Source organism: Schistocerca serialis, chromosome 3, assembly GCF_023864345.2.
Source record: "Schistocerca serialis cubense isolate TAMUIC-IGC-003099 chromosome 3, iqSchSeri2.2, whole genome shotgun sequence".
Taxonomy (NCBI): Eukaryota; Metazoa; Arthropoda; class Insecta; order Orthoptera; family Acrididae; genus Schistocerca; species Schistocerca serialis.
Window position 1 is genome coordinate 1033067404 of NC_064640.1, and position 144179 is coordinate 1033211582.

General features: G+C 41.0%; 1 protein-coding gene across 3 annotated transcripts; it reads left to right on the top strand.

The window, feature by feature from the left end:
* The first annotated feature begins 3863 nt into the window (after positions 1-3863).
* On the top strand, positions 3864-112517 carry LOC126471499 (golgin-84-like). Of its 3 annotated transcripts, none has more exons than XM_050099713.1 (11): positions 3865-4192; positions 4269-4401; positions 30880-31231; positions 48387-48528; positions 48634-48768; positions 56528-56748; positions 79581-79840; positions 80363-80608; positions 80764-80839; positions 111616-111776; positions 111877-112517. In XM_050099713.1, exons 1-11 carry the CDS (start codon positions 4053-4055, stop codon positions 111949-111951), a joined length of 1941 nt encoding a protein of 646 aa, XP_049955670.1. In that variant the 5' UTR covers positions 3865-4052; the 3' UTR covers positions 111952-112517. The 3 variants fall into 3 exon arrangements, with proteins under 3 accessions (XP_049955672.1, XP_049955670.1, XP_049955671.1); XM_050099714.1 differs by having other exon boundaries at positions 4272-4401; XM_050099715.1 differs by lacking the exon at positions 111616-111776 and having other exon boundaries at positions 3864-4192.
* The last annotated feature ends 31662 nt before the right edge of the window (positions 112518-144179 follow it).

Genomic DNA, 144179 nt, shown 5'->3' on the forward strand with positions numbered 1-144179 from the left:
CATGACAAACCAAGCACAATGTGATATCACAGACCATCTTCTGCACAGATCTTCAATGAATTTATGCCTCACGCACACCACCTCAGTGTATTTATGGCACAATGTAACAATAACACTGCTGCATGATGTTAAGATGCTTGCAGGCTTTCTGTTTACACTGTATTTGGTATATTGTATAATGTCCAATGACTAATTAGTGCCCAACAGATTTTTGATTTTATTTAAGTCACATTCCTCAGTTTATTGACCTAGAAGTTTTCTTTATGTCTCATTACCATATCCTGCAAATCAGTTTTTTACTGTATTTGCTCTGCATTTTTATGAAAGTTTTTGCAAAAATCACCAAATCTTTTCTTTCACAATTATTTGCCCTTTTTTCTCTTCTCCTTTTTGACAATCTGGAGCTCCTTAACAACAAACTGGCGTTTTCTGACATTTATTTTCTAGAAATGTGCTGTAGGCAACTGATGGTCGCTTGGAATTCATGACTATATGCTTGGACGTCAATCAAGCCAAATCAAAAATCTTAAAATTTATATTCTTTTCTTAATATACACTCCTGGAAATGGAAAAAAGAACACATTGACACCGGTGTGTCAGACCCACCATACTTGCTCCAGACACTGCGAGAGGGCTGTACAAGCAATGATCACACGCACGGCACAGCGGACACACCAGGAACCGCGGTGTTGGCCGTCGTATGGCGCTAGCTGCGCAGCATTTGTGCACCGCCGCCGTCAGTGTCAGCCAGTTTGCTGTGGCATACGGAGCTCCATCGCAGTCTTTAACACTGGTAGCATGCCGCGACAGCGTGGACGTGAACCGTATGTGCAGTTGACGGACTTTGAGCGAGGGCGTATAGTGGGCATGCGGGAGGCCGGGTGGACGTACCGCCGAATTGCTCAACACGTGGGGCGTGAGGTCTCCACAGTACATCGATGTTGCCGCCAGTGGTAGGCGGAAGGTGCACGTGCCCGTCGACCTGGGACCGGACCACAGCGTCGCACGGATGCACGCCATGACCGTAGGATCCTACGCAGTGCCGTAGGGGACCGCACCGCCACTTCCCAGCAAATTAGGGACACTGTTGCTCCTGGGGTATCGGCGAGGACCATTCGCAACCGTCTCCATGAAGCTGGGCTACGGTCCCGCACACCGTTAGGCCGTCTTCCGCTCACGCCCCAACATCGTGCAGCCCGCCTCTAGTGGTGTCGCGACAGGCGTGAATGGAGGGACGAATGGAGACGTGTCGTCTTCAGCGATGAGAGTCGCTTGTGCCTTGGTGCCAATGATGGTCGTATGCGTGTTTGGCGCCGTGCAGGTGAGCGCCACAATCAGGACTGCATACGACCGAGGCACACAGGGCCAACACGAGGCATCATGGTGTGGGGAGCGGTCTCCTACACTGGCCGTACACCACTGGTGATCGTCGAGGGGACACTGAATAGTGCACAGTACATCCAAACCGTCATCGAACCCATCGTTCTACCATTCCTAGACCGGCAAGGGAACTTGCGGTTCCAACAGGACAATGCACGTCCGCATGTATCTCGTGCCACCCAACGTGCTATAGAAGGTGTAAGTCAACTACCCTGGCCAGCAAGATCTCCGGATCTGTCCCCCATTGAGCATGTTTGGGACTGGATGAAGCGTCGTCTCACGCGGTCTGCACGTCCAGCACGAACGCTGGTCCAACTGAGGCGCCAGGTGGAAATGGCATGGCAAGCCGTTCCACAGGACTACATCCAGCATCTCTACGATCGTCTCCATGGGAGAATAGCAGCCTGCATTGCTGCGAAAGGTGGATATACACTGTACTAGTGCCGACATTGTGCATGCTCTGTTGCCTGTGTCTATGTGCCTGTGGTTCTGTCAGTGTGATCATGTGATGTATCTGACCCCAGGAATGTGTCAATAAAGTTTCCCCTTCCTGGGACAATGAATTCACGGTGTTCTTATTTCAATTTCCAGGAGTGTAGTTCGTGCTGAAGTGTAAATTTAATGAGATTTTACAATAACTTCAGGTGCAGAGTTGCTTCAAGAGCATTGTATGTAAGTAAATTGTGCACTCACAAAATGTTCACAAATAATTATTTTGTACAGTTATTTCACTTTACTGGAGTTCTTGGCTATTTTCTAAAGCTGTCAAAATTGACTATTTTCAGCAGTCTATATGAATTTCAATATGGGGTAGTGTTATAGTAGTGGTCGTTAGGTTTCATCAAACACCTGTCAAAATTTACATTACAGTATTAGTCTAACAGATATAGTTATTAAACTTTTAGATTAGAGGCAAACAAAGGAAGGGAAAGGTGAAGGTCGAACACAACAAGAACGTCGCTCTAGGAAGCATCGGAGTAACAATTGTAAATTGCAGTAGCTGTGTTGGTAAAGTACCAGAGCTCCAAGCGCTAATAGAAAGCACAGACGCTCAAATCCTTATAAACACTGAAAGCTGCCTAAAGCTGGTGATAAGTTCAGCCCACATTTTTGCGAATGACCCAACGGCGTTCAGGAAGGATACATACTGTTGGCAGTGGCGTGTTTCTTGCTGTTAGAAGTAGTTTATCTTGTAGCGAAATTGAAGTAGACAGTTCCTGTGAGTTAGTATGGCTAGAGGTCATTCTTGAGAACCGAAATAAAATAATAACTGTACCCTTTTATCGACCTCCGAGCTCAGATGATAGAATTGCTGAAAGGTTCAAGGAAAACTTGAGTCTAATTTCGAACACATACCTGACTCATGCAATTACAGTTGGTGGTGACTTCAATTTGCCATCCATATGTTGGCAAAAATACATGTTTAAATGCGGAGGTCTGCATAAAACATCATCCTAAATTGTGCTAAACTCATTCTATGAAAATTATTTCGAGCAGTTAGTTCATGAGCCCACTCGAATAGTAAACGGATGTGAAAACCCATTTGACTTCTTAGCAACAAATAATCTTGAGATAATAACGAGCTTCAAAACGGATACAGAGATTAGTGAGCACAGGGTTGTCGTAGCGAGACTGAATACCGTAACTGACAAATCCACCAAACATAAATGAAAAATATATATGTTCAAAAATGCAGATAAAAATTCGCTTGATGCCTTTCTGAAAGACCATCTCCACTCTTTTAGAATTAACAATGTAAGTGTAGACCAGATGTGTCTTTAATTCAAAGAAATAGTGTCGACAGCAATTGAGAGATTAATACCAAATAAATTAACAAACAACGGAGTTGGTCCCCAATGGTACACAAAACAGGTCATAATACTGTTGCAGAAACAACGAAAAAAGAATGCCAAATTTAAACGAATGCAAAACCCCAAAGATCGGTGAACTTTAATTTAGTGTGGACTTCAATGTGACATGTGTATAATAGTTTCCACAACGAAACTTTGTCTCGAAATCTGGCAGAAAATCCAAAGAGACTCTGGTGTTATGCTGCTGATGCTGAACTCATCACAGAGTCATACGAGCAGTCAGTCATATTATTTGCTAAAGTAGAGAGCAGTGAAACGATTAAAGTAATTTTGTTATCGTTTACAAATGATGTGCTATTTCTTGTTAGTTAGATCAAATAGCCTATGGTTAGATATAAATATTATACGAAAGCCATTTCGGCACAGGATTATCAGTCTTATTATTTAACCCTTTTGCCAACACGATGAATAAATGAACGCAAGAGGCCAAAGAAGTGTGCAGTCTAATCATCAGAGCTTAAGCAAGTCCACTTCTTGCAGCATAGATTTACGAAAGGATTGAATTCAGTTAGCTCACGACCTTTCATTGCGCACATAGGTTCGCCAGTAATCATTGCACTGAGTAGACCAGCTGCCGAAGTATTTATTAAACACAAAAGTGTAAAGACTATCTTTGATGTTAATTTGTTTGATGTGACAATGGGTGTATGTGGCTAATAAGTTGACAGGGGTGATTTGTTGGGTTTTAGATTTGTTTACGTTCCGGAAAGACGTCAAAATTTGTGATTTGAAATGATTTGTAGGTAGCTACTGATTAATACAAAAGGTCAGCAATAGCAGCTAGCACATGCCATTCGTTCAATGGCGTGGTTTAAAGATTTAGCTGGAAAAGCTGAAGACCTATTGAATCAAATAGACCAAAATGCTGCGGTTGCTTTCCAAAATGAAAAGAAAGAGAAGATGAACTCGCCATCTCCAACGTGGGAGTCATTTCAGTCTGGGTACAAACAACTTCAATTAGTCCATGTCAACGTTACCATTGTGAAATATGTCAATTTGTAATTTAATTTTTTTCAGCAGTTTGAGTTGTGAACTGGCAGAAACAAAGGATTCATATCAGGAAACCGATGCACTTGCAATCGTTGTTGACTCCGGTTCCACGACTTCAGAACAGATTCTTACCACAGAACCATATGAAAATGGATTTGAGGTATATCAGTGTGTAATAAATCTCAGTAACCATTATCTCCATTCCAGTGTCCAAAGTAATCGATAAAAAAATGTAGCTACGCGATAAGTGGGACGTAAAAAGCACAATTTGAACAGTTTGAATGACCAGAGTACTCTTGTTTTTAAGAACTGTGAAATTGTGGCTCCAGTGATATTACCATACAGCAAATGAATCCCCCACCCATAGCCGAATCATATGCTGCGATGGCAAGATACCATACTTGTAATTATATTTTACAAGATTTTTCCGTAAACTGGTTAAGGTGAGTTCTGGGATGATTCCTTTGAAAGGGCAAGACTGGTTTCCTTCCGTATCCTTCCCCAATCTGATCTTTAGCTCTATCTCAAAAGACCTTTTTGTTGGTGGGAGTTTAAACACTGGCCTTCCACCCCCCCCCCCCACCCACCCCCCGTATGAAACTTTCATTTTCCCACAGCATAGCATGGAAACGATTTATTTGCCTGTAAACAATAAATTGGCTGTAGATTAATGGACAAGTCATTGCTATTGATTACTGCCTGGACCGTAATCACTGCAGCTGGGCAACAGTGATTGAAATATAGAAGTGTGTAGGATAGGTAACAGTTGATTCAGTAACCTTTTTTTATGTAGAATATCTCTTGCATTTATCAGTTTCTATTCATGGTGATTTTTATTATTGTACATTATTTCTATACAATCACCTATTGTGCACTGTGTATGCTATATTTTTCATAGGTTACTAGAAAAACATAAGTGAAAGGGGTCAATGTTATCCCATGACTTGGGGTTACATTGACCCTTCAATTTTTTTTTGTATATAAACACATGCACAGTGGTCCAAGGATAAATAGTAGTGCAGTGCAGTATGGGTATGGCCCTGCAAAGGGATCTCAATGATCTCCATTGAAAACTGAATGTTTTGTAAAATGTTAAGATAGATATTGGTGAGAAACACATTTCTATGAATATGATTATCAATCCTTTATTTGAAACACACTACAAAAACTTCTATTGACTAAATGCATTAAACTTATTAATTACTAAAATCCTCCCTGGAAATTTATACAGAATTCTGTGCTTATCAGCCTGTAGCTCCAGTGGAGGCAGCTTCCCAATTACATCACAGAATGGGACAGTGAATACACTGATGAGCCAAAACATTATGACCACTTGCTTAATAGCGTATTTGTCCGCGTTTGGAATGAAATACATATGTCTATGCACAGTGCGTGTAATTTGCATAATTAATGGGCCGCTAATTTGCATGCATGCTGATGGCCTTCGATAGTGATCCAGATGGGCTCCATAGGATTTACATCAGGTGAATTTGATTGCTGAGACGACGACTTGAGTTCATTATAATGCTCCTCAGGCCACTGTAGCATGGCTCTGGCTCCAAGAGACAGACAGTTATACTGCTGAAAGATGACATCGCCATTGGGGAAGACATCAAGCATGTAGGGATGTGGGTGGTTCACAGCTGTCAGTGTCTCTTCGATTACTATCACAGGTCCCATGCAAGTACAGGAAAATGTCTCCCATAGCATAATACTGCTCCCACCAGCCTGCATTCATGGCACACTGCACATTTTCAGCTGACGTCCACCTCAATGAGGGCATTTGTAGAGACAAGCAGTGACCTAGTATAGCAAAAATGTGATTCACCTGAAGAACCAACACATTTCCATTGATCGATGGTTGAATGACGATGGTCCTGTGGTCGCTGCATTCATAATTGACTACGTCGTTGAATCAGCATGCGAACACGTAGACGTAGTTTGCTGTGGAGCGAACAATGTATTTGTGCATACACCAGCACCGTGCTCTTTTGGCAGGTGTGCCATAGATCACCATCTGTCCTACTTTACAAGCCTTCAAACCCACATTCTGTGAAGAGGCGTGGACATCCAACCATTTAGAACCTAGTGGTAGTTTCACTGTCCTCCTAACTCTTTCTGTAGATGCTCATGAGAGCAGCACGTGAACATTCAACCAGCTTCACTGTTTTCGAGGTACTCGTTCAGTCTCTTCATACTAATAATCTGGTCTTTGTGAAAGTCGCTTATCTCAGTGAATTTCCCCCCATTTGCAGCCCGTATCTTCACTAGGGTGCTCCCCCATCTGTGTCTGCTCCACTTACATACTTTTGTTACTGCATCATGTGCCTGCAACACCATCAGGCAGTGTCCAATGTCACAGTGGCCAGTGGTCATAATGTCTTGGCGGGTCGACAGAAGCGTCCGATCCCACGCGTCGGCTTTGACCCGTGACGTAAGGGTGTTGTCGTGTGTGACGTCATGACGGCGCGGAGTTTGGTTTGAGTGTGGCTGTCTCCAGTTCTGTTTTATTTTATTTACTTTTCTGATCTGTTCGTCCTATATCGTGAGATTTTTTTTTAAATTTAAAAACACTTATTACTTATTTTAATTACCTGTTTCCTCCAATTTCGGTTTTAGTTTATTAAATTTATCTTTCTGATCTGTTCGTTCTATCCCGTGAGATTTTTTTTTTTAAAAAGACAAAAAACACTAATCAGCTACTGAAGCATCTTTATCTTCTATGGGTTGCAGGGGTTACGACACCTGGGGATGTGGGTGGGTATTCATGCACGGCTGTCTTCACTTACATGTTGTAGCTACACAAGGCGTCTAAATTTGTTGATATTTCGTTTGCCCCCCCACCCAAAACACCCCATTTCCCGCGCTTGTCCCGTTAGTGTCATCAGGCTTCTTGTGGAAAGTGTGTGTGTGTGTTTTTGTTTCCGCCATATTTGTGACGTCATGGGTCAAAGCAGACGGGCGGGATCGGACGCTTCCGTATTTCCGTCTTGGCTTATCAGTGTATTTCTTGTGGACTAACTGTAGTTTTCATTGAGGCAGTAGAGTTACGCCCCATAACTTCAAATAAGTTTTCCCTTGTTGTGACTTTTAGAATTACACAAATATAGTGAAAAGTTCGCTTCCTCCTTTTACCCCCAACTACTTTCACCATAGCAAAGTCAGTTGGAGAAAGATCTTGAAACTCACACTTAATGAGCAGAAAATCTTTGGCAGCAGGATTGTCTGAAGGATCAAAATCACTTTCATCAGTTCCCAGAGTCTCTGGCTATTTCATTACACCAAGGTCATCTTCTGATGAAGAATCGTCACACTTTTGGAAGAGAGATTTCGTGGCCACTGAGAGTCATTCACTTGCTGCGAATGACTTAGAACAACCAGGCTGAGGATCATTTGTACTTGCAGACAATTTGAATCTTTTATGCAATGCAGACACATTTTCATTTGATGATCCGTTGAAAAATTTTGGACCAATGTTCAATGCATGGTCAGCTAAAACAGCTTTACCAGGGCTTGTATTAATTTTCTTTCTTTTTGTATTTGAAAGCGCTATTGGTTTTTTTCTTTTCACGTAGAGACTGTAAATAAGAAATCAGAGGTTCAGCTAGAGCTTCATTTTTCTCTTCTGTATCCTATTCATGTTGGAGTTTAGAGGGTACAGTTTCTTTTTTGAGTGGAAATATGCCATGTGCCTTGAGCACATTTTGGAGATTCGTCTTAATCATACCTTCTAGGGTATTTATGAGGTCATTAAGAAGGGTTGCATTGCATTTGTTACAGCTGAGAATTGTGGATTGCTATTTTTTAAAATTGGTTAGTGTTTTCCTCCAGTGAATATTCAAAGAATGAAACAACCTGTAAGCAAAGGTTGTGTTAAATGAGTTGTGTTGGCTGGGATACACAGAAATTTTGTCATGTCATTTCCTTCACATAGCTGGAGAACTTCACTTGTGAAATGTGAACTTAGGTTGTCTCCTATCATTATCTTTGTTCAAGGCAGCCTCGTAGCATGAGGAAGCAGCTCTTTTTCAAACCAATCTGTAAATATTACATTGTCAAAGCAACCATGTTGAGTTCTGTTATAGTGTGTTCTGTCTCTGCAGCACCATTCGTTGCAACAGGGTGCACCCTTTGGTCCTCCCAGAGTCCAAGTATCATATAAATTTTCACTTTTATAAACAACGTAAACTGGAAACAAAACACCAGAAGCAGACCCTCACATCATAATAGTTATGGATTTATTTATTTATCCATCCATAGACGACGCAAATTGTATAGGTGTTGTCAGCATATTAATGCATAAAATACAGACACGGAGATACCTAAATGTACACAATTACAAATATAAGCAATTACATACATTTTTTGCCTTACTGAGTTACCCATTTGGACACTGTATTTAACTATTCTATTGAACATATTGTAAGATGCCTCTTAATTTCAGTAATTAATCATTAACATAATTGTCAACAAAACTTACTCATCATTTTAGGTAATCCTTTATGGTATAAAAACACTTTTCTGACAAATAGTGCTTTTAGGGTATTCCTGAAAGCATGTATTTCACTATAGTCTTTGTTCCCTTGTGATAGTTTATTGTATAGTTTAATTCCATTGTATAGCACACTGTTTTGGGTTTTTGTTATGTTTTTTTCTATTTAGATGTAAGTGGCTGTTGGATATGTGGTTCCATGTTTGTGTAGAGATCTTCTCATTGGGTACTGATCAATGTTTCTTTTAATGTGGAACACTGTTTGCAAAATGTACTCACATAGAACAATAAAGATTCCCATAGATTTAAAGAACTCAGTGCAGTGATTTCTCTTGCTACTTTTTGTAATTCACACAGCCCTTTTTTGTAGCTTAAAGACTGTTTGTCTGTTCTGCTCATTTGTTCCCCAGAACATTATCCCATTACTCATCACAGAATGAACATATGCAAAATACGTTGTTCTGGTACATGAACTACTACACACAGAATTTATTATTTTAAATGCAAAGCATGTTGAAGCTATTTGTTTCCCTAGGACAGTAACATGTTCAGTCCATTTTAGTTATGTGTCAACAAGCACCCCTAGAAATCTTGTTTGTGATACACGTTCTGTGAGCTCATCTTCCACTTTTTAAAAGTTGAGTTTAGGTTTTCTGCTTATGTGGAAACTAACACTGTGTTTTACATTTAAAATTCATTTATCTACCCATCTGCATAAATATATGAGTGTCTTCAGCTTTGTCCTTTTGTATAATTGGTGATGTTTCACTGATTGGAATGTTACTGTCATCAGCAAACAATACTGCTACACCATGTTTGACACTTGGGGGGAAATAGGGTCAACGGAAGCATCCGATTCCACCCGTCGTGTTTGACCCATGACATAAGGCTGTTGTGGTGTGTGATGTCACTGTGGCACGACATTTAGTTTGTGCGTTTCGCGTGTTTGTAGGTATCGTGTTGATGCGGTCGGTGGTGCTCTCTGGTGGTGTGTTTGGGGGTTTCGTGTTAGGTGATGTGGGTTTAGTTTGCACTTGCGGTGTGTTTGTAGGTGGCGTTTTGCTGGGGTCTGTGGTGCTCTCTGTTGGTGTTTGTGGGTTGCGTGTTGTGTGTAGTATTGGGTTCATTTGACTGGTAGACGTTGACTGTTTTTGTCATGGTGCTGATTGTGTGTGTGGAATATTTTGCAGTGAGTTGATGGTGTAGTTTTTTTTTATGCGTAAGTTACTGTAGTGTCATTTTCGGTTAGCCGTGTGTGAATTTTTTATATTAATGTTGTTATGTCTCTGTTAGGTATGGATATGACCCAGAAGATTAATAGTTTTCAGTTATGGAGGCTTATGGGTGACACTCCCTTGCTGCTTATAAATTTCCTGCAACTTTTCGGTCTTTTGGCTGAATTCATGTGGTGTTCGTTGTGTGGAGAACCTATGAGGCTTACCAAAGTTGCGGCATCTTGGACCAGGGACTGCTATATGCGGAGATGTCAGAGGGATAACGTATAGTGCTCTATACGTCAAGGTTCCTGGTTCGAGAAATCTAGGTTGGGCATGCTTGAGATTGTGTTAATGAGTTATCATCTGTGCACATGAGGTGGGTGTGAGTGAGCGAACAGTGCTTGACTGGTATTCTTTTTGTCGTGAAGTTTGTTCTGAATATATTAATTACAGGGGTAAGTTGGGTGGGCCTGGGATAGTTGTAGAGGTAGCTGATTGTGTGCTTTTACCAGGCCTGAATCCAAACTGTTATTTACACAAAAGACTGTACTTTGTTAGATACCCCATGAGTCTAATTTTCATTATGGTCTCCATTGCTTTTGAAAGTGATGACAGTAAAGAGATGGGCCTATAATTTTCTATATATTTGGGGTCGTCATTCTTATATAGGGGCAGAACCTTTGCATGCTTTAGTGCCTCTGGGAAGCAACCTGTGGTGAATCATTCATTTATGGTGTGCACTAAAGGGTCTTTGCACTGTCTATACAGCATTTCAGCAAGCACACAGGCACTTGATTTGTACCTGCTGAGATTTTATCTCGTTAAGTTCTGAACAACATTGCTTATTTCCTATGAAGTGGTGAGTCGCAACATCATTGTGTAGAACATGTTCAGTGTTTGTACATTTATTGTGGTACCATTGTGCTGTAATTGTATGTTCACCTGTTTTGTCTTTTTTATTATTTCTTTGTGTTTGGTGACATTCCAGGCTGCTTTTATTTTGTTTCCTGCCTTTTCTGAAATTTTATCATTTTGAGACCTTTTTGCTGTTACTAAAATTTTTCTGCATATATTTTTGAAATTCGGGGTCATTTTGTTTTTTTTTTATGCTGCTGAGATATTTGAATGCTACAGAGAATTTTTTTTATCCTGCTGGTCACCCATTTACTTTTGTTTTGTGCTTTGGTGACTTGTAGTACTTTTGGAAATACATTTTCGAAACTGAATTTAAATTATGATAGAAACTTTGAAAACTTCCTATCTGTACTAGTCTCCGTGTACATTTTTTCCCATGTTCCATTGTTCACTTGCTTGATAAATTCAACCCTTTTTTGCTTAGAGAAGACCCTTCTATACATGAATATTTTAGTTTTGTATTTAACAGCTATGTTTAATTTTGAGAGCTGACTGGAATGGTGTGAAAGGCACAGGTTACTTATAACAACATCACAATTTTCTTTCTCCAAGTCAGTCAGTATTAGGTCAGTGATTTATGCTGAATGCTTAGTTAACCTTGTGGCTGTGTTAATCAATGGAGATATTCTATAGCTGTACATAATGTTCAGAAATGTGTTGCAGAATCCATCTGGGTTTAATGTGTCGATGTTGAAGTCCCCCACAAATGATAATTTTACCCCAAGGCTTAGTAACTCGGATTAACTTTGTTATGAATGTATCTATGTCACCACTGAGAGAATACATATTATTGTTATTCTTTGGCCGTAAATCACTAAATTGCAGGATGTCCTTCCATCTGAACTGGCAGAAACTGGAAGACTTCAAGGTGCCAATGTTTCCGGGCACTGCCACTAAAATTAATAATAATAATAATAATAATAATAATAATAATAAATCCCGTGGAGGCCCGGGAAAAGAATAGGCCTCTGGTATGTTCTGCCAGTCGTAAAAGGCGACGAAAAGAACAAACCACTAATAGGGCTAACCCCCCTTTTAGTGTGATTAGTTGGTTCAGGACAGAACTAATGAAGCCTCGGACAAGCGCCGTCATGGTCGGGGACGACGCTTGAACCCTATGCCCGCCCACAATGGTAACGACACTGCTAGCCAACTGGAAAATGATTTAAATCCAAATAGAGGTGTTTTGCAGAATATGCTTCCTGCAACCACCCTAGAAGGAAAACAAAGACAGAGGATGAGATGGTCAGATGAAGTTAATCGACACCTCATGTTCTGTTATTACCAAGCAACAAACCTAGGAACCAACACAACTGGATACAGATCACAAGTATACACAACATTTATTACCAGATACCCAGAATTAAAATTTTTAACAGAACAACGACTAGCTGATCAGATCCGTGTAATAATAAAAAATAACAGGATACCCCAGTCAGAATTAGATAACATCAAACAACAAGTACAACAAATACTGGAACAAAATAATGTGCAATCAGAAGAAGAAGAAAATACAGTAATGGACTCAAACATCCCAGAGCAAACAAACAAAGAACAACACGCACCAATTAAACAATCAGAGGAAAACGAAATCTTAAGGCAGCCACCAGAACAAGCACAAATAGAACACAAAGTCACACAGATATTAGATATAGAAGAAAAATTTCAGCTAACATATATAGAATACAAAGACACAAATACAGACATTAGACCATTCTTGCATAGACCACCAAATAACCCACAAGTCGAAACAACAATAAAAACTATCAACACAATCATACACAACAAAATAAATGAAAACACAACTATGGAAGAGTTACAACTACTGGTATATATAGGAGCACTCACTACACTAAATATACACACTAGGCAGAGATCAGAACCAACCAACACACAGAAGAAACCCACAAAACCAGCATGGCAACACAGGCTACAGATCAAAATAGAAAAACTGAGAAAAGGCATCGGACAGCTAACACAATTTATAAGAAATGAAATCTCGGAAAAAAACGAAAAAGGTTAGGTAAAATCTCACAACAAGAAGCGACAGAGCAATTAGACGAAAAGAAGCAGAAATTACAAGCATTCGCCAAACGACTCAGAAGATACAAAAAAAGTGAAAATAGAAGGAAACAAAACCAAACATTCAACACAAACCAAAAGAAATTTTACCAGACAATAGATAACACACACATTGAAATAAACAATCCACCAAACATAACAGACATGGAACACTTCTGGAGCAACATATGGTCAAACCCGGTACAACATAACAGGCATGCACGGTGGATACAAGCAGAAACAGACACATACAAGATGATACCACAAATGCCTGAAGTGACAATTTTGCAACATGAAGTCACCCAAGCAATTAATTCTACTCACAATTGGAAAGCCCCTGGAAATGATAAAATAGCAAATTTCTGGTTAAAGAAGTTCACCTCAACACATTCACATCTAACTAAATTATTTAACAGTTACATTGCAGACCCATACACATTCCCTGATACACTTACACATGGAATAACTTATCTGAAACCTAAAGATCAAGCAGACACAGCGAACCCAGCTAAATATCGCCCCATAACATGCCTACCAACAATATACAAAATATTAACTTCAGTCATTAAACAGAAACTAGTGACACATACAACACAGAACAAAATTATAAATGAAGAACAAAAAGGCTGTTGCAAAGGAGCACGAGGATGTAAAGAGCAACTGATAATAGATGCAGAGGTGACATACCAAGCTAAAACTAAACAAAGGTCGCTACACTACGCATACATCGATTACCAAAAAGCTTTTGATAGTGTACCCCACTCATGGTTACTACAAATATTGGAAATATATAAAGTAGATCCTAAATTGGTACAGTTCCTAAACATAGTAATGAAAAACTGGAAAACCACACTTAATATCCAAACAAATTCAAATAATATCACATCACAGCCAATACAGATTAAGCGTGGAATATACCAAGGAGATTCATTAAGTCCTTTCTGGTTCTGCCTTGCTCTGAACCCACTATCCAACATGCTAAATAATACAAATTATGGTTACAATATTACTGGAACATACCCACACAAAATCACACATTTGCTATACATGGATGATCTAAAACTACTGGCAGCAACAAATCAACAACTCAACCAATTACTAAAGATAACAGAAGTATTTAGCAATGATATAAATATGGCTTTTGGAACAGACAAATGTAAGAAAAATAGCATAGTCAATGGAAAACACACTAAACAAGAAGATTACATATTGGGTAACCACAGCGACTGCATAGAAGCGATGGAAAAAACAGATGCCTATAAATATCTAGGATACAGACAAAAAATAGGAATAGATGATAGAAATATTAAGGAAGAGCTAAAAGAAAAATATAGACAAAGACTAACAAAAATACTGAAAACAGAATTGACAGCAAGAAACAAGACAAAAGCTATAAATACCTATGCTATACCAATATTGACCTACTCATTTGGAGTAGTGAAATGGAGTAACACAGACCTAGAAGCACTCAATACACTTACACGATCACAATGCCACAAATATAGAATACATCACATACATTCAGCAACAGAAAGATTCACATTAAGCAGAAAGGAAGGAGGAAGGGGATTTATTGACATAAAAAACCTACATTATGGACAGGTAGACAATTTAAGAAAATTCTTTCTAGAACGAGCAGAAACTAGCAAAATACACAAGGCAATCACTCATATAAATACATCGGCTACGCCACTGCAATTTCATAACCACTTCTACAACCCATTAGATCACATAACATCAACAGACATGAAGAAAGTAAATTGGAAAAAGAAAACACTACATGGCAAGCACCCGTATCATCTAACACAGCCACACATCGATCAAGACGCATCCAACACATGGCTAAGAAAAGGCAATATATACAGTGAGACAGAAGGATTCATGATTGCAATACAGGATCAAACAATAAACACCAAGTATTACAGCAAGCATTTTATTAAAGATCCCAATACCACAACGGATAAATGCAGACTTTGTAAACAACAAATAGAAACAGTAGATCACATCACAAGTGGATGTACAATACTAGCAAATACAGAATACCCCAGAAGACATGACAATGTCGCAAAAATAATACATCAACAGCTTGCCTTACAACATAAACTTTTAAAACAACACGTTCCTACATACAAGTATACACCACAAAATGTACTGGAGAATGATGAATACAAATTATACTGGAACAGAACCATTATAACAGATAAAACAACGCCACATAACAAACCTGGCATCATACTCACCAATAAAAAGAAGAAATTAACACAACTAATCGAAATATCCATACCCAATACAACAAATATACAAAAGAAAACAGGAGAAAAAATTGAAAAATACATCCAACTGGCTGAGGAAGTCAAAGACATGTGGCATCAGGATAAAGTTGACATCATACCAATTATACTATCAACTACAGGAGTCATACCACACAATATCCACCAGTACATCAATGCAATACAGCTACATCCAAACATATATATACAGCTACAGAAATCCGTAATTATCGATACATGTTCAATTACCCGAAAGTTCCTAAATGCAATATAACACATACCGTACAGTTAAAAGGAAGTGACGCTTGATCAAGGTCCGTGTCACTCCATTTTTAACCGGACTTAACGTCTGAGAAAGTGAAGGAAATAATAATAATAATAATAATACTTGGATTAGGCATTTTCATTAGATATTTAAGCATATGTCGTGTATGTCTCAGTTTTACTGCCATAGATTCAAGGTACAAAGTATTTCTGTAGTGGGTAAACTATGTGATCGAGATGATGATCACACATTTGTTTCACAAGCTGTAGCCCCCACCACATGTGTCGTGCATTAATGCTAGAAATTTTTTTTTTAAGAAAAGGGAAGTTGTGTAATCAGTATTTCGGTCATATGAAATAGTGATAAAAGTAATGATCTTTTAAAAATAACATATTTTCGTGATTGAAACACAACTGAATCTTTCCCATTTTTGCCTACACCAATGTTCTGTTATGCAAACAAATTAGCTATCAGTAGTCTGCAGTTCCACTTCTAGCTGTTGCACTTTATTTCTTATGGACTGGATAGTTTGGTGGATAATTGAAAAACACAGAGCAGTTTTACCATGGAGACTTCTCATTTCTCTTGTCTTTGTTTAAAAAATTCATTTGGATGATGAGGAGCTATAGTTTTCTCGTCATTCATTTCAATATCCACTGTTGTTTCTGATGACTCCTCACATTTTTTGCGTGTTTTGCTGCAACTGCATATGGTTCTGTCACTTCTACCTTCTTTTGAGGTGTTTTTTGTTGTTCCTGTTGGGTCTGGTGATGGCATTGTGACTGTGGGTTTGGTTTTGAAGATTTTAAGGTGTTTTTTTAAATCAGGTTTGCCAGATATTCTTTTCCCAAGCCCTTCAAGTGTAGTCCGTGTTGTGTGTGGAATCTATGCCCTATATTACTCACGTCAGTGGATTTAACATTTTTAATATGTTTGCACATTTTACCAAACTGATTATTGGCAATTTGTATCTCTTTATTAACACACGACTGCCTCATAAGATCGCGGTGATGTGGAATATTCACAATTATAACATTTATATGTGTGAGACTTTTCAGACACTAAGATCGCACGTAGCACTCACTGTTTTGTTTCTGTATACGTCGTTAGAACCCCCAAAGGTATGACAAAGTCTTTATCGTGTAGACTTTTTTGCATCAGTAGATGCAATCATATTTTTATTTCATCATGTGGGCCTCCCAGGGTTCCTGCAACCCACTAGTATATGTTAGTTTTTTTCTCTTATTTTATTTGCAAGATCACAACCGTGGCTGTTTGAAAGCACAAACAGTTAGCTATCGGATTGCACAGCCTGGAAGTAGTTTTGTGTCATTTCACTAAACACTTCAGCCCAAGCGAGGTGGTGCTGTGGCTAACACACTGGATTCACATTCAGGACGACGGCTGTTCAAATTCAAGTCCGGCACCCTGATTTAGGTTTTCCACCATTTCCCTAAATCGCTTCAGGCTTCTGAAAGGGCATGGCCGATTTCCTTCCCCATTCTTCCCTAATCTGAGCTTTTGCTCCATCTCTAATGACCTCCAGAATGAGATTTTTCGCTCTGTCTCAGAATGTGAGCTGATATGAAACTTCCTGGCAGATTAAAACTGTGTGCCAGACCAAGACTCGAACTCAGGACCTTTGCCTTCTGCGGGCAAGTGCTCTACCATCTGAGCTACCCAAGCCCCGTCCTCACTGCTTCACTTCTGCCAGTACCTCGTCTCCTACCTTCCAAACTTGCCCGCGAAAGGCAAAAGTCTCGAGTTCGTGTCTCGGTCCGGCACACAGTTTTAATCTGTCAGGAAGTTTCTAATGACCTTGTTGTTGATAGGACAAACACTAATCTCCTCCTCCGTGAACACTTCAGCCCAACTTTGGGTCGGTAGAGTCTCACTGTCCACTTTCACGCTGGTTTGTTATTTGCCAGTGTCAATAAATTTTCTTCTCCTGCTTCATGCACATTGTCCTTTCCCTCTTCATCTCATTCATGAGAACTGCATAGGTCTGCACTTCTACAGTTGTTGTAGAAAGTACTCGAAATAAGTTTCAAGTGCAAAACTTATGTTACTTTCACAGTTTTTTTGATTTAACACATTTTTCTTGCTGTTGTTGCATGTCACGTTTGCTCACTTTTCCATAACGGTTGCACTATCTTGTGTAAATTTCAATGTGTTCAGTTCACATTTCTCAAGCTGTAATTTCGTGGTATCTGTTTTGAAAGTACTGACAATAAACTGTAAACTGGTTGTGTGTTCATTCAGTTTGCTAATTTCGTACTTACAGTTTTCGCACGGGTTCTTTATAACAGCAAAATTAATGTTCTCTCTCTCTCTCTCTCTCTCTGTCTGTCTGTCTTTTTCTTTGCTTTTTTTTTAAAAAAAGATACATTCTGAACTTTTACCCTTGCTGCTTGATGATTTCGTATTACTGACAACACAGTGAGGATATGTAACTCCACAGCGAATTCTTCCCAGTTCATCTCATAGATTAGATTCATCATAATTAAATACATTACAGACTGGTATATCTTTGGAAGTTGTTTCCAAATTGAAATATTTCATAAGTTGATCTTTTGTTACTTGTGCCTTGCTGCGACTAAGATTGATTGCAATCCATGATGTGAGGATAACCTTTTTTCATTTGATAAATGTATGGGCCAGATCATCACTTGTATAGTTATTCTGGAATCATCTTTCATTGTGTCCAACTAAGTCTAGGAATGTTGTTGTTATAACTGTAATAAGCAATGGAATCCCCCAATTAGCTCTAGTGGCAATAGAATTTGCTGGTATAGATTCCTCTTCTGATGTTAGTACACTTCGATTTCCTACCTTAATTGGTCCATTGTTCCTTAAGTGGTTTTTCACTGCCTTTCTTTTATCTAGTCTCTTGGCAGCCCGATTTATTGTTTCTTGGCTATTTTTAATTAACAAGATCACTTCTTCCAGTGTTTTCATAACCACATTTAGGTACAGTCTTGCACCTGAAAACCTTTATTAAGTTCAGTGCAGTTCAATTATGGCTGTACTTTATCTATTCAGACTGACACTTTATTCTTTAATGTCATTGTCTAATAAAATTGTAGCCTATTGTGTCTATTCATTACAGTTAAAACACCAGTCTCAATCTAAAACTTGTGCAATAAACAGAACACTTGTAACAACAGAGACTGACCAAGACTAACTAAGAATTTAAATTCATTTTTACCCCAATCTTAATTTGTAAATGATGATTATAAATTACACTTTTGTTTTGTGCTATATTTGGGCAAATACATGTGGATTGAAGGAAATTCACTGATAATATTTAGGGGGTCAGTGCTACCCTTTTTAAAAGAACAGTGAATTTTTAATTGTTAAAATTGTTTGTACTGTTTACAAGGTCAGTTAGCTTCATTAAAATGTGTGAATCTGAACATATAAGAACCTGATAATGATTGAATTAACCATTTCTTCTGGGCCAAGAAAATTTTACCGAACTGAATTTATAAGCAGAAATGTAGGGCTCACTTAAAAATTTTTTAAACTATAATGTGTTTTGAATTTTATTTTAAAGTTCATGAATTCAAATCAACAAATACCATTGTATTATAGTATAATTTTTATTTTCAAGAAGATATAGAAGTTTATCCAGATATGGAAAGAAAAGGGTAAATTGACCCAAGGGTCAGTGTTACCATCTAGGGGTCAGAATCATCCCAGTGACAATAACTCCATTGTCAATAAAGAAGGGAGATTATGGTTTAACACATAGTCAGCAACTAGGTCATCAGTGATGGAGCTCTCTTGTCAGTTAAAATGTTATCCAGAATATTTGTCTTGTTAGTAAATTTACCATCAGCGCATAATACCTAAAGGAGAGTTAGCAGCTATTAATTTGTATAAATTTTTACTAATTCTGTTTGATATTTATTGGTATCACTGAAGTGATGAGCCTGATCCAGCAGTATATGACAACAGTTGCAGGAAAAATTAAGACATGGGTCCCAAGTAAAAAGTATTGTGAAACCAAATGTAATTCTTGTCCAGGTCATAAGGACATTAAGGCATTAATGATGAAAACCAGGTACTGGTAGTTGGGAGCAGTTAACAGCCTGCCAAGTATGTGAGGTATAGTATCAGAAGTGACCTGGTCACACCAGGAGCAGCAATTGTGCACACAAATTTTGAGTCTTGTTCAGGCTCTTCAGCAGGATGTATGAAGCTGTACAGCAAGTTAACTGGGAACCAAGAGAATTGCTGCAGGCTTCGGAGAGAATTCATGATATATCTAGCTCAGTTGATGCTGTTTTGAGATGGGAATACACGAAGAATGGCCTCTACCTTATTGGCTGGAGGGAAACAGGTTAGCGAATTTGTTAGCTGAGAGGATAAGTTGGCTCACAATCACACATGACAAAATTTGTCTCATAACTGATGCATTGGGGTTCCTTTTTTTTATGTTAGAGCATTTCATTCAGACAGATAGAATGGAATATAATAAAATACTACAGGAACAGAGAAGTTCCAATGTCTATTTAATATCAAGCACCAAAATGTTAGAGGCTTAAAAAACCAAGTTAATGATCTTATTACTTAACATTGTGAACTAGAAAGTGGAAATTTAGTTGATTTACTTTACCTGCGTGAGTACCATGTAAGAACAGGAATAGGCATGTTAAATGTTGAAGATTATAAATTACCAGCTTCCTATTGCAGAAGCAATATGGAGGCAGGAGTTGTCATATATGTGAAAAGTTCAAAACTAAAAATGTAGGTAGCTTTTCAACAGAATTCCACATGGAAGCAGGTGTATGTGAAGTCATCATGCCTTACAAGAGGGTAAAGATTATTACACTTCACAGATCTCCACTGGGAATGTTTCAGAAATTCGTAGAAAAATTAGATATTCCCATTATATCACCTGTTTGACAAAAGGAGACAAATAATAATTTATTGTGATTTCATTATTAACTTTTTGAAAGAGTCTGAACAAAACATGATGTAAAAATTTTACTTAACACTTAGCCTAACTTCATTTGTAAAGGTTACCACTAAAATTGTGCATGACAGTAGCACAGTATTCTCCTAGATAAACTGAAGTGGTATGGAATTGATGGTAGAGTCAACCAATGGATAATGTCATATCTAACCAAAGAATGCAGAAAGTTGTACTTAGTAATTCAACCAGTATAATAAGGGGAGATTCCTCTGAGAGAAATCGTGTACGATGTTCCCCAAGGCTCAGTCTTGGGTCTGCTGTTGTTCCTCATGTGTAAATGATCTTCCATCTAATATAAAACAAGCAAAACTAGTTCTTTTTGCAGATGACACTAGCATTATAATAAATACAAGCATAAATACAGCAACAGAATAAATAGCAGACAATGTTCTTAAAAGTGGTTTTCTGCAAATGGTCTTGCTCTCAATTTTAAAGACACAACATATTCTGTTCTACACATCTAGAGGTACTACACAAGTGATAAGTCTAACAAATGGTGAGGAAATGATGAATAAGGCGGAAACTTCAAATATCTTTGGTGCCCTTACTGATCAGCATTTAAAATGGATAAAGTACCTTTTGGAACTCCTGAAACAACATAGTTCAGCCATATTTGCACTTAGAATCATTGCATATCTTGGGGAGAGACAGAGTGATAAGTTATCATATTTTGAATATCTTCTGTCAGTAATGTCATATGGAATAATGTTCTGGGGTAACACATATTTAAGAAAGAAAGTTTTCATTGCCCAAAAATGTTCTGTAAGAATAAGATGTGGTGCTGACCCAATGGCTGTACTGTAAACATCTGTTTAAGGAGTTGGGCATTCTGACTACTGCTTCACATTAAGTTTATTCCCTCATGAAGTTAGTTGTAAATAATCCCCTGCAGTTCAAAAGGAGCAGTGATGTACATAATTACAATACCAGAAGGGAAAGTGACATTCTTACTCAACGTTAAGGTTGTCTTTACACGTAAAGTGGTGCACAATGGTGCAATTAATATTTTGGGTCACTTATCCAGTAATATAAAATGTCTGACTGACAACAAAGTAATATTTGGAAACAAATTGAAAAAGTTCTTCCTTGACAGCTCCTCCCATTCTGTAGAAAAATTTCTATTATTGTGAGTGTAAAAGGTGGTGGGTAGGATTTACTAAATCATATCTGTAGATTTAATAACAATAATAGTAATTATAATTATTATAAATATTCAGCATTTAGCCATATTTATAAATTAATTTGCAATGTCAATGTAAAATTACTCATGATTACGATTTATCATGTAAATGATCCATGGAACATGAAACTAACACCCTAATAGACATTTTTTGTATGTGAAGACACAGTCAAAGTTAGTGTTCATTCAACCACTTGTAAATGGATTATCAGATCATGAAGGACCAATTAGCCATAACAGGCAATGTGATGAGCCTGAATCATTTGTTAACCAGGAATATCATTAGAATAGTTATTGAGCTCACAACAGACACATTTAGAAGGAATCTGCAAAGCATCATTTTGGGTCAGCTATATGATGCAGAAGGCACGTATTGTTAAATTAAATACAGTCTAAGTTAATTTTTTTTGAGCCTTCAGCAGCTGTTTCTCAGTGAAAACTGTGAACTATGTTACCAATAGTGTATCAAAGAAACCATAGATAACAAACTGCAGTAAAATACATGTAGGAAAGAGAGAACTGTACGAAATGTTATCTGTGCTCGCTCTCTCTCTCCCCCCCATGTAAAAGAGGCATTTTTTTAATTGAGAAGAGTTATAAGAAAATCAAAATGCTTGTGTGTCATGTTAGTGATTAATAGGTTTGGAAATAAAATCAAAACAGTGTGAAGTGTAGTTAGAAAGTGAAGAGGAATCTAGCAGGGAACAAGATAATCTAAAAATTAACAATAATAACTAATGATACATGCCACCAAACATGTAGCAAACCTCTTTAACCTGCCAGTGGTCACTGCTACAAATGTTACAATAGGTTGTGTGGATGATAATTGTCATCCATTGGGTTTTTCAATGTTATATGTTTACACAGTCTATTTTTATTAAAATGTATTATGCCATAATATGTGTTTAAAAACAAATTACACCTTAAAGTAGCTTTCAATTATGAAACATAAAGTATGCAAACTTAGTAAACCATTGCAGTATATTTTGTAAAGGTAAATTAGACAATATACAAGTTGAATCTGATAAAACTAATAAACAGTCATTAAACTCTTAAACAGTTATCTGAGCATACCCAATTTAGACACTTTTAGCAGGACCTTCTGGTAATTTTATTTTTTGCTCGGCCACACGTGGCACCTTCACCTTGAATCTACAGCACCTTGAACCTACAGGCCAGTATTCAGGATGACTGGATTTAGATACTTCCGTATTGACTAAAACAACATCTCTCTTCCTAATTTTGACTGGCACCAAAGGATTTTCAACTTGTTTCTGTATTTGGTGTGAAATCAGCTCCCAGCAAAATGATTTTGTAGAATCATCTCATTTGACTGTTGTATAGCCGTTATTCACTGAGTATATGCAGTGTGTTTATCCCAGACAAGTTCAGAAGATCAAAGAAAATAATGGCATGCCATTTCCTGTTCCTTGCCACTGAATAGTTTGCACAAAGCTGGTCCCACTACATCAATGCCAACTTTTGCCTAATTGTAAAAAGTGGCTATTACAGGTTTTCTTTTATCTCCAGAAGACGCACTGACTGAACCATCATTGTCTATTGAATATATCTACATCTATTTGATTACTCTGCACCACAGTTAAGTGCCTGCCACTGCCTTTCAAACTATTTCTCTACTGTTCCACTCTCAAACAACATGCGAGAAAAACAAACAATTAAATCTTTCTCTGTGATTTCTGATTTCTCTAATTTTATTATGATCATCATTTTTACCTATGTATTTGGATGCCAACAGAATATTTTTGCTATCAGAGGAGAAAGTTGATGATAGAAATTTCACAAGAAGATCCTGCCACAATGAGAAACACATTTGTTTATATTATTGCCACCCTAATTCATGTATAACTTCTGTGGCACACTCTCCCCTATTTCGTGATAATAGAAAATGAGCTGCCCTTCTTTGAACTTTTTCAATGTCCTCCGTCAGTACCATCAGATGCGGACTCAATATGGCACAGCAATACTCCTGAAGAGGGCAAACAAACATAGTGTAAGCAGTCTCTTTAGTAGACCTGTTGCACTTTCTAAATGTTGTGCCAATAAATCACAGCCTTTGGTTTGCTTTCCTCAAAATGTTGTCTCTGTGATTGTTCCAATTTAGGTTATTCATAATTCGAATCCCTAAGTATTTAGTTGAATTTACAGCCTCTAGATTTGTGTGAATCATCATGTAATTGGAATTTAGCAGATTTCATTTAGTACCCATGTAGATAACTTCACACTTTTCATTATTTAGAGTCGATTACCACTTTTTGTACCACATAAATATCTTGTGTAAATCATTTTGCAATTGATTTTAATCATCTGATGACTTTACAAGACAGTAAATGCCAGTGTCATCTGCGGACAAACTAAGTGGGCTGCCCAATATTGTCTCCTGTTTCATTTATGTAGCTCAGGAACAGCAGAGGGCCTATAACAATTCCTTGGGGAACACCAGATATTACTCTGTTTTACTGGGTGACGTTCCATCAATTACTATGAACTGCGACCTTTCTGACAGGAACTCATGAATCTGGTCACACAATTGAGGCAATTTGGTTAGAAGACACTTGTGAGGAATGATGTTGAAAACCTGGAAATATAAAAATATGGAAATATCAATATAATAGAAGGAAACATTCCACGTGGGAAAAATTATATATAAAAACAAAGATGAGGTGACTTACCGAACGAAAGCGCTGGCAGGTCGATAGACACACAAACAAACACAAACATACACACAAAATTCAAGCTTTCGTAACAAACTGTTGCCTCATCAGGAAAGAGGGAAGGAGAGGGGAAGACGAAAGGAAGTGGGTTTTAAGGGAGAGGGTAAGGAGTCATTCCAATCCCGGGAGCGGAAAGACTTACCTTAGGGGGAAAAAAGGACAGGTATACACTCGCACACACGCACATATCCATCCACACATACAGACACAAGCAGACATATTCTTTCGTTCGGTAAGTCACCTATCTTTGTTTTTATATATAAAAAAATATGGAAATAATTTGACATCCTCTTATGATAGCACTATTTACTTTCTCAGAATAGAGAGCTGGTTATGTTTCACAAGAACAATATTTTCTGAATCCGTGCTGACTATTTGTCAGTAAATCATGTTCATAATGTTCAAACAGAGTATACGTTCCAAAATCTTATTGCAAATTGCGTTTGTGATATGGGTCTGTAATTCAGAATTACTCATATCTCCTTCCTTGGGTATTGGTGTGACTTGTGCAGTTTTCCAGTGTTTAGGTATGGATCTTTTGAGCAGCAAGTGGTGGTATATGGTTGCTAAGTACAGAGCTTATTTTATCAGCTTACTCTGAAAGGAACCTGACTGATATAAAATCTGGACAGGAGGCCTTGCTTTTATTAAGTGATATAAGCTACTTTGCGACTCTAAGGATATCTACTTGTAACCCAACATAAGTAACTTTTTTTTTTTTAAGTGATGCTTCCAGCAGAGGAATGCTGTAAAAACCAATTATCACTAGTAATGTTCCTATTAGAACTATAAATTGGTCTGGCAAGGCAAAGGACATCACTTCCAGCATTGCTGACTAAATAAGGCCCTGGTTCCTGTTTTCCACAATAAACTTCTAAATTCATCATGTTCATTATTCTACAATCTACAAGTGCGAATACCTTTATACCATATTTGATATTGTTATTATAATTACTGTCATTACTGCTATAAGAACCACCAAGAAATATCATTCCTGATCAAATGCGATAAAAAACCTTTAATGGGATTAGAACACCCAGTCAAATCTATGTTTGCTCAATGCTAAATAGCAGGCTTGTGTTCCACACCCTTTGGAGTTGTCTTACACTGCTCTAGTACTTGTCCTGCTACAACGGCAAAAACCAATAAGGAAAATGATTTCAGTCAGAGTGCTAATTTCAGTTTCATCTGTGAAACAACCATCCTTGTCTTTGGAGAAATTATTCTTCATTTATGTCAGAGCTCACTGCATTCGAACATGGGCAAATTGTTGTTGCTCGTATGGTGGGTGCTCCTGTAAATAATATAGCTGCAGTGTTTGGTGTTTCAAGGTGCACTGTCTTGAAGATTTATACTGCATACACGGAAGGTGGAAAAACGTCGTTCACAAAGTCAGAATGCAGATGAAAGTGCCTATTGAGTGACCGTGACAGACTGTCGTTGAAGAGAGAAAAAATAAGAGGATTAAAGCTGCAAAAGTCACAGCAGAAATGAATGTCGCACTCAAAACCCCATTAATACCAAGAGAAGATGAAGGAAGCACCATAAACAGGAAATTGCAGGGCAAGCTGGAATTCCAAAACAACTATCAGTGAGGAATGTGCATGTAACAGGAAAGTATGGTGCCTTAACCATAAAACATGGATTGTGGAGCAATGGAAGAATGTTGTTTGGTCAAATGAATTTTGTTTCACATGGTTTACAGCTTCTTGCCGAGGTTATGTCCCAAAGTGAAACGTGGCGGGGGTTCAGTAATAATTTGGGCACCCATATCATGGTATTCCATGGTTAATCTACTAGATTACATTACTGCCAAGGGGAATGTGACCATTGTGGCTGATCAGGCCCATCCCATCGTACAACGTTTGTTCCCCAACGGTGATGCGGTGTCCCAAGCTGACAGAGCTCCTATTTTCACAGCTTACACAGTACACGACTGGTTTTGTGAGCATGAGGATGAACTGTTGCATCTCTCGCGGCCACCGCAGCCACCAGATCTCAATATTATTGACTCGTCGTGGAAAGAAGGGTGCGTGATCACTATCCACTGCCATAATCATTTCCTTAATTTGTCACTATTTTGCAGGAAGAATGGTATAAGATATTCTTGAAAACCATACAGGACCAGTATTTATCCTTCTCAGACAACTGAAAGCTGTTTTGAATGCCAATGATTTTCCTACACGATATTAGGCATGGTAATGTGTTGTGTAGTTCCTGTATACGACCATATTTTTAATGCATCAATTTAACAAGGTGTCTCTCTAGACATAACTAATATGTGTTGTTAGATCACTCTTTAAGAAATATAGGCATACTGATATTAATTACTACTAATTGGTTTCACTATTAAGCTCCTTCTCAAAAGTTTTGAGAAAGTTAATATGTGTAACAACGGTTTTGCATGTCTAAAAGTATATATTTGGAATTGTTCACAATTTGTATTCCATAAAGGCCTCTTTACTGAGTATACCATCTACGACTTCATTGCCCATCTGTGTCAGAATGACAAGATGGTTCGTAACAAGATTTTTTTATGGGATGTCTAAGGCATTTGACTGTGCAAGTCGCAGCATTCATTTGGAGAAATTTAATGTTTATGGCTTTAAAGGTACAATGGTTTTTGTGATTCACTTCACATTTAACTGGTAGGAAGCAAAAGCTAATGCAGCTGTTATGATGAATTAATCAATTATTTTACCATTTCAAACCTGAATCTTTTCTGTATGAAGGAAATTTTTTCTTTATGCTGTAATGCTCTTAGGTGATTTTTTTTATGACTTTAGATGCAAGATTTATACAAAAATATGTATCCATTTTCAGAATGATGGTTTTTACACTTCTTTTTATTTACCAAAGTAACTAATTTTGGAATATTCACTGTTGTAATAAATTAACTGATCATTCACTGTAACACATAATAATAATAATAATTATAATAATAATAATATTCAGTTATACAGTGGACTACAACCAACCAACCAATCACTTTCGTGTATTCTGGCGCTCACAAGTTGCTGTGTGCTGCTAGATTGACTTGTTGATATGTTTTGATAGTGATGCCCAACAGTTGGCAGCACTTGTGTGTGACGTTAAGATTGAACACTCTTAATTGAGTATATGAAGTTTCCAGTGGGGAAAAATATTTCTGTTGCAGCTAAGACACATTAAAAGATAATGTTGTACAAAGCCTTTTAACTATGCAGACCTTTCCCTAATGGTCCATAAATTAGAAAGTGCTTTGAAATGATTCAGATTGTATTTAACATAGAGAGAGAAAAATAAGGATTAGAGTTTCACGTCCCATCAACGATGAGGTCGTTAGAGATGGAGCATAAACTCTTATTGTGAACATATGGGGAAGGAAATTGGCCATGCACTTTTGAAAGAACCAACCCAGTATTTGCCTTAGGAGATTTAGGGAAATCACAGTGAACCTAAATCTGGATGGCCGGATAGATATTTGAACTACCATTGTCCCAAATGCAACTCCGGTGTGCTAATGACTGCACCAGCTCGCTCGGTAACAGAGAGAAAGCAACGGGTGTTTGTAGTGTCAAGTACCACCTATTGTTTCTCAGACTGGAACATTATTTCAGGGACACCCACAAGGCTTTGCACACCTCCCCCCTCCTCCCCCCCCCCCACCCTCCCTGCACACACACACACACACACACACACACACACACACACACACACACACACACACACCTCTGAATAAAACTTTGCAAACTGACATATCTGTACTCATTGAGAGTAAGACAACAGAACAAATTCTCCAAAAATCCACTGGCACCCCAAACAGCTTAGAACATTGGTTTTATCTAAATGGGTTAAAATCAAACATGACAAAGATGTAGTTAACACAGTTTAAAGCTAAACAGTCAAAATCAAATGACTTCTAAAGTATCCTTAAAACTCAAGAATGTAAGGAAGCAGGCTTCTGTCAATTTCCTGGGGATATCTGTTGGAAAATTATCGTAGTCTTCTCTTGTACATTTTGGCAAACAAGCTAAATATTCTTGGCTTTGACATTATAATACTGTGCTATGAAAGTTACATGGACACTAGAAAAATGATCAAGCTACTCTTAATCTGTTGTAAAATATGGAATAATCTCTTGGGAGAACACAAGACATGTAAATAGTATATTTAAACATAACAATACAGAATTACGAAGGGCATTCGAAGTAATGCACCACATTTTTTTTTTTTCTGAAAGCAGGTTGGTTTTATTCAGGATTCCAGTACATCATATTATTCCCCACTGTTTTGGCTACAAAATGCTGTTTTTTAACATAATCTCCATTTAGTGTGATGACCCTCTGCCACCTTACTGGGAGGGCCTATATTGCATGGTACCATTCTACTGGTTGACGTCAGAGCCAGTGTCTTGCTGAATCAATAACATAAACATTATCCATGTACTGCTTCACATAGAGTGCATTCTTCATTGAGCCAAAACAGATGGGAATCGGAAGGTGCGAGGTCTGTACTGGCATGGGGTTTGAGGAAGAACAGTCCAGTGAAGTTTTGTGAGCTCCTCTCAGGTGCACAGATTTGGGTGACGCCTTGCATTTTCATGGAGAAGGAGAAGTGCATTTGCAATTTTCTGGTGACAAACACACTGAAGCCGTTTATTCAATTTTCGGAGGAGTTGCTCATTGCACCATGAGGGAGGACATCAAACAGTGTAATGCCTTCAGAGTCCCAGAAGAGTGTTTCCATGGCTTTACCAGCTAATGAAACTATAATGGCTGAAGGGGGAATATTCCACTATATCACACAACACATTTCACATATTATCAACCAAAATGGCCTGAGAAAAAAAACATTACATTTCTTATTGAATGCCCCTTGTATTTATAGGAAACCATTTCCAACTTATGTATGTAATACTAGGAACAGAGAAAATTTCATGTTGCTAGCTCATGGATTAAAGTTTTATTCCCAGCAGCATTCCCAGGCTGCTCATGGCTATGAAAATTTATAATAAATTAAAAGGTAAAAACATTTTCATATGCAACCAGGTTAATCGGAAAGAAAATTATATTGTATCCTTATGTATAAATATTGTTATTCAGTCACAGGATTTTTAAATACTGATCAAGCTGTTATTATAAAGTAATAAACATGTACTGATGGTTGTAAATTATGAGGGATTTAGGTTTTATGACACTCTGTGTGTGTCTGAATGATATTATATATATTACAAGATCACCAGTATGTTAAATCAGTGATTTATGTAACTAAGTGATGAGATATTTAAATTTTGATTCTGATGTACCTTCGAATGGGCACAAATTACGACGAGTGTCCTACAGGGCTCAGTTCTGGACCTCTCTTGTCCTTGCTATATATTAATGACCTACCATTTTATGCTGATAAAGCAAATCTTTGTTGATGAAGCAATCAACATAATCAAGCTCAACGGAGCTGCATCAACAAAATGAGAAAGAAATGAAATATTCAGAAGTATTATTGATTAGTCCTCAGTAAAGGGTCTGTAACTTAGAGAAAAAACAGTTCATTTGATTTTGTACATGTGAGATATGTCACCGTTAATAACAATAGAGCGTGGGGGAAATGAAATATATAAAACACATTGATCAAAATTCCTAGGTGTGCATATTGGTCAAAATTGGCATTGGAAATAACATTTTATAGATTTTCTTCAAACACTCAAGTTCAGCAACAGTTTCTTTATGTGTAATTGCTGATTTAGTTGATGAAACTATTAGAAAATTAGTTTACTGTGCAGTTTACATTAACTGGCATCACACAGAATAATTTTATGGGGCAATTGCACACATAGACATAAAGTATTCGTTACACAGAAAAGTGCTGTAAGGATAACATATCCTAAAATTTCATGTAGGTAACTGTCTGAAAAACTGGCATACTAACAATTTCATGTATGCAACTGTTTGAAAAATTTGGCATCCTAACAAAGCTTCACAATAAATTTGATCCTGTATGAAATTTGTTGTGAAGAATCAGATTCGGTTTGAATATAATAGTAGCATTCATCAATATTTCACTTTGAACAAAAATAGCTTGCACTATCCACAACTTAACCTTAGTCTTGTACAGAAAGGAACAAGGTAAGTAGACATGAAAATATTGGATTACCACCTCCCTTGTAAGTTAAAGATGCTAGCAGATAATGAAAGTTTTTTTAAAAAATTGAAATAATTATTTGTCGAATCCTACTCTATAGATGAATTTCTGAGTAAATAGTATGTATAAACAAACAAAAAAACATTTATTTTAATGACCAACATGCAGTGTGTAGCCATATTTTCACAAAGAAAATGTTTTTAATTTGATGTTCCACATCTTGATGAATTGTTGTGAATGTGCCCTTTGGAACCTGTAAAAAACTAAACTGAAATGAAAAGTTTTGAAGTTGTGAAAGGAAAATAACACAAAACCTAGTTGGACAGATCTAAAATTTATGGGTAATTAACCACAGCCAGGATACTTTTTGTTTGCTGTTCTCATTGTTGTTTTGTTATTTTTTAGGTGCCCAATGTGCCAGAAATTATTACTGTTGCAACAAATGATGCATTAGAATATTCCACATCAGTAAGAAACATTGATAAAGAAATGTTTGATGATGCCATTAGTGTGAAGAAGGTACCAACTGATCTACCCCAAGATGAACAGAATGATCAGTTAACTGAAGCGCTTGTGACAACAATGCACATATGGCAGCAGGCTGAAACCGAAAAGACTGAAAGTGAAAAACATGAAAATAGTTCTGCTAAATCCAAATCATCATTAATGGCAGATCATGCTATTTCTATGAGAGAACTGCAAAATGCAAAGACAGATAACGAACTTTTGCAACGAAGACTGACAGCTGTTGAGACAGGTGAGAATAACTACTGAATCCTTTTTTCTCTTGCCCATGTATTATCAGTTGCCTGGAGAGCTATAGTAATGACTTATTTTTCTTTTTAAAACTCCCATTGAGTGCATATCAGTGTTGTGGCAGGAGTATACATGAAGTTGACAGTTATTGTACAGTTTTGTCATGCCCATAGGCACCACCTACTAGACATATTCAAAATTCACAGTGCAAAACTGTGTGTGATGCTTGTGGCTGTGGAAGAGAGAATTCATGATGGGGAAAGAGTTTTCTCATCTGTTCAGATTCCCCATAACTACCCATAAAACAACCCAAATTTTAATTAGAGGAGAGAAAGATTTAGATCATTCCCTTCTCTTTTTAGAAAGGTACAGGAATTAAGTAGCATTCTACTGCATACTGGTGCACTTGAGAATCCAGAGGAATGAAGAAACTGACATAGTGACAAAGGAAACTTTCAAGGGACACCATATGAAAAATGTGTTGTCTGCTTTAGGGAAGGGTTTTAGTGTGGTATTCATGACATTCTGACATGGGTGCAGTAAATGAAAAAATGTGAACTATGGAGACATTATTACCTAATGCGTCCAAACAGGATCAATGCGCTGTTATTATTTTCTTGGCTGCCGAAGGACAAACACTGGTAGATATCCACAGGAGAATGAAAAATGTGTGTAGGGCAGCATGTATGTCAAAAACCAGCATTGTGCATGATGCGCCAAGTTCTGTGCTGGTTGGTATTCAACACAACACACCGTCAATCTGGGAGACCAGCCTCATCTATTACGGACAAGAACAGGCAGCCAGTTGACGATGCAATCAGGGTGGACCAGCACATAACCATTTGTGAGCTAGCAAAGTATCTTGACATCAATTTTGGTAGTGTGCATAACATTACCTGGCAGGAGCTAGGCTTCACATTATTTGGTAGGAGTTAATCTACCAAAAAGTTAACAGCGAGTGGGTTCCTGCATGTAAAATGAGAACAAAGAGCGAAGTGAATGGCTGTTTACCTGAAGTATCTGGTGTGCTTCAATGTTGAAGGCAACATGTTTCTTGAGCGCATTATTGCAGGCAATGAAAGCTGGTTACACCACTAGGAAGTGGAGCCAGAAACATTGCTGGTGCAATGCTGTCACCTATTGTCCCCTTCTCCTCAGACATTAAAGAGCCAGCCATATGCTGGAAAGGTGATGCTCACGCTGTTCTTTATCAGGGTGCATTGGTTATAGATTTTGAGGAATTTGGTGTTTCCATCTGTAGGGAAGAGCACTGTGCAGTGCTGGAGAAATTATGACATGCAATTAAGGCAAAACGTCCAGGAAAACTGCAAAAAGGGGCGCTGCTGCCTCATGATAACGCACATCCCCACAACACAAATGTTGTAATGCTCAGTTGGGAGACACTCAAACACCTGCTTTGTAGTCCTGATCTCTCCCCACGCGATTATCATGCCTTCGGTCTCCTAAAGAAGGGTTAGAATTGTCGATGATGTCTATCAGATGAGGATGTGCAACAGTCAGTTACAGACTTCACACAGCGGGACATGATGTATTATCGTCACCCTGGTTCACCGGTGAGATGATCGCCTTAGTGCACATGAAAATTTTACCTGACAGGCGTACCAACTCAGGATTGTATAGCCTTCAAACAGGAACTTCTTGAGCGCTTCTTATATATCACATTTAGCTGCATTGCGTGCAATTCTACAGCAGTGACCAGTTGGCACCTCCATAAGGATACATTAAAGCAGTATGAATAGTAATAGTTCATTGTGGGTACTATTGACTGATGTAACCAATTGTTGTTGTTGTGGTCTTCAGTCCTGAGACTGGTTTGATGCAGCTCTCCACGCTACTCTATCCTGTGCAAGCTTCTTCATCTCCCAGTACCTACTGCAACCTACATCCTTCTGAATCTGCTTAGTGTATTCATCTCTTGGTCTCCCTCTACGATTTTTACCCTCCACGCTGCCCTCCAATACTAAATTGGTGATCCCTTGATGCCTCAGAACATGTCCTGCCAACCGATCCCTTCTTCTGGTCAAGTTGTGCCACAAACTTCTCTTCTCCCCAATCCTATTCAATACTTCCTCATTAGTTATGTGATCTACCCATGTAATCTTCAGCATTCTTCTGTAGCACCACATTTCGAAAGCTTCTATTCTCTTCTTGTCCAAACTATTTATCGTCCATGTTTCACTTCCATACATGGCTACACTCCATACGAATACTTTCAGAAATGACTTCCTGACACTTAAATCAATACTGGATGTTAACAAATTTCTCTTCTTCAGAAACGCTTTCCTTGCCATTGCCAGCCTACATTTTATATCCTCTCTACTTCGACCATCATCAGTTATTTTGCTCCCCAAATAGCAAAACTCCTTTACTACTTTAAGTGCCTCATTTCCTAATCTAATTCCCTTAGCATCACCCGACTTAATTAGACTACATTCCATTATCCTTGTTTTGCTTTTGTTGATGTTCATCTTATATCCTCCTTTCAAGACACTGTCCATTCCATTCAACTGCTCTTCCAAGTCCTTTGCTGTCTCTGACAGAATTACAATGTCATCGGCAAACCTCAAAGTTTTTATTTCTTCTCCATGAATTTTAATACCTACTCCTAATTTTTCTTTTGTTTCCTTTACTGCTTGCTCAATATACAGATTGAACAACATCGGGGGGTAACCAATAGGAGAGTATTAAAGACTTGTTTAAAAAGTTATTTCAATTGTTTTCTTCTTTAGTGTTTGTATTTTAGAGTAGCATGTCATCTCTGTGCAGGAGATTTTCATTTTATATGATTTGTTTACTTTTTCTTTATATACCAGAACTTTTGTAACATTACATTGCTGAATATTGTTTTGAATCACCTCAAGAATGATACAGAGAGATCAATATTGGATTTAAGACAAGTACCGCAACAGGGAGGTCAGGCCATAGAGAATATTGTACTGTGACTGTGGCTTGATACTCTTTCAAGGTATATAATCACAGGTTAGGCAAGGCAACGAGTCCTAACAGGTATATTTGCTTTTCATAATATGACAACATGCTATACTGCTGGCTGCTTGACTATCACTGAGCACAGCAGAGTAAAATGTGTTCTACTCACACTAGCAGCTTGCGTGTTTGACTGAGCCTTTCCCAAGGGGCGACTGATTTTTATTGTGGCAATGGTCTAAAGCTACATGACTTGTCGATCAACAAACACTTTTAATAATAATATTAATGGTCAGATGACAAGAAATACTACTGATTTGTAATGAAAAAGAATCTAAAGTCTTTGTTTTGGGTACATGGAATTGTTGAATGACTTGTGACAGAGGTTGTAAAAATAATTTTCGGACAACTCTGTTCAGTATATAAAATTAAGAACAGAAAACATTCTACATACCTGTCCAAATTATCATAATGTGCTAGCAACAAAAAGTCATGTCACATGTATTACTATTTTGTACAAGAACATGCACAAATCACAGATGGCACTTGAACAAAAATCTTTCTCATAGTGCCCTTGGTATTTCATGGTGATTTCCATAAGCAGATCTTTGTGTAAAGCAGGCATTGGCACTTCGGTTATTAGACACTGTCAGAAAGTGTTGACATTTCACTTTGTGCTTTTTGTGCCATATGTCAAATTTTTGTGTTTAGTCTATCTGTATTCATTTTATCAGGCTTATGCCATATAGAGTGACACTAATTTCAAAATTAGTATGTTAGATGATTACTGTCGTATTCAAAAATTCATTAACATTTATGAGCTGCATAATCCACTCTTCAGTGGTGGAACTATAGTAAGAGTGATTTTTACTACCAAATACGTACAGCATTCAATGGCACACTGGACTCGCATTCGGGAGGACGACGGTTCAATCCCGTCTCCGGCCATCCTGATTTAGGTTTTCCGTGATTTCCCTAAATCGTTTCAGGCGAATGCCGAGATGGTTCCTTTGAAAGGGCACGGCCGATTTCCTTCCCTAACCCGAGCTTGCGCTCCGTCTCTAATGACCTCGTTGTCGACGGGACGTTATACACTAACCACCACCATTCAATGGCTTGTGAATGCGCACATCATTCTCAGTTGTTTGATTATTCCAGACTAAGCTACAGTTGCTGAAATGGTAAACATTTTAGTATATGAAAAGGTGTTAGCTGTAAGAGTTTGATATATGGGCCACACAATTGCCAGTATTTCACAGGCATTAAACATTTCATATGTGATGAGGACCATCAACAATTAGCAAGAATTTTGAAGAGAACCAGAAAAAACTATGGGCTTAATATAAAATTAGAATGTAATGCAGGATCAACTATAGATGCACCTCACAGGAACTTGAGATGTGCCTGACAGACATATTAGTTATTGATTATCTTCGATAGAATACGGCAGCACAAGACTCAATAGTGCCTGCGTTAAGCTTACATCATAGTAAGTAATGCCTTGCCTGGGCTTGTGAAGTTTATTGGACTGTAACTAATTGGAAATATGACTTCGTCAGATGAGTTGTTTTTACTAAAAAGATTCAATGGTTAAAGCAATGGAAGGATAGACTTTAAATTTGTCAGACTGTCATGTCCTGACACAGGTGGGAGAGGGAAAAAGGGGTTGCTGGTCAGTCTGCGCTCCCGTGTGGTACAGAGCAGAAGGCAGAAGAACAGTTCACAGTGAAGGCATTTGATTGTTTTCTTCTATCTGAGCCAACACTGGTACAGGCATTTACTAGAAATGCAGGTGGTGAGACTCGGTAGGGAACTCGTTGTGGAGACTCTTGGACAAACAGGGTTTTGAAATAGTTTTTTTATTCCAGACAGGACTAACTAATACACTGGAGGCTAGTTCTAGGGTTAGAAAAAGCATGAATAACACTGTTACAACAGAAGCCAGTGCAAAAGTCCCAGGAGTGGATGCTAACCACATTAGCAAACACTAACAGCATCTTAAGGCAACAACTTAGTTGCAAAACAAAACATACTGAAAGTGATACTGTTCACTGAGGCACTCAAAGGGAGAAAGAGAGAGAGAGAGAGAGAGAGAGAGAGAGAGAGCAGACTTACGCAGAGCTGGACCAAGGCTGGAGTCGACGGACGTGGATTCGGCACCCAGATCGTCTGACTGAGAACTCTGCCAAAATGCAGAATCTAGGGGTTTAGGGGTTTTGAAGAGTCACATGGGGGCACTGTTTTTCCCACTTAAAGCTACCCAGCCAATCCCGTAGGTCTCTAGCAGGTGCCTGCCAATCATGGTTTAGTTAGGTCCCTTCTACTGCTCCTAAAGTGGGGATGTTAATGCAGTTGCACTAACTATGTCCTTATTTGGTATCAACATTGTTCAGCTGAAAGCTAAACGTAACTGCTTTGTCAAATAAAGCTTGCAACATTATTGTTATACGTCATTTAGCCCTGCCCCTCAGGCTCCCCAGAGTAGGGTCTGCTAGGTCAACAGTTTTTGGGATTTTTGCTCTCTTTCTAACCCTTGTGAGTCTACTGATATTGCTGTTCTCAGGGCTGGTATTAAGCTGGCTTTATACACTAGTACGTGCCTGTTGGTTACAAAGTTCTATGGTGACAACCTACTACAGCGTCTAGACGACATATGAAGTTATATGTTAATTCCTTGAAGAGTAACTAACGCCCTGGGACAGCATCTGGGGGCATCTGCATTTTTGCAAGGCTCTCCCCTTACTGTTTACTTCATGTAACAATATCTCTCCTAGTTTCGTCTGCCCTCAGCATTGTCTCTGCTTCCACGCCTTGGAACGCCTGTCCTTCTTTCTCACAGCTTCAAGATAACTACCCCAAAGACATGTCAAGTTGTAGACAGGCACAATTAAGACACTCGTATAGAGCTTTCAGCCACAGCCTTCATCAGTAAAACCGCGCGCGCGCACACACACACACACACACACACACACACACACACACACACACACACACACACACACACACCCGAGCGCGCGCGCGTTCTAGCCTGAGATGCTGCTGGAGTTGGCAGTCGTGTGTGCACTTGCTTTTGTGTGTGTGTGTGTGTGTGTGTGTGTGTGTGTGTGAGACAAATGGCCAAAAGCTATATGTGAGTGTCTTCTAATTGTACCTGTCTGCAAGTTGATGTGTCATCTTAACAGTAAGTAGCAATCTATCTTTTCCTACATTGTTGATACTCCTGCATGGAGTTTCCATTGTTGCATTATTACTTAAGATTAATATTGGAATCATTCCTTCGGAGTGGCCACAGCTGATTTCCTACTCCTTCCTTGCCCAGTCTGAGCTTGTGCTGTCTCTGTTGAACTTTACTGTTACTTCATTCTTCTTTGAGATGTATTGATCTTATGGTGAAACTAATTTATGACACAGTTCATATAAACTAGATGTAAAGTGACAGTTCTTACGAATATGAATTTCTAACTGCTTCTGCAAAATTTGTAAAATATTATATTGAGAAAGGTTGATTCAACTTAAAACAGCTCATCTCCTATCAGTGTAAGATGGCCAACATTTAGTGGAAATTAACTTCTGATGTAATATGTTCAACATAATTAAAAACTGTATTGAAGAAAATTGTGAGATCTGTTGTAATCACTTCTAGACAAAGGAAGGAGGGGAGGCATGCTTGCCTAGCTCAGAGATAATTTCCATTGCTCCTGTTAATTTCCATCTCTAATTATCTCATTGCCAATGGGGTGTTGAACCTTAATCTCTCTACCTTCCACCTTGATCCTGTTAATTGTGCAGGGGCTCAGCATTTGTGAGATTCCTTGGCAGCTGTTGCTTTATTATATTGACCATATATTTTTATAAATTTTCTTGCTGAAAATGAACGTAACCTTACTTGCTATAAGTCAACCTACAATGCCTCAAGTGCTTGCTGTGTGTGTTAGAAAATAGAAATTTCAGGTTATTTATTGGTATGTACCCATAATCAGAGCAAGCCTATTAGCTTCCTTACAGAAATTTCTGCGGCTCCATTGATTATCAGTGTGTCTACATGTCCAAATAGCAAACGTGGATTTCAGTTCCTTCAATCCATATCATGTTCCATATGCCTGGTGATCCTGGTGATAATGCAGAGCAAGCTAGTTCAGTTTATCTTTCTCTCATTGAACTCTTGTTTCCTAAAAAAAAAAGCAGATATTTTTACTATTTGCATGTATTGAGACAGTTTCCTTTACGCCCGTCTGTGGGCACCACTTTGCAGGGAAGATGCATGAAACTGGTTATCTGAAGCCAGGACCACCAGACTTTTTCTGTGTTATAGAAGTTGGTCTTTGAGAGTGGTTACTAGCTTCTCCTGTGCAAACACTCTGTGATGTGCTTTCCTTTTGAAAATGTTTGTCTGCATTGTTGGCATGTATACGATATGCAGATAGGAGGGTGCTCATCATCTTAGCATTCTGCCTCGTGGGTGGTGCTAAATAATGGAACACATCAAGGAGCCCAGTCTTTGTTGACCAAGTTTGAACTTGGAAAACACAGGATTCCTGAACTAGTGCTGGTCAGGTGCACCTGCCATCTATTACCCTAAACCTTGAGCACACTTCAGCAATAACTGGTAGGCATGAAAGTGGAGTTTCATGTCTCCCAGAAAATGGGGATCTTGGTTAAAGAGAGGGTCTCAACCTTAGGTATTCATAAAGTGATTTAGTGTACTTCGGGAATCTTTAAATTAGAATAGTGACTTAAGGGTGCAACATTGACTTCAGAAATGTCTGTGAGGGCATGCTGAAAAGTAGTGCCACTGAATTTTTTATTCTGTTAACAATGTTGGTCAAGGTATTACAAGTCATGTATATTACTAGGTTGACTTTCCCACTTAGCTGATGCAAGTTGCAACCCTTTGCCACTAGAGAGCTTTGAATTGTAGCGGGTAACATGGCAGCATGTAATGTGACTATGTCGATGTGTGAGAAACTGAAAGCACACATTCGAAGAGTTCCTCCACACACGGAGCAACCCTCTCCTTCAGCATGGCAATGTGAGGCCATGCACAAGCACTGTGACACCTGCAGCAATCTGATGCCTTGGGTTCACTGTCATTGATCATCCTCCATAAAGTCCCAACTGGGCCCCATTTGATTGTCATCCATTTCCGAAACACAAAGAACACCTTCGATGGCTTCACTTTGATAGTGATAAAGTTGTGCTGACAGAGGTGAGGTTGTGGTTGTGGTAACAAAGTCAAACATTCCACAGTGATGGTATCAGCAAACTGATAGCTCGTTAGGAGAAATGTGTTTGTCGCCAGGGTGGCTATGTTGGGAAATAAATACATAGAAATGAAAATAAGGATGTAGAATGTTCATAAAGTGTTTTTATTTAAAAAGCTTAAGAGTTTTCACAAAAAAATTCAGAGGCATTACTTTCCAGCATGCCCTCGTATATCTCTGCAAGCCACACAACTACAGAAGGCAAAATTGCTCGGTGAATAACCAATACCTACAGAGCTTCACTGAATTTCATTAAGAGTGCAGTATCTTGCAGAGACCAATGGGAATGGATGTTATTGAGTATAAAGGTGAGTAGGAACAAGAAGATTGTGTTTATTGATGTAAGGAACACAATGAAGATAGTAAATGCTAATAGGTAAATAATGTAGAAGTGAAGAAGATAACTCACCGAATAATGTGTAGCTACATCATGCCAACTGAACACTAAAGTGTCAGGACTGTAGTTTGTCATGTAGACTGGAATGAGGGACTGTATCAGGTATGGTGGATAAAGGGAGAAAGAGGTGGAAGTGGAGGAGGGGTTGGGAGAGGGTAGCTGATGGCTTGGAAGGAGGCAGTAGGTGGTTTGCAGAATTGGAATGTGGAAGGGAGAGGCAGCAGGTGCATGGCATAGGAATGCAACATTTGGGCACCAGAGCCGGTGAGTTCGTGCGGCACATGATGGCCATTATGGGGAAAGGGTGACGGGATAGGGGAGGAAACTTGGGGGCAGAGGGTGCGGGTGCAGTGGTTTAGCGGAGACTGAGGCTGAGAAGATTATGGGAGTGAAGGATGTGCTGCAAGGAAAATTCCCATCTACATAGTTAAGAAAAGCTGGGGGGGGGGGGGGGGGGGAGAAATCCACATGGCACGGCTTCTGAAGCAATCATTGGACTCTAGCACATAGCACTCAGCAGTGTGTTCTGTCACAGGGTGATCAACTCTGCTCTCGGCCACAGTCTGATGATAGCCAAGAGCAGAGTTGAGCACTCAGTGGCAGAACACGCTGCCATGCTCAACGTGCTCAAAGTTGGTGGCTGCTTCAAAACCTGTGTCATCTGGATTCTTACCCCCAGCACTAGCATTTCTGAACTATGCAGAAAGTAGTTCTTGCAACACATCCTTGGCTATCACAATTCTCTCGGCCTCAATCACTGTTGACCCTCTTCACCCGCATCCTCTGCCCCCCCCCCCCCCCCAGTATCCACTTCTCTGATCTATCCCTCTCTCCTAATCCAGTACTGCATGTCATCGTCATATTGTGTTGCACTAGTTCACCAGCTCCAGTGTCCGTATGTTACTTTCCTATCCCGTACAACTGCCTTTCCATTTTGCTTTCCTATTCCGCACACCTGCTACCTTGCTGTGAGCTGTCAACTACCCTTCCCTAACCCCTCCTCCTGCTTTTGCATGTTGTACTCTATATGAAGAAGATTTCTTGTTGCGTACTTTCTTTCCTCAACATTATACATTTCTATTTTTATGCTTCTGTATTTCAATTTCAAGTGATTTCTACACCTTCCATCCACTTCTCACATCACTAATGTGATCATCTAGTTGTAACTCTCCATCATTACCTGACTGAATTAATGCATTCAGTATAGAGACATTTTTTAACTTACTTAGTGTTTTTTGTTTTATATGTGCTGCATTACTGTGTCCACATTATGATTTTTTTCTAAGTTTTTCAGAATGATCTAGCTCTTATCCTCTTACTTCACTACTTGTCTTGCTGTTCTGTAGTCTTTATTCATTAACTTTGTTTTAAATGAATTGAGTCTCAAATTTCCTTCATCTGGCTATTTGTTCCACAGTCGATATGGTCACAATTTCATTGGAAGATGTGCACACCTTGGTTGTGGAATAATATTGAAGGCTGTGGCTGTGGTTTCTCTCCTTGATGGCTGCTGCCTTTTTAAATTTTTACCGTCAATGTCATTCTGTTTTACTGTCTGTCCAGTCACATTAATGTGTAATGGCTGTCAAAAGCGTGCATAACCACCTTTTGCAGTACAGACTGCTGTGAGATGTGCAGGAGGAGTGTCAGTGAAGTTGTAGTGTCCTGTGGTTGGCAGGGAAAAACTAACAGTCAATTTGAACACACTTTATTATAATTAAAGAAAAATACCTTCTTGGCACACACTAAGTGTTAAATGCAAGAACAAATAGAAAAAACCCCACAACTCTTGTGGTGGCAAATCAGATAAGGAAACAACACAGTGGAAGAAAATACTGACCAAAATCTACTGTACAAAATACAACGTGCTACTACAATGCTACAGTGAGTGAATACAATGCTAGGGCCTGTCGTAAGTATTGGCTGGAGCTGTTCCTAGCAGTTGGTAAACACTGTCGGTCTGATGGTTTAGGCGTGCTTATAAAGCCAGGTCGGCAGAGTGCTACATGAGTCTTACGAGTTCCTATTGGTGGAACACTGTCACATGTTGTCTGGCAAAGTAGTTCCATGTTTATTTGGAAAGTTTGTTATTGTTTCCGTCTGCTGGCGATGTTTCTCCCTGCACTCCTGAAAGGAGGTTGGCAACCCATCTTGTGTGTCAGTTGTGCGGGTCCTCTAACAGTAAGGGGCCACTACAACATTCCTCCCCCTGGGGAAAAAATGCACAGCACCACAAATGTCCATAGGAGTAGGGGTGTCCTGGTTGACATCCATGGGTTCGTGGCTGCCAGGGCCGGGCGGCGATAACGCATCACAGGCAGCTGGTGGTAGAGACAGCGACTGAGGCGAAGGCGGAAGTGGAGGTTCCATCACAGGGTGGTCGGCGATAGGCACTGGTAGCCTCCCCCCCCCCCCCCCCACCCACCCCCCCCGCCCCGGGCGTCGTGGTCCACCAGACGGAGCTGGTTGAGTTGCTGGCGGGCGGTGGAACTGTTGGCCCACCGGAGAGATGCCATCGCCTGGCTGCAGAGCTCGGTGATGACAGCAGGCACCCAACACGCCCATGGATGAAAGAAGGTCCACGCCTAGACCGTGTGCCCGATGCGAAAGGGGTGCGTCGGCAAGTGGGAGGGTGAGAAGCCTCGGGAACCAGGACAGATAAGGGAGAGCAGAAAGGTCGACCATGAAGTATCTCTGCTGAAATTTCACCGGCATGGGGGTGGCGTGGTATGTAACCAAAAAAAGCACTACCTCCTCTAGCGAGTGATGGCTCAGCAGCTTATTGAGCTGGGTCTTGGACGTCCACATGAAACGTTCCACCTGGTCGTTTGATGCAGGGTGAAATGGGGTGATATGGATGAGGGAAATTCCATTGAAAGTACAGAATTGCTTAAACTTTGTCGAAGTAAACTGTGGATCGTTATTTGTAACAATCGTTTTGGGGAGGCCCTCGACAGCAAAGAGTCACTGGAGAATTTTGATAGTCTCAGCAGAAGTGGTGTTCATCATGCGGGAGACATAAGGGTATCCCGACCAACCCAGAGTCGATAAATATGAGCCACTGGGAACCATGAAACGGCCCTGTGAAATCCAAATGGAGATGTTCCTATGGAGCAGCTGCATCCAGCCACGAAAAATACTGGCACGGGGATGCTGCCTGACATGTTTGGCACGTGGTGCTGACTGACATGAGGGGGGTCAATGTCTTTATCCAAACCGTGCCAATAAAGGTATCAGCGGGCCAACTGGTTAGTGAGGACTATGCCCCAATGGCCTCTGTGGAGGAGGTCGAGGACACAGCGGCGCAACGCATGCTGTATGACCACCTGGGTAACGTCGGAATCACCATGAAAAAGGATGATGCCACTGCGGAAAAAGAGCATGTGCTCATGATCCCAAGAATGCTGGACCTTTGCATCGTGGAAACTACGACGGCTGGTTGGCCAACCTGCAGCAGTTTGGCAGCAGAGAACTTTGTAGTGTCTGATCCTGAGTGGTGGCCCGCCAGACTGCATCAGCATACAATGGAAGCGCATCCAGAGCTATGTCCATGCCCAGTTCCACATGGAAACAAACCAAGGGGCAGGTGTCAAACTCGTGCTCTGCCACGGTAGGCAGCCGGGGCAGAAAATCGGCGTTTGTGTGCTGTTTAGAGATGCGGTAGACAATATTAAAGTTGAACATCACCAGGAAGAACGCAAAATGCTGGAGGTGGCGTGCTGTATGGGTGGGCACAGCAGCACCCAGGTGAAACAAAGAAACCAAAGGTTTGTGGTCAGTCTGCAGCGTGAAATGATGACCATACACGAAATCGTATAATATTGTCAGGGCGAAAACCAGTGTCAAAGCTTCCTTTCTAGTTTGACTATATTTGGTTTGAGCATTGCTCAGTTTTTTGGATTCGAAAGCCACGAGCCTCTCAATGCCATCAGCCACTTGGGAGAAGACTGCACCCAGGCCGTAGTCCAAGGCATCGGCGGCGACGATGAGAGACAAGGAAGGATTGTAAGCGGCCAGACTAAAAGGGTGGAAGAAAGCTGACTTTAGATGTGTGAAAGCCTGCTCACACGCTGTGTCCCAAACCCAACGCGTACCCTTGCGCAATAACCCAGTCAGGGGCACTGAAATCTTGGCAGCGTGGAATATAAAACACTGATAATAGTTGATTTGACCAAGGACGGATTGCAGTTGCTTCACGTTGATGGGAGGAGGCAGGTTTTGAATCACCTTGACGTACTCCTTAGAGGCGTATAGGCCATGAGCATCCATCATGAACCTGAGGTAGCTGACCTCCCACGCCAAAAAGTCACACTTTTCTTTCTGGCAATGCAGGTTAGCCTTGGAAAAAACCTGAAACAGCTGATCCAGCTTGTCCGTGAGGTCCACTGCAGCCGTGCCACTGACTATGACATTGTCTAGATAATTGGCCACCCGGGAACAGGGTTTGTGAGGCATTCCAAATGTTGGAAAATGGCGGGGGTGCCGGTAAAGTCCACACGGAGTATTGATGACTAGGATATGCTGCAGTTTCTTGTCCAGTGGCAACAGCAAATAAGCATCGTGCAAACCAATTTTGGCGAAAATGGTAGAGCTCGCAAGATGTGTGAGTACATCATCCACTGATGGAACAGGATAGGCGTCAGTGACGGACTGAGAATTGACTGTGACCTTAAAATAGCCACTGATGCATAAAGCACTGTTCAACTACTCAACTACCGTGATAGGCATCGCCTAGTGACTGTGCGCAATGGGAGAAAGGATGCCTTCATTTTGTCAGTGGCGAAGTTCCACTTGGAGCCTGTCTCAGAGAGCAAAGGGGACTGGGTGGGCCTTAAAAAAATGAGGAACAGCAGAGGGAAGAAGCTGAACATGCACGGTGAAACCCTTCGCCAGTGGTGTGGAGGATAAGAAGAGCATTTCATATTTGCTGAGCAACAGGGCAAGGAGGGTATCCGATGAGGGAATCGACACCGCCTGTACCACATCCTTCACTGATAAACCCTTACAACCAAAACTGTCCACACCCAGAAGGTTAGTAGCGCCAGGGGATCCAACCACCGAAACTGAACAGTGAAGGAACAACTGTTGTAAGAGATTTGTGTGGAAAAAATGCCGCCGGCTGATATAGAGTGATTACTGAAACTGCGCAAGGTGCGAGTGTATGGGGATAATGCCGGTGAGCCCAAATGTTGGAATGTGGCACCATCCCCAATAGAAATGGATGATGCCGTGTCAATTTGGAAGACAACCGGAATATGTGCAACCTCCAAGGTAAGGAGAAAACCGGCACCTGATTGGGGAATGATGGAGAATACTTGCCCATCAATGGAATGCGAGGCTTCCAGGTCCAGAGATGACGATTCGTGATGAACCTGTGCATCCGCAGGAAGTGTGGCATCTATGTGATGTGTCTGCGAAGCCTGACACACCACAGCAATATGGCCCACTGGGCTGCAAGCCGTACATCTTGCTCGCCGGTGAGGGCAATCCAACCATTGGTGAGTCTGGAAACAGTTCGGATAGGATGAAAGCCAGGTGAAAGACTTCCTCTCACGGAGTGGACCAATGGATCGACGAGGCTTCCACTCGGCGCTAGACAACTGGTGACCCGCGTAAGCAGCTGAATCAAGACATGGTGGTCATAGCTGGTGAGACTGTTGAAACACACGAATGATCGGCAGACAGGTGTCGAGGGATGAGTCCTGTAACTTCAAAATATCAGCCCGAAGACCCTTGTTTGGTGTGTGAAACACCACCATATCATGAATCAACAATGAGGCATAAGGCGACTTGCAGGCAACGTTGGCGCACTAGAATTTACAATCGCCAGAGAGACCCTGGAGCATCGTAATCCATTCCTGATAAATCTGACCTGGTGACTTTCAACAAGAAAATAAAATCTGATGGGCAGAGGTGACATGTATTTGGGCATCTGGGTACTCAAAAAGGCAGCCCTTGATGTGAGTAAATGAGAGATCTCGAGGGGACTGCTAGGGGTTCAATTGTTGAACTAAACGATGCACTTGTGGACTGACTGTTGCTCAGAAAAGCTCGACTTTGATTTTCATCATGGATCCCATGTGCCAGTAAATGTTGTTCCAAGCATTTGAGATAATTTGACCATGGTTAGACAGACCTATCGAAAGTCGGAAACGCCAGTGGAGCCACATGCAAAGTGTTCAATTTACCTGCGATGGAATCAACTCTATGAGCTACCTCTTGCAACGCTGACAAGTGAGAGTGAATTTCTGAATGTGTGAGCGTTGGCTGAATCTGCTGTAGAGTTTCCACCAAGGACTGAAGAAGCTCTTCGGAGGAGACCATTCCGTTTGAAAATGAAAGTTTTTTCCTCGTTGCCAATAACTGTAGTATACTGCAGTCGGCATGAAAGGACTAACAGTCTATTGAAATGCACTTCATTGTAATTAAAGAAAAACACCTTGGCATACACTAAGTGTTAAACACATGAAAAAACAGGAAAAACCCCACAACTCTTGTGGTGGCAAACCAGGTAAGGAAAAAAAAAATGGAAGAAAATACTGACCAAAATCTAATCTAAAAAATACAGTGTACTACTACAGCGAGTGAATATGATGCTAGGGCCAGTGTAAGTACTGGCTGGACATGTTCCTAGTGGTTGGTAAACACTGCTGGTCTGACAGTTTAGGCGTGCTTATAAAGCCAGGTCGGCAGAGTGCTACATGAGCAGTATGAGTTCCTATTGGAGGAACACTGTCACATGTTGTCTCGTGAAGTAGTTCCATGTTTATTTGGAAAGTCTGTTATTGTTTCTGTTCGCTCACGATGTTTCTTTCCGCGCTCCTGAAAGCAGGTTGGCAACCCATCTTGTGTCTCGGTTGTGTGGGCCCTCTAGCAATAACGGGCCGCTACGAAAGAGGTTCTGTAAGGTATTGACAGGGAGACTGGAGCTGTGTCGACTCCAGTGCTGTTGTCATCTGGGCTAGATTTCTTGAATGAGGATCTGTGATGTGAATAACCTAATAGAGGTGTCCCACAGATTCTCGATTGGGTATACACATCTGGAGTTTAATGGCAAGGGAGTATGCTAAATTCGTCCTAGTGCTCTTTGGGCCACAAATGTACATTTCGAGCTGTGTGACACATTGCATTGCCCTGCTGGTAGATACCATCATGCAGAGGTTAAAAAAAAACTGTGTGTAAGGGTGGACATGGTCTCCAAGGATACATGAATTGTTGCGTTGATCTGTTAGGCCTTCCAGAATGGTGAGATCAACCGAGGGAATGCCACGAAAACGTTCCTCAGACTGTAACATTCCCTCTTCAACCTGGACCCTTCCAACAGTTGTTGCAGGGTGTTTGTTTTCAGTCTGTCCAGTTGCAGAATTGACATGCAAATTCCAGCCTTCATTGCTGATGGATAGGAGCCAATGTGGGTTCATGAACCAGGCACCTGCTGTGAGGCCCATACGCAGCAACAGTTGTTGAGGAAACTCTGAGGGTAGCCCTTGGTTGATATGGGCTGTCAGTTGCTCAACAGTTGCAAGTCTATTTGCCTGTACACACCTCCGCAGCCATTGTTCACACCTGTCATCTGCGGCCCATAGTGCACCACAGTGGCCTCAGTTCTACTTTTGGATAGTGCCATTTTGCCATGCTTGGTATACTTTAACTGTGGCAGCACATGAACAGTTTAAAACTTAGCCCTTTCAGAAATGCTTCCACCCTTGGCTCGAAAGCCAGTGATCGTGCCCTTCTGGACATCGGATAAATTACTCTGTTTCTGCAATATCATAATGACTGCATTGTTTTCCCTCATTCCCTGACTTGCTTTATATATCTGAGAGTGGTTATTGCACATTGACATCGAACATAGGTGGTGGTCACATTAATGTGACTGGACTGTGTATTTTCATTCATGAACACAGTTAGTGCTTTTATTGCCACCCACTTTATAAGAAAACCATTGTTGATAAATTATTCTGTTGGATCTGTCCCACTTAAAAATTAATTGTATTCTTTCAACAGAAATGTACCTTTGGATAACGCTTTAGGTTGTGAAGTAACATTATGAAAACAAATACTTAATATTCTGTCAAAACAATTCCTGTGACATTTGAGAGTTAAATTCTTTTTTCAGTTATGAATTGGAGTGCTTTTTCATTATGCTCACTGGAGCTATATTTAACAAAACAGAACTTGAGATATAGTTTTTTTATCTGCACAGTTCCTCAGTAGTAAAAGATCATCCTACTGCTGGAGCCAGATGTGAAGTAATTACAATTTTTGTTCATTTCTGGATCGTGGTGGAGAACTTATTTTTAGTTAGTTACATAATGTCATTGTAAACAACTCATAATTGCTTGGGAAAAAATTAAATTTTGTCACATGTGACAGTTCATATATAGATGTTTTTTAAGTACAGTAGTCATTGGTTTCTTTATTGGCTGTTTATATACTGATATTAAAGTTCACTTTTTTTAATTTTTGCTCCATTTTTATTGCTGTAGATTTTATATAATAAATGACCTTTACTTTCTGATACTTAAACTGTTTATTCTGTATGAACCTAGATTGTAATGAGTACAAAGACAGAGTTGCGTATCTTCAGCAACAATGGAACACTATGACAAAAATGCAGACTCACTTGAGAGATGTTAATGAAAAGATGAGTTTTCTTGAAGAAATCCTTAAAAATACTCATGACATTGACTGGTAAGAATACTATCCTTCTTAATTTATATAAAAAAAACCATGAGAAATCTCCTGTTGTTATATTAAATACTCTGATATGGATGACTCTTTTTTTTCTCTTCCTAGGCATCACATCCAGGACAGTGACACAAAAAATGGTGTCATCGGAACAAATAAAACTGTTCAATTGCTTGAGGAGTTCATGCAAATTAAAAATGAGGACAAGGGGCCTAAGGAGGATCAGAAACTTGTGAAACAGCTGTAAGAGCACCCTATTTCATTTCATAATTTGGTAACAAAAATGTAAGAGTCCAACATTAATATACTCGTGAATGACTATTTTACAACGCACTGATTCCCCAAAAACATTGTCATATTCAGCGTTGATCGTGTTGTTGTTGTTGTTGCGGTCCTCAGTCCTGAGACTGGTTTGATGCAGCTCTGAGAGCATTATTTGGCTTTTCCTTCATGCAATATAGAAGCAAAGAAAGAAAGGTAAACTATGAGTATGTAACAAAAAGACATGTGGAATGGTAATGATTGTATGAGCATGTGAAGAGAGTGAATAATAACTGCAGAAAACTGTGAGAAAGATAAGAAAGTTAATAATGTAGGAGAAACTTCCCATTATTTAAGAAAATTATCTATATATATGTGTGGTATTGTGAGTAAAATACAAACGGCTTATAGAGTGATAGAAATGTCTGTTTTTAGTCATATTGTCATACAGCAATAATATAAATTTTTATTGTATGTGCACTGTTTCAGATAGAACAAATATTCAGTAATATAACAACTAGTACTGTAGCTCATTTTAAAAGTGAAGTGATGTTATCGAATATTCTCTTGACTTTCATTTCTGAATAATGTGAAGGACTATTCCTATTTTGTTTTTAAATATGAATAGGTAATGTTGTTTATATCAAGTGATAGGAGAAAGAAGATGTAAAATCGGGAGGAACGCGTATTTTGGATTTTCTGGCATTGCAGTTTCCCTAAACAGCCTCATGCAGCTTTCAGTGTTATCCATTAGCTCATATATATTTTTTGTGAGCAGTAAGAGTCCTATAACATTCCACTGGGTACATATGAAGCTTGTGTGCTTCACATCTTATGCTTTCTCATCATTAATAACAGCAGGTTTTGCTAAGTATGCTAAGAAGTCTTTTGTTCCATCACAAAACTGGTCCAGAATTCCATAAGCTTGTATGTACCCCAAGACAAACAGAGCAAGTAGAACTGAACACAATCACAGGCTTCCCATCAGATCACATTGTGTTTTGTCTGTTTAGCAATACTAGTTGACATGATTATATATTATCATTTATTTCAATATCAGTCCAGTATTCAGTTATAATAAAAGAAGAAACCACAGTACACTACTCTCATTGAAACAGTTTAGGAAAATGGAATTCAATATTTTGCTCTTCTGTGCATTGCTCTTATTACACTCAGTCTGTCTTCATTTGGTGGATATTTAGTAGAGGTGTACCCTAAGAAGAGGAAGGGGTCAGTCTTTTTTTTCCCCCTTTGTTTTTTTTTTCTTTTTTCCATGGCGATCATGACATGATTATAAGTGTCATTTGAATGTTACAAGAATTTTCCCAGTGGGTCTTGGCTGTGAAACAATAATTTTAAATGTGAACAGCCATCTGATGACATGTCAATTCAAAACCAGTAAAGCTGCTGTTTGTTCTCAAAAAATTGCATTATTAACAGTGGCTTTTTTGTACTTTATTGTAAGAATTAATGTGTAAAAGCATCTTGGTTTTAAAAGAGCTGTGCATATAACAAAATGTGTGGAATTAGTCTGAAAGAGCCTTGCTGTGACTGTTGCTAAAAGTATTTCCCATAGTACCATAGGCCTAAATAGGTTGATGGCTTTAAATTCATGCAATTTGGACAACAAGTTGACAGTCCTTGATGGGACTATGCATGAAGAACTAATTAATTTTTGAATGTCTGCTAGGTTATTGTACATATACGTAACATTGTAAACACATTTTGAAAGTCAACTGAAATATAAATGACATTTTCCCCAAATTATAGCTGTATAGCTTTCTTCTCCTCCCCCCCCCCCCCCATCATCCTCCCCCCCTCCCCACTCTCCTGCACCCCCATAGGCTTTGCACCACATTCATACACACTTTATCTATACACGTGAAAAGTCTGTGTTAACCAGAATAGCCGTTCGAGTAGTATACTGCAGTATGTATACAATATTTTTAACACTGTCAACAGTATAGCAAATTAAGAATGTACCTTAAGATTTGAACCAAATTTTCATATTTAAAGGCTGAAAGAAGAGAGGTACACAAGGAGAAACTGTGGTAAAAGTGGAGAGGTGGTGTAATAAAAGATCATCACCCAATAACTTTACAATAATTGTCATAGAGGAACAAAACAAAGTGTTGTGTAGAAGTTTAGATTGGAATTCCGGTGCTGCTTACTGGCACGATTACCACAAAACATCCAATAAAGAATACATTAATTTTCTGTGTACCCATGCACTTATCAGTATTATTGAATTTAACATGCTGTTTACTAGAGCATTGTGTTTGTGGGTACTTAATAATTGTTTCACTTCACCTAAAGGTAAATCTCTTTACTGACCAGTAGAACAAGAAGATAAATAAATACTATCACATACACTATAATCTTCCTGCTGGTTACTTCTTGCATTGCACATCAGACAACTGCACACACATCAGTAATAATTGTTCTGCAACAGGTAGTGGTCTTCTTTCTGCTGGAGAGGGTTGGTCATTCGCGACATTGCCAATGGGTAGGTCAGGAGTGACTTATGAGCTGAGATCCCTACACCACCACCACCACCACCACCACCACCACCACCACTGCCATAAGACAAAAAGTACTAACTTGAACTATGAAATGACTACTGGATTGAAACAGAACCACGTTTTTCATCCATAACAAGTTTCCATTGTGGCTGGATGCTGGTAGTTGTCTAGTGTTGCAAGGGGACTGCTTCATGTAGGTGGGTGGAGGCCAATCAGTTTCCAACTGAGTGTCACTGCTCTGAATGACATTGCAATGCTGGCATATGTGGCCTAAGGTGTATTCTGCATCCTGTGGTGGACTGTATTCCAGTGGCGTTTCGTGTACTTAAGTAAGGTGCTTTGCATCAGTTAGTGGACACTACTGTATCTAACTCTTTAATGTAGAGAGGGAATACCCTGTCTTTTTGTTTCATAAGTGTGTAAGGGCTCTTATTGTAGGGCAGCTACAATGATCTGTGCAGTGGGCTTTGTCGTTGTTAGGTCTTTGAAAACAAAGGTAGAGAGTTTTCTGCATCATGTTGTTCCACTTGGTCACATAGCCCCCATTTGCCTCCGAAAGCACCACAAGGAAATTTTTGCTAGAGTGTGAGAGAGGGCCTGTGTATGGTTTGAAAAACTCTACTGATAGATGCAGAGGTTCTCCATACAGCAGCTCTGCAGGAGAGGCCTGCAGGTTGTCATCTAATGTACTGTGCAGTCCCAGCAGCAATACTGGTAGTGTATCAGTCCACAACACCATTATATGACACCTTGTAACAGCATTCAAGAAATGGTGTAAGCACTCCATAGTGCTCTTTGTGGATGTATGATATCCTGTGCAGCTAGGCTATTGCAAGTAATTTTTCTGCCTCCCACTGCCTACTCTGGTTAGAACTAACTTGCTGGAAGCACTTTAAATGTGAAATCAAACAGCAAATGAACAAGCGCAATTTGTGTTACCAGTATTACCTCTGGCCACCTGGTGTATCTGTTGATCACAAGGGGGACAGTACTGGTAGTTGAGTGTGACCGGATGTGGACCTACTAAGTCCAGGTGGATGTTTGAGAATCATCCCTGTGGAATGTCAGAACTTCAGCACGAAGCTCATTGCCATGGTATTTTGTGCTTCTGGCAGGGAATGCAGGTCCAAATCCACATACGGCAGTCCTGTATACCAATCCACACAAAATGCTGCATTACTAGTGTCCTAGTAGCACGAATTCTTGGGTGACTGAGACCTTGCAGAGGGCAGGCACATACGGGTGTAGGTTCATCTTGTGTTCCAGCAGATCCCTTAATTAACCTTCATCATTTTTCTCTGTTGCTGGTCACAGAAATCCACAGTTGCAGAGATACTGTCAACTCTAGACAAAGCATCGGCGGTTGCTTTTTCAAATAACTTACATGCCAAATGTCTGTTGTAAATTGCAAAATAAAACAAACTTAGTTGATTTGCACAGAGGATAGTTATTTCATGGTTGTGAACTAATGGTCTGTATAAATAGTGAAGGCATGCCACTCCACCATGAATTGGAAATACCTGAATACTGCTTTGGCTGCTAAAAGTTCTGTGTGAAGTGGTGACGAAGAGTGCTGCTGCTCTGTGATGTTCTTGGGAATAAATGCAAAGGCTGCCAGAAACCATTCACATTCTGTTGTAACACAGCAACAACAGTGTAGGACAAGGCATCCAAAAAAATCATCAATGGGACACAAGCAATCGGATGCACAATGAAGGTGGCTTATGTGGGACTTGGCTGGAAGGCTTCAAATGCTGCGCCTCCAGTTCATCAGTCCAAGTGACAGGTGTGAAACTGTGCACTTTGGGGCTGACAAGAATGGTGTGGAGTGACAGATGGGTTGGCAGCTGAGGGTAAAAAATGTTGGTAAACGTGGATTTCAGGTACTGACGCACTTCACACAACATTTTCAGGGGCGGGTAAGTTGTAAGTGCAGCAGTGTGCTCAGCTGCCAAATACATACCAGTTGTGGACACCCAGATTCCCATGAACATCAATTTGTTAGCACCAATGGCATGTTTAGCCAGATTTTTGCAGATTCCATAGTTATCAAACATTTGTAAAACTGTGTGTAGATATATTTCATGTTCTATGGATAACACTGCCACCAACGTGTCATCATTGTATGCAGAGCAGAAGTCCAATCCCTGCAAAACTTCATTGATAAAACACTGAAAAATCTGTGCCATATTTGGTAGAGCTTATAACGTGTATGGGATTCTGATAGTCCACAGGGCATACTTACTGCAGTTTTTCAGAAGTCCTCTGTTGTCACAGGTGTTTGGTTGTAGGCTTTTACAGATCCAAATTTTAAGAAAATGGTGTGCTGCAGCAGTTGGTATACAAAATCATCTCCCATGTGGTGTACAGGGTACTGGTCAGAAATTGTCAGAATGTTACGCCTCTATTGTCACCAAAGGGTTGGCAGCCTCCTTTGTACCAGATGAACGGGAAAAGCACAGTTGATTTTTGATTGTTGTGCCTGGCACGCTTGGATCATTTAATCAAATTCTTCTCTTGCGATGCGAAGTTTGTTGGATGGCAACCGTCTGGCCATGAGAAAACAGGAAGATCAGGTCTTGATGTGATGCACTGCTGAGTGGATGGGCCATGACAGCACTCCAGGGGGTTGTATAATCAACAGGAACTGGTTTAGCAGACACACCAGCACTGATGTCACGGTGAGGAACTATATCAGTGGTTCACTGTACTGTGTGGGCTGGCATGCTACCGTAACTTATTTGACCTAGTCCATAATGGAAGCATTCCTCACATCAAGGTTGAAGTCAGAGTAGTAAAGGAAATCGAGCCTGATGATAGTGCAGCTTGCATCTTCTGTGATAAATTGCCACTTGAATAAGCCAGTATCCACCAACAACTGCATCTCAGTAGTCCTGTCCATTACCACCAGGGACTGATGACCCTGTTGTTTGGTCCCTTTACTCTCCAAATCAACCATTACCACCAGCATCATGATGGATGCTGACTGACTTGGCCTTTGGGTATTGGAGGCTACTGTTCATGTTTACCACCCAGGGGTGGGTTATCTGCACCTACATGCTCTCTTGCCAAAATCACAGTGATAAAAACTCTCTTTCTGGCCTGATGAGCTTGAAGAGACCACACTGCATTGTCTTTGTGATGACATGCAATCTGGTTGGTTGTATGTGCTTAGGGCTGCTACCTGCAATTTGTCAACTTGTCAAGACCTGAGGTGATGTCATCCAACTGGTCTCTGGCAGGTGTTGTAGTAAACAAATGCAGAGTAGCAGCCTTCATTACTCTGTGCACAATCTTTGCATTATCAAGAACAAGGTGTGGTGCATCTCAGGCAATTGAGACAGTCACGTGGACCATAGGAGTGAGTCTCGGACCTCCTGTGGGGCCAAGGTGCGGAGATGCTGTATGAACTGTTACAGCTCCATGTTGCCAATTTCCTCCCTGTGCGACAATTTTCCTAAGCATTGCATGCTGGAGAGGGAAAGCGATGAATGAGCGTGCCTCTTTAGTAAGTCATGCTTTACGGAGGCAGGTGCATTTGTGATAATGTCACTAACCTCACTGGCACAGTTGCTGTCCAGTAGCCCCATCTCGTGTGCGTATTTGGTGGAGTCGTGCATTATCTCGGTGGTGATGAAATGGGTGTCCATGTGCATGAATCACAGTAACAGACAATCCATCCAGAGGGCTGTTGCCTTAAATGCCATGCCGTTCGACTGTGCTGCAGGCAGTGTAATGGCCAGGGAAGAGGCAGAGGTGGTGGTGGCCAGTGGCAGGTGGCTGGCAAGTGACACCACCTGGCTGCATGACTGCAGCAAATCCTTTAGATGCCCCGTAGATGGTTTCTTTGCTTCTGACTAGGGTTCATAACCACTGTTGGTGTAGTTGTTGCAGCATGGGCATCTCTTCCATGTGCTGTCACTACGTATCAGACAGTAGCTGTAGCTGCCATAACATCAGTTTTTGCTAATGCTGTGTAACTGTCGCTGTAGCTGTTCCATGATACTTTCTTTTGTCACTACTTTGTAGGTACTTAATAAATGGTACACTTCACTGAAAAAAAGTGCTTTTATTGATCTGTTGAACAACAAGATAAATAACTGAAGTGTAAACTATTATCATCCCTCTGGTTATTTCACATGTTGTGTGTCCAACAACCGCACACACTCCAGTGCTCATACTACGGCAGGTAGTGGTCTTATGATTGTTTCAAAGCGCTGTTTTACCAGTGTTGGTCATTGGCATCAGTGCTAATGGATAAGTGTGAAGTGGACTGCGAGCCGAGGTCACTACATTTTCCTTGGTGCTTGGTTTACCGCTGTTGTTTCAAAACCCCCAAAATAGGCATTGGGGCTCCCGATTTTCTGTATGTATTTGTGGTTACCATCAGAAATGAGATCATTTGTGTATCATGATTTTAAAAGCTTACAGGGTATAACAGGTAGGGGGGAGTATTTGCAATGAGTGGATAACACACAGTCTTAAAATAGGAATAGAGATTTAGTTATGATAATTCTAGTGAAAGATGCTTGATATGTTATATTCAACATCGCAACTGCTGACAAAATGTGACTGTCATGTGTTTGCAGCTTGCTGAATGGACCTTGAAAATAGTGTGAACTTTCTTTGCTAAAAGTGGACATACTGCCACAATCGAAGGAAACATATCTCTGCCAATATGTTGTGCTAAATAGTATTAAGCTTTTTGAATCCAAGCAAATCATCTAAAAGGCGTGTCTCCTTGAGATCGTATTGAACCGCAGAAATGCACCGGTTCTGAGGGTAGTCAAAATACAATAAGTGTTGTGGACTCCTGAGTCTTCTGCATTCAGCTTGCTGCCCAGGTCAGCTCCCATGTGATTATTTTTACTCATAGAATGTGGAAACTATGTATGTGCAAACCAAGCTTGTGTCTAAGTGTAAGGCCTGAAAGTTACAGATGGTTTATGAACTACTGTTTGACAGTTTGTAGTGCCGTATGACTCTTTGCTGTTTTTGTAATGCGAAAATTTAGAATACTTGTAAAATCATTTAACCTTGCTCGAATGTATTGTAGGTTTTGTTTTCTCCATGAACGAACTGAAATGGCTGTAAGTGCTGGGGAATTAATGTCTTTTTAAAATCCAGATGAATATTTATTCTATTGTGTGATAAAACTTAGCAAACTATGGGGCTGTTAAACAAAAATAGTGCCACTAATTTCTCATGTTGAATTTCAGAGGATTGCTGCATCAGTTGTTGGAGCACTTTAGCCGCAAACTGGAAGTCTTATCTGTAGCAGTTAAGAAGAGTGAAACTGAACGGCAGGAGGCCTTGCAATTGGAAGAGATTGCACGCAGGGATGCTGTTGTAGCCCGACAAGACTTTGACCAGTATAAATTACGAGCGCAGCGCATTCTTCAAGACAAGGAACGCGCCCTTGCTCAGCTACGTGGAGAAAGTTAGTAAAACAGCATTTATCTTACTTGTGTTCATAGCAACATTTTTATTATTTACAGAATAGCTCAGTTTTGTGAGTTGTTTTTAAAAAAACAACTAGAGGAGGAGAAAATCCACCTGCTTTTAAGTTGAAGGAAATTCTAGCCTGTGACCCTCCCGTACTAATAGTACGCACCACTGGCATTCCCCCCATGGGGCTCACCACACTTTGGTGAATTTGTGCTTGATTACCACAGGACCCCGGCCTTTGCAGCGTCTCTCCCATTTCCATACTGCATGTCTATACTCTTGCCATTCTTTTTCCCCTCCCTTGGGGAACATGTCTTGGACAGTTTTGGTAATGTGGTCTGAAGTTTCGATAGCCCAGCATCGGAACAGCTCCTCATCTTTTTCTTTCTTTCTTCATTCTCCGTCTCCTCCACTTCAGCATTTGAGCTCTCTCTTTGTTGCTTTATCCTCTCTGCGCGCTCCTGAAGGCCAGCTCATGCGTTTGATGCTTAACAGGTGACTGGGTAGCTTGTAATTCCCAGCCCCGGGTTGACAGGTAGGGTTTGCATGTACCCTCTGGTACAGGCCAGGCTCAAGGAGGGGTGATTGTGTGAGCAGCCACCTTCCCAATTGCTGATTGGCACCTCTGTCAGGAGTTCAGGGGCTGTGACCTGAGGTGTGAATGGTCACCTAAGGCAGGTGAGCCCTCCCTTCTAGCCCCCCGCCCCCAGTTGGAAGGAGTGCACCATTGGAGACTGACAAACATGGGTGATTTTTCCACAATGAGCTGATCCCCATATCAATCTATATCTACTAAACACAAATGGAATGAGGCTAAAGATTCAAAAAAACTCCTAGCTTCATCCCAATTCTTCGTGGCATCATGTACCGGAGGATGTCAGTCCTTTGCTACAGTTAATCCACTTATTATTCAGAAAGGTGTTGATGCAGTTTCAGGCTCTGTGAAATCCTGCTCTTGCCTATGTAATGGGACTTTGCTTCTGGAGACCAATTGTGATTTTCAAGCCCAACAACTGCTCATAGCCTCACTCCTCCATGGCTATCCTGTTCATGTTGAGATCCATCGTATGCTGAATTCTTCTCGTGGTGTTGTTTATACTCAGGTGCTTGATGGTCTGGCCAAGGGAGAAATTAAAACATATCTCCCTGATCAGAGCATCACTGCAGTCCATCAGGTAATGGAAAAGGTTGGTACAAACTTAGTGCCTAGACACTCTCTTTTTCTCGCATTTGATTGAGTAGTGCTTCCATCAAAGATTAAGACAGGCTATGAAGTCATCGTCATCTGACTGTACATCCCAAACTCGATGTGTTGCTACCAGTGTCAACATTATAACCAGACACATGTCACATGTCAAAACATGGCCAAATGTGTTTCTTGTGGTAGAGATGCTCACAAGAACAATTGCCCACCTCCTCCTTCCTGCTGTATGAGTTGTAATGGCAACCATGCCACCGTGTCCTGTGAATGTCCCACTTGTCTCGATGAGCAAGCCATCCATGAGGTCTGGGTGAAAGAAAAAGTTCCCCACCCTATTGCTTGCAAGTTGTTGGTTAGTCGAAAGCCCTGCATTTTACCATCTGGCACTTAACAGTACTGTTCTTGCTATGCCTCGCTCCATGAAGGACACGGCCATGCGGACTTGCAACGTCGAATTCAGTACTGCAGTTGTGGAACAGCCAAATATCACCATAGCATCTGCAGCACCTTCTCCTACAGCTGTGCAACAAGCCACCATATCTTCACTCCTGGCAGTGAAATCACCTGCTACACAACTAGCAGGCCAGAAAGAACAAAAAGAATACCCCCGTGAAGACTTTCTACATCCCTCCAGCCAACAAATATCTGAGTCTTTGTCTGCCATCTGTAAAGGCTCTAGGAAATCAAACAAAGGTAAACGGTCTTCCCCTTTCCCAACTCAGAGATTCTCTTCAATGGTGTCGGTGCGTGATACCTCACCCAGCCGACCTCCATTTCGCTGGTGTGCACCACCTACTGTTTTTCTGCCATGGATGATCCAGAGAGGATGCTGATGCCTGTGTAGATCACATGGAACAGGATCCTCCAGCCCCTGCACCCCGTAGCAGTGAGTCTTCTAAGGCTGGTGTTAAGACTTGTCTCCAATAGAACGTTTGAAGCATTAGATCCAACAAGGGAGAATTATGGCTGCTCTTGGAATTGCAGCATCTGCTTGTTTTCTGCTGCCAAGAAACAAAATTGCATACCTGCAGCTGCTTTGACCTCTTGCATTTCCTTCTGGTTTGCTTCAACCCCTCCCCCCGCTCCCCCCCTCACCCCCCCTCACCCCGCCCCCCTCCCCCAAGGATGGTATTCCATCTCATGTGGAAGTCATTTGCTCATCTGGGATGATGGTCCTAGGCAAACCATCTCCTTGAACCCCTGGCTGGCTGCAAACTGTTGCTGTTCACATTTTCCTTCCTCGTTTCACCTTTTCGCTTTGTAATGTCTATTTCCCTCCATCACTCGCTGTCAGCTGGACAGACTTACTCCAGTTTATTGGTCAGCTCCCTCAGACTGTTTTGCTGCCTGTTGACACCCACCATCCCCTCTGGAGCTCTTCAAAAACCTGTTTGAGAGGTTCCCTCGTGGTTGACCTCAAAAAATACAACCTCATCTGTCGTAACACTTGAGCACCCATGTTCCTTTCAGACTCTACGCACACCTGTTCCCGTTTGGACATCTAATTCTGCACTCCCTAGCTTGCCCATCATCTTGAGTGGTCCGTTCTCTCTGACAAGTACTTGAGCGACCATTTTCCATGTACTATCCCTTTGCTGACTCCTACCCCATATGAGTATCAACCCAATTGGCATGTTTCTAAGGCCTACTGGAGGCTTTGCTCCTCCTTGACACCCTTCGACAAACGACATTTCCCCAGTTGTGATGACAAGGTAGAGTATCTTATGAACATTATCCTTACCACCACAGAACGTGGCATACCTCGCAGTTCATCTTTACCGCACTGTGTACTGGTACCCTGGTGGACTGAGGCATGCCACGATGCGATATGCATGCGGGGACGTGCCTCCACATTTTTAACCATCATTCTACAATGGCGAACTGTATTTGTTATAAACAGTTATGTGCACAGTGTTGTCACATTCTTTGGGATAGCAGAAAAGCTAACTGGATTTCATTTACTAGTTCTTTTAATAGTTTCATTCTCTTTTCCGTCATGTGGGGAAACCTCAGTCGGCCCTTTGGGACCAAGGTTCATATCCCAATTTCCAGTCTGACCATAACAGGTGATGTCATTGTGGGCCCTGTTGCTATCTCCATCATCTTGGGCTGTTATTTTACAAAGATGTTGAGCTCCACCCACTATCACCCCACATTCTTCCTTCAGAAATGAGTGGAGGAGGCTCAGGTGATCAGGTGATATTCTTCTCCTCTCAGAATCATGAATGCTATGATACCACCCTTACTATGAGGCAGCTAGACCATGCTCTGACTTCATACCGATCTTCCGCCCTAGGGCGGGACGATATTCATTTGGATGTTGCAGCAACTTCCTCTTGGGGGCAAGCATTTTCTCCTTCATATGTACAGTTGTATTTGGGCAGATGTCACATGTCCCAGATGCCGGCATGAAGCTGCTGCCATACCCGTACATAAGCCCAGTAAGGACAAACACCTTTCTTCTAGCTACCATCTCATTTCTCTCACCGGGTGTGTTTGCAAGGTGATGGAATGTACGATTCATGGCCAGCAGGTATTGTGGCTCCACTCTCACAATGTGGATTTTGAGCAAGCAGTTCTGCACTTGACCATCTCATCACTTTGTCAACCCATGTCATGAACGGTTTTCTGTGCAAGTACCAGACTGTGGGCCATGTTTTTTGATTTGGAGAAAGCCTACGACACCTGCTGGAGGACTGGTGTCCTCCGCACCCTGTACATGTGGGGCTTCTGAGGCCGCCTGCCCCATTTCCTTCAGGAGTTTTCAAAAGACAGGGTTTTCAAGGTACATATGGGTTTGGCCTTGTTGAACCCGCTTTATCCAGGGGAACAGGGTGGTTCAAGGCTCCATCCTGAGTGTCGTCCTCTTTGCTATAGCCATTAACCATATTGTGGACTGTCTCCCACCAGGCACCTCTGGCTCCATAAATGACTCTGTGAGCTATTGCAGTTCTCCACAGACTTGTCTCCTTGAGCGCCGTCTTCGATGTGTTTACTTATGCAGGGTGTATACTACCCGGAACAACCAGGAGATCCGGGAAAAACCCGGGAATTTTTTTATCCGGGAGAAAACTGGGGAAAACTCAGGAATTTTTCGTTGTTTTAGTTTTCAGTCAAATTTTTGTAATTTTGACTCGTAAGAACAGATACTGCAACAAAGGATATTGCTGTATCCCGCTACTGCAGAATAAAAACATGAACAAGAGAAAAAACGAAAATAAAACTTACATTGCAATGGAAATGCACCATATAAAATAACACAGTGCTCGTACAAGCGTCTGCCAACAGCAAAATGTGTCAAAGGCTTTCGGAAGACTATGCAATACTTCATAACAACAAATTGCCTCCGATGAGCATGACATCACGACTGTTTACATTAGACTCATTTGATCAGTTACGAGCAGCCTCATGCGCACGCGCAGTTGACTCGCATATGAGTAGTTCCTTCTCCCTCTTCTGGCTACAGAAATGTGGCTGTTGGCTGTGTAAGCAGCAACCAGCCACATGGTACCCGAAAAAATTTAACTGGCGCGCCCAAGCTGCCATATTCATCCGTGCACATCAGGCCTGGATCTATTGGGGGTTGGGGGCAAACCGGGGTATCTGAACCGGGCGGCAATTTCGGGGGGAGGGGCAAATTCATATTCTTGAGGAAAAAAAAACCTTGTTTCACAAAGCACCTGGCATCCAGCGCATGTTGGTCTATCGATTTTTCATATGATTTTGAAATGCACCCCTGGTGGGGGGTGGGCGGTGTATCTCCACATGACTCGTGTTCACATTTACTGATTTTTCTTTTCCTCTTCGTTTACTGTTCTCACCTCAAATGAAACAAGGTGGATTTTTGTGGCTGAGAGCTATCAAGTGAATTAAAATACATTCATATAATTACGGAAGCCTAAAATGTGTTATTAGTTTCAGATTTAATTTTAGTTCCACCTTTCTGACAGTTGAGCATTAATCGCCTTGCAGAACAATAAAGTTATTTTTGTCGGTTTGCTAAAGAAATTTGGCTTTTATTAAGCTTTCCTGCTGAGGCAGTCAATTTACTTGAAACAAAGTGTTTAATTCCACACTATTGGCTAGTTTCAACTGTTTTTGCTGCATTTCAAATGCACATTTTCATCTTCTAGCACGTATGGCTTTATGCCATAACGAAAAATTCACGTCCCGAAAACCACACCGAAAAGCTTAATATCAGGTCGAGGCCTACATCATTGGGAATCTGGACATACAAATGTGCACTTTAAGGCAAACTATGCATTTTAGTATGGTTCACGAAATTCCGACGCTCTTGGAGTATCCTCTGATGTCTTGTTTCTTTTATGACATAATGTAAGATCTTTTAATGTTTTACACATACGAACATACGTAGCTGCGCAAGTGCAGTGACGCCTCTTATCTGGCGCTCTCTGGCAACTGCTGAAATGAATCTATTTCTAACAGGACGCGGGAAAATATTGCGAATTGTTGTTCGAAAAGGGTTAGTTTCAAAGTTAATATCCTTTCACGCAAGATGAACTATGTGCGAGAATGTACAATTAATTTGTTAAATCGCAGAGCGTTTTCTCTCTTTTAAAAATCAACTCTTTGATGACAAGCCATTTAGAAGAATTTCAAGGCCAGAAGACATTTACGTCAGTATTTAAAATTTTACTGGCGTATTTGTGTGATGTATCTTAAAGTGTAACATCTGCTAAACAGATCAACATTATATGTGAAAGCTTAGCTTTTATTGTAGCATATTAATCTTAGAGACAAATATTATATGCGAAAGCTTTGCCTTTCTTGTAGCAACGCTATGTATATTGATTTAAACCATTGACTTTTCGTGTTGGTGGAATTCGAATTTATGCTTTTATAATATGAAAATATGCAGTGTACATGTTGCTGCACATCAAAGATCTTTCCAAAACATGTTTTTTCCCCATGAGTTTCGTTCTTTAAAGTGCCAGGAAATTCTACGCTGCTGTATTAAACCATATCCATTCAAAGGATAATCTTTACAGTTCCAAGGGCAAGTATACTGTCACTTAACATGGAAAAAGTGTATTTTCATCCGGGAGAAAATGTATTTTTAACTGGGAGATCCGGGAAAAATCCGGGAATTTTGTTCCTTGTCCACGTATACACCATGTCATGGAGCATCGGCAGTAACTTTCACTTTTCCACTGACAAAACTGTTTGTATGAATTTCTGCCAGCACAATGGCTTCTTCCACTGTCTTTACATCTTCGGCCTATTGCTTTTCCATTTGCCAAACGAAGAAATTCGTGGGGCTCATGCTCGATAGGAAACTTTTTTGGTCTTCCCACGTGTCTTACCTGGTTGCAAACTCTACTCAGTCCCTCAGTGTGCTACATGTCCTAAGCAGTACTCCCTGGGGAGCTGATCGGACCACCCTCCTCCATTTGTACAGATCCTTTGTCCATTCAAAACTAGATTTTGTGTGTTTCATTTATTCTCTGCACATCCTTCCATCTTTTGCCATCTTAACATAATCAACCATCATGGAATGTGTGTGGCCACTGTTGACTTTTACATTTGCCCAGTTGAGAGAGACTATGCAGAAGCTGCCGAACTACCACAGTCATACCAGTGTGATGTCTTCTTCAGCAGATACATGTGCCGTTTGTCTGCCATGCCTGGTCATCCATCCTATGCCATCTTTTTCGATTACTCCCTTGACCGTCAGTATGAAGCACACCCTTCGTCTCTGTTACCTCCCGGAGTTTGCTTTCAGCTACTGCTCTAGCAGCTTAACTTCCTGCTACATGCCACATTCCCAGTGGGTGTGAACCCTTCACAGCCTTGGCTTTGTGTGGCAGCCCATGATCATCTTGAGCTCCATTCACTTCCAGATTTGATCTATAACTGTAAGTTTCTCGACCCTCACCCACAACTTAGCAATAGCACCTTTGTGTACACTGATGGCTTTAAGACTCACTATGGTGTCAGGTGTGTCCTCATCGGCACAGGCCATTTTGGTATCAACTTCCAGAACACTGCTAGAATTTTTACAGCAGAGGTCATTGCTCACTGTCATGTTACCCAGTACATCTAGGGATACAGGCGTTTTAATTATGCCATATGCTCTGGCTGCTGACATTGCTGCCAAGGGTGCAGTCCTCCTACCTCTGCCTACTAGCTTTCCCAATCCTTTGGATGATCTTCATGTTGCTGTGTGTTGGGAGATGGTGTCACTTTGACATTACCACTGGTCTTGTCGGGATGGGCACAAGCTCCAGGGAATTAAACCTCTCCCAACAGCTGGCCGACCTCTTGTCCATTTTGTCGCAAGGAGATCATTTTATGGTAGTTGCCTTTTGGTCACTGTCTTTTTAACCATTACCATTTGTTAAGCAGTGATCCGCCACCACTTTGTGCTCGCTGTCATCAACCTTTGACAGTTTGCCACTTCCTGGCCTAATACCCCTTTTTATAACCTTTTACATTCCAGTGTATGTTTGCCATCTGCATTATCGGCCGTTTCAGCGAAAGACACATGGGCTGTTAGCAGTATGGTGTAGGACTTTTAATCTTTGGTTCGGGACCTCCACTGTCTCTACTACATACTTGGTGAACCTTTCTCTAAGGGGAGGTTGTCGTTTTTAGCTCTCTTTCCTTCTGTTGATTGGGCTTAATGTGTAATCACTTTTAACTTTCACGTATTTGTGTTCTAGGGTTATGATGGGGGCACTTAGGACCTCAGTAGTTTTTGGAAGGAAAAAAAAAAGCCCTGGTATTCACCAGAACAGTTGGTAAAATTTTGTTATTTATTTTATAAACCATGGATTCATTGTAAAGACACCTCATAACGTATTGGCCTGACTAAGACTACTTACGTGAAAATGATTGTATAGGTGTATTTCTAAACTCTTGTGTCCAAACGTCCCAGAATACAGTTAAGAGTTGCAGTTTGGTCCCTTAAACCTCATTGGTCCAGTCCAGTCCAGTATCTCCTTGACTGATGAGTTTCGGTTCGTGTGTGAACTACAGATATATATATACATACAGTGTAACATGGCTGTGATCTTAGACTACCAAAATAGCTCTGCCATATAAACCTGAAAGTGGACTCTGGAGGCCATCACAGGTGTTCTTTGTCCACTGACAAATGGTATCTACTTTGTAATTAAGTTTTACAATAGGCAGAAAGGGTGCACACTGTAGCCACATTTATGTTACTCGGGAACAGTTAGTGGAATCACACCGGAGTGTTGGAGTGGTTCTTTTCAGCAGCTCAATAAGGGCAGTGCGAGGAAATGACAGAGAAGAGATTGGAGTCTCTGTTTCATAAAGATTCATGTCCACTTTGATTGCAACACAGTGCCAAATCCACATGTGCACCGTGGAAATGGTATACTTTCCCGTGAGCTGATAAAAAATTCAAGTTACTCAGTGTTTGCTAAAGAGACAGAATTTTCTGTTGCACTCAGAAATCTTAAGTCTTAGGTTTATTAGAATCGCAGACAAATCACTGTGTGAGAATTTCGTAACGAATTAAAAAAATCTATACTCGGAGATACGAGGAGGGGGCAAGTGCCCCATCTTGGTTGGTTGGTTGATTTGGGGGAAGAGACCAAACAGTGAGGTCATCGGTCCCATCGGATTAGGAAAGGATGGGGAAGGAAGTCGACCATGCCCTTTCAAAGGAACCATCCCCGCATTTGCCTGTAGCGATTTAGGGAAAACACGAAAACCTAAATCAGGATGGGTAGACACGGGTTTGAACAGTCGTCCTCCCAAATACGAGTCCAGGATGCTAATCACTGCACCATCTCACTCGGTGCCCCTTCTTGCGTGTCCCCTTTGGAAATGCCTGTGGCTCTACAGTTGCAGTGGTGCACAGAATTAATGTGCTGTATCCTGTGGGGGAAAAGTATATGCCTATGCATTTGTGGAGTGTACACGTAAATAGGTGCAGGTGAGGTCACATCCACCATCCTTCCACCCATCCCCTGACTCTGAAGTCTGTATCTATGTTTTGGGAAGTCATCCTGCTATTCTACACTGAGGCCAAAAAGGCAAGTAAATCCCTAATTCTCTTTTATCTGTGTCATTGTTTACAGTAGCTTAGGAGAAGTCTGCCTAAAAGAATGACGTATCAATGCAGACACGAATTGTGAAGACAAACTTAAATACTGCTTGTTTAAATGCACTTATAAAACAGCACCTCTCAGTGAGTCATTGCAAATGCTAGAGAGTTCTACTGGGCAGAAAACTCTCAGCAGTTGGTGTAGCAAAGGTAAGAGAAATACAACAAACAGTGTGCTCCAACACAGATTCAATCACAGTTTCAGGAAGGTGAAGCTAAAGGAAACCAATAGCAGAAAATTTAGGAAGCAAAGTGTTTTCAAGCACATCAGAAACCGCTGAGCTAGGTGGTACAGTGGTAAGTCACTTGACTCACATTGAGGATGGCAGTTCAAATTGCTATTCAGCCATTCAGGTTTATGTTATCCATGATTTCCCTAATAAAAAACTTAAGGCAAGTACAGGATGGTTTCTTTCAAAGGGCATGGCTGATTTTCTACCCTGTCTTTTGCCAGTCCCAGATTGTGCTCCATCTTTAATGACCTTGTTGACAATGGGAGATTAAACACTAATCTTCCTTCCTTCACAACAGGAATCTCTATGATCATGTGTCCCACATCAGAGTTTAAGTGTGTTGAATGACCAACCAAGTGCTTTCAATTTACATCGTGTTTCACTTTGGTTTTCCATCTATGAGGAGAGAAACAGCTAAGGGAAAAACCACAGTAACGACAGTGCTCTTATTGTGGTGGATCATATGTTGTAACAACATACATGCAAATATGAATAAACTGAAACTTAGAGTTGGGAGAAATCTCATATTGTTCTGTTTTTGGGCAAGTAATTCTTAATCTAAGGGTACCCAGTTTCCAAAAGAGGGCAGTTTTCACTGAAAGAATGAATGTACTAGACAGGAATGAAAGGTTATATGTTGTATTTCTGATGAGCTACTAGAATCACTTCTCCACTGGAAAACCACTAGTACTCTCTCTCTTGTTGTTGTTGTTGTTGTTGTTGTCATCGTTGTGTTTTATGTCAGTGACTGATGTAAAATAGAGCATTGTAGAACAATCAGGCTTTTCTTCAAATGTGGGAAAACTGCAGTGGACATATTTGAATTGATGAAGAGGGTGGCATGTACTGCAAGTAGTTTGTCACCGAATAATCAAATCTATGGGCCTCCAGGTAACAAAGCTAACGAAAGTAAGAGTTACAAAAGCAAAGAGGAAAGCAATGGTCATTGTGTTCTTCAGTGGTCATATTGTCTTTCAAGGACAGTTGATGCCTGCAGAACAAATGTTTACTGGTGACTTCTACAAAAGATACGATAGTTCGCTTACTTGAAAGTCCAATATGACGAATCAGTCTGAACCATCTCCAGGAGTGGTTTCTGCAGCTTGACAGTGCTTTTTGACATGCCATGATTATTATCAGCCAGTTTCTGGACAAAAATCAAGAAAATCTTCCTCCTCATCTTGTACTCACCCAATTTGGCACTGGTGACTATTTCTGTTTCCAAAAACTGGATGGTCCTTTGAAGGGAACATCATACAATTGCATTACTGCATTGGAAAGGCCATCTGAAGGGCATATAAAAAGAATACTGTTACGATTTTTTCCAAAGACTTCTTGAAGGAAATGTGTATTGACAGAAGTGATGATTAAAAAAAGATAACATTCAAAACTGAAAATGTTTGCATCCAAAAACATTGATTCAGAATCCAGATCAATATTTTTATTTGATTATGAGAGATTGTAATGATTTATTAAGTGGGTTGCAAGTAAGAAATTCTGTTGCTGTTCATGTATTAGAATATCAGGAAACAACATAACCAGCTTTTAATCAGCTTTAGAACGTGGTGACATTCAGACGAAACAAGAATGAAAATTAATCCAGAACGACATGTCTAACAAACAAAATAAATCATATTAAACTGACTGTAATTGTTATTGCAAGAATGAATTACAGTGGAAAGACCCATTGTGGAAACAGTACCAACAGACGTCAGTAGATCACAGGACAAGCGAAAGTTTTAGAATGGGTCTGAATTGTGATTGCAATCTTTTATTTGTGTTGTAGTTGCAGTTGCTACACATGACCTGTGCACTCTAGATGATATTGCAGTCTGTGTTTCCCAGTTGCTCAAGCACGGCACTACAGGAGGGGAACAGTGACACCAGCTTGGCTGAGAACAAGGATGAGTGCAGAGAGGAGAGTAGTGAGTGGGCTGGAAACTACATCGTGTTGCCAATATTGGTAATCGATACCATTTAGTTTGGAATTTTATGAACACCTACCACATTTAAACTGCAGTTTGCCTGAATCCCCTTCTAGACAGAACTAAACTGACTTTAAAAATACTCAATAACAGTATTCATTTTTTCAGATGATACAAGTCTAGACATGGGCCAGTGGGGTACTTTCATGTTTCATGGCGCAATGTTTGTCTCCATGGCATATGACTAGAACAAAAGGTGCTGTTTCAGCTGCTGGTTCTACACAGTCAGTGAGAGAGCAGCGGGCAGACAGTATGTTTGTAAACAAGAAATATTATAATATCCTAATGTCAGTATAGTAGTGAAATCTGATATATATTTGGGGAAAAAAAGCTGAGTTCTCAGGCCCCATTGTAACCACAACCTGAGAAATCACAACACATTCAGGAGAACCAGCTAAATATTTTTGACAGCAACAAAGATATAAATTTCACAGCTGTGCTGTTCGGATGATGGTGGTGGTGATTAAAAATAGTGCTCTCGCAGACGACAGGGTTAGCAAGCAAAAAGGATAGAAAAGAAAATTCTTTGCATATTAATGTAAACCATTTCTTTTTGTTTATTTTATTTCTGCTTGTATTATCAAAATGTAGATGGTCAGTAAATGACATAAGTTTAGAAAGGGTAACTTTTTAAGCAGATGCTTGAAGTGGGTCATCTTATATTCAGGATTGTGGTATACTCAGATAAATATGGTATTTTGATTTTGTATTTGATTTCCCTTGGGACAGATTACACTGTGGCAACAAAGTTCATGGGATAGCAATATGCACGTATACAGATGGCAGTAGTATTGCATGCACAGTGTATAAAAGAACAGTGCATTGATGGGGCTGTCGTTTCTACTCAGGTGTCTCATGTGAAAAGGTTTCCGACAATGTTATGGCTGCACAAAGGGAATGAAGACTTTGAATGTGGAATGGTAGTTGGAGCTAGATGCTTGAGACATTCCATTTCAGAAATCATAAGGGAATCCAATATTCCGAGATCTATATTGTCAAGAGTATACCAAGAATACGAGACTTCAGGCATTACCTGTCAGCATGGACAATTCAGTGGCCAACAGCCTTCACTTAACAATCGAGAGCAGCAATGTTTGCATAGAATTGTCAGTGCTAACAGACAAGCAACACTGCATGATATAACCCCAGAAATCAATGTGGTACATACGATGAACGTATCCATTAGGACAGTGTGGCAAAATTTGGCATTAATGGGCTATGATAGCAGACAGCTGACATGAGTGCCTTTGCTAACAGCATGACATCGTCTGCAGTACCTCTCCTGGTCTTGTGACCATATCGGTTGGACACTAGACAACTGGGAAACCATGGCCTGGTCAGATGAGTCCCGATTTCACTTGATAAGAGCTGATGGTAGGGTCTGAGTGTGACACAGATCCCACAAAGCCATGGTCTCAAGTTGTTAACAAGGCACTATGCAGCCTGGTGGTTGTTCCATAATGGTATGGGCTGCATTTACTTGGAATAGACTGGGTCCTCTGGTCCACTTGAACTGATTATTGACGGGAAATGTTTCGGCTACCTGGAGACCAAGTGCAGCCATTCAAGGACTTCATGTTCCCCAACAATAATGGAATTTTTATGGGTGGTGATGCACCATGTCACTGTGCCACCCCCCCTGCGGGTTCGGGGGTAAGAATAGGCCCGCGGTATTCCTGCCTGTCGTAACAGGCGACTAAAAGGAGTCTCAAACGTTTCGGCCTTCTGTGATGGTCCCCTCTTGGGTTTGACCTATTTTTTTCCAAATTTCCGTTGTCAGTGCGTGCCATTTGGGGAAGGACACCTTACGTGGTGTTTTTCTATTGGTCCATCATGCTCCGCCATCTTGCATGTTACCTATTGTCGTGTGGGGGGGGACTACGCCCAACATCTTCTGGGTTGTCTCCTTCTCGCCTTGTGCGCACTCTTCTTCTTAGAGCCTACGACAACTGTGGACCCTTTCAACACCTAAAATCCAGCACGGTAGCCAGTCCGTTGTGGTGGGGTCGTCATGTACCCTCTTGGTGGTAGCCCCCTGACCACGCAGGGATCGCACTACAGATGCCAGAGCTGTTTCCTCCCCATGCATGCCAAGGAGTATGTGCCCATCTAGTCTGGGGCATGGGGACTCCGGGCAACGGGATATTGGCCAGGTACCCGTTGCTTTGGCTGGGTGGCACCCTTGAGGAGAGCCCTCGTTCGGAGTAGGTGGCATCTGGGCGGATGTGGCGCAATGAAGCGCAATAAATCACACCAAGCTGGTGGTCGCATGGCCACCAGCGTCTCTAAGCGAGGTAGAGTCGACTTCGATGCTGCGCAATATGACCCTCAGACGTTCCCCTCGTTGGCTGCGCCATGGGAGGGACGCCGATCTAGTGCCAAGCGGGAGCCTTACGTACCGCAATACCTTGTCTGCAGCAGGACTGATGGTGACTCCTTTCTTCCGACGAAGCCTATGTTTTTTGTGGAACACCTGGAGGATAAGTTTGGGGAAGTGGCGGGGTTGTCAAAAATGAGGAATGGGTCCATCCTCCTCAAGACGTCCTCCCCAGCCCAGTCACGAGCGTTGCTCTTGTGTGATAAGCTGGGTGACGTCCCTGTTACCGTCACTCCCCACAGTAGCTTAAATATGGTCCAGGGGATTATTTACCATCGTGACCTCTTGTTGCAATCCGATGACGAGCTGAGAGCCGACTTGGAATGACGTGGTGTGCATTTTGTCCATCGTGTCCATCGAGGACCCAAGACAAACAGGGTGGCCACCGGTGCCTTTATCTTGGCCTTCGAGGGTGATGTCTTGCCCGAGAAGGTCAAGGTGATGGTTTACCGTTGCGATGTCAAGCCATACGTGCCTCCCCCGATGCGGTGCTTCCAGTGCTGGAAGTTTGGGCATATGTCCTCCTGTTGCCCATCCAGCGCTACATGTCGAGATTGCGGACGCCCCTCTCATCCTGATTCTCCATGTGTGCCTCTGCCTGTATGTGTCAACTGTGGGGAGCACCACTCGCCATGCTCGCCAGATTGCCCCGTTCTTCATAAGGAGCGGAAGATAATGGAATTTAAGACCCTGGACCGGCTTACTTATCGAGAGGCTAAACAGAAATATGAAAGGTTGTATCCAGCTTCCATTCGAACATCTTATGCTGCAGCCACGTTATCGTCGCCCACGCGAGCGATGGTTGTCGCTTCATCTGTGCCGCCTTCAGTGGGCCCTCGGGGCCATGTATCTCTGTCTGCCCCCCTCGTGCCTGGGGGCAAGCCTTTCTCTGTTGCCCCCTTAGCAGTTGGGGGCAAACCCTCTTCTGTCGCTCCCCCCACGCTTACTTCGGGAGTGACATCTGCTCCACAACCGGGAGGCTCGATTCCTCCCCCTCCTTCTCCGCCGGCGTTGCCTCCGCCGGTTCCTCTCTCGCGGAAGGGGTCCCTTGGGGCCCTCCCTTCCTCCGTTTCTTCTCCTTCCCAGCCAGATGTCAGCCAGTGGCTGAAGGTTCCGCCACCTGCTGGTCGTAGGGCTTCTGCGTCGTCGTCAGCCTCCGACGCTTCTTCAGAGAAGCTCTCCCAGCCGTCTCACCCTAAGGGCCGACGTGAGAAGAAGGAACGGCATGTGTCCAAGAAGAAGGGCGTTCCGGCGGTTTCAGCACCGCCTGCTGTACATAGTCCTGGCTCCGGGGATGAGGTGGAGATCCTCGCCTCTGCCGCGGATCTCGCCCTCACGGAACCCTTGGGGGCCTCTCCTATGGACTCAGCTGACTCTCCCCCGGTGGCGGCGGTTGGCTCTGAAGCGCTGTCTGCCTCTTAGTCGCATTCACGCCCTCCCAGTCCCTTCCTGCTTCCATTCTCCAATGGAACTGCGGCGGTTATTTCCGCCACCTGCCTGAGCTCCGGATGCTTCTGAGTGATTCCCCCGTTCTCTGCATTGCTCTGCAGGAAACTTGGTTTCCTGCACTGCGGACCCACGCCCTTCGCGGTTATCGGGGATACTATAAGAACCGTGCTGCCTGTCAACGAGCGTCAGGTGGGGTTTGCCTCTTTGTTCACCACTCTGTCTGTAGCTCGCCAGTACCCCTTCAGACGCCTTTAGAGGCAGTTGCTGCCAGGGTTGAGCTCTCGCCGGCTATTACTATTTGCTCTGTTTACATTCCTCCGGATGGCGAGCTCCCCCGACATGTCTTGGCTACGCTGCTGGCTCAACTCCCGCCACCATTGCTGCTTCTGGGCGATTTCAATGCCCACAACCCTCTCTGGGGTGGGACTGTCTCTGATGACCGCGGTCGGGCCGTGGAGCATTTGTTGGCTCAGCTCGACCTTAGCCTCTTGAACACCGGTGCTCCCACGCATTTCAGTGTTGCCCATGGCTCGTTCTCGGCCATCGATCTCTCTCTTTGCAGCCCCGGACTTGTCCCATCCCTCCACTGGAGGGTGCACCCTGACCTGTGTGGTAGTGACCATTTTCCCATCTATTTGTCACTACCCCAGTGTCGTTCTTCTGGGCGCCTGCCCCGCTGGGCTCTCCACAGGGCAGATTGGCCGGCTTTTACTTCTGCTGCAGCCATTGAGTCTCCCCCACAGGGTGACATTGGCGAGGTGGTCCGTGTTTTAACCACGTCCATCATTTCAGCGACCGAGGCTGCCATCCCCCGATCTTCTGGCCTCCCTTGGCGGAAGGCTGTACCCTGGTGGTCGCCGGAGATTGCTGAGGCTATTCGCGACCGTCGGCGGGCTCTCCAGCGTCATAGGCAACACCCGTCTCTCGCGACCCTCATCGCCTTTAAGAGGCTCCGTGCCTTGGCCCGTCGTCTTATTGCACGGCGTAAGCAGGAGTGCTGGGAGAGGTATGTCTCATCCTTGGGCTCCCATGTCTCCCCCTCACTCGTGTGGTCCCGGATCCGGCGGATTTATGGGTACCAGACCCCTATGGGTGTCCCTGGGCTCTCCTTGGACGGCGCTGTCTGCACGGACGCTGCCGCCATTGCTGAACGGCTTGCCGCGCACCTTGCTCAGAGCTCTGCGACTGCATCTTATCCCCCGCCTTTCGCTCTCTAAAGGAGCGAGCCGAGCGGACGCCGTTCTCATTCCACACGCGTCGTTCTGAAACATACAATGCTCCTTTCAGCGAGAGGGAATTCCTCGCTGCCCTCGCCGATTGCCCTGATACAGCACCAGGCCCAGACTGCATCCATGCGCAGATGCTGAAGCATCTCTCCCAGGACTGCCAGAGACACATTCTCGCGGTATTTAACCGCATTTGGAGCGAAGGCGTGTTCCCGTCGCAATGGCGAGAGGGTGTTATTGTCCCCATCTTGAAGCCCGGTGCGGACCCACTGGCGGTGGACAGCTATCGTCCCATTACCCTCACCAACGTTTTGTGCAAATTGCTCGAACGTATGGTGGGGCGGTGTTTGTGTTGGGTCCTTGAGTTGCGCGGTCTCCTCGCTCCATCCCAGGGTGGCTTCCGTCAGGGCCGGTCTGCCACTGACAATTTGGTGCGGCTGGAATCTGCTATTCGTACAGCCTTTGCCCGACGTCAGCATCTCGTTGCTGTATTTTTCGATCTGCGGAAGGCGTATGACACCACATGGAGGCATCACATCCTCGCCACGTTGTATGAGTGGGGTCTTCGTGGTCGGCTCCCGGCTTTTCTTCAAACCTTTCTATTGCACCGCTCTTTCCGGGTGCAAGTCGGTGCCGCCTCTAGTTCTTCTTATACACAGGAAAATGGTGTCCCGCAGGGCTCGGTGTTGAGTGTGTCCTTATTTCTAGTGGCCATTAATGGTCTGGCTGCAGCCGTGGGGTCGTCGGTGTCTCCTTCTTTGTATGCCGACGACTTCTGCATCTCATTTAGCTCCACGACTACGGGAGTTGCCGAACGCAGGCTGCAGGTAGTCGTTCGGAAGGCAGCATCATGGGCTCCGACTCACAGTTTTCAGTTCTCTGCAGCCAAGACTCGAGTTATGCACTTCTGCAGGCGTCGGATGGTCCACCCTCATCCTGAACTTTACCTCGACGGCCACCTGCTTGAAGTGGTGGACACTTGCCGCTTCTTGGGACTCGTGTTTGATGCCCGGCTCACATGGGTTCCTCATATTACTCAGCTGAAGCAAAAATGCTGGCGGCACCTCAACGCCCTCTGCTGCCTTAGCCACACGTCTTGGGGTGCGGATCGCTGCACGCTGCTGCGATTGTACCGAGCCCTTGTGCAGTCTCGGCTTGATTATGGGAGCCTGGCCTATGGGTCTGCATCACCCTCAGTGTTGAAGTTGTTAGACCCCATACACCACTGTGGGGTCCGGCTTGCAACTGGCGCTTTTCGTACGAGCCCCGTGGATAGTCTACTGGTAGAGGCCGGAGTTCCCCCGCTGCGGATTCGCCGCCATCGACTGCTCGCCGACTATGCTGTCCACGTGCATTGCTCGCCAGGCCATCCCAGTCGTCGCCTGCTTTTCCCTGCCATGGTCCTCCATCTGCCCGAATGGTGACCTAGGTCTGGGCTTTCCGTCGCTGTCCGCGTTCGGTCCCTGCTGTCGGAATTGGGGTCATTCCCTCTTCCGCCTCCCTTCCGGGTCCGTGCACCTACGCCTCCCTGGTGTTTGTCCCGGCCGTCCGTCCGTCTGGACTTGGCACAGGGACCCAAGGACTCGGTTCCGCCTGTGGCCCTCCGTCGCCGTTTTCTTGCACTCCTCGCCTCATTTTTGGACTGTGAGACTGTCTACACTGATGGTTCCCTGGTTGAAGGTCGCACTGCCTACTCTTTTGCTCATGCTGCCCATGTTGAGCAGCGCTCCTTGCCGGCTGGCTGCAGTATTTTTACTGCAGAGCTGGTGGCCATATTGCGCGCTCTTGAGCATATGCGTTTCTGCTCAGGTAGGTCCATCGTGATCTGCAGTGACTCCCTGAGCAGCCTTCAGGCCATCGACCGCTGCTTTCCCTCCTCTCCTCTGGTGTCCTCCATTCAGGAGTCTGTTTCCGCCATTGCCCGTTCTGGTCGTTCGGTGGTCTTGGTTTGGACGCCCGGTCATGTTGGCATCCCAGGGAACGAACGTGTAGACAGGCTGGCCAAAGGGGCGATCGACGCCCCGGCTTTGGAGATCGGCCTTACGGCTCGCGACCAGCAGCTGGTGTTGCGCCGTAAGCTGATTGGGATGTGGGCTGCTGAGTGGCGTGGCATGACAGCCCCGAATAAACTGCGGGCTGTCAAGGGGACGACCGATGTGTGGCGTTCCTCCCTGCGGGCTTCTCGCAGGGGCTCGGTAGTCCTGTGTCGGCTGCGCATCGGCCATACATACCTGACGCACGGCCATCTGTTGCGTCAGGAGGATCCCCCCTTGTGTCGGTGTGGGTCCCGGCTGACGGTCGGCCACATTTTGCTGGAGTGTCCTCGACTGCGCACACTCCGGCAATCTTTTAATCTCCCGGGCACTTTGGCTTTGGTTTTATCCGACAATGCCTCCATGGCTGACAATGTTTTACATTTTCTCCGTAGTAGTCCTTTTTATGGTTCGATTTAGGAGGTCCTGCGCCTTTCCCTTTCTGTGTCTTTTGTCCTTGTGTCTGTTGCTGTTCTGGTGTGCCGTCAGATGGTTGACTCTTTCCCTTTTTTTTTTTTTCTCGTGGTCAGTCAACCAGTCTCCGGCCATCCTCCTTTCTTCTGTTTCTTTCTGTCTGGTGTTCCTCTGTCCTGTTCTTGTCTGTAGTGTTTGTTGCTGCATTTGTGTCCTTTTAGCGCCTGGGGGACGTCTCCTCCCCCTTTGGTTTTTACCTGCTCCGTAGATTTTCGGCTCGCCTGATTTTGGAATGGGGGACTGATGACCTTCGCTGTTTAGTCCCCCTTAAACATCCCACCAACCACCACCACCACCACTGTGCCACAATTGTTCGCGATTGGTTTGAATAACATTCTGGACAGTTCATGGAAATGATCTGGCCACAAGAGGTAACTGTAACTGTGGTTCCATCAATAATAAAGAGTAAAACTGCTGAATTCTGCTTTGCCTGGGTATTGTAAAATATTCCTTGAAGAGTATCAAATTCAGTAGATCATATTATAGCATTTAAGACATGTTGTGGAAGTAGTCCATTTAGCTTTATCATAAAATTTGGCTGGATGGAAGCATTCTATACCCTCGCTGGACACTTCTACATGAACACAGAAGGGTCTGTGTTTTCTCAGTAGGTACCCACCACTGCTGCTCTCTCTGGTTGTGGGGAAATGTGCAGGATTGCAAAAGTACTTAATGTCTTACTTGAGTGGTAGACTCCAGGAAATAAGTTTGTTGCTATATACAGTAAGTAAGTTAAATGAGGTACCAAGGCACTGTTGACATACTGCCCATGGATTTTGCTGAAGTGAGGTGCCTTACCTGCAGAAGGTTATCTGTGAGAGGCAGCCAGACAAACCTGTGGTTCTTGAAGAGAGGCAGCATCTGTCACAGTAGCAACAGTCTGGATGGCTGACTGATCTGGCCTAATTTTAGCCAAAATGGCCTTTGCTATGTTTGTACTGTGAATGGCTGAAAGCATATGAAAACTACAGTTGTTATTTTTCCCAAGGATGTGCAGCATTACTGTATTACTAAATGATGACAACTTCCTTGTGGGTAAAATATTCCAAAGGTAAAGTGTCCCCCATTCAGATTCTGGCCAGTGATTACTCCAGAATTACAAAATTTGCATTCTGTGGGCAGTGTGTTGCATGTTAGACCCCTTAATTGGGTAGGGAGGTCGTGAGTGAATACTGTTAGTTGCAGATCTATATCTACTGATCATTGTAGATTGTTTTCCTGTTTTTATGTTCTCTTCCAGCATTCCAGCTGCTGCTCATCAAATGGAAGAGTTCAAATATTGTTTCTTTAAAATATCTGATCATGCTACAGAATTCTTTCCCTCCCAAATACTCATTTTTCCTTTTAAAATAGTGTGCATTTACCAAGCAGAGAAGAGAATCCAATATGGCACAAAAAGGGCCCTCATGGCACATGTAAATTTTAGGAAATAATGCTTCAGGAAAAGCAGCTAAGGATTCCTGTATTGGACATACTGTGACACAGTTTGTCATTCCATTGAAAATGCTGTCACCTTGCCATTAATGCATATGATTGTATCCCAATGGGAGAAAGAATGTTTACTATATACCCCTACACCCCTGCTACCAATATCTCAATTTGGAAAAAAAAAGACATACTGTCTTGGACATTAAGTGATTATGTTCTTTCATGTTATCTATTTTATGAGACAATCACTTGAGCATTTCACAATTTTGTAACTAGTTTCACCCAACCAGTGGTCATCTACAGACTAAAACCACAGGCTGCAAATGGTTTACACTGTGTCAACAATACAATGCACAGAAACTGTTTGTGGTATGTGCCGTTAGTCTGCAGATGACCACTGGTTAGTCAGACCTGGTTGCAGCATTGTGAAATGCTCTTGTGATTGTGTCGTAAAAAATACAGAAAAATAAAAGGCCTATCTGATGTGTGTTTTCAATATGGCGAGCTCGACCTTCTATTTGATAATCAATGAGGCACGTTTTTATAACACATGGGATTACCATGTGTTCTATATGTGTAATTTCAGTACACTTACAGCTAGAGTTAGTAAAAATTTTGTTTGGGATTGATCTGTAAGTGAAAGTTAATGAGACTGGGGGAAAAATAAGGTTTATCTTAATGAAGCTTTTATATAATTAGTGTTGATATTTTAATTACTTTAACCGTATTCACCTTGGATTGCTTTTGTAAGAGCACTAATAATTAGACTATTGGGTATTTAAAGTCAGTCCCATCATTTTCAGCATTGCACAGAGGAAAATATTTTGCAATTTTTTGCTCACATCATGTAATGTGGAGGAAAAAAATACAAAAACTAGCTGCCTCAGTCTGTGTCTGTGGCAAGGGAGGCTGAGGATGAGCTGCATGTTTTATACAGATGCTGCCAGGTAAATGATTTACCTTGCATGTTGACAACGAGACAGTACTCGGAGAAATCTAATTGGAGATGATAACGCAGAGAGTTGACTGAATAATGCAGCTAATGTCATAAGAGCTCTAATTAAGATAGTTTTGCCATTTTTATTTTGTGTCTTTTTGGGCATATTAGCATCAATCAACAGACTTTCTGTGCTGTTGCAAACTGAGTTGAAGAATTCTGAGAGAGAATGACCCTTGCCACTTGACAAAAATTCAGTTGTTGGATATATTCACTCCCTCAGGAAGATATAAAGTCTACACTTTTAATATTTGCTTTCCTCTTATAGTGGCTCTGTTATTTGTCTAAGTCCTGTCACTTGCCCTGTTTTTATTCTTTGTCATAAATAATTCTATCTCTCTTATAACTCAACATTAGTATCAAGGTGCTGCTACTATGTATGTTATTTCATGTGGCAGTTTAGTACCACTGGATTACCACTACTCATAAATTATGCTTACTCCATCACCATTTTAATTTCTGCAATCTACTAGATGACTACACGAGTAATGTGTCTGTTAAGATTAAAACTATGTGCCCGAGTTCGAGTCTCGGTCGGGCACACAGTTTTAATCTGCCAGGAAGTTTCATATCAGCGCACACTCCACTGCAGAGTGAAAATCTCATTCTGGAATGTGTCTGTTGGCTATATTTCCAGTGTTGTTTAACTTGGACTGGGAGCTGATTTTGTGGTAATAGATTCCAACCCATAATGTGTGTTACTGAAATGATTTAGTTACTGATTGTGTTCAGTTTTGTTCAACTTATTCTTTTATTGTATCTCATCTGTGTGAGACCTAGCTGGATTTTCACCTGGCATAGGCTGTTCCAAGTCTGCCCCATGGAGCATGAGCACAAGGGAGTGCCCATCATCTCGCTCGCCGGCAGGCATTGCTGGTATAGGGTACGTGCCAGTTAACCCCATTGCATGCGTTCTGTGCACATGGCCTCTCCTGCTTTGGGTGTGAGACTAGGGCAGTACAGTCATGTACACTTAAGTTCAGCCATCTGACTGCCCATACATCAGCTATTTGCCCATCCCTGCCCACAGACACCCATGTGCTGGCAGGCAGGCACGGGAACTGTAATAGATTAACCTAGCATGTTCTCAAAAGTACAACTGTGAGTAAGCATATGCTAAGTACAGCTTCAATCTCTTTTCTCGCTGTGGTGGGGGAACGGATTTCCAATACAATACTTACATTTAGTCCCTTGGCAGAACTCCATGATGAATAAAATATAAATTTTGCTGGTAATGTGTCTAATGACAACACGTGTTTATCAATAATGTTTCTTTTAAAGAACTGTCAGCATTACTTTTATCGGCATCTGGTCAATTATTAGTTTCAGATATCAATTCAGGAGTCACTCCGACAGATGACACACACTATCTGGAACTGCAGGCTCTCCGACACGAACACGAAGTAGTGTGTGAAGAAGTTTTGCAATTGGAAGCACGCTTGCAAGGTATGAGAGAAGAATTATGTGAGGCAGAGCGGCGCTTGGCTACTGCTCGTGACACAGAACGTAGGCTCCAGGAAGCTCTAGAAAGTGAACGACGAGCTCGTCAAGCAGCTGAGGATGATTGTCGAGCACACATAGAGGTATGTTGGATTCGTAAATGTTATTTGGCTGACTGTTCAGAGTTTCCTTATTGACTCACAATTGAATTGTGAATATTAAATTCATATTGATGAGTATTAGGTGAAGACAGTGAATATTAGGTGAAGACAGTAAAGCAGTAAGAGTTTCTCTTATGTCTCATCACTTTCAATAGGAATTAGAAAATTTGACTGTTAAAATATTCCCTTCTGTGCCTTGTAATTTATTTAGTTCATATTGCTTTGTGCCACTGTCATTTTCAGACCAATTCACTTGTTTAGTGACTCTTAAATGACACTAAGAATATTTTAAATTGTGAAGCAATTTTAAAAATGTGGTATACATAACAATTTGCATGCAAATCTGACCATATTTATGTCAGGAAATATTTAAACTTAGGTAATCAAGTAAAAACATGTCCTTTTATCGTAATGTATTTTTAATTGTATCAAGTTGTTTGCATTACCAATTATTTTGTCAGATTAAGAGATAATGATTTGACTGTTTGAAAACTCCGTTTTTAGGAACTTCGAGCAGTAAGAGAGGATTTGTTTGTGCAGCAGAGCACATTAACTACTAAAGTCCGTGATCGTGAAATTGAACTCAATAAACTACGTAAACAACTGTCTCAAAGACCAGTTTTGCCTTCATCTAATGATATTGAATCTCGGTTGCATAGTCTTACTCATGCACTTGTTCAGAAACAGAGTGCAGTGGAAACTCTTACAGCAGAAAGAAATGCTGCACAGTTGCAGCTAGAGAAATTAGAGGTAAATATTTCATGTAAAAAAAAATGTAGTACTGTAAACTGCGTTTTGGTGAAATTTTATTTGTTTGATTTGCAACATTGGGTAGTTCACTAACAGTACTTATTGACTGACTTGTGAAGCTGTCATTTATGGTGGTTTCTTTCTTTCCTTTTCAGCACAAACATCAAGAGTTACTCACTCACATCCATCGTTCTCCGGCTGGCTTTGTCAATCTGAATGATACAGATGATGGTAAGATGAACTTACTTTTATTTTATTACATGATCTTTTCAATATTCAGTACTATTTTTTTCCACATTGAAGCTGTGTCGTAGATTATAAACTGAAACTAAATGTTTGTTTCTGAGTGGACAAGGAATTTTAATAGAATATAGATGTCTAATGTTGTGTCTAGGCAAGACAGCCTAGACACAATGATAGGAAGCCAAAAGGCACGCGCTTAAACTCACGCAGGCTGGCGTGAGGTCTGAAACAGGATACGTAATGAATGCTATAAAGAAAAGTACGTAGCTTCTGGAATACTTAACTTTAATCCATAATTGGTGAACATTGGTCTTGTTGATACAGTATTATCATCTCAATATAACTTGGTGATGGCGCCTTGCTAGGTCGTAGCAATTGACTTAGCTGAAGGCTATGCTAACTATCGTCTCGGCAAATGAGAGCGTATTTGTCAGTGATCCATGGCTAGCAACGTCGGCTGTACAACTGGGCGAGTGCCAGGACGTCTCTCTAGACCTGCCGTGTGGTGGCGCTCGATCTGCTATCACTGACAGTGGCGACACGCAGGTCTGAAGTATACTACCAGACTGCAGCCGATTTAAAAGCTACCACCTAGCAAGTGTGGTGTCTGGCGGTGACACCACATTTAACTCTTTGGCTGCCTTACTGTTAACAACCATTTCTTGGCAGTCTTACACAGATCTATTGCAGCTATCATATTATACAATAAGAACATTTCAGAGATGTAATTCATTGACTGTTGTTTCAATTTAGCTTCTTGCTACTGCGTCCCTCTTGGCCAACCATCTGACATAGAGGGTGAGGTGCAGGAAACAAAACAAAGAATCAAAAGTTTGGAACAATATTCCATCCATGAAGTGAACTAGGTGTTGATGCTAGGTGTTTCTAGCAGCAAGTTTGGACAAAAAGCTTACTTCATTCCACTATATTTCAGTCTATAACAATTGAATGAGAGTAATCATAAAGTTTTAATAATAGCTTCAAAAATCAAGCTGTGACCATGAAATTTGCTGGTGGTGTTAGCCCTTCTGTGTGCATTTTCACCCTTCTGTGTGACACATTTTTCCCAATGGTGGATGACTTGGTGACTACCTCGGCTGTAGAAGTCTGCGTTTTGGATGTTTAGGAAACATTCTACCTCAAAAATCACCTCTTCATTTTTATGGGTATGGCAATCGTGCAGTGGTATTTCATCGGAGGAAAGAGGAAGAAGTCACTGGCTGCTATGTCAAGAAAATATGGGTGATCCAAATTTGACAGCCTGTAGAAGTAGTAATTGTGCCTTTGTGAGTGAACTGAGGCATTGTGTGAAGCAAAATCATCCCCTTCATACATTGCTTCATCTTGACAAGCCTCAGGAGATTTTGGTAGTGTGTTCCTGTTAGCTCCACTCCATGACAGTCTCAAAAACCACTCCTCACTACCTTGTCCATTGATGGTTGAGTCTTCACCTATTTTAGTGGTGGAGAAATTGTGTGTGGCCACTGCTTGCTTTGCTCCCTTATCTTGGGGTCATAGTGATACACTCAATACTCATCTGCCATGATTAAGTAGCTAAAGAAGTCATCAGGCTTGGCCTAACACAGCTGCAGCATTTCCTGGAAGCTTAGTTTTAGTGGACTCTTTGAATCAGTGAGAACAGTCACAGAAACTAGCAGGTGTTACCTTTGCCATCTTCAGAATGTTGTGCAAGATGTTGAAAACTAATCAGTGACTCATATTCACTTTTTTCCTGTATCGTCTATGTCGTGATTCCTTGTTCTTCACAGACAGTGAGTCTGCCACATTTTTCTTGCCACTGGAAATATCTGCTCCACCTAACTACTTAGTTATATGACAGTGCATTGTTGCCATACACTTTCATCCACTCTGCATGGATTGTTGCAGTGTTGTTTCCTTTGAAATGCAGAAAATGAATTGCCATCCAGTACTCAACTTTGCTCAGTGGGCTATAGTCAGGCAAATGCTGGGATGGTTCCTTTGAAAGGGCACGGCTGACTTCCTTCCCTAATCTGATAAGACCAGTGACCTTGCTGTTTGGTACCCTCCCCCAAATCAACCAACCAATCAATGGGCTATATGGTACAATACTGTGTCACAAGGCTTTCAGTGTGTTCCAGAATTGCATAGTTCTCTGGAAATTAGTGAAAAGGATTTTGGAAAAATCCGAGTTGTTCTGAGCAAATTTACTGATTGGAGTACATGAACCATACAGAGTCCTTCTATTGTCTCACAAGGGAAGCCAGAATGTCAGTACACAGAGACTTGGGGCCTGGATAACCTTGTATAGCGACAGATTGTGATGTGAAGATGCAATGATTCATGTAGATTTTTAGTTAAAAGTTAAAGAGCTTGCCAACAAAGTGGGCATCGTTATGCCTTGCAATCGAAACATTAAACAGTACATGCACTGCATTATTGAAATATTTGTTTGAATGGATGGAAAGAGAATTGCTTTGTCATTCATCAAGAGAGGTTTCAAAATGCAGGTAGTGATAAAGACTTCAGGAAAAGTGTTGTGACAAAAGATGAGATATGGCTCTACCAAAATAATCATGCACTTTGTTGGATCACCACACCAGAGAAAGTGTAAGAGAGCCACAATTTTTAGTTACATTGAAACCTCTCTACTTCATGCTAATTGGGGTGAGTCCTAGTCCAAATCACTGGAACATCGAAGTATATAAATTTTTTGAGATTATTATCTGAAGTTATAATTTGGAATACAGTGTATGTATTGGTTAAATGAAAACTGAATTAACTGTAAGATCATGTTAAGTACTGTACAGTATATTTAAATATAAAATCAACTAATGTGATGATATCACAATAATGAAGAATAGGATTAAACAAATTAAAGCTAAAATATATATTCAAAGGATACATTAAACAAGCTTGTTATGTACACTACTGCATGTATATATTACTGTATACTTTCAAAAATGAAAGTCTGCGCTCTGCTGGAAATTGATACATTACATTCACTGTAAAGTTGCCCCCCCCCCCCTCCCAAGGAGCACGCCACTCTTTGGTGGGTTTGTGCTTGGCTACAACGGTGCCCCAGCCTTTGCAGCATTTTTTCCCTTCCGTGCTGCATGTCTATCCTCTTGCTATTCTTTTTCATTGGAGAACATGTCTGGGGTATTATTGGGAATGTTATGCATTCTGTCGCTGATGTAAGAATGGTCTCACGTTTGTTTTTTGCTCCCTTTTCCTTTCTTTGTTTCCCTTTTCCTTTCTTTGTTTCCCTTTTCCTCTCGTTCCTCCACTTCAGCATTTGAGGATCCTCTTTTTTTTCTTCTTCCTCCCTGTGCACTCCTGAAGGCCAGCCCACGTGTCTGATGCGTAACAGGTGACTGGGTAACCACTTAATTCCCAGCTCTGGCTCGACAGGTAGTGTTTGCGCATACCCCAGTACAGGCCAGGCCCAGGGAGGGGTCATTGTCTGAGCTGTAACCTTCCCCAAAATTGCTGATTGATCCCTCTGTCAGGTGTTCGGGAAGCGGGCCCGAGGTGTGAACAATCAACTAAGGTGGGTGCACCCCCTTGTGAAGGGGGCCCCCAGGTGGAAGGTGTGCGCCATCAGAGACGCTGGCAATCATGGGGGATTTCCTTGCGATGAGTCAATCATCTTCCCACTCAACATCGACAAAACGTAAATGTAACGAGGCTAATGATTCAAAGACCCTTCCTGCTGCACCACAGTTCCTTGTGGTCTCACATACTAGAGATGGTCAGTCCTTCGCCACAGTGAATCTGTTTATTATTCAGGAAGGTGTACATGCAATTGCTGGCCCTGTGAAATCCTGCTCTCATGTATGGAATGGCACTTTGCTTTTGGAGGCCATTTCTGATTTTCAAGCACAACAACTGCTTGCTGTCTCGCTGCTCCTCAGTCGCCCTGTTCGTGTCGAGGCCCATAGAACTTTGAATTCTTCCCGTAGTGTAATTTACACCAGGCTGCTCGACGGTCTAACCAAGGCTGAAATCCATTCTTACCTCTCTGATCAGGGTGTCATTGCTGTCCATCGTGTAATGAAAAAGATAGATGCCTTCTTAGTGTCCACCCGCACTCTCTTTCTCACGTTTGATTGAGTGGTGCTTCTGTCCAAGCTGAAAGCAGGCTATGAAATTATCACCGTCTGGCCGCACGTTTCGAACCCGAAGCGCTGCTGCCAGTGTCATCGTTTCAACCACACTAGAATGTTTTGTCGACACCCAGCCAAATGTGTCATTTGTGGTAGGGATGCACACAAGGACGTGTGTCCTTCTCCTTCTCCCTGTTGCATCAACTGCAATGGTGGCTATGCCGCCGCCTCTCAGAATGATCCAGTGTATATTGATGAGCAGGCTGTTCAAGAGATCTGGGTAAAGGGGAAGGTACCATATCCAGTCGCTTGCAAGTTACTGGCTAGTTGCAAACCCTGTGTTCTCCCATCTGGTGCCTATGGTTCTGTTCTTGTTACCCCTTGCTCCATGAAGGACATGGCCACACAGACATGCGACATCCAATTCAGCTCCGAGATTGTGAAATCGCCCTGTGTCAAGATAGCATCGCAGCTGTGCAACGAGCCTTCGAGCTCTCGCTTCAAGGGGCGAAGCCACCAGCTACACAACCAGGAGGCCGTAAAGGACAGGAGTACTCCAGTGAAGACATCCTCCATCCCTCCAGCCATACAACACTCGAGTCTTCATCTAACTGTAAAGGCTTGAAGAAGTCTACCAAAGGCAAACGGTCTTCTCCTTCGCCACCTCAAAAGTCTTCTTCGATGGTGTCGCCATGTGATACCTTAGCCCGGCCAGCCTCCATGTCGCCAGTGCACACCAACAACTGTTTTTCAGCATTCGACTCGACAGAATGATCACACAAGCAAGCTGATGCTTCTGTGGACCCCATGGAGCAAGATCCTCATGCTTCTGTGTCCTGTAGTAGCGCATCTTCCCCAGCTGTCACTCGACAGATGCCGAGGTGACACTCTTACGTCTCCTCATCGTGGCTCTCCTCCAATGGAATGTTCATGGCTTTCGGTCCCACAAAGAGGATTTACGGCTACTTTTAGTGTTGCAGCAACCCCTTGTACTCTGCCTTCAGGAAACGAAATTGCACCCTCACGACCACTTTGAGCTTTCACATTTATTACCGATTCATTTTGACATTCCCCATGAGGTCGGCAGTCCATCTCGTGGGGGCGTCATGCTGCTTATACGGGATGACATTCATAGTCAACCCATCTCCGTAACTACCAGTCTTCAAGCTGTTGCAGTTCGCCTTTTCCTTCCCCACCTGACTTTTTCCCTCTGTACTATGTATGTCCCTCCATCATTTGATGTCACCAGGACAGACTTCCTTCAGCTTATTGGGCAGGTCCCTCCCCCATTTTTGCTTCTCAGTGACTTTAATGCACATCATCTCCTTTGGGGTTCTTCCAGGACCTGTCAGAGGTGTCCTCTTGGCTGACCTTCTTAACCAACTTTACCTCTTCTGCCCTAACACTGGAGCACCCACTTTCCTTTCCGACTCCTTGCACATTTATTCCCATTCGGACCTCTCCTTGTGCACTGCCTAGCTTGCCCCCCATCTTGAGTGGTCCGTTCTTTCTGACACTTACTCGAGCGACCATTTCCCGTGTGCTATCTGCCTAAATGGCAGCTTCCTAAGGCTGACTGGCAGCTTTACTCCTCCGTGGCGGCCTTCGAAGAACAAGATTTCCCCAGTTGTGATAACCAGGTCGAATATTTCACAAACATTATCCTTACTGTTGCAGAATGTTCCATCCCCCACAGTTCTTCTTTACCACGTCATGTCCGAGTCCCTTGGTGGACTGAGTCACAGCTGCGACACAATTTGCGCATGGAGACGTGCTCTCAAAGAGGTAGCTGGATTTCATACACTAGTTCTTTTAACAGTTCCACACCTTCCTCTGTTATGTTGGCCAACCTCTGACAGCTCCCTGGCACCAAGATCCATTTTCCAATTTCCGGCCTGACAGTAGCTGATCATGTCATTGTGGACCCTGTAGCTATCTCCAACACATTGGGCTGCCATTTTGCAGAAGTTTCAAGCTTTTCCCAGTATCGCCTTGCCTTTCTTCATCGGAAACGTGCGGAGGAGGCTCGAGTGATACCATTTTTGAATCATGTGTGCTACAATGCCCACCTTTACTATGAAGGAGCTAGATAATACTCTCAGTTCATCCCGATCCTCTGCCCAGGGCCAGAGGCCATCCTCATTCAGATGTTGCAGCACCTCTCTCTTGTGGGCAAGAACTTTCTGCTTAACATGTACACCTGCATCTGGGCAGAGGGCACATATCCTGGATGCTGGCATGAAGCCACTGCCATACCCATACCTAAGCCCAGTAAGGACAAAAACCTTTCTTCTAGCTACTGCCCCATCTCTCTTACCAGCTGTGTTTGCAAGGTGATGTAACATATAATTCATGCCGGGCTGGTGTGGTGGCTCGAGTCTCGCCATTTACTAACAGATGCACAGTGTAGATTTTGAGCGGGGCGTTGTGCAGGTGACCATCTTGTTACTTTCTCCACCCATGTCGTGAATGGTTTTCTGCGGAAATCCCAGACTGTGGCCATGTTCTTTGATTTGGAGAAGCCCTACAACACCAGCTGGAGAACTGGTATCCTCTGTACTCTTTACACATGGGGCTTCCATTGGTGCCTGCCCTGTTTTCTTTGGGCATTTTTACAAAACCGAGTTTTCAAGGTGCATGTGGGTTCTGCCTTGTCAGATACCTTTACCCAGGAAAATGGTGTGCCTCAGGGTTCCGTCGTGAGCGCCATCCTCTTTGCTATTGCCATTAACCCTATAATGGCCTGTCACCCACCATGGATCTCTGGCTTCCTTTTTGTCAATGATTTTACCATATAATGCAGTCCTTCATGGACCTGTCTCAATGAGTGGCATCTTCACCACTGTCTTGATTGTCTTCACTCCTGGAGCATTGGCAGTGGCTTTCGCTTTTCCACTGACAAAACTGTCTGTATGAATTTCTAGCGGTGCAAATGGTTTCTCCCACCATCTCTACATCTTGGGCCTGTTGCCCTTCTGTTCATTGAAACTACGAAATTCCTGGGGCTCATGCTTGATAGGAAACACTCTTTGTCCTCCCGTGTATCTTACCTGGCAGCCCACTGTACGCGGTCCCTCAATGTTGTACATGTCCTCAATGGTACTTTCTGGGGTGCTGATCGAACCACACTCCTCCGTTTGTACTGGTCCGTTGCCCATTGGATACTCGACTATGGGTGCTTTGTTTATGCACCTGCATGCCCTTCCCTCTTACACCGTCTCAACACTGTCCACTATCATGGCATTCTTTCAGCCAAGGGCGCCTTTTACACCTGCCCGGTTGGGAGCCTGTATGCTGAAACCGCCGAACTACCACGTCGTACGCCCATGACTTTCTCCTCAGCAGGGATGCATGCCACTTGTCTGCCGTGCATGGCCACCCCTCCTATGCCTCCTAGCAGGGATGCATGCCACTTGTCTGCCGTGCATGGCCACCCATCCTATGCCTCCTCGTTTGATGACTCCTTTGATTTTCAGTATGGTGCTCTTCCCTCTTCTCTGTTACCTCCTGGAGTCCACTTTCGTCACTTGCTACGGCTGCTAAACTTCACACTACCTGCAACTTTCCTGGTGATTGTGAACCCTTCACCACCTTGGCTTCGTGAAGCAGCCCATGTTAACCTTGGCCTTCATTCGCTTCCTAAGGATACTACTCCAGTCTCGTCTGTCACCTTCAGTTTCACGAGCTTTGCATGGAACTTTGCGATAGTACCTTTGTATACGCTGATGGCTCTCGGACTGACCATGGGGTCGGGTGTGCCTTCATCATTGGCACCCATGTCCTTCGATATCAGCTTCCGGCACACTCCTTAGTATTTGCAGCCAAGCTCATTGCCTTGTATCAGGCCACAGAGTACATCCGGCAACACAGCTTTTTCAATTGTGTTCTCTGCTCAGACTCACTCTGTGCACTTCAAAGTCTGTGTGTGTTGTTCACTATCCATCCCTTAGTGCAGCAGTTCCAGGAAAACTGTCACTTGCTCACTCTTGGTGGATCTTATGTCATGTTTCTGTGAGTTGGTTCCTGGTCATGTCAATCTGCCAGGAAGCGAGGCTGCTGATGCTGCTGCCAAGGCTGCAGTCCTCGTACCTCAGCCTGCAAGTACCTATATCCCTCCGATGATCTCTGCCGTTTGTCAGGAGGTGGTGTCCCTTTGGTATTGCCAATGGTCCTCCTTTCACGGGAATAAGCTTCGACTTATTAAGCCTCTCCCAGCACCTTGGACGACCTCCTCTTGGCCCTCCTGCCGGGAGGAGATTATTTTAACTTGGCTGCACATTGGGCACTGCCTTTTTAACTGTTGTCATTTGCTAAGTGGTGCTACCCCACCACTTTGTACGCATTGCACCCAAATATTAACTGTCTGCCACTTCGTGATGGATTGCCCTGTTTTAGCCATTTATGTTCCAGCTTGGGGCTTGCCGTCTGATTTATCAGCCGTGTTAGTGAATGACATGCAGGCTATCAATGCATTTTACTTTTTATCCCCCGAAGCAATATGACGAAGGCCATTTAATTTTTAGTTTTGGACCACCGTTTCTATATGGTACCTTTTTTAGCCCTTTTTCCATGTGCCTGTTTTTAGCTGTCTTCTATTCTGTCAGTTGGGACTGACGTATAGTCATTTAACTCCTCTCTGTGTTCGTGTTCTATAGTTTTGACTTGGGTGCATATGACCTCAGTTGTTTTTTGCACCCTAAAGCAAAACGAAACAAACAAACTGTAAAGTGGCATGTACTTTACCTGTTAATTGCTTCTGTCATCTAGATCTACAAAATGATCCACGGCAGCCAAGGACACCCTTGTACCTGATGTTGATGCAATGGCAATATTTTCATCCCAAAATATATATTGATAACTGCTTAAGGAAGGAACTTATTTTCGGTCAACACCCTTGTGTGCACTATTCTTTTAGTACTTGTTGTGACATCTCTTTTAGTGTAAAATAGTACTCTCAGTTATCTGGATTAATGTCAGTGAAGTTGATTAGTGTGTCCCAAGTTTCCCCTTACATTTTACAGTTTATTCATTTGTCTGTTACTTGTACATTCACACTTATCACTGACTCCCTCTTCGGTGGAAATCCCGTGTGCTTGGCCCAGTCAGGATTTGATTGCCAAAATCTTCATCTTTATCCAGCTTGTCACAAACTTCCTCCGTGATTGTAGCTCCGAATGCATCCTACAAATCTGAATTTACTTTTCATTCAAAACCAAACTCTGTTCTTTGTTACATAAAAGATTATTCCAGTCATTTTGAAAAGCGATAGTTTTAACTTCATTCAAGTTGCTGACATTTTATCTTCTAAACTTAACAATTTTCTGTTTTCTCCTAACACTTGCCTTAGTTACTGTTTTGTACTGTACAACACTTTAATATACTTCTAAGTGGTCATGGAAATGGAATTTAACATAACTCATCGTGTGGTTTTCAGCAAGTGAACTTGGAAGGCTTTGACTTGGTTGCATGCTCATGAACAAAATGATACATTTATTACTCAGTATTGACCACAAGTGAAGGAAGTGCTAAACGAGGGGATGCTTTCAAAATTTTACAATAACTGAGTATGGTGCAAATGTCTTTCAGTACCATAAGGCAGTGTTTCTATCTTCATGACAAAAGACCAGTTTGAATTACTGCAAATTCAAAATTAATGAAGTCCAAATTTGTGAGTTTACTGTATTACAAGAATACTGAAAAATATGTAAGTACAAATAATGTTATTGCACTCAAAATATTTGCTTTAAAAATTTATTCATTTTTTACACGAATCCAAACCAGTTCTGGCAATGTTTTTCCCATTGATATTTTTACCTGATACAACATGGTCCTCTACGGATCCAACAGATTCTTAATGTGATGAAAATTACTCTCTAAAAATTTTTTGTTTGGCATAAGGAGGAAAAATAGTTGTTAGGCAATAAATCACAAAAATACAGAAAATGAGACATTAATTCAGTTTTTTATATCCATCACACAATCAATAGTTTGATGTGTTGTTTGTCAGCTGGCATTGTCATGCTGAATAATGTCACAACATTTTTGTTTGTTTTCCTGATTTTGTCGATGACTTGTGGTAAACAAAATGTCGTACACCATTCAACATCAGCTGTTCTTCAATCGTGATTACTTGTCCAGTGTAACCAAAGAAACAAGCTATCATTTTATTTGCAAACAAATGACATTTGTCAGTTTTCGTTCATCTTGGAACTCCCAAACAGTGGACTTCTGCTTAGTTTCTGGCTTGTACGAATATGTCCAAGTTTAATCTCTGTTATGAAGTTATATATGGATTTTGTTCTTTGGGAATCAAATTTTTTGAGCATTTCTTTCCACCAGATGATATGAGTTTGTTTTTGAGGTTTGGTGAAATTGTGCAGAGTCCAGATTTTTTTCGCAGCTAAAAGTTTGTGCAAAATAAAGTTACTACAGTTTTAAATATTTCAGTATGATTAAAAATGCTTCTATCTTGTATTTTCTGAAAGTGAATGAGTACCAAAAGTTGTAAGAAGTGAATAGATACAGTGTTTAGAGTTAGGCCTTTATGAAAACTGTAAAAAAAAGTCTTCCAACAAAAACATTCATATAAAATTTCCATTTTTTCACTACACTGTTTCTTTAAAGGTTTACAGCAAAAAAGCTGCTCAACCAGTTTCTAAGCTGCACTTTCTTAATCATAACAAATGGCATATTTTAAAACAATAATAATGTCACATCTCATTGTGCCCTTTAGTGATCATCTGTGAAAATATGAAAGGCCACCCTCATGTGAGTTATGGTAGTTATGTTCGTTGAACAGAAAGGCAATGTGTATATATATATATATATATATATATATATATATATATATATATATATATATAGACACACACACACACACACACACACACACACACACACACACACACACACACACACACACACACACACCACAGGTTCATACACTGAGGCCATGTTGTAAACAAAAACTAACAGCAATGGGATTTGACACTCCTGTGAGAAGTTGTGTACAGGGAGAGCCCCAAATATTGGGAAAGCCAGTTGTATGCAAGGTGCCGTGATAATGCATGTCCCTAGATAGCAAGTATATCGGTGGGGTGGCCATGCGCTGCAACTGGCTCATCTGACATAACATTGGACAACTTTTGTGCCTCACCCACTCTATTTTCCTAACTGGCTTTCAGAGACTTCTTCCTGTTTCATAAACTTAAAACCATGCTGCAGGAACACAATTTCCTAATTGTATACAAGATCCAAAAATACTTAATGAGATTACTTCAAATCATCCTATTAATCTTGAGCAGGGTTAAGCAGTAATCAGCATCTGCAGTACTTAAGTTTTTACATAATATTAATTTAGTTTTTATTACAAATTTATGTCTGAAAGTGCAAACAGTAAGAGTTTCTTTTCATCTGTGTTTAGTAGCAATTTTATTTTATTTACTTGTTTGTATGTTCAATATTAGTAGTCCACAATAATTCACCCATCTGTAGACGTATTTATCGTGCCTCATTTCTTCTAGCTGTCAAGTCATGTAGCTCTGTAGGTCTTTTCAATTATTTCACATGCTTAATTAATTCTGTATAATGGTGCATGATGCTGAGGGACTCTGTCTGTTGTGTGTGGGTCCTAGAGGAATTAGTCACAGTCTACTAAGTTAGGAACTGTGGTGGCCGAGGTCAGCAGTCTTTGGTTACTGCCGTGAGCTGTGGCCATGAGGGGCGGGGGGCCTCTGGGGTAAAGGATGTGGCATCTGTTGTTCAATCAGTGTTGCCTGGAATCGCTGATATTCTGATGATTTTGCACCTTACGATTCATTTGGTGTAGTCAGTTCATCCTCACTTGAGCCTGAATGACAAATAGTGATGAGGTTGTGGTCTCCAGGTGGAGCATGAAAAATGCAAGACCAGTTCATGGCACTGCATTGTTGCAGGCTTCTGTACATTTGGTTAGCTTCATGTGCAAGGGGTGGAGGTAGGGTCAAGGGAAGGTTGAAGAGATTAATTGGATAAGTTTGCAGGAGAGGAAAGCAAAAGGTTTGATACTTTTTAAGGTAATGGTGGATAGTCAGTTATTGTGATTTTTAGTGAGTATGGTGGATGAGTTTTATCAATGGAACAATTTGGGGACCAGGTTAAGGAGAGAGAATATAAATTAGAAATTAAATGCAGATGGACTATAACAGTGCTGTCATATGCTCTATTTTCCCTGACTTGAAACATGGCAGTTATTTCACTGTACATGGGACTAATAATATTATGTTGTTAGTTTATGCTTAAAATTATTTTTGAGAAATGTTCTTATAGATGATAATGTCTACCAATTTGTTTATGTCATCTGGTGTCAGAAAACTCTTTAAGATATTGAGCACTTGTGAGAGCATTCATCACACTGTTTGTGCTGTTATTGATCCCTGCAACAATGACTCATTATTACTTAAGTGTCTTTGGGTAAATTTGTGTTATACTTCTCCATTTCACCCTTCTCTTGAAACTGTAATGTGATACTGTCTGTGATAGTCTTTGTCTTCAGTGCCATCCCACTAGTGCACATTTGCTGAACCATGACTCACTACTGCTCTAGTAGCAGTTAGTTTGCTTGTACCAAATATGTAATGTTTCTGTGTCATAACTTCATTTTCAGACTTGTCATCTGATATCTGTGATATTTCTTTGGCTACTATATGGCTGAAGTTTGTTGTAAGCCTGCATAGTCTCCAATTAGTGTTGAGGGGTGACAGAAACTTCAGATCATATCTTGACACTTTCTTCAGGGGAAGCTATCAGTATACTGCTGTGTTTAAGGAGACTGTCTTCCAGTTTTCGTATCATTTTCCGTATAGCCATCAAACATGAAACTAAAATACCATAACACTTTTTTTTTTCCGTGGGAGTAATCCACAGATTCAGCAGTAGAACCTGAAAATGTTATAAACTGTTTTATGTCCTCAAACTCGGTGTCTTGTATTAAAATTTTAAAATTGAGAACTCTGTGTAACTGCATAGATCAGTTAAATATGTTTCAAAGCTCCAACCAGGTAGCCATGTGTTTTAAAGTACTGCTTCCAGGACAGGGGGCTCACCAGCCCTGGATCGAGTCCGCCCAGTGGATTAACAATAAGGGCCAGCATGCTGGGTGTGAGCCAGCCAGGATGTGGTTTTTAGGTGGTTTTCAACATTCTACTAGGTGAATACTGGGCTGGTACCGAAGTCCTGTCTCAGTTACACAATTCACAGACATTTAGAAAACTTTCGTTGTCTTTCACATGAATAACACTACACCCCCGACAGGTGGGGTACACACATTCCATCCTGGAGGGAGGGGGGAGGGGAGGGGGAGGGAGGAGACACCCTGATGCAAACAGAAGGGCATCCAGTCACCCTTTAAATTAACCATCCAAAATCTGTTAATAACCAAGCTGACACTGCGCCAATGCGGGAGAGAGGCACAACAAAAATAAGAAATAAATTTGTTCAATTACACCATACAAACTTCTCCTTCTTGTGACTCTAGGTCCTCTCGAATTTTGTCCTTAAACGTGTTCAGTATATAGGGTGTAGAAAAACTTCCACTACCAGTGACTGCAAAAGATTACGTATTTGTCACATGACCGGTTTTGGGCTTATGCCCATCCTCAGGTGTTCATACATTCACATACATGTTTATATTGCTGGAGATTACTGTCTAAATAGAAAGCAAATTATTTGCTTCTGCCTAAAGAGATATAAGTGGGACAATTGTAAATCGCAAGGCCGCATTTGTAGAAAATATATCAGTACTTACATAAAGATGAAGCATCCTTATTATAATCATGCTGTGGTGGGAGTTTTTCCACTCAGTTGCACATTGGTTATCATTTTCACCCATCTACAGCTCGTGGTCTAGTGCCTAGCACTACTGCCCCTGGATCATAGGGTCCCGGGTCCGATTCCCAGGTGGGATGGGGTTTTCTCTGCTCGGGGACGGGGTGTTTGTGTTGTCCTTATTATTTCATCATCATTTGTGATAGTGGCTAGATTGTACTGAGTAAAAAATTGAGTCTGAAAAAATTGGGACTTCATATGGGTGCTGATGATGGCGCAGTTGAGCACCCCACAAACCAATCATCGTCATGATCATCATTATTTTCATGTCCCCCCCCCCCTTGTTTTTAGCTGCATATTTCAGTACTGTGTCATGCACTTGTGATATACACTGTGTTTCCATACAGATATGTAGGCTATGATCAAATAATTTAAACATAGGAGCTGCAAAGATGTTTCTCATACAGAAACAGGTAGGTTACGGTCAGAGAACTTAGCCACAGGAAGTGCAAGGATGTTGTACACATACAAACTTAAAAAGCTGTTACAAATTGCGAAATTTTTTTGATCCACATTATGAAATTTTTTATTCTTATTTTTGTTGGAGAACTTAGACCTAGGAAGTACAATGATGCTGTACATATGAAATTACTGAAAGCTATTACAAAAATGACAGAATTGTTTTAAGCCCCACTGTTCTCAGAGAACTTAGATCTAAGAAGTACAATGATGTTACACTCACGACATTTTCAAAGCTATTACAAATTATGAAAATGACTGTTAAAGCATGTGTTTAGAATATGACTTCTAGAAATTACGATATGGCACTTTAAGTGTTGTATGATTGCTACATTGGAGTTCCATAGCATGTTACTTTGTTATTAGATATCAGAGGATAATGAGTTTTTGTTTTTGAATATTTCATGAAATATATGGAGATAAGATTTGTTTGCAAGCTCCACATGTTCGCTGAGAATAAGGTGTGGTGAGTTAGAGCTATGGATGTAAATTTCTAGCTCTTCGAGCAAATCCATTTTCTTTCCTTTGTTGACAATGTGTTGTATTTGTAGGTTGTCTGTGATGGCTGTGGCTGAGTGACAATGGTCTTTTAGATGCACTGCAAAGGTGGATTTGTCAAAGTTATTTAGCCGGAAGGCATCCATATGCTTACAGCATCTTGTAGCGAAACTCCTTCCAGTTTGGCCTATGTAGAACTGTGGGCAACTGTCATGTAAAAGTTTATAAATACCTGATTTGTGGTGGCATTGGTTATTTGTCTTATTGTTGTGGATGATGTGCTGTTGTAGCTTGTTGTTAGTGCTAAAACAAATTTGAATAGCAGTTTTCCGAAAGGGGTTAGCGATTTGGTATGAAATTTCGCCCATAAATGGTATGCGAGCGAATATGTTTTTTCCTTCTAACAAATCTGATTTAGGAGGAGTGCATTGTGTCTTTTTTTATTTTGTTGTTAAGTTTATCAATTACATCTGGGTTGTCTCCATTTCTACGTGCAATTTCTTTGATAATATTAATTTCTTTTTGTTTGTCATGTCGGCTGAGTGGGATTTTATGTGTACGGTTAAGTGTAGATCTGGAGAATGCCATTTTGTGTTGTACTGGATGACATGGGGAGTTGTTAATGACAACATCACAAGTGGTGGGTTTTCTGTAAATCTGGAAGGCATGTTTGCTGTTTACATTAGATATTCTAAGGTCTAGAAAATTGATTCCTTTATCTACTTGATGTTCTACAGTGAAGTTGTTGTTGTGCATGCTGCTGAGACGATTAACAAGTTTCTCTGTCTCCTTAGTTGTACCTTTGTACAAGATAATAGTATCATCCACATACCTTTAGCAGTATATTACTTTATTTTCAAGTGAGCAATCTGGTCCAAAAAATTTATTTTCTAAGTGGTTAATGTAAGTATTCCTGCCAAACTACTGCCCATTGCAAGAACATCTTCTTGTTTATGAATTTTGTTATTAAAAATAAAATAATTGTGTGACAGGATTAGTTTTAGCAGTTCAGTGAGTTCATATATTTCAGTCTTGGATAACTTTTTGTGTTTTAATTGGTTGTTTTTAATTATCTGAATAGTGTCATGTATAGGAATGTTGGTGTAAAGGTCTACTATGTCCATTGAAGCAAATTTGGCACTTCCTGGTATTGTTAAGTCTTTGATATGTTCAATAAGTTCATAGCTATTCTTAATTGAAAAATTGTTTTCATAGGTATAAAAGTTACTGGGAATGTCTTTGTTTCTTGCTGATAAAGTATGCTGGACTGTTTCTTGGTTTGGCTATGGGGCGTATAGGACTATTGTATTTATGATTCTTTGGCTGCAAACATAATTTTGGTGTCGATGGATTCATGACAAGGCATTTTAGAACATCAGAGTCAGATACAGGAAGTCAGAAGATTTCAGTAGTTCCTTAAGCTGGGTGTGGGGTCACTGTGTATTTCATGTATGATGTTATTATGGAAAAATTCTAGAGATTGTTAATATATTCAAATTCACACATAACAACAGCTGAGTTCCTCTTGTCAATTTGACTACCAGAGCTTTGTTTTCAGATAGTTTTCTATTAATATCCCTGAGCAGTTTGGAATCATAGTTACATGATTTTTTGTTTTGTAAGTTTTTGTGTATAATATTCTTAACTTGCAGCCCAATACTAATGTTTTCATTACTGTTTATTTTAGCTGAGCCACATGCCATTTTGGAGCAGTCAATTAATTCTTTGATATTATTGTCAGTGAGTATTGGTGGGATATTATGTTTGAGACCCTTCTCAAGTAATTCGGTTTCGTTTTTGTCAAGTTTGATAATGGTTGAATTAATCACCCTGCCATAAAATCTTTGTTCTGATGTGGTAGGAGATTCTAGTCTTTGTAGTTTGTTAGGATTGACAGCTAGTAATTTCTGATTATGCCTAGTTGACACAACTAGTTGTTCTTTGCACACTTGCTCATTAATGTTATCTAAAATACACACAAATTGCTTTGGAGTCAAGGAGTTGCTTAGAGCCAAGTGGAGTTTGAGCATTTGTTTAAGGGCATCTTTATGTCTGTGTAATGATTTGATTTCAGTTTTTAACCAATCAGTTTCACACTTTGACTTTGCTGTTTTGGCTGACTTAGTGAGGCTCCTAACATTAAAATTAGTTTTGTTTGGTATTACTTTAGACAAAAGGCAGTTTTTGTTGAATTTGGTTGCTTGAATGGCCATCATCTTGATTTAACATGTTCTTAATGCATGACAGTTCGTAATACCTCACTAAGTTACATTAAGTAAATTTTATCCGTAGTAGAGAACTCTGTGACTGTTCCTTTATAGGGTGCAGAAAAATTTCCAGCACCAGTTACAATAAAAGATTATTTATTGTAAACACAAGCTTTAACTGTCAATTTCATAAATTTCATGTGTGCTTCTTAAATCTCAGTTCTCTGACAACAGTGTGACTCAAAACAGTTCTGTCATTTTCGTAATCTTTGACATGTTATGATTTTAGATTGTCTGTTCAGGTGATAATTAAGCCAGTAGACCAGGACACTCAGAAAACTCCTGCTGGATACTTGACCATATGTCAACAGGTGTGTGCGTGTGGCGGGGGGGGGGGGGGGGGGGGGCGTAGGATTCTGATGTTTTGGTGACACGAGTGGCTGGCATTGTAAAAGTTTCACCCTCCATTGTTGGTAGTGAACTGGAGTGGAGCTCGCGACTACAGGTTATACATGTACTTGTCACACCAACGTCGAATAGCTTTTACGCGGTCATTATGCCTGTATTTCTCCCTGTGCTGTCTGCTGTGGTTGTTTTCTGCAGCATGGGAACCCAGGATCCATTCACCTCGAGGCTTTGTTGTTTCTTGCTGAAGCTATTGCCATATTGGTAGATTTCTAAGGCCTCCCTGAACCTCTCTTCCGCAGCAAGAACTTCCATGTCAATAAATTTTTTTTAGTAGTCAGTCTCCCATGATTTATAAATGTGACAAGTTACACTTTCCACTGTGGTTCAGAGTCCACATTAAACTACAGGTCACTTTGCGACTGGCTAGGTAAGTCAGTTCAGAGGTCACTGGAGTATCATTTGCAATAGGATCTCATCCAGTAAAGCACTGCTCTGTCTCCCATGGTGGGCGCTCTGTCATGACCAATTTCTCCTACTGCCTCAGCCTGCAAAAATCATCAAACAAACATCAACCAAACCTAAAACAGGCTATTTGTCAACAAGTGACCATGGAAGCTTTAACAACTTCTCTGACAAATAATCATCAGTTAATTACGTTTATTCCATAATCTGTAATGTTTAAATTGTTTAGCATTTTAATAAACAAAGTAACAGATGGGTCTGCAACAGTTTTCAGAGGGATCATGGAATGGATGAATACTCATTGTGAAATGCATCTTGTGAAAATACTTGATGAGTCATCGAGTTTATGACTGAAAGTGGTTCAAAAAGTTAGACATTGAATTAGCATTCTCCATCATTCAAGCAGGCTTAGGTAAGCAACTCGAACATGTAGCCACCATTCATTTTTTTTATTCAATCTTTCTATAACATGTGTAAAATTTGCCCCCAAGTAGGGTCGGTGATGATGGTGAATAGTTTTCATCTAAGCTTGTTACCTGCAAACACAAGATAACTGTGTAATTGGATCCTCATCCCATAGCTCTAGCAGTCCTGTTACAGCTGAGAAGATAATGCGTATTAGTTTCTGTTGGCTGCATTCGTATCTTTTCATAGTTACAGACAGGGCTTCTGAATGTTGGTAGCAGGGGTTAGTTGAATTTGGCCACATCGTTAGTATAACAGCTAAAACCATCTGCTGTGGTTATATTTATTATACTGTAAAGTAAACAAAGCTGTGCACAACCTGAATGTTAGGTTGAACAGAGCAGTGCTTTACTGGATGAGATCCTATTGCAAATGATGCTCTGGTGACCTCTGAACTGACTTACCTAGCCAGTCGCAAAGTGACCTATAGTTTACTGTGGACTCTGAACCACAGTGGAAAGTGTAACGTGTCACATTTATAAATTATTAGTAGAGGTGAAAGAAGTGATAAGTGGCAGAAAATATCCAAAGACCTACTGGGGATCGAATTCTAGGATTTTCACTTTATAGTCGGCACTTAGCCACTGTGTCACCAAGGTGTACTGCTGCACAAAGCTTTGATACATGAATAATTAAACAGTAAAGGGAGATGAAAATATAATTGTCATGGAGGATTTGAACACCATTGTAGGCGAAGGAATGGAAGAGAGTTGCGGGAGTAGCGGTAGTAGAAATGAGAGAGGAGAAAGACTAATTGAGTTTTACAATAAATTTCAGCATGGAGAGATGGGAAGATTACATCTTTATCAGACAGAGATTCTGAAATTAGATATTGGATTGTAAAGTATTTGCAGGAACAGATACAGTCTTACATTACAACTTGGTAATGATGAAATGTAGACTGAGGTTTAGAAGTATTGTCCAGAAGAATCAGTGTGGAAAGAAGGGAGATAAGCACTACCAAGAAATGAGGAAACATGTTTGAAGTTCTGTAAGGTACAGATACTGTAATAGTGAATAGCACAGTAGGCAGTTCAGTTGAAGGGAATGCAATATCTAAAAAGGGCAATCACAGAAGTTGGGCAGGCAAACATAGATACAATGAAGGTAAGTGTGAAGAGATCTTGGGTAACAGAAGAAATAATTTAATTGATCGATAAAAGAAGGAAGCACAAAAAATGTCTCGGGAAAACAGGAACACATCAGTATAAGTAACTTCAGAGGATGAAATAAATAGGAAATAAATGCAGACAAGACCAAATGGCTCCAGGAAAAATTGTGAAAAAAAAATTAAAAGAAATAGTCCTTGAAAAGACTGAGTTAGCATATAGAAAAGTTAAAATAATATTATGTGAAATTAAAAGCAAAGGTATCAACATTAACAGTGCAAGAGAAATTCTGCTGTCAAAAGCAAAGGGAAGAGTAGTTAGGTGGAAAGAGTATATTGAATGATGGACCCTGCAGGGGTCAGGAACTGTCTGATGACGTGATAGGAGAAGAAATAGTAGTAAAATAGAAGATTCAGGGGATCCAGTGTTGGAATCAGATTTTGACAGAGCTTTGGAAGACTTGAGATCAAATAAGGCAGAAGGTGTAAATAACATTCCTTCAGAATTTCTAAAATTGTTGGAGGGAGTGGCAATCAAATGTCTTTTGAAGTTGGTTTATAAAATCTGTGATATTGGAGATAACCCATCAGACTTTTAGAAGAATAATATCCACAATCTCAAAGACAGCAAGAGCAGGTAATTGTGGATACTATCACATAATCAGTTTATCAGCTCATGCATCCAAGTTTCTGACAAGAATACTGTGCAGAAGAATGGAAAAGAAAATTGAGGAACTGTTTGATCGTGATAAGTTTGGTTTTAGGAAAGGTAAAGAAAGGTACAAGAGAGACAGATATGACAGTGAGCTGGATAATGGAAGCAAGATTTAAGAAATATCAACACATACTCATATTATTTGTCAGTGTAGAAAAAGCATGTGACATTGTAAAATTGTGCAAGATGATCAATATTCTCAGAAAAATTAAGTGTTAACTATAGGGAGAGATGAGTAATGTAAAATGTGTACAAAAACCAAAAGGTAACAATAGGCGTGGAAGACAAAGAACAAAGTGCTCAGATTAAAAAGGGTGTAAGACAGGGATGCAGTCCTTTGCCCCTACTGTTTAATCTGAGCATCAAAAAAGCAATGATGGAAATGAAAAAACATTCATGAGTGTAATTAAAATTGAAGGTGAAACTATAGCAGTGTCATCTTATTATTGATAATTTTTCACCCTGAACGTAAATGTCAGTGATAAGATTTGCTGATGACATTCTTAATATCAGTGAAAGTGAAGAATTGTAGGATCTGTTGATTGGTATGGACAGTCGAATGAACACTCACTATGTATTGACATTGAAAGACAGAAGTAATCAGAAGTAGCAGGAATAAGATTAGCAGTAAACTTAAAATCAAAATTGGGGACCATGAGGTAGACAGAGTAGTAGTCTGCTATCAGCAAAATAATATATGACACAGAAAGCATGGAAGACACAATACGTAGACTACCATAGGCAAAGAGGGCATTTCTAGGCAAAAGGCGTCATCTAGTACCCAACATTGAACTGAATTTGAGAAGAAAGTTCATAGAAATTATGTTTAGAGCTATAACTACCTTGTATATAATGTTCATACATAACAAAGAATTCAACTTTGTGTGCGTACATTGTTGTAACTATACAATAGTTTTGACAATGTTTAAATTATATTAAATTTGCTGATAAATATTACTTATCCTGCTAAGTCATGTCAGTGTCTGGGTTGGCTTCTTTGCTCACATATAAACTTTTGGAATATATGGTCCAGGTGTTTTTTGAAATAACAAGTTGCTGGAATATTATGTGACCTTTAAACACAGTCTTCGTGTGTTACTATGTTTTTGACATTCTTTTTACAACAGCACATCTTAAATATGCATTGTGCAACGTTCTTGAGCTAAACAAAGAGCTTCGTTGATCAGAGAATAACATGTGCCAAACTCAATAGCTCCTGAACCCACTCTCCTCTGAACCTTTCTAAAGCATCTCTACACAGTTCATGCCAAAATTCTCTATAAATATTACAAACCCAGTTTCCAGTACCTTCTAGAGCAGGCTGTAGGCCAAATAAGTACTAACTGAAATTCTTTTTCATATTTAATTTATCAAATGTTTCCTTGAAATCATTATGCGAAGATTTATATGCCTCACTTAATGGTTTATAACAAAAGTTGCAGATTTTGACAGTATGAAAAATAGCAGCTTCCTGTTGTCGTATAATCCGTAATAAAATTAGAAGAATTATAAATGGAGGTAGAAATTTTGTATGCATAAAATCTGAAACATCACATTATTATTTTCACTGTAAACTAGTTTTCTGATCATTTAAGTTGACAATTGTGATTATTAATTTTTGTGGTTCAAGATCGATATTACGAAATGAATCTATAAGAATAATAAAAATATATTACATAAATGTAGACAACATTGTCTGTGGAGCGTAGTGATCTGGTACTAAATTTGATTAGAACAACAGTCAAGATCACAATAACATTTGCTTATTATGATCAGTTTCGGCTTCTGTTACATCCGTCCTCATATTTTTTGGCCTGGTATGGCAGGTGCTGATGGCTCCTCAATTTTTTCACGATACCACAATCTTACACAGTATATGATAATGGTATCACATGAAAAAACTGAGGTGCTGTCAGCACCAGTCATAGAGAGCCAAAAAATGTGAGGATGGCTTTAACATAAGCCAAATCCAGTCATAATAAGCAAATGTTATCGCGGTCTCGCCTGTTGATTTAATCAAAAATATATTTCCAGAAAAATAGTCCTTTGGCAGTCAGATGTGTTAAAAAATATCTTTAGATGTGTAATATTTAATTTAAGTATAAAATTTAACTCAAATCTAACCAAAATTTATACAGAATTGAACATTTCAATTGAAGTGCGAAAGCTACAAGGAATATATCTCACATGAAAATTAGTTGTTTTATAAAAACTTTTATCAAAAGTTGAGGGTTATGGAAGCCTTGATTTTGAAAGACCTTTTTCATAATTTTGTGTATATCTAGTAATTGGACAGTTATTATAGGAGAAAGTTTACAATGACTTGCTGTGTCGTAAAGTCTGTCTTAGCTCACTGGAGCACTGAAGTGGCTCCATAGAATCCTCAAAACCATAAAATTATTTGAATAGTCATACAACAAAGAAAATTTTCATGCGCGTATAATGAGATCTTCATAAATGTCTACATAGTGATATTTAATTATTTCAATTTCTTTTACTCAATCATACACTGGCAATTGGCACAAATATAGTTTCGTAGCACATGGAAATAACATTTTTAGTAGAATGCAAAAAAATAACTGATTGTAAGACATAATTTGATCCTCAACTACACACTAGATACAAGGACTGCATGAAGAGAAATACAAGAAAAATTAATGTCCTGTAAAACATTTCCCTGACAATTACAGTAAAATACAATTGGATTGTACTAATGTGATTCTGGACCACTTTCCAAAACTGGGTGAAGTGTTCTGGAACTGATCTTTAGCAAAAGACATTTTGAATAACTTTCTTATGATTTTACAGATAAGATTTCGTAACTACAAATACAGTCACCCAGCTAGGGATTGTACTACTTGCTTAGCACTGAAATCTATCAGTTGTATGTAACCATAGAGGTAAAAACTTTAAAATAGTAATCCACAGGACAACATACCATTGGATAAAGTAGTAAACATCAAAGAATTAAGATCATTAAGCTTTTTAAATTTCAAATAAATTTTTAGGTTTTGCTGTGGTACCACAGTTGTAAAATATTGATGTAAAGTAGTAAGAACACATTTCATAAAAAAGTATTATACACAGTAATAATCCTCTAAAATCTCAAGGAATATTCTCATCAGGCAGTTGCCTTGGTCCAAATAATCTCACATTTTAGTAAAACAAGTCACATGTGGTTGGTATTTTCACCATAATAATTCACCAATTTATTTTACACTGTACTTTCACAAAGTCAGATGGCATTGAAGATTTTCATATAGTTGGTAACAACATATTTAGCACTTCATATAAGCCATTTCATACCAAGGCTAACTCTTTCTCACACCAATGCTGTGTAATCATACAATTGTTAATTAAAATTCAGATATTACCAACAAATCACATCCAGCTCAAACTTCATAAACATCAAGAATATAACTATATACCAATGTTCATAATCATCATCATCATCTAAGTGGTGTGGTGTGGTGTGGTGTGGTGTGGTGTGGTGTGTGTGTGTGTGTGTGTGTGTGTGTGTGTGTGTCGTCTATTCTTGCTAAAGGCCTTACTGGCCATCTTAGAATATTATACGGCATACCATCATAAACAAAAGCACAGTGCATTACCAAACAGAATACCAGTAAGTCCCTAACATTTCATTTCCATAACGTCTGCACAACTGCAGAATCATTACACATATTGTGGAATAAACCTCATCACAGTATCATAAACCTGAAACATCGAAGAATCCCTGTACTTCACAATACTATGAATCATCTCTCAAAAATTCAGTTCAACATGAACTTCGTTAGCTTTACAGAACATTTCACAAAACTTCTTCATAATATCATAAATATACCTGAAATAGAAAAATTGCTCTGAATTATAATTTCTACATTCCATTCATAATTGTACAACATTAGTTTTAAACCAAGAAATATATATTTTGCATCATAACTGATTTTTATGTACTTTGTATAACCATTAGCTTTGCATTTTTCTGAAAAACACCACTCTCTGTTATATCTTTTTCTCACAAAAACACCACAGTAATGCCTGAAATGACAGAGTTAACAAAATCCTTCATTTTCATTTTTCTTTAGACAGTTTTCATTCACTAAAGCCCTAGATATTTTTGTATTACTAACACTGGATAGATATAGTAACATTATCTCAGTATGACATATCTTTATGTAAAAATTTAAACTTTCTTTTCAAAATATATGCTAAGCTTCCCAACATGACAGTAATTTCAAATATATTTATTTTCAGTTAATTCCAAACAACAGAATACAAAGTAGTAGATTATGGCTTAAGTAATCCATGACAAAAAAAATTTCCCATATCTTATTTGGGCTCACATAAACAAATAAGATACATAAACAATGAAAAAATCCAGAAATACTAAGAATGTTTTACATATTGGAGGTTTCCTAACATAAACTGCAAATAAATCGTATTTTTCTGCTTTCCAGTTTCCCCAAATATATTTTTAATTCATCATATTTAATAATTGTGTATTATTAGACTGTTACAGAAAGCATCTGGTTTTTTGTACTGAGAAAGTAGAAGACAAATGCATAGTGTAATGTGATTATAAAAAGATGAACAGATGAGTAAGAGAAAAACATTTCATCATGGAAATCCAAATTGTTGAAGTAATATTCACAAACAAAAATAAATTATATAGTCTATGGTGGCATCGAGTAAAATGATACAAACATTACGTACAAATTTCCGTAGCATACAGACAGAACGGAGGTACAAAGTACACTTAAGATTATTTTATATAAAAAATATTTTTCATCAGTAACAAAGTAAATGTATTGTTTTTAGTAAGGAATCTTTTTCCAACTACAACTCACATCTTTGTTTTTGAATTAGATTTTCCACATCCTCTAATTACCATCTCAGTGCATATTAGAATTTTTTTCCTATAATATTGGGTTTCTACTTTGATTCTATGTCATTCTATCTTAACATGGATGGTAATCATAATTTATTTCAGTTACTAGTTTAGTTAAATCATTATTATTTCACATTGCTCTGTACTTTCATATTTGCAAATCTCAGCCTTTTTTCCCCCACTCTTGTCTGAGACTCTTTCTTGACAACTTTCTTCAGATACAAATACTTAGGCATAACTACTTACATGATTTCCTGAATGTAAATTACTACCATTCATGCCACTAAGTTCCTAATCCATTGCTTTATCATCATCATCATCATCATCATCATATTAATCTAAAGACCTAATGCATTTCCATTAATCATCACTTCTCACAAAATATTCTCTTCACTTCACAGCTCACCACTAAACATCATCAACAGCAATAACCCTACTGCATAGAAATAACATGATAGTAGCATAATATTCATTTCCTCCTTACCATGTTACCAATACTAAATCCAGCATAATTATCAATATCACACACCTCAGGATAAAGTCTTCACTTTTTACATAACAGTTGTTTTTTACAGTGACTGAAATACTTCACATTATATGTGAATTGACTGAAAATAGCTGATACTTATGATAAAAATTTATAGTCATGTCTCTGCTTATCATATTACTTTCATTTAACTTACATTATCTCTCATGTATTAATTTTACTTTTACCATAGTATACAAGTAGAAATAAAAAATTATTTTATATAGTCCACTTGGCAGTGGCAGGAATAGTACTACTCAAAGAGAAGCAAACAGTTCTGGTGACTATGCACCTCCACCAGAAGAAAATAAGTCCAATACTGTCAATATTTTAACAAAATTTTCAGAATAATGTCCTAAACATATTTATGATAATTACCATACACCTCCATGTAAAGTTGCAGTCTACAGCTTATTATTGAAGAAATACCCATGTATAAAAAGCACACTTAACATCAAAGCAACATTTGATTACCTGCAAAAAAAAGAAAAAGAAAAAAGACGTAATGAACATTCTTTTAGAGGAAACAAGGCAGTCAAAGAAATGGAGATAAAACAACCCATTCTGTCCTAATTTGAACTAACAAGGAATGAAGGAAATTTTGGGCAATTCAAAAAGCAAGAGAAATTGGGCGCACAAGTTTTAAATGCTGTGCAGCTTTCATAGTATGCCTCAATGAAGAATACAGAATTCTCTGTAGACACAGCTGTACTTTCATGACAGCCAGAGAACAAGAAGAAGACCAAAATATTCGCCAGTTTAGGGCCCGGTTTGTCAAAGAATTAAACCAGAAAACTGCAGGTTTCCAGATACAGTAATATTGCATTTGGAAAACTGATCCAAGTGGATTTGATGAATGTAACTCCATCTTCTGTCTGGAGTATCCAATTAAACAATGCCAGCTGCCGTTATTTAGGTTTTATTTTTAGGCTACCAGTTTCGACGATCCACTACGTCATCTTCAGCCCTGCGTCAATTCAGCAACCTTCGTGTTACAAAATAAAGCAGCACTTTTAAATGGTCTCGTAACGATTATTACAGGCATGTGTGCTCTTTGGACAACTGTCAGCAGCTTTGACAGTTGTCCAAGGAGCACGCATTCCCATAATAATCATTCCGAGACCAATTAAAAGTGCTGTTGTATTTTGTAACAGGAAAGTTACTTGATTGAAGCAGGGCCGAAGATGACGTAGTGTATCGTCGAAACTGGTAGCCTAAAAATACAACCTAAAAATGGCGACTGGTATTGTTTTATTCCAAATGGATTTAGTTATGAACTGACTTCTGAAAATGGAGAAAAATCAAAAATTGCCTTAGTCTGTTCTTCATTCAGTACAAGTCATGGCTATAAAATAGATGTTGGACAAATGATTCATTTGCAGGTGGAGACATGGAATAGATGACCATTCCACCAAAAACAACAAAATATGTACAGCCTCTGGATTTACATGTCTTATATATAAAACACATTGAGGCACAAAAGAAATTGGTATAGGCATGCTTATTCAGATATGGAGGTATATAGTTCAGGCAGAATACTGTGCTGTGGTCGGCAATACCTATGTAAGATTACAAGTGTCTGGCGCAGTTGTTAGATTGGTTACTGTAGCTACAATGGCAGGTTATCAAGATTTAAGTGAGTTTGAGCGTGGTATTATAGTCGGCGCATGAGCAATGGGGCACAGCATCTCCAAGGTAGCGATGAAGTGGAGTTTTTCCCGTACCACCATTTCACAAGAGTACTTTGAATATGAAGAATCCACTAAGACATCAAATCTCCGACTGCAGCCGGAAAAAATCATGTAAGAACAGGACCGACGACGACTGAAGAGAATCATTCAGCGTTGCAGAAGTAAAACCCTTCTGCAAATTGCTGCAGATTTCAATTCTGGACCATCAATGAAACATCATTGATATGGGCTTTTGGAGCCGAAGGCCCATTCGTGTACCCTTGATTACTGCATGACACAAAGCTTTATGCCTTGCCTGGGCCCATCAACACTGACGTTGGACTGTTGATGACTGGAAACATGTTACGTGCTTGAACAAGTGTCATTCCAAATTTTATTGAGTGGATGGACGTGTACGGGTATGGACACAACCTCTTGACTCCATGGACCCTGCATGTCAGCAGGGGATTGTTCAAGCTGTTGGAGGCTCTGTAATGGTGTGGGGCATGTGCAGTTGAAGTGATATGGGACCCCTGATACATCTAGATACGACTCTGACAGGTGACACATATGTAAACATCCTGTCTGATCACCTGAATCCATTCATGTCCATTGTGCATTCCAATGGACTTGGTCAATTCCAGCAGGACAATGCTCCACCCCACATGTCTAGAATTGCTACAGAGTGGCTCCAAGAACACTCTTCTGAGTTTAAACACTTCTGCTGGTCACCAAACTCCCCAGACATGACCATTATTGAGCAATCCGGGACGCCTTGCAACATGCTGTTCAGAAGAGATCTCCACCCCCTTATACTCTTACGGATTTATGGGCAGCCCTGTAGGATTCACAGTGTCAATTATCTCCAGCACTACTTCAGACATTAGTAGAGTCCATGGCATGTCGTATTGCGGCACTTGCGCGTGCTTGCAGGGGCCCTACACAATAGTAGGTGAGTGTACCAGTTTCTTTGGCTCTTCGGTGTTTATGGAAGAAGGATAAAATACTCTATAAGAACTTTCTGCAGTGACTCTGACACTAAATTAGGAAACAGAATATTCATTATGAAATGCATTCTATTATTGATAACCAGCTGCCTGCTCAGTGTATCAGCCTATGCTTCAGAATTCCTGGTAAACAGCTGGCTACAATACTCCTGCACATGTTGCTGAACTCGAGAATGTGATTAAAGTAGCATTTGATTTTGCAGGTCAATAATATGATTCTGAGAATTGTCCAGATTGCTTTCACCAAATGTGCCTATCCTGATTTTGCATTTTGTTTCATGAATTTTCTCAAAGAACCTTATATACATTTTTACAGTCAGACAGTAGGCAATCTAAGAGTAACACAATTGAATGCTTTCATCGTTCTAATCACCATTGTACGTAAAGCTTCTAAATACTATTCGAACACCAAATTCCTGTTTAAGCTTAGAGACTTCCCTTGTTAGTATCATTATTTCACAAATTTTTCTGCGAAATGAAAACACTGTTAATATTCTAGCTAATATTGTCTTTATTCCAGCTGACACCCCCACATACAATGCAACTCCCTTCCACTTAATGCTCCTATATAATGAAGAATTTAACTTTGCGTGCATACGTGGTTGTAATTATATAATAGTTCTGACAATGTTTAAATTAGTATGTAAGAGAAAGTATATTGTATTTATAGATAAATATTACTTACCTTGCTAAGTTGAGGTCTCATTGTCTAGGCAGCCTTATTTGCACCTATATAAACTTTCGGAATGTTTGGTCCAGGGTTTTTTTTTAAAATAACAAGTTGCTGGAACATTGTGTGGCTTTTAAACACAATCTTCATTTGCTGCTATGTTCTTGATGTGCTTTTTACAACAGCACTTCTTAAATATACATTGTGCTAAATTCTTGAGCTAAACAAAGAGTGAGTTGATCAGAGAGTAACATGTGCCAAACTCAATAGATGCTAAACCCACTTTCCTCCGAACCTTTTTAAAACAACTCTGCAGAGTTCATGACAAAATTATCTATAAGTATTACAAACAAAGTTTCCAGTACCTTCCTGAACAGGATGTAGTCCAAACAAGTATTAACGTGACTGTTTTAACTGAAGTTGCTTCTCATATTTAATTTATATAACGTTTTCTGGAAATAATTATTTACATGAAGATTCATGGGCCTAATGGTTAATAAAAGAAAGTTGTAAATTTTGACAATATGAAAGATAGCAGCTTCCTGTCATTGTATAAGTTTTATTTGATAATCAATAATAAAACTTAGAAAAATTACGAAAGGAGACAGAAATTTTGCTTGCATAAAATCTGAAGCATAGTAGTATTATTTTTGCTGTAAACTGGTTCTTTGATCATTTAAGTTGACAGTTGTGATTACTGCTTTTCATGGTTCAAGATAGATATTACAAAACGGATCGGTATGAATAATAAAAATATATTACCAGAAAATTAGTCTTCTGCCAATCAGATAGGTTCAAAAATATCTTCAGATGTGAGAGATATAATTTAAATATGAAATTTAACCAGAGTCTGGCCAAAATGTATATGGAATCAAACATTTCAATTGATGTACGAAAGTTCCAAAGAGGCAAGATTCATTACAGAGCACAGCATTGTATGGAAGGTAATCATGATCTGTGGGAAAACCAGAAAAGAAGAGAATCAAAGTGGTTGATATTTAGTGCTTTAGAAGGTTACAGAAAATTAAGTGGACTGATAAGATCAGAAACGTGGTAGTTCTCTGCAGGATAATAACATATGGATAATACTAACAAGGAGAAGGGGCAGGACGATAGTACATGTGTTAAGACATCAGGAAAGAAAAGAGCATTTGAATAATTAAATAACTGCTGTGCCGTGCAGTTGGATGGTGGTGTGTTTATTTATTTAGTCAAATGGGTTTATACAGCTGTGGCTGCACCACTCTCCAAGTGATCATGGGGGGGAGGGAGGACCAGTCCTACAGAAAGGCTGTCAAGCTATAGGAAGAAACTCTGCCTATGCACATCACAGTACTAATCAATAAATAAAAAAAGAAAATGTGGTGGTAGGCTACTTTATTCATTAGTCACATGATGAAAAATAACACGTGTGCATTCGCAGAGAGAAGTAATCACATTATCACAAATAAAATTTTTTGAGTTATCTATTTATTTATATAATTATCTAGATAGAAATTTATTCAAATACTGCCCATCTCTGCCTTATACTCTGCATTAAATGATTATTCCATTATATCTTATGTTCCATTTACTGTAAAATGACACCATTTTATGTACTTTTATTTTGTAACTAATCAAGATTCAGAAATAAAACAACTAAGTAGCATCATAAACTTAAATTGCCATTTTTGTATGTGTTAACTCTGCTTCTATTTGGTGCATTAAGAAGGTGAATGTGTGTTTACAGCCAAGGCTCAAGTCCCCAGCCTTTTTGTAGAATCACCGTTTGACACGGGAGTGACACGCAGAGTAAAAAGGGCTTATACAACACTTGATGCTGTCAGTATTAGGACTGGTGTCTTTTTAAGGAGGTACCCATTGGCCCGAGTATTAGTATTTTCTTACATGGTAAGCAAATAACATCCAAAAGTATGGAAAAGAATCTTTCAGTGTAGGTAGATGCTTGATCTTGTATTGTACTTACCATTTCTTTTCTTAATTTTTACAGATTCTTCTTCACATTTGGGTGATGGTTGTATTGTTCACATACACTCCTTCTGCTCAAGGAGGACAGGGAAACTAGAGAATCCACAGAAATTATCATAAAAATTGGTCCAACAGTACATATCCTGTTGTGATTAATCTCTAGTTCATATTTATTTATCTAGAAATGGAACACTTAGGAACTAGAGTGAAACCATCAGTAATTGCATTGTATTCCAGTTTGTTATTATCTGTGTATAGGTATTTCTATATTAGCCTAAGCTAATTATGTTAATATGAATGTAAGTTTCTTAAAAATCAAGGAATAATATCAACAAGATGTGATGAGCAAAGTTTTTGATTACATCGAGATTAAGGTCATGGTGAAATACCATTTGCTGAGTGTTGAGCTATGAATACAGTCTATTACTGGTTGTAACTTTTATTTATATGCTAGGAGATAACTGTGTATGCAGGGAGTACTTTTATACTGCTGATGTATCCATTTATTTTGCTTTATGTACTCTTTCCTGTGTTGCTAACTCTGTCATCAGTTTCAAATGTTATTTTTTTGGTGTTGCTAATCCTGTCATCAATTTCAAATGTGACTAAACTATGTCACTACAACTTTTGAATATGGAAATAAAGGTGTTCAAGATCTCTTAACATTGAGTGTCTGCTGCTTCTGTTACTGTGATTAAATCACAAATTTATAACCTTTAACAACAGTCTAATTTGGTATTGAATAGCAAGTAATGTGTCAGAATTGATACAGTGCTCAGAATCAATGCATACTGATACTGGATTTCCCATGTGATTTTATGCAGTAAAGAATAGCAATGTTAGTGTTGCTGTATGTTACTGTGATAAGTTTCTCAATACAAAAAGTTTACTAATACATAGTCCAGGTAATAGTCTCTCTATGTAGCACTGCTCACACAGGTATAGATGTTTGTCAGTTGACATTAAACTGGGCTTTATGCTAGAAACAGCATAGCTGTGTGTGTCACAGGTTGGGCGCAGAATGACAGTTGGAACTAGATACATGGGACATTCTATTTTGGAAATAATTAGGGAATTCATTACTCTGATATTCAATGTCAAGAGTGTACCAAAAATACCAAATTTCAGGCATTACCTCTCACCCCGGACAATGCAGTGGCTGGTGGCTTTCACTTAAAAGACTGAGAGCAGCAGCGTTTGCGTAGACTTGTCAGTTTTTACAAACAAACAACACTGCATGAAATCAATGTGGGATGAATGACAACCGTATCCATTAGGCCAATGCAGTGAAATTTGGTGTTAATGGGCTATGGCAGCAGATGACCAGTGTAAGTGCAATTGCTATCAGCATGACATTGGCTGCAGCACCACTCCTGAGCTTTTGACCATATTGGTTGGACCCTAGACAACTGGAAAACCATGGTCTGTCCAGATGAGTCCCCGTGTCATCTGGTAAGAGCTGATGGTAGGTTTCGAGTGTGGCACAGACCCCACGAAGCCATGGACTCAAGTTGTTAATGAGGCACTCTGCAGCCTGATGGTGGCTCGGTAATGGTGTAGGCTGCTGACATGGAATGGACTGGGTCCTCTGGTCCAGCTAAACCTATCATTGACTGGAAGTCGTTATGTTCGGGTGCTTGGAGACCATTTGCAGCCAGTCATGTTCCCGACCAATGTTGGAATTTTTGTGGATGACAGTGCACCATGTCACTGGGCCACAATCTTTTGTGATTGGTTTGAAGTATTACGCATCTCCTTGAACTATAGCAAGGGCATTGTGTCATGCAGGGGTCTTGTAGATATTCCCAGAGAGGAAATGGGAGAGTATCACTGAGATGCTGAAAGAAATGCACTGGTCAAATCAGACTCATTTATTCTTACTTTCAGTAGCACAAAACTCCCAGAGCATGTCGAGGCACTTTACCTTCGCTAAAGTGTGCGACCCCATGTCCATAATCCAATGTGGTTTGGGCACACCACTTTAGGATGTAAGGGTGAAGCCACTGGTGGCAAATGGGGTAGGGCCATCCACAAAGGCGTCATTTGTTCATCTCCTGTGAAGTATGTGAACTGCTCTGGGGCTCATTCTGTCTGGAGTAGGAACTGTAGCACATGTCTTGAAGAATGGAAGATACCAGAGCTTGAAACTACCAAGTACATCTACATATGGGTCATTCCAAGTGAAGTGCCGTATGGCTCCCAGCTCAACCATCTTCAATTTTGATGAATTTTGTACAGTATGAACCAGAGGGCCCGACATGTACTTATGCAAAGTTTTAGGCTCACCTGTAACTTGGTTGAGGTGCTAGAGCCACTTTTGTGAAGACCACTTTCTCTGAGATCGAAAAGTCGCGAAGAAATCTTCAAGTTTGGAGTTCCACTGTTTCTAATGTAAAAGAACTAGGCTCTTGTTCGTGGGTGTAGTGGTACAACTTTTTGTGCTCTACACACAAATGATGGAAGTAGAGTTCAGAAGCAATGCATTTGGCATAATCTCAGTTCAAAGTGGGCAACAAATCATGTTGTGAGTAATTTGTCGCATACTTTAGCGAGGCATAAGTAGTGGAGAAAGTGCACTATGGGCCTGGTCTTTTGCCAAACTACTGTCTGTGTAGGTGTTTAGTGTATCACAAATTTGGGCCTGGCTTGGGTGTTTAATTACTGTGCTACCATTCTGTAAATTAGCTAAAAAACATGAGTGTATCAAAATATACCCGTGTTCAAAGCCATGTGTCACAAAATGGGCACCTACCCACATTACATTCATTAATACCATTCAACAGAGCACATTTCATTCTGTTAGAAAAACTTATTTCCATTTTGGTGTCTCTTTGGGTAATGTGCAAAAATTGCACCTAAGCTATTGAAATTTTTTGTAATTCGAGAAAAATCCTTGCATTGGTCCATGGTGGCTATGCCACTACCAATATCAGTGACTGGTAGCCCCATTGCCAAGGGGCCCGATAGCCATGCACGGTCAGCCATGGGTAGGTTTCTTTACTGCAGGTTCCCAAGGCTGAAGGTGGGAATCTAGCAGGTTCCCAAGCCTGAATGTGGGTATCCAACAGGTTCCCAAGCCTTGTCTGGGTCTCTTCGTGGTTCCCAAGCCATAATGCAGAATTTTTCAGTTAAATGCTGTAAATTTGTTGCTGATGTCCAAAACTATTGCTTCCAGCTAAAACTGTATTGCCACCCCATCATGGAAGCAGCTGGAACTGGTATGACTGCAATTATCCTTTGTTCTGGAATCCTGCATATGTCTCTTATAGTTGGCCAGTGAAATGATTGAGCAGCTCCATGAGGATGCATGGAATTAATCAACGCATCTTTTTCTTCACATGAAAGTTCACAGATATTTCCTGTCCACCATTTTCCATCATAAATGCAAGCCACATACTGGCTAGGCTGTAGTTCAGTAATGGTAACATGTTTAGTAGCAACTTTAGCATATCGGTTAACATTTGCTATAAAGGACAATGTATGATTTGATACTCTATGAATCTGAAGTTGCTTTTCATCAATTACCACAAAATGGTGAGGGTCTCTTGTACTGGACACTGTACATCCATCCTCAAAATGTTTTTCTTGTTCAATTTTTGCATCTTCAATAATTTCTTTTTTAATATACATAAATTCAATGCCATGCACATTTTTTTGGCATTATTCAAACAGATCAGTTGGTGTTAAGATTTTGTTGTCAATTTGGCACTTGCTGCGAAATGCTTAACTGTGCCCCTAATTCCATCACATGGTGATTTCCCATGGCTTGTTCCAAAAAAATTCCATTCTGCAGTAATGCCAAAATCTGTTTTATGATAGCAAAGATTTAGGAAGCTCTTAAAATTTTTGTACTCTGTGGCAGGATCATCACTAAAATAATGAATATGCTTAATTTCTTTAAAAATGCACTCCAGGGATTTGATCCAGTTCGTTAAAAACACGTGCACTGCAACTGTGTCATGTCGGAGGAAATCACTGATTATGCAGTACCTGACACTTTTTAGGTCTTCATTAACTTTGTAGTAAATGACAAATGGATGTATTGTAGCTTGGCTATTTTCCCTGTGGACTCCTTGAACAATAAAGGAGTAATTTTCAGCGAAATCCAGCAATATAATCAGTTCTCCTTGTTCGAGACCTTTAGTGAACAGCAAATGCTTGCTCTGATGCTTTGCAATGTAGTGGTGAATAGAAAGAGCCAAAAGTTTTGTAACTAATAGTTCAATGAATTCTTCCACTGTAACTTTCTTGGTTCCAAGTGTATCTCCATCAGTGTGAGTCCATTGTTTCAACTGAATTGTATCCTCAGGATCAGTATCTGCAAAAGTGCTTTCCAAGTATTCCTTTAGAGCTTTTGTTCCTGGATGTACTTTACAGTGATGATGCATGCAATCCTTTGTTTCCAAATTCCAGACAGTTTTGCTCAGAAACATTTTGTAATCTTCTTTTATGTAATCTTCTATGTGCCAACATTAGTTTCACATCTTAATGTATTGTGCAGACACAAACTGAATGTGAACCAGCTGTGCCTACAGTCACACACCACTTTGGCCTTAATACACGAAATTTGGAAAATCCAATTTCTGGTCCATTTTTACTGCGGTATGCAACAAACATTTCTTTTAGGTTGCTCAGCAATAAGTATTTTTGTTTTTGAATGTTTTCTCCATCAATCCAAACAGTAATACAGTCATTTTTTCCTGGACAAATCTGACTAAACTCTTCAGCATAAAAATGTTCTAGGACTCTTGCCTTCACAGCCTCAGAAATCTTTTTCCCACATTTACCTTTGGGCTGTGCCAATATTCCCTGTTCAGCTTTTAACTTTCTAGCCTTCCTTACCATTCTTTCTGAAACACAAAACTCTTACATAGTCTTTTTGATAGACCAGCTTTGGGGATCTAAGGTCAAAATTTGAATTTTCTCCTTATGATCTGATGTATGTAATTTGTCTTTCAATTCTTGGATCAGCTGACTGTAAACTGAACAAGCCAAGCATTGCTTGCTTGTGGATCGTTGCTCCAGTTCACTGGAATCAAGTCCTCCCACTTCTACAATTTTCTTAATAATTGCACCTTCAACTTGATGTATTTTGTGGTTTGCATATCCTTTTGTACGCCTTGTACCAATTCATTGAAATTTTGATGCTGATATTCCAACAACTGTTAAGCTTGTATACAAATTGTGAGCAACATTAGTCTCATCATTTTCATCTGACTGATATGTAACTTCTATTTGTGAATATTTCAGTGTATCAAATTCTTTTCTACTGGAAGGACAAATTTTTTTGGCCTGGTTTAATTTCACACACAGTTATCCATTGTAGCAGGTCAGCTGTTTCTGTGTTGACTGAGGGCAAACTCTTGCGTGCAGTATGGTTTTTCTTACCAAATGGGTTGCAGCATGATCTTTGCAAAAATTCAAATCTTTGTAGTACTTTACAGTGTTTAGTCATTTTAAGGCACTGTATGTCATTAAATGGCATGGGGAATCAGTATTTCCAAAACTGCTAACATTAACTTGATCTTTTTTCCATTTCAGCAGCAACTAGATGTGGTTCAGGCACAAAAATCAAATTGTCGAGTCCTAAATAAAGAAAATAAATAAAATTAATAAGCACTCAGCTTCACAAAAACTATGTAGCAGTCTTTAGTATAGTTAAATGGTTAAATTTAGCAATGAACCTGTCACAAACAGGTTTCAAATCACGAAATAAACAGCAAAATGAATATTTAAACACTGCAGACATAATCAACAAAATTTCAAATTTAAGGCGCAATTTTTGCATCTTACCCAAAGAGAGACAAAATGAAAATAAGTTTTTCTAATAGAATGAAATGTGCTCTGTTGAATAGTGTTAATGAATGTAATGTGGTAGGTGTCCATTTTGAGACACATGACTTTGAACACAGGTATATTTTGATACATTCATGTTTTTAGCAAATTTACAGAATGGTAGCACAGTAATTAATCCCACAAGCCAGGCCCAAATTTGTGGTGTACTAAACACCCAGACAGACAGTAGTTTGGCAGAACAGCAGGTCTATAGCGCACTTTCTCCACTACTTATGCCTCGTAAAGTATGGGACAAATTTCTTGTGACATGACATGATTTGTTGCTCACTTTGAACTGAGATTATGCCAAATGCATTGCTTTCTGAACTCTACTTCCATCATTTGTGTGCAGAAGACAAAATGTTGTACCACTATACCCAGAAGCAAGAGTCTAGCTTTTTTACATTAGAAACACTGGAATGCCAAACTTGAAGATTTCTTTGCGACTTTTCGGTCTCGGTAAAAGAGGTCTTCACAAAAGTGGTTCCAGCACCTCAACCAAGTTACAGGTAAGTCTGAAACTTTGTATAAGTTCATGTAGGGCCCTCAGGTACATACTGTACAAATTTCATCAAAATTGAAGATGGTTGAGCTGGGAGCGTCTTCTAAACTGGGGCACTTGACATGGAATGACCCATATACATCTACATCTACATCTACATTTACACTCTGCAAACCACTGTGAAGTGCATGGCAGAGGGTACATCCCATTGTACTAGTTATTAGGGTTTCTTACTGTTCAGTTCACATATGGAATGCAGGATGAATGATCATCTAAATGCCTCTGTGTGTGCCGTAATTATGCTAATCTTATCCTCGCGATCTCTATGTGAGCCATACATAAAGTGTTGTAGTATATTTCTAGAGTTATCATTTAAAGCTGGTTCTTGAAATTTTGTTAATAGACTTTCTCGGGATAGTTTTTGTGTATCTTCAAAAGTCTGCCAGTTCAGTTCTTTCATCATTTCAGGGACATTCTCCCATGGGTCACACAAACCTGTGACTATTCCTGCTGCCCTTCTCTGTATGTGTTCAATACCCATTGTTAGTCCTACTTGTTATGGGTCCCACACACTTCAGCAATATTCTAGAACTGGTCACATGAGTGATTCGTAAACCATCTCCTTTCTCGACTGACTGCACTTCCCCAGTATTCTACCAATAAACCGAACTCTAGCACCTGCTTTACCCACAACTGAGCCTATGTAATGATTCCATTTCATATCCCTACAAAGTATTACAGCAGGTTTTTGTATGAGTTGGCCGATCCAGCAGCGACTCATTATATTACAGCCATAAGATATCATGGTTTTTCATATTTAGAAGTGCACAATTTTACATTTTTGAACATTTGAAGCAGGTTGCCAGTCTTTACACCACATTGAAATCTTATCAAGATCTGACTGAATATTTATGCAGCTTCTTTCAGGCAATACTTCATCACAGATAACTGCATCATCTGCAAAAGACTTCCCTGGGCACATCCAAAGTTACTTCTACATCTGTTGATAACTCTCCATCCAAGATAACATGCTGCAGCCTTTCTACCAAACAGTTGTCAATCTAGTCACAGATTCCTCCTACATTCGCTACTTCCTTTGCTTCAGCTCTTAAAAAGCCTGTTCAGAAAGCTGATGCCACTATACAGAGGTTGCTAATGTCTGCACTAGTACCTGCATTTATCAATGCACTTGGGCTGCTGCAGTTATTTTAAAGCCCGTACATCCCCCCAGAACATCAGGAAAGGCCATGGTTGCCGATGTTGTGGAGTTTCCTGCCTCTCCAAAAGTTCAGTTTGGTCCACTGTCCAGTTCTGCCACTACCACTTCTGTGGTTGTAGCTCTGAAACTGCACCAAGCCAAAAGAAACAAAGCTGAATGTCAACTACTGACAGAGACAAGAAATAAACAGATGATGTTGACATCACTCTCTCTTAAATCTCCCATTATTCATCTTCAGAGCCAATGGACATTGATATTGGCCTGGGGCATTCATTTCTCCCCAAGACTGAGCCTCTACCCATTGTGAGCTCCCCTCCACCCCGGAAAGACAGGGTATAAGTGCTATCCCAACGATAAATGGCTCCCACACATCTGTAAAGCATTAATGGTTTCAGGATGCGTAGTGCTAAAGTATCAACTGAACAACGACCAGCGCAGCGTCACAAAATGGTATCAAGAAGGTGCTGATCCACACGCAAATGGAAAGAGTGGGCAGCACCACACCTCCAGGAGGACAAAGTTCAGAGCTCCCTGTCAATGCTGACTTAGCCAGCTGCCCATCACTGGTCAGGTCCAGATCGGTCACAGACTTTGAGAATATCAGTACTTAGTAATAGAAAGACGATACTCGGCCTGCTTTCTGCGAGTAGTAACAATGTGTCAATTGCATATAGGAGTCACAATAAGCACATCAAGCCACATCATAATGATGTTAAGTTATATTTCTTTCCTTTTTTAAAATAAAGTGTTCCGTTAATCAGCAAGTGTTTCATATGATCATTTTGGATTCCTGGCACCAGCCATCACAAGTTCTCTCCTTCCTTGTTTGTGTCAGTGCTGATTCCCACAGTAGCCTACACAACACAGGACACATGTGAAGGAACTGAAACTGCTAGCACAGGAACGCCTCCTGTGCTTGTGTTTGCAGGAAACACATTTTAAAGCATTTGATATCCCTGTGCTACAGGGCTGTAGCCTCCAACACAAGGATGATCTGACTGGAGAAAGGGCCAAAGGCAGCGTTGCTGTGTCTGTCGGTAACACACACCACTCCTCCCTTGTGTGTGTCAGAGGATCACTGTTTGCCCACTGTACTTACCTCCACAAGAGAGGCTCTCACAGATCTTATAGAATAACTCCCCTGACCATTTCTCCTACTTGTAGACTTCAATGCCCATCAAGTATTGTGAGTCTTGACTTTTACTTGCCTTCGGGACCAGGGTTTGGGAGCCTCGTGACGTCTCACAGGCTGTGCATCTTCAACACAGGCACTCCCACTCGTTACTGTGCTGCTACTGGGTCATCGTCAGCCATCAACCTCTCTTTCTGCTCTCCGGCTCTCATGGATTCTGTTCAGTGAGAAGTCACTGACGATCTTCATTCCATAGACTACTCTGCACTCTGGATTCACCTACTCGATGGAGCTCTTCCTGAACAGACACAGCCACGACGAATTGTCAGCAGAGCTAAATAGATGCTGTTCAGCTAACTGGCTGTGTTTGAATGCTGCAACAGCATCCAAGAGTGGGTGGGCCACATCATGCGAGTGCTCCACCGTGCCGTTCACTTCTCCATCCTGAAGTCCTCTCATCATCCTCGGAGACAACCTATCTATAGGTGGACTGGCGAATGCCATTTAGTACTCTGGGTCAGACGTGTGGCTCTGAGACAGTTTAAGTGCCACCCGATGGTGGAAAACCTCGCATCATTTCACTTAGCGAAGGATGAGACTCGCCATATCACTGAGGAGAGCGAGAAAAGGTCATGGCAAGCGTTCCTGGACTCTGTCAACAGTTCCACTTGTTCTGATACAGTATGGGAAGCCATTAGCAGGATTTCTGGTAAAGGCAGTCAGTTACTTGTAATGGGGTTGTCAAAACAGGGGTGTCACCAAACGAGACCTGAAGACATCGCGCAGACAATGGCAGAGCATTTTGCAATGACTAGTGCCACTGCCAGCCAAGATCTAGGGTTCCAGCATTACCGTGCTACCACATAAATGGGTGAGTGGAACTTCAGGTCCAACTATTTGGAGTTCTACAACTGCCCTCCTTGTGGGAGCAGTATTCAGCATGTCTCCTGCTCTCAACACTGCACCCACTCATGACCACGTGTGATACAGCATGCTGCGTAACTTGAAATTAGCATTAAAGGAAGTCGTCTTACAATGTTTTAATTCTGAATGGCAGACAGGCCACTTACCCAACCTGTGGAGGGAGACAATTTTGATACATCTCCCCAAACCAGGAAAAGACCGAACGTGTCCCAGTAGCTACTGGAGCATTGCCCTAACAAGCTGTGTAGGAAATACTGATGTACCTTCACCCATGATGCGCGCCATTTCAGAGGTCACGCATCCGTACAGTTAACAGGCCCGCTTACATGGGCCACCTGGGTCGGCCCCCTGGCGTGCTCTGGTGAGTCACCAAAGAAACAGCGTTATTGAAGTGATCGCAAATGGGTGCTCTGCCTATTCTTTACCCTGTGCTACTATTGACCAGTCAGTGTGTTCAGTGTTACGCACAACCTGTACTACAGTGTATCGTATGTGTTGCTCTATACCTATTGTTTCATAAATCATGTTTGTTCTTGCTATAGAAAACTCGGTAATGAGTGAGTGTTGGGATTTCTCCGTGTGTTAGTGTCAGTGCTAAATCACCCGACAAACATCTTGAGGGAAGTAATACTCATTGCTCAGCAGCAAGATTTCACGGAACAACAGCAGGCCCTCATGACTGCTCTCAATCGGGTGGCATCTGCATGTTCGCAGCAGGTTACTCTCCCGTCAGTGCAACCGTCACCCTCTCCAGCATATGACGAACTGGATGAAGATTGGGACTCGTAAGAGATACAGTTACCTCAACATTTCCAGGTTTTTCACGTGGGTGTGTAGCATAGCACTCTTTTTTTCTTTCCTGGCTTTCACCGCACATTTATCAGGTGTTGTGCCAACTTGTACCTTTGCAAGAACCTACCAGTTTATCATTTGATGAAATGTGCAAGCTTCTCCCAACCTATTTCTGTGACAGAACGCATGTCACTGCAACACATGTAGAATTTTACCATTGTCAGAAATATCCAAACCAATCTTACAAAGCCTCAGCTGAGAATTGCATGGGTTGAGCTGTCATTGGAAATTTGTCACTAGTATCTGTCTCAAATGCTACACCGATCACATGGTGCATGATGTCATTATTCGTCTGGCCCTGGATAGGCAGGTCCATGAAAAAACATTTCAGTGTGAGAATGCGACACTTACAGATGTGCTCAATACAGCACGGTTCTTCAAAGTCTCACGGTCCACAGGCGATCGGATTGCTGCATGGGGGGAGGTATGGTAAGTTACTCAGTCAACTGCTGTTGGGCCCACTACAAGTGTTCAGAATGACAGGGAAGCCATTGCAGTTGCATAAACTTCGACTTAGTGTCATGTGGGGCAATGTAGGGTTATGGCAATAGCAGCAACGGGCCATGTCACGATGGCAGCCGCATGACCCCCTATTGTCTCGTCCGTACTGCTTCATCTGACATGAGCATGCTGCATGCCCTAAGTGGCAGACTGTTCATGACTAGTGTCAAAAGAAAGGCCACACTGCATTGGTGTTACTCCTCTTCAAACGTGGTGGATACAGTAGTACCAATGGACATAAACTGTTTGTCTATAATGACTGTCTCCCAGAACAAATTGTTTATTGACTTGCATTTTTAATAAACCGCTAAAAATGCAAGTGGACAGAGAAGCGGCAGTGACTTTACTAAATGCACAAATGTATGTAGACCTGGAGAATGTACGTAGACTTGGGCTCCCCTCCCCTCACACAGGTTTGGCAGAAGTCGGTGGGCTACAATAAACAGAAGATTCCAACCCTAGGTCAATTCTTCACTCGTGTCTCTTACAAATCTGTTGTTCACCCTCTCAACTTCCTTGTCGCAGATCATTCCTATACTGCATACCTTTTTGGGTTAGATGCATTTAGTGCTTTCAGTTTCTCTATTAGCGATGAAGTAAGTTCAGTGTCAGATTGAGTCCCGTAGCAGCAACTGGAGTCCCTCTGCTCTGAGTCTTCATCTCTGTTTTCCCCTGTGCTCCTGGTTTTCAGGTCCACATTACCATGAAAGAGTGCACCTGCCCTCATTCTTCTCGGGTGTGGCAGGTGCCTATCCATTTGCGCGACTCTGTCTAGGCTGAATTAGCCTGTTTGACGTCGCTCAATGTTATTTGGCCTATTTCTTCCAATGAATGGACTACACCATTGGTCATCGTTAAGAAGCTGATGGGTAAGCTTTCCCGCTGTGGCGACTTCAGTGTCACGATTAATGCACAGCCTGTCATAGATAAGTATCCTTTGCCTCACCCTGATGATTTGTTCGCAAAATTATCGGGCAACCGCTACTTTCCCGAGATTGATTTGTTGGAAGCATACCTCCAGCTTCCTTTGGATGAGGCCACTAGGCACCTACTCCCTGTCAATACACCTTTTGGCTTATACCAGTATCAACACTTGTCTTCTGGCGTCACTAGCGCACCCACAATTTTTCAGCATTTTTTAAAACTGCTGATAGCCTCTGTGCCCAGCTTCAACAATTACCTCAACGATATCGTTGTTTTGGGTTCTTCCACCAAAGACCACCTTAGAAGTCTCCAGTCATGTTTTCTATTTTACAGCCTGTGGGTCTCGAGTGCAGTCTTGCCAAATCACAATTTGGGTGAACTGTGCACTGTGTGGTGTCAGTGGCGTACAGATCACTGTGCGCCACATTTTACTTGACTGTTTTTAACTTTCAGACCAGAGGCCAGCGGCAGATCTAATAGATATGCCCTCATTTTAAGTGACATTCAAACAAATGTGGTTAGAGTTTTAAAGTTTTGTGATTTTTTTTTCCACCTTGTTTCGTAAGATTTTGAGGAGATGCTCTTAATGTGTCAACAGGTTGACTGGCTTACACATGTTTTTTGTAAGTGGTCAGCCAGTCACATTTCCATGTGCTGTCATTTTACTTCCTTTGTCATTTTCTTTATGTTTTAATCCCTGATATTGCGCCTTTCACCATTTCTCCACTGTCTTAGTGCATGTGAGATGGAGTGGTTGTGTGAGTCAATGTGCGTGAGGTAGGAGAGAGTGTCATTTTGATTTGCAGTTGAATTTGCTGGTGACTAAATATTAAACTTTTAAAAGAGAGACAGAGTTGGACAAATAATGCTATATCAGAAGTACAATAGATAAAGAAAGGAGATGAAAGAAAGACATAGTAGCAAGAACTGCCCAAGATGGAAAGAGATTTGTGTAACAAAGAAACAACTGTTAACAGTAAAAAATATAAACTATAAAACCAGAAAGAAGATTAATGAAAAGCAATTTTTGAAGCAGAACTCTCCATGGCTGTGAAATGTGAAGAATGGTGACCCAGAACTGAAAAAATTAGAAGCTTTTGTAATGTAGGTTTGTAGACAACTGTTGAAAAATAATGGACTGCCTGAGTATGGAATGAGGATGTCCCGCAGTGAGCTTATGAGAAAAAAAAAAGTCTAATACCAAACATAACAAATTTAAGAGAAATAATGGTTGGGCACATATTATGACTTGAGTTCTTGTTGAAAACAATGATTGAAGGGATGAAGAACAGAAAACATCATAGGGACAGGGTTTAGAAATTAGTGTTTAATCCAAATTATTGATTCAGAATGCAGCAATAATGCTGGAATGAAGAGGATACCAGGCAAGGGAGAGTAATGGAAACTGCATCACACCAACTTACAATGCTGGTGACTGGAACAACAACAATGAAATTCCATGAGATGGAGAAGCTTCTGCCTGCAAATCAGCACAGTTTTAGAAAGCATCACTCATGTGAAACTTAACTTGTCCTTTTTTCACATGATATCCTGTGAACTATGGATAGAGGGCAGCAGGCGGATTCTATATTCTTAGATTTCTGAAAAGCATTTGACACCATGCCCCAGGGTAGAGTGTTAATGAAAGTATGAGCATATGTAGTAGATTCTCAGATATGTGAGTGGCTCAAAGACTCCCTAAGTAACAGAGCCCAGTGTGTTGTCCTTGACAGCTAGTGTGCATCAGAGACAAGTTTATTGTTCATTGTGCCCCAGGGAAGTGTGATAAGACTGCTCCTATTCCCTGTGTATATAAATGATCTGATGGACAGGGTGAACAGCAATCCGCAGCTGTTTGCTGGGGATACTGTGGTGTACAGGAAGACGTCATTGTTGAGTAACTGTAGGAGGGTACAACAAGATTTGGACAAAATTTCTAGTTGGTGTGATGAATAACAGCTTGCTCTAAATGTAGAAAAATATAAGTTGATGCAGATGAGTAGGAAAAACAGTCCCACAATGTTTGACTACAGCATTAACAGTGTGCTACTTGACACAGTCAGGTCCATTAAATATCTAGGTGTAACATAGCAAAGTGATATGAAATGGAACGAGCATATCATGATTGTAGTAGGGAAGGTGAATGATTGACTTCAGTTTATTGGGAGAGTTTTAGGAAAGTGCAATTCATCAGTAAAGGAAACTGAACATAGAACACTAGTGCAATCGATTCTTGGTACTGCTTGAGTGTCTGGGATTCCCACCAGGTAGGACCGAAAGAAGACAACGAAGAAATTCGGAGGCAGGGTGCTACATTTGTTAACAGTAGGTTTGATCAACACTAAGTATTATGGAGATGCTTCAAGAACTCAAATAGGGAATCCCTGGAGGGAAGGTGATGCTCTTTTCAAGGATGGCTATTGAGAAAATTTTGAGAACCAACATTCGAAGCTGATTGCAGAATGACCCTACTGCTGCCAATGTACCCTTCACATAAGGACCATGAACATAAGGTAAGAAAAATTACAACTTATATGGAGGCATACAGACAGTCTTTCTCTCATTCTGTTTGTGAGTGGAACAGGAAGGAAAGTGATTGGTAGTGGTGCAGCATACCCTCTGCATGCAGAGTATGGTGGCTTGCAGAGTATGTGTGTAGATGTAAGATACTAATTTTACTGTATTTTAGTCATATAAAAATGATCCCTGACCTGCTACAGAGCCATGATGGAAATTTATCATAGCCATGGGTAAGAATTTTCATATCCACGCCCATTACCTCTAAAGGTTTTATTCTGCCCAAATGCATGTTGTGCTACTATCTGCATTGCATGCATGTCACACCACACAATACTACTTCCTGGTGGCAAGTGGTAACTCAAGAGACTCTGCAAGAAATGTTGCAAGGACTAAGCCTTCTGAAGGCTCCAATGGGAAGTATAAAACTCTCATGTTGAACTTGATCTGTTGTATCTGAGGTATAAGGGCCATGTTGCTAAGGCTTCTGAAGTGTCTTTCTTATGCAACTTGTGAGTACAGCAGTTTGATAACCACTGAGGAAAGTATGATGTTTTCTGTCAGCAGCAAATTTACAGTTAATCAGCATGATATATTTTCTAATCCTCTCATAGAGAAAGGGAAAAACTCTAGTTTTAGTCTCTCTCTCTCTCTCTCTCTCTCTCTCTCTCTCTCTCTCTCTCTCTCTCTCTCTGTCTCTCGTCGGAACGTGATGAAAATTGGTGGATGTGATGGACATGTACAGACAAACAAATGATTACAATTTCAGAAAAATTGGAAGATTTATTCAAGAGAAAGAGCTTCACAAACTGAACAAGACAAGACAATAATATGTTCATCCGCCTGTGGCCCTTATGTAAGCACTTATTCAGCTTGGCATTGATTGACAGAGTTGTTGGAAGTCCTTCTGAGGGATACCATGTCAAATTCTGTCCAATTGGCCAATTAGATCATCAAAATCCCAAGCTGGTTGGAGGGTTCTGCCCATAATGCTCCAAACTTTCTCAGTTGAAGAGAGATCTGGTGATCTTTATGGCCAATGTATGGTTTGGCAAGCACAGAGAAATGGAGCAGAAATTCTTGCTGGGTAAGCATTATCTTACTGAAATGTAAAGCCCAGGATGGCTTGCCATGAAGGGCAACAAAACAGGGTATAGAATATCATCAACATACTGCTGTGCTGTAAAGGTGCCATGGATAATGACCAAAGGGGTCCTGCTATGAAATGAAATGGCATCCCAGACCATAACTCTTGTTTGTCAGATTGTATGGTGGTTGACAGTCAGGTTGGTATCCCACCACTGTCTGAGGTATTGCCAGATATGTCTTCACTGGTCATCGGGGCTCAGTTCAAAGTGGGAATCATTACTTAAGCCATTTCTACTCCAGCCAATGAGATTCCAAGCTGAATGTGCCTGTCACCACTGCAAATGGACTAGTTGGTGTCCTGAGGTCAATGATATTCAGTGCAAGTGGTGCTGTGAGCTGAACCCTCTTTCTGTGTGCTACCTGTTAATAGTCCTCGTGGTCACTGCTGGGGCAGTCCAGCTAGAGTAGAGTGGCCAGATAGCGGTTGTGTGTGTGAGGTGCACCTGCTTGTGCAAATATCTGTGTGTGTGTGTGTGTGTGTGTGTTTTTTCTCCTTTCTTTTCTGAAGAAAGCTTTGGCCAAAAGTTTAGTGTGTAACAGTCTTCTTATTCTGCCTGTCTGCAACTCAATCTGACATCTTTATGGTGAGCAGCAATCTGTCCTATTCATAATTGTTGGTATTCCAACCTGGACTTTCTATTGTTTGAAACCAATAAGATATGTATTTAGTATGCAAGTATGGTTGAAATAATGAAACTTTACATAATTTTTTCTTATTTTTCCCCCTCTGGTTTCCCTATATATCAGCTGGACATGTCCAGCAGACCTACTTATTTTAGTCGCCATTCATTATATTTTGACAGTACCTTTCTGATGAGGTTATTTTAATAATTCAAACAATTTTTGTGTTCGAAGGTGAATGAATGTGGTTATGTGAGAGAGAGTTGTATAAGTTGAGTGTGATTTTTAACTAAGGTTTGGTTTTATCAATGGTTACATTTTAGGTATTTTAACGACACATGTGTCAGAATGTTTTAGCAAGGTTGATGGTAACTGTGATGAGTACCCCAAACTGATAATTTTCATCAAAAAAACTGTGTACCTGATTGCAGTTGATGAGCTTCTGGAGCTACTTAGTATGTTCAATATGCCCAGTTTCGCCAAACTGCACTTTTTTTTTCAGCAAAAGACTGTCCATTTTTATGTCTCCTGGCTTGCTTTGCAAAGAATATTCTGGGAATAGTGCATCAGCAGCTTACCGAATTCTGTTGATGATGTCATCCACCAATTCTTATGTAGTCTCTGTTATCAATAACAGAAAACTGGTAGCCTCACTCTACAAGCACCATGTTGATCATTTGTTTCTGTTGCACTGTTTTAGGTAATCCTCTGACTGGCAGTTAAATACTGTGCAGAAAATGGCCATCTGAGTGCAAGTCATCAGTTATGCAACATGTACAGTGACTCACTACTATCAGTTGAAGGCAGAGTCCCACCAAAAATGATATACAGAAGACAATAATTTTGTATCAACAGTGGGAGAATAATAGTGAAATATTCAGACACATTCAAGATGATGAACATCTTAGCCTCAGTTACACAACAAAGATGATTATACACTTAAATAAGGAAAGATTTTGCAGAGGGTTCCAGTTTGATGCAGCTCTCCGAATTACTGTATCCTGTCCAAGCCTCTTCATCTCCAAATGACTCTGGCAACCCACATCCATTTCAGCCTGGTTACTGTACTTTTCTCTTGGTCTCCCTCTGCAATTCGCCCCCCCCCCCCCCTCCTGCACCCTTCCCCCCCACCCACCCCCATTCTCTCTCTCTCTCTCTCTCTCTCTCTCTCTCTCTCTCTCTCTCTCTCCCCCTCTCTCTCCCCCCTCCCATAGTACTAAATTGATGATTCCTTGATTTCTCAGAATGTTTCCTATTGCCCGATCCATTCTTTTAGTCATTTTATACCACAAATTTCATTTCTCTCCAATACTATTCAGTACCACCTCATTAATTATTCTGTCTACTCATCAAATCTTCAGAATTATTCTGTAGCACCACATTTCAAAGCTTCTATTCTCTTTCTGTCTGAAATGCTTACTGTACATGTATCCCTTCCATACAAGGCTACACTCCTGACAAGTACCTTCAGAAAAGATTTCTTAATACTTAAATTTAAAGGAATGAATTAAGGACAGGTCCACCTTTTTGCAAGGACACAAATTATTTTTTTGTTTTATCAGTCAAACATGTTTCACCTCAGTTGTGGCATCCTTAGTGGTTTTTTTATTATTTTCCTCAAAGACATACATACACCCGTTTTTGGGTTAAGAAATATGATACATCAGATTTTGTTGTCAGTAAAATTGTATGTGCAGTTTACCGTTTATTTCACATTCTGTGTGTCCAGTGGCTGCCAACCAGAATCTGCCACAGGTCTAAATTACTATACCATGTCATCTACAAACACAACTGATGATATAAAATCATCTGCATTGATTTTTTTAAATCCAATCTTTAAAAACTTATGCTACACAAACCATGTTACATAAAAACTAATTGTCACAGCTAACAACTACCAAAGTACTACAGTGGTAAGGCCAAAAATGGGCATATGCCATAAATTTTACCGTAACATAAATTTTAAAGGTGGTACACTATGCAAAATTCAATGCACATGATTTTCTAACATTCCTCATGTTTTCAGATGACATAGTGTACTGATTTAGAACTGTGGCTGTTTTTGCTTGGCAGCCACAGGACACACACAATGTAAAATAAAATATGAAATGTACATACCATTTAAATGACAACAAAATCTGATATATCATATCCCTTAACCTAAAAGAGATGTACATGTATGTCAGGAAAATAATAAAAAAAAAAAATTACCAGTAAGGATGCCACAACTGTGGTGAAACATGTTTGGATGAGAAAACAGAAAAGTAATTTGTGTACTAGCAAAGAGGTGTACCCATCTTTAATTCATTATTATATTTCTGCAAGCATGGGATCTGAGCTTAAAGCTCCAATGTGATACTTAAATTTATATTTGATCTTAACAAAGATTTTTTTGCAGTTGCCATGCTTTTTTTTACATTCCTTCCAGTTCGGCTATCGTAAGCTATTTTATGGCCCAAATAGCAAAACTCATGCACTACCTTTAGTATCTCATTTACTAATATTAATTTGACTACATTCCATTACCCTTGATTTGACGGGAGGACGACAGTTCAATCCCGCGTCTGGCCATCCTGATTTAGGTTTTCCGTGATTTCCGTAAATCACTCCGGCAAATGCCGGGATGGTTCCTCTGAAAGGGCACGGCCAACTTCCTTCCCTAATCCGATGAGACCGTTGACCTCGCTGTCTGGTCTCCTTCCCCAAAAACAACCCCCAACAATCCCCTTGATTTGATTTTCTTAATGTTCTTCTTAGATTCTCCTTTCAAAATACCATCCATTCCATTCAACTGCATTTTCAAGTCCTTTGCTGTCTCTGACAGAATTACAAATTCACTGGCAAACTGCAAAGTTTTTATTTCTTCTCCCTGAACCTTAATTCCCTTTCCAAAGTTCTCCTTGCTTTCCTTCAGAGCTTGCTCAATGTGCAGAGTGAATAGCACTGGAGATAGATGACATACCTTTCTCACTTACTTCTGAGCCACTGCTTCCCTTTCATGCCCTTTGTCTTTTATAACTACCATCTGATTTCTGAAAAGTTGTAAATAATCTTTCCCTCCCTGTGTTTTAGCCCTACTGCCTTAAGAATTTCAATGAGTGTATTCCAGTCAATATTGTCAAAAGCTTTCTCTAAGTCTGCAAAAGCTGTAAACATAGATTTGCCTTTCCCTAGCCTATCTTCTAAGGGAAATCATAGAGTCAGTATTGCCTCCCATGTTCCAATGTTTCTCCAGAACCAAAACTGATCTTCCCTGAAGTCAGCTTCTACCAGTTTTTCCGTTTTTCTGTAAATACTTTTGTGTTAGTATTTTGCAGTCATGACTTATGAAACTGATAGTACGCTAATGTTTACACCTGTCAGCACTTGCTTTCATTGGAATCAGCATTATTAAATTCTTCTTTAAGTCTGAGAGTATTTCCTCCATCTCATATATCTTAGACACCTGGTGGAATAGTTTAGTCTTGGCCAATTCTCTCAAGGACATCAGCAGTTCTGAGCGAATGTTGTCTGCTCCAAGGGTCTTGTTTCGACTTAGGTCTGTCAGTGCTCTGTCAAATTCTTCTCTGCTCCCTCACCTCTTTCTATAATATTTTCTTCAAGTTCATTTCCCATGTATAGCCAAACTATATATTCCTTCCACTTTTCAGCTTTCCCTTCTTTGCTTAGTATTGGTTTTCCATCTCAGATCTTGACATTCATACAGCTGTTTGTCTTTTCTCAAAAGACTTCTTTAATTTTTCTGTAGGTGGTATCTATCTTTTCGCCCTAGGTAGGCATGCTTCTATAGACCTACATTTGTCCTGTAGCCATTCCTGCTTAGCCATTTTGCACTTCCTGTCAATCTCGTTTCTAAAAATTTGTGTTCCCTTTCACTTGCTTCATTTTTATATGTTCTCTTTTCATCAGTTAAATTCCACATCACCTATGATATTCATAGATTTCTACTGGGTCTTGTCTTTTTACTTATTTGAGCCTTTGCTACCTTCACTATTTCATCTCTCAAAGCTACCCATTCATTTGTGTTCCCTTTCACTTGCTTCATTTTTATATGTTCTCTTGTCATCAGTTAAATTCAACATCACCTATGATATTCATAGATTTCTACTAGGTATTGTCTTTCTACTTATTTGAGCCTTTGCTACCTTCACTATTTCATCTCTCAAAGCTACCCATTCGCCCTCTCCTGTATTCCTTTCTTCTGTTTCTGTCAGTCATTGCCTAAGGCTCCCTTTGAAATTTTCAAAAAGCTCTGGTTCTTCCTATCTGGGTCCCAGTTCCTTAATTTCCTACCTTTTTTGCAGATTCTTCAGTTTTAATTTACAGTTCATAACCGTTAAATTGTGACCAGATGTAACGCAGCAAGTTATTACAAGATAACATTCGTATAGTAAGGCACGCAACCGTCAAGTACGGTGGCTGCAGGATGGGTATGTTTATTTTTCGCTCTGCTCACAGCAAAGCTGACGCTGCCTGCCGTGAGAACTGCATAGCGTAACATTCAGTCGATACGAAGATTCATATCATACCCTCTACGAATCTATATAATTCACATGAGTTGTTATCTCATTTTGTTCAAATTTGGTACACAGCCTTTCGTTATTAATGGAATGATACTGTCAAAATTTCAGGTTTTTCTTTGTTATAGTTTATATATAGTACCTAAAAGTCCTAAGACCTACGCTTGTTTTGAAAACTAAGTTGGGAACAATAACAGATTGACTTTCATTATGATTTGAAGACATTACAAAGTTGTCTGCGCATAAAAATCAATTAATTAGGATTTTCTTTTTACAACTGTAGTCACTTTGCATTACGTAATACAAAAATTGGTCAAAATTATTATTTGATTATATTTTGTTGTGTGAGTGCGTGAGAACGATTGAGAGGGTGTATGTTGGACATACGTTAAAATTTAATATTTCATTTTTAGTAAAACCTTGTACAAACGAACCGTGGGAAAGTTATGTTGCAGCCCCGATTCAGGTGACGTTCTTTTGTATAAACGCAGCCAGATTGGAAGTAGAGGCGGAAAAGTTTATTTATTAATTTGAAGAATATTTCGCACTTTGCTTATTTTGATTAAACATAATACAAGAAATTGAAGTTTTGCTGGCATTAATTACTATCAAATTAATGATTTGATAAGGCAAGATTTGCCACGAGAATGATCAGGAAGGAACGTTCTGATTGGCCGTTTAGATCAACAGCCAGATTTAAGCTGTTCCCGTGCGAATAGAGGAGTGTGCAGAAAGGGGAGTCTCAAGAAAGTCGCTTGCTAGCCGGCCTACGGACAACATGATGTTAGATCGCTCCTTAAAAATACACTTTAAGATGGGGAAATAGTGAGCTAATTTCGGTTCCAACATATCGTGACTGGAGCGACTGGAGTTATGAACACTTTAATGGAAGTTTGGTGTTTCGAAGTTAAATAGTTTGAGAGATACGAGCATGTGAATTTTCTGGTCGTAGCAACAACTCCGCGTGGCGTGTTTCGTGCTCTGGAATGTTTTGACGAGCACTTCTTATGAAGAAGACCACCACTGAAACGACCGAATGTTTAGCTCGCAAACAGTTGTGGGTCTGTGACTGGTAGAACGTGAAAATTAGTTAGGTTGGACTTGCTAAAATTCTGGCTGCTTTTCGAGTGAATACAGACAGTGAACTTCCAATGATAACGTTTCACCATATTAAATATGTACTTGATAGCCATTTCATGTGTTTCAGTATAAATAAAAAATAGAGTTAATGTAATTTTAAACGCTTTTATGCAAGTAGACTGAATATTTTTTAATCATGAACTTTCAGGAACTGACTTTCGACTAGAGTTAACGCAGCATCTTTGTGGTAGGTATTAGGTAGTGGTTTCATCAACGCTGCTTTACACTGCCTAGCACGTATCTGCTACCACAGAATGAAGGGACATCGGCAAGAATCCTATCGAGGTAGGTGGATTGAACGATAGCATTAACAACAACACAGACGACCGACCCTGCCCTGCCGTACAGAGTTAACACATCTGCCCCTAGAAAGTCTGTATGCAAAATTCTACTGGGTGGATCTCAATCCATTCCCCCAGCCCATATTATCCTACTATTTTCCTTCTCTTCCTTTTCCTATCACTGAATTCGATTTATCCATCACAATTAAGTTTTCCTCTCTGTCTGAACAATTTCTTTTATCACGTCACACATTCTTTCAATCTCTTCATCATCTGAAAACCTAAATGGCGTATAAACTTATAGTGGGCATTGGCTTTGTGTCTGTCTTGGCTATGGTAATCCATTCACTATGTTGCTCGCACTCCTCTTTCCTTATTCATTATTATACCTACTCCTGCGACACCTCTATCTTATTTTGTATTGATAAACCTGTACTCTCCTTATCAGAAGTCCTGTTCGTCCTGCCTCTGAACTTCACTAATCCCCATTATATCTAACTTAAATCTATCCATTTCCTTTGCAAATTTTTTACCCAATTAAGGAAGCTAATATTCAACTGTCATATGAATATGGAATTTAGGGATTCAGGAGGAATGTTACTGACATCATCCAGGATTGTAGGTAGCTAGTGAAGGACAGATGTGTTGCTCAAATGTATGCCAAGCCATTATAGAGGTGACAGGTCTTTGTGCTAAATTTTGCACACGGTATATCCCAAATCATCTATAAACTCTGATATTGTGGTGATAATGGCCGGTAGTTTAGGTAATCTATAGCACGGCTATCAACAGAGTAAAATGGCAGATGTTTCAGGATGTATCTCCCATTGCCATTTTAATGATCTCTGTACTAGCCAACATTATTGTGATTCCTTGATGACCCAATGATGTTACAGTTGATACAACAATGTGCTAGATCAGAGGAGTGATACTTTGTATTACATCAAATCAGGCTTATTTCAGGAAACTTTCTTCCTCTGAGAGAATGCCTGCTGAGCACATACATCTGGTGTGTATCATTACTGTTTTATTCTATTACTGACATTTCATTCAGTACCCTTGGAATGTCTATTAGTTACATAAACTACTATGAATTTACGTGTGAACGTTGTTGATCACTTGTATCCCTTAATTGACAATTTCTTCTCCACTAGAAATGGCATTTTCCAGTAAGATAATTTTCCATGTCACTAAGTCAGAGTGCTACAGTGGTTCGGGTGTATAATGAAACATTCCATTTCATGTCTTGTCATCAAACTATGCCAGATGCCCCCAACACCGCTACCTATCACAAATACGATGTCACTGACTGCCAGCTCGGAGGTCTTATTATCTACAGAAATCACAGTACTAGGGCACGAAGATTTGGTGTTGTCTGTATGACATTGCATACTGAGAACAACCAGTCCTTCATAACGGAAGCATAGCTGATTTGCATGCTGAAAGTAGAACTGCAGAGTGTGTGCTCCTACAACAACTGCCTGGAAACATGTTGGACAAAGAACTGAGGTAAAGTGATATTACTCTGTAACAGTTACTATCACTTGCAGGCATATCACCACAGTGTTCATCCTTTTTGAGCCAGTAATGGCTCAACTCAGGATAGTCAGATAGCTTAACATTCTTCTCTTGGAACCACACTGAAATAGAGCTTCCCAATGTTAGAAGTGTCAGATCCTCCATACAAATCCTAAATACAGTGACGCTTCACTGGGCTAAGGATGTTCTTTATTGCTGAGGTTCTACCACTCTCATGTTGCTTCGTTTTTGTACAGTTTTAAGGGCCACAGACTATTAACTAAAAGGGCTAGTCTGTTATTTTTCATATAAATCTATATTGCTAATGGAGTCAAGGCACTTTGAAATTTCTGTACTGGTGGTCCACCCATTTTACCTCCAACGTCAGCAGTATATCTATTACTTTATCTATCTATGAGAAAAAGTTATAAATTACACTACTGGCCATTGCTCCACCAAGAAGAAATGCAGATGATCAATGGGTATTCATTGGACAAATATACACTCCTGGAAATGGAAAAAAGAACACATTGACACCGGTGTGTCAGACCCACCATACTTGCTCCGGACACTGCGAGAGGGCTGTACAAGCAATGATCACACGCACGGCACAGCGGACACACCAGGAACCGCGGTGTTGGTCGTCGAATGGCGCTAGCTGCGCAGCATTTGTGCACCGCCGCCGTCAGTGTCAGCCAGTTTGCCGTGGCATACGGAGCTCCATCGCAGTCTTTAACACTGGTAGCATGCCGCGACAGCGTGGACGTGAACCGTATGTGCAGTTGACGGACTTTGAGCGAGGGCGTATAGTGGGCATGCGGGAGGCCGGGTGGACGTACCGCCGAATTGCTCAACACGTGGGGCGTGAGGTCTCCACAGTACATCGATGTTGTCGCCAGTGGTCGGCGGAAGGTGCACGTGCCCGTCGACCTGGGACCGGACCGCAGCGACGCACGGATGCACGCCAAGACCGTAGGATCCTACGCAGTGCCGTAGGGGACCGCACCGCCACTTCCCAGCAAATTAGGGACACTGTTGCTCCTGGGGTATCGGCGAGGACCATTCGCAACCGTCTCCATGAAGCTGGGCTACGGTCCCGCACACCGTTAGACCGTCTTCCGCTCACGCCCCAACATCGTGCAGCCCGCCTCCAGTGGTGTCGTGACAGGCGTGAATGGAGACGTGTCGTCTTCAGCGATGAGAGTCGCTTCTGACTTGGTGCCAATGATGGTCGTATGCGTGTTTGGCGCCGTGCAGGTGAGCGCCACAATCAGGACTGCATACGACCGAGGCACACAGGGCCAACACCCGGCATCATGGTGTGGGGAGCGATCTCCTACACTGGCTGTACACCACTGGTGATCGTCGAGGGGACACTGAATAGTGCACGGTACATCCAAACTGTCATCGAACCCATCGTTCTACCATTCCTAGACCGGCAAGGGAACTTGCTGTTCCAACAGGACAATGCACGTCCGCATGTATCCCGTGCCACCCAACGTGCTCTAGAAGGTGTAAGTCAACTACCCTGGCCAGCAAGATCTCCGGATCTGTCCCCCATTGAGCATGTTTGGGACTGGATGAAGCGTCGTCTCACGCGGTCTGCACGTCCAGCACGTACGCTGGTCCAACTGAGGCGCCAGGTGGAAATGGCATGGCAAGCCGTTCCACAGGACTACATACAGCATCTCTACGATCGTCTCCATGGGAGAATAGCAGCCTGCATTGCTGCGAAAGGTGGATATACACTGTGCTAGTGCCGACATTGTGCATGCTCTGTTGCCTGTGTCTATGTGCCTGTGGTTCTGTCAGTGTGATCATGTGATGTATCTGACCCCAGGAATGTGTCAATAAAGTTTTCCCTTCCTGGGACAATGAATTCACGGTGTTCTTATTTCAATTTCCAGGAGTGTATTATACTAGAACTGACATGTGATTACATTTTCACGCAATTTGGGTGCACAGATCCTGAGAAATCAGTACCCAGAACAACCACCTCTGGCCGTAATAACGGCATTGATACGCCTGGGCATTGAGTCAAACAGAGCTTGGATGGTGTGTACAGGTACAGCTGTCCATGCTCCTTGATCACGATACTACAGTTCATCAGTAGTAGTGACTGGCGTATTGTGACGAGCCAGTTGCTCGGCCACCATTGACCAGACGTTTTCAATTGGTGAGAGATCTGGAGAATGTGCTGGCCAGGGCAGCAGTCGAACATTTTCTGTATCCAGAAAGATCCGTGCAGGATCTGCAACATGCGGTTGTGCATTATCCTGCTGAAATGTAGGGTTTTTGCAGGGATAGAGTGAAGGGTAGAGCCAGGGGTCGTAACACATCTGAAATGTAACATTCACTGTTCAAATTGCCATCAATGCGAACAAGAGGTGAGCGAGACATGTAACCAATGGCACACTATACCATCACGCCGGGTGATACGCCAGTATGGCGATGACGAATACACGCTTCCAATGTGCATTCACCGCGATGTCGCCAAACACGGATGCGACCATCATGATGCTGCAAACAGAATCTGGATTCATTCGAAAAAATGACGTTTTGCCATTCGTGCACCCAGGTTCGTCGTTGAGTACACCATCGCAGGCGCTGCTGTCTGTGATGCAGCGTCAAGGGTAACCGCAGCCATGGTCTCCGAGCTGATGGTCCATGCTGCTGCAAACGTCGTCGAACTGTTCGTGCAGATGGTTGTTGTCTTGCAAACATCCCCATCTGTTGACTCAGGGATTGAGACGTGGTTGCACGATCCGTTACAGCCATGTGGATAAGATGCCTATCATCTCGACTGCTAGTGATACGAGGCCGTTGGGATCCAGCACGGCATTCCCTATTACCCTCCTGAACCCACCGATTCCATATCCTGCTAACAGTCATTGGATCTCTCGACCAACGCGAGCAGCAATGTCGCGATACGATAAACCGCAATCGCGATAGGCTACAATCCGACCTTTATCAAAGTCGGAAACGTGATGGTACGCATTTCTCCTACTTACACGAGGCATCACAACAACGTTTCAGCAGGAAACGCTGGTCAGCTGCTGTTTGTGTATGAGAAATCGGTTGGAAACTTTCCTCATGTCAGAACGTTGTAGGTGTCGCCACCGGCGCCAACCTTGTGTGAATGCTCCGAAAAGCTAATCATTTGCATATCGCAGCATCTTCTCCTTGTCATTTTAATTTCGCGTCTGTAGCACGTCATCTTCGTGGTGTAGCAATTTTAATGGCCAATAGTGCGTTCAGATGAAGCTGGTGCTTTTATTCTTGAAAATGTTACTTTTATTGAGGTGAAGAGGTTTAAAATTAGGAACATATGCCACTACTAGTTTGAAGATGATGTGTTGTCTTGGAGATACACCTTTATATGTCTTCTGACAAATACAGGACCCATAAATGACGTTATCATGGATTTTATGACTACTAAATCTAGAAAACTATATTTTATGTAAAAAATTGTCATGTAGAAGACGGTGCAATTAGATAAACGACGAACACTAACTTCACTTAACGAAGGTTTATTCAGCACTTGCACATACAAGAGCCTTCTGCCAGAACACATACAGTATATACAAAGCTACAGAACATTCCAGTACAATGATTCTTGACGTTTGTAGATACTTCTAGAATGTACTCGAACCGAATATAGAAATTAAAATTGTACACTACAGGTGAGTTTTGAACTCACGACCATCGATGCAATAGTTTAGTATCATGAACACTACACCACAAAGCTACTCAGCTTCTTCTCCGACATTGCTCCGTCCTTACGAGAACACCGTCTTGGTGTTACGTCCACCTAGTCCGGGAATGAGTCATTGGTCCTTCATACTCTGACTCCTGATGACTCGTTCTCGCCCTGGCGGTGATCTTCGTAGAACTTCTTTTGCCGCTACGCTCTTCGTCACGTTTCTGCTTGTTGCCTGTCACTGGAGCTTCGAATTTACCCTGGGTTGAGGGATCCTTATAGGGCTTCATTCGAAGGATATGGAACGTATTTCTGATCTTTCATCATCTTGAAATCTTCAACTTAATAAGTAACATCAGACAACTGTTTTACAACCTTACAAGGTCCAAAGTAGCGCCTGAGGAGCTTCTCAGAGAGATCAACCATCCGAACATGAGTGAAGATCCAGACGAAGCCACCAGGCTGGTTGACAACAGGGTGGTGGCTCACGTCATACCTCCGGCGATCGTATTCTTGAGCCTGCAGCGTGCGGGACTCAACTGCTATGGTCCCCTAGAACATAGAACAACTTAAACCTAACTAACTTAAGGACAACACACACATCCATGCCCGATGCAGGATCCGAACCTGCGACCATAGCGGTCGCGCACTCCCAGACCGTAGCGTCTATAACCGCTTGGCCACTCGGGCCGGCTGCCAAGCTACCTCTGCTCTGGTTAACACCTGGCAGATGTAGTCATCGTCCATGTCATCAAGATGTAACGGAAAGACAGTGTCCATCGTTGTAGTCGTCTCACGCCCATGCACCAGGAAAAATGGTGTAAATCCTGAGGTGTCTTGTTTGGCGGTGTTGTAGGCAAACATCACCAAAGGTAGCACCTCATCCCAGTTGCTCTGCTCAACATTGACGAACATTGATGGCATGTGACCCAAAGTCTCATTAAGGTGTTCAGTAAGTCCATAAGTTTGCAGATGGTAGGCAGTCGTCATGTGATGAGTAATGTTGTACTGACGGTTTATCTCTGTCACAAGATTTGATTGAAAAACTTTCCCTCGATCTGTAATGAACGACCTTGGGGCACCGTGTTTTAATAGAAAGTCTTCCATGATGAATTTGGTTCCGTGTTTTAATACAATGTCTTCCACGATAAATCCGGCTACCTTGGATGCTTTGGCTGCTTTTACGGCTTTTGTAATGGCATAGCGGGTCAGATAATCGTTGGAAACAACAATCCATCTATTGCGACTAGCAGATTTTGGAAATCGTCCGAGGACGTCAGTCCCAACACGCTGGAAAGGCGTTTTGGCTGGTGGAATTGGTGTGAGTCGGCCAGGTGGTTTCTGAGAAATTGCCTTTCTCCTCTGGCACTCTGGACAGTGTGACACATAGTGATGGACACTCTTAAATAAACCTGGCCATAAAAATTTCTTGCTGATTCTATCGTATGTCTTAATAAATCCTAGATGTCCCACCTCAGGCCAGTCATGGAATTTCTGTAGAACATCTAAGTGCATGCGTTTAGGAATCACTGGTAGCCACCTCTTTCCAAACGGATCAAAGTTTTTCTTGCAAAGTAATCCATTAACTACCTTAAATTGTCCTTTCACATCCTCTGACCGATTTAAGGGAAGCATAATTTGAGATATCTTGGCGGCCTTCTTCTGCTCAGCAGAGAGATCCTGGAGTGTAGCGAGACAGTCACTATCTTCATCAAAGTCTTGATGGTCTTGCACAGGGTTTCTTGAGAAACAGTCGGTATCTCGGTGTTTTCTCCCACTTTTGTACACTGTGGTAATATCATACTCTTGAAGACGTAGTGCCCACCTGGCGAGTCGTCCTGTTGGATCCTTAAGTCCTGTCAACCAACAAAGTGAATGATGGTCTGTAACAATTGTGAATGGCCTTCCATAGAGATGCTGTCGAAATTTGCGAATGGCCCAGATCACAGCAAGACATTCTCTTTCTGTAGTTGAGTAGTTTCTCTCGGCTTTTGTAAGTGTCCTCTTTTTCCATCCGAAATTTGCACCAGAACAACACCGATCCCATGCCCGGTGGCATCTGTGTGTAGTTCTGTAGGTGCTCTCTCATCATACAGACGAATTACGTGGTCAGTCGTCAGAGCTTTTCGCAGCACATCGAAAGAATCTTGTTGAGCACCACCCCAGATAAATTTAGCATCAGATTTTAACATCTCTTGGAGTGGCCTGGCTTTGATACAACACGGCGGTAATAAGAACAAAATCCAAGGAAGCTTCTCACATCTCTAATACTTTTAAGAATAGGAAATTCTGTTATAGATCTCACATTTCTGGGTCTGGCCACACACCTTCGTTTGACGCAAGGTGTTCAAATATTTTTATTTCATTTGCTCCAAAGAGACACTTTCTTGGATTAAGTTTCAGTCTGACTTGTTGCAGACACTTAGGAGCGGCCGTCAGTCTTTTTATATGTTCATTGAATGTCTCTGAGAACACTATATTGTCATCTAAATGACAAAGACACGTCGTCCACTTCAGGTGACATAAAAGATTATCCATCATCGGTTCAAAAGTAGCTGGTGCTTTACCCAAACCATTACCTTCAACTCATACAGGCTCTCAGGATCAGTCTCATTTACTTCGATCTGCCAGTATCCCAAGTACATGTCCATGGCTGAGAAAAACTTAGCCCCTTTCAGACAATCTAGTGTATCATCAATTCGTGGAAGGGTGGTAAATGTCATTTTTAGTTATCTTATTAAGATTCTTGTAATCAACACAAAAACACCAACTGCCATCCTTCTTCCTGACGAGGACCACTGGTGACGACCGTGGGCTCTGCGAAGGCTGAATGATGTCATTCTTCATCATTTTCTCTACCTCGTCGCGAATTATTTGACGTTCTGTTGCTGACACATGGTATCCTCTCTGGCTTATTTGTTGATGGTCTCCAGTGCTAATCTGGTGCTTCACCATCGATTTGTCTAGTTTGTTCTTAACCTCTGGATTGAAGCATTCAGAGAACTCTCGAAGAATGGCAAGTAGCTTCTTCTGTTGTTCCTTAGTGAGAGCTGGTGATAGTCGAGCTAGAAGATCTTGTCTCGTAGTGGTAGCGCTAATTTCGCCCACAGACTCGGCGTGGGAGGTTTCTATGATGCTCAGCTGTTCTACAATTAACGGCTCAGTGTTCGCTACTCACATGTGTCTTGGAAGGATATGCGGTTCTTGGCGACAGTTAACTATCCACTATTCACTGAATCCGTTCTTAAACGAGACGACAGAGGCTAGGGTGACCAAGGTATTCTCCAGTGGTATGCTTCTGTTACATTCCACTACAAGATCCATGGGTTGATGCATGGCATGACACATGACAGCTACCTTTCTAGCACTGACCGCAAGAATGACCACTTCATCAAGCACACATAGTCCCCACACACTCTGATGCGCATCTTCCTGTCCACAGTATCTCATCTCGTCTAGCATAATCTTCGCGCGACCACAGTCTATAATTACCTGAGAAGCTTTCAAAAAGTCCCATCCGAGATTGACGTCATGACTACACCCTTCAAAGACGATGAATTCTAAGGGCTGTGTATGGCCACTTATACCCACACGAATGGTACGTCTTCCTGTAGGGTTTTCATATTTCCGATTAGCCACCTTCAGCAGAGATGTTTTGCTGTCGACGAATACGGTTTTCTGCAACTGGCGACGGTACTTCTCTGAAATGACTGAATATGATGCTCCAGCGTCCACAAGAGCTTGGGCTGGTCGGCCATCCATGAGAATATCTATGTAGTTTCCTATCATTTTTGTAGTGATCGACGGCGGAGGATTTTTCTCTTCAGCGGCCTCACCTCCATGGAAGGTCCGCACCCAGTAGTTTTCCAGGTTGCAGCGGCTAAGTGATCGGCTGCAGCTTCTAAACGGTGATAGAGACCTTGATCAGTGTGTTGGGGAGCGTCCTGTCCAGCAGCTAGCTTGCGGCGATGGTGACCTATATCGTCCAGCACCCACCTCTTCTTTTTCATCTTTGTCATCCAGGAGTTGGTGTCGTCTAAGATCGGTCTGCTGTGTTCTGGCGTGGGCGTCATCAAATATCCGCCGCCTTTCTCGAAAATAGCACACCACATGTCCCAGTCGTCGGTAGTGGAAACATACTGGTTGGTTATCCTGGGCCCTTTAATTTATCTTCAGCCTTGCGCTTCTGTCATTGTGTGTCGCCGAAATACTTGCACAGTTCCGCCTGGAATACTTCCCAGTTTGTGAACTTCTCCTCGTTGTTCTCATACCATTGCTTGGCAGTGCCCTCCAAGTAGAAAAATACGTTAGCCAAACACACGGTGTCATCCCATTTGTTAAATTTGGATATACGCTCTTATACCTTTAGCCACTTGTTCGGATCTTGGCCATCGTCATCAGAGAACCCGGAAGGATAACTCATGTGGTGGCGCACAGTTGCTGTCATCGTAACGTCCTCTTCTTCTTCTGTCTTCGGTAGATTGCGATCTGTTGAATATGGCTCAAACTCGGGTTTCTCGCCATGTGAACGGCGGCTCTGTCGTGGCCTGATGGGAGCCACTGTGTCGTCGATAATGAGTGCTATCACAAGTTCCAATACCCGGCTCCTCCACCAGAATAATGTCACGTAGAAGAAGGTGTAATTATATGAATGTCGAACACTAACTTCACTTAACGATGGTTTATTCCGCACTTGCACATACAAGAGCATGGAGCGAACTGCCTCCAGCCAGAACACATACAGTATATATACAGCTACAGAACATTACAGTACAATGATTCTTTACATTTGTGGATACTTCTAGAATGTACTTGAACCAAATATAGAAATTAAAATTGTACAGTCCAGGTTAGTTTTGAACTACCAACCCTCCATGCAACAGCCTCCTTTTGTGACAATATTGTTGTTATTTTTGAATCTGAATAACTGATTATATGTTTTAGTGTTGTATGTGTGGTATTAAATGATGGTAAAACACGTATTATGTAA

What these genes read in the sequence shown, in the direction of transcription:
- LOC126471499 (XM_050099713.1), top strand. Translation starts at nt 4,053, where the DNA reads ATGGCGTGGTTTAAAGATTTAGCTGGAAAAGCTGAAGACCTATTGAAT. An exon ending in TGGGAGTCATTTCAGTCTGG is followed by an intron (nt 4,193 to 4,268) that starts GTACAAACAACT and finishes AATTTTTTTCAG; the next exon opens with CAGTTTGAGTTGTGAACTGG. An exon ending in TCTGAATGATACAGATGATG is followed by an intron (nt 80,840 to 111,615) that starts GTAAGATGAACT and finishes GTGTGTTTACAG; the next exon opens with CCAAGGCTCAAGTCCCCAGC.